The sequence below is a fragment of the Magnolia sinica genome, chromosome 13 (genome assembly GCF_029962835.1).
Source record: "Magnolia sinica isolate HGM2019 chromosome 13, MsV1, whole genome shotgun sequence".
Lineage (NCBI taxonomy): Eukaryota > Viridiplantae > Streptophyta > Magnoliopsida > Magnoliales > Magnoliaceae > Magnolia > Magnolia sinica.
In genome coordinates, this window is record NC_080585.1 from 26,725,042 (window position 1) to 26,869,220 (window position 144,179).

The window sequence follows — 144,179 nt, forward strand, 5'->3', positions numbered from 1 at the left end:
GGGTTCACTTGCTAGCCATGGGCTGGGTTGACCGGTCACAGAACTGGGGGGGCTCAGCTTGGCCCTTGTCACGGTTGCACGACCTTAGAATGCATATAGGGCAAGACGACAGTGATGGTTCAACTCCAATGGCATCTCACACATCGTCATAAATGTATGGCAATCTGAATCGTCCAAATTGTGGACCCCATTGTAGATGGAATAAAGCCTGAACCATGTACGGATGTAGCAATCTCAACCATGTAATGACTGGGCTTGTTGAATTTGGAATGCGGCTTATATTATTCTAAACCGTCCTCTGGTAGCCAGAAATTGCTTGTGTCGGATAGCATTTTATCAGTGATTTTCTGGCTATTCTTCATCAGCAATGGGCCTCATTTTGTGGAACAAATGCCTTGAAGAACTCTCCCGATTGGAAGGCAGGTCTCGTCCAATCTTTTGGCTCTTTGGTTCCCTTTTCTGTTGGACGTGCACACGGTCACTGCATTCCTCCTGCATGTACGTGCAGGCTGCTTATTGGAGGGTTATCATTGTCCCATCAGGAAGACATGCAATGGCACCATCAGATCAACCATTGGGATCAGAGAACATGGGACCCACCTCAACAACTGAGAACCTGATGATATCATACATATCCTTGGAACTGAGGGTCGTACATAGTGACCAAATTCTTGAGATGGCCCACAAATGGTGAAGCATGGCCCGCCCTACCAAATTAGTGGGGCCCACTATATTCCCAGAGAATTGGAAGTCCAATGAACGCATGACATCTTTTGACTATAGATACACTGGCTGCTCTTCCATATTTACTGAGAACATGTGGGCCCCACATTCGACTTTTTCGTGGTTGGTTTAATCCTCCACTATTTACACTAAGAATGAAATGCTCCTTATTAAGATTCACAGAGAGAGAGAGAGAGAGAGAGAGAGAGAGAGAGAGAGAGAGAGCTAGCTTATGAACACGCTCATTCATTATCGAGCAAAAGAATATTTATTTTTGTTGCTAATATTTACACCATCTAATTTTACAAATTTGTGCTAAAAAATGCATAATATAGAAGAAGGCATGAGGTGCATGCCTGTATGATACATGTCAGATGCGATTGCCACAGCAATTTGCAAGTTCAAAGGATTATCTCTGCCTCCACTCAACCCCCGCAATGAGTAGCTTCTACTTCAATCAGTCCTGAGATGTAGTGGAGTACTCAAACAGGAGTCGCTTCGAATCGCTGGAAGGAGAATGGAAAAGGACTCGCAGGCGGCTTGTAAGCTGGTAGATTAAGGTCAGCTGCATTGACATTTCTGAGTCCTTCATCTGTCTAACAATTGAGGCCTGGAAAAAAAGAAGAAGCATAATGCAATTATTCAGCAGAAATGCATAATGAAAAGGAGAGAATAATTATAGTAATAATGAAAAACATGTATCTTCACAAAATTTATGCAAATCAAACAAGATTTCAAAATGAGGACTGATGTTCGTTCCCCTACCCATTTGGAACAAGTGGGGTCCATGGTTCTGGATCCAGACCATTTACCTGATGGTCTCCAAAGTGGACAGGGGATGCCTTGATGATCCATCCAGACCATTGATGTGATGGGCTCCTAAATTGAATGGGCACCCATTCTTTTGGCATTTTTCTCTGGGTCATTACTCTTCTGAACTGTATCATAGAAATGACCGCCATCGACTGGTTAGGATCTAGAATGGAACTTTTTCATGGTGTCCATTAGACCAACAGTCTGGATCACCAAACTTTGGGTCCCAATGACTGACAAAAAAGATGCAGCCAGCAGCCCGAGGGACTCCATAACACAGTCAAAGACAGACAACGGCAGAATAGATGAGACATGAGAGGAGCCAACATCTTACATGGTCATAGGAATGGGGATCAACTTGAAATAAGTGGGTAAAGATGGTTTCAAGCACAAACAACAGGAATTATGGCATGTTTGAATATGATTTTACTAGGACATCTCTGGAACTTTGACACACACAACGCATGGTGCTTATATCCTCTTCAAATATGAATGCTTATTGCAGAGGCCCCATCTTCCAAGTGCCGAATAAAAACAGGGCACGTGTATGAGATCTGGGATGTTCACAGGGTGGTCTCCAAGGTGAATGTTCCTGAGCCCAAAAATGCAGCAGTCTATTTGTCGGGCAGGCCGCACATGTACTAAATGTATAGTCAGAAGAATTGATAATTAGGTCTCACCATAAAGTTACTATGATTGTTAATAAGGAATCTAATCATACAGTTTGTGCAGGATTCTACATGTGTTGGACCATTGTTCAATCATCCAAACTGTTGATCAGATGTACCCGACATGATGGGTATACCTCAAAAATCCTCCAGATTGGAAGATTAGAACCTTTCAATTGATAACATTCAAATAAATGGTCAAGTAGAAAATATAGTAGTCCATGTTCAACAGAAAATAATCCAATGAACAAAGTTTAGAACCTTCTAGTCCATGAGATTTCTGCAGCATCCCCATCCATGGTGCATCCCACCAGACGGTGGTTTCAAAAACTGAACCATTAGCGCAACATGTATGGAATTTCATGCATCAGCAGAACTGTATGTTTGAGGATCAGTAGAACCTTGTAATTCCTCTAATTAATACTAGTGCTTCCACCATACATTCTAAATGTATGATAAAAAACAAAGGAGAGAAAAAAAAAAAGAACTGCACGAAATGCATGTTTCATGTAAAGTTGATAATTACCTGCAGGCGCTTTCCTAGCCGAACTTCGACTTCAGTGCCAAACGAAATGCTATTTGCCAGTGATTTAAGAGGATCAATTGTAGCATCAGCAGAAAGCAAGCTTGGGATCTGGGGTGCATACACTAGTCTCCATGTAGCCTGTCCAAACTCTCCTTTCCCTTCAATCCTCGGCATTAATGTTTCAAGTGTTGCAGTTGCGAGTTTCTTGAATGCGAGTTGGCCATCACCTTCCAAAATAGATCCTGCTAATTGACTCTCAAAAATTCTAGCAGCCTGCACAAGCAGAAGCTTCTGAGATCAAGCAGTTTGAAGTATTACGTTCAGAACAAAATAAGCCAATTGGCAGAAGTACAAAAGAACCAGATCATCAAACTGGCTTCACTATCAACTCAAGTACACAAAGTGATAATAAATGAAATGATGCCCCAGAAAAGGGCGTGGTGCAGCAGTGCCTACCATGGCACTCGGCAACGGTAACAGTAATGGCCAGCATAACAGCTGTTGTGACACAGGCCGCAGCAGCCGTTACAGGCCCCATTTTTTTTTAAAGGAATTAGTATAACCTGTATCACCTGTATTGGTCTGTTACAGGCTCATATTGGTCCATTAGGAGGCTGCTACAGGCCCCTTATATGCCTTTTTTAAAAATCCCTTTCAGTTTGGTGTTATGGCACTGTATCGTGTAATGGGTCCCACTGTTACTGTTACATAACAATTTTCAAATACCTTGGTGCCTACACTCTGAAATATTCAAAAGGTAAGGTGATTGTTGTTAGCATCTTAAACCCGTGATACAGAGATGGGTGTATGTGCTCAGCCTGTTGTTTAAGACATTACAGGTACAGATACTGATACTGGATACTCATAGGACACTACTGTATTAGTTTCCAAGTACCTCAGAAGGTGAGAGAACATCCTGCTCCACAGAGCGTGTTGAGGTCACCACCAAATTATCCTGCCAATTACTTGCTCGACTTTGTATCCTGAATTGCCATTCTGATCCAACTAAAGCTAAATCCAATGTTGGATCTAGCCCCAGATCAGGGTCAAATTTCGCGATGTTGAGATGGTCTCGCTTAAGCCTAACCTGCACTTGAACAGATGAACATGAACATTCTGCTAGGAGACTACAACCTGATATAAAGAGAAGCATATTTTTAAGAAATAGAAAGGATTGGACTTGCCTGAGTGGCGACTAGATTCACATCACCATTTTCAAATGTTAAAATTCCTTTAGGTTTTATCCATTTGGGATGAGCCATGCCATTAAGCTCAAGTTCTCCGCTAACGCCGAAGTTGAGAATCAGAGGATACACTATCCTCAACTCTGGTCCTAGAAGAAGCTTTAGGTCAGTGAGGCGAACATCCACGCTTGGCTTAGTATTTTCTTGCTCCATTTTTGTTTCAACCTCAGAGCGTTTACCTATGAAGCAATTCAATGTAAGTCCTTGTGAATTATCAAGATGCCTTACAGAGCTAGCACAGAACCACTGATCTTTCTATAGAAGCATTTCTTGTTCAGTATTTTCCTATTGATTCCATCCTCTTTTAATCAAACCACAAAAGCATGGGAGAATTCTTACAAGTTTCATCCACAATCAGATAAAGATTAATATGATGCTATGATGAGAAAATAGATCAATGATTGTAGCCACGGTGTAGCTCTGTTGCTTCCACATGCACCACAACCCACACCGGATTTAATGGGCAAAAGGCTTTTAATCAGAATAATTGGATCATTTGATTAGTGCAGATCTTGAGCAATGGAACCTCCACTACATCGTCCACTTCATTATAGCCACATGTTTGCCACCTATGTGTGGCTTTCAGAATTGATACTACACCCACAATGGAAGGAGTCGGCCTAATTATTTCCTGAACTACATTACCTATGGTCTGCGAGGAGTGTTCAATGCACTAGCCGGACAAGTGGAAATGAGAAACATTTGTATGATATCGGAACCAACCATCAGGTAGTCATACCTGACTTGAAGTCAAAACTTAAAAATTAGGCTGATGTTATCATCAGGTGGGCCATACGCAGACGGGATAAATTAAAGGTTAAGAAAAAATGACAATCTGAATTCTATGTAAATTTGTGGGCCACATCATTATAAGATTGACCTTATATTTGAGAGATGGAATAGAGAAAAGAAAACCTGGTTAGAAGCTCTGATTGTTTCCGTGTGTGAGGCGAGTGCACTTAGCATTTCTGGAGAACTAAATTAGGAAAACATGGCACACGTGTATGAGATCCTGACTGCTTGTCTCTTTGTGCTTCCCGTGGATGCCAATTTGCAAAAAATATGTCAATTAGCTGGTCTTAGTCTTTGGTTGGAGGAAGTTTGCCCATTGAATACCAAGAGTCGTCCAATCCATGCTATGGTCAGCTGGGCAGTGATTAGGAGCATTCCCCACTCGTTTTAGGCACAACAAATGAATAGTCCAGATTTTATATACATGAATTGGTTGATAGATTGAATTTACTCCTTAATAAAGAAGGCTTTTATCCTCCAGTCTTCATGATTTTCAAATCATAGACCGTCCATGGTAAAGTACACTGGATGGACGGTCCAGATTAATGGCCCATATTGTCACACTCAGTGAGATTTAAACCTATGGTAATTGTGGGCAAACTCTGGCCAAGGCTGTCCACTAAAACCACTATTTTGTGTTAGAGAAGTGCTAAAACTATCTTCATGAGAGATCGGGAAGGCGATTCCCAACATGTGCCAACGTGGCACAAGTGTCTGAAATCGGTTCATTCATCAGATTGGGCCATAGAGAACCATATCAGGCTTGTCCAATCATCAGGTGGGACACATGAGTATGAAAAAAGGACCATCAGAGAAAAGGCAATCTGAAGGATCCGGCCATGAGGAGCATGCCAAGGTACTGATTTAGGGAGATGGATGTTCTGGCACCAATGAGGCAAGGAAAGCAGAAAGCCAAGCATGCTACTCCTGCTGCTAACACCACCATAGTAGTTGCTGCTATTGCCTGAACTGGACACGAAAGATACTCCCAACAATGAAAACATTTACTTCACATACACTTCAATCCTTGGTTATGTAATGTTGACATTTACCTGATGGATTACAAAATGCATGGAGCATACGGGGTGAAGTGTGGAAAGAAAGAACTGACACATGCAGTCATGTACCGTTACTGTCACAAGGCATGAGCATGAATGGAAGGGAAAAATCATTGTGGTCAGTTCCAAGTTCTAATAAATCACATGTACAAACATTACCTGAGGTTTGCGGAAAATTGGCACGAGAAGAAGTGGATTCCGATCCGAAAAAACGTGAGACATGCCCTGAAGGAGGCATCCGGTTGTAACCACTAATTGGAAGGTTTGCTCGACTTGATGCCAGCCTATTAGTGGCGGCTCTACTGCCCTTATCCTGTGGTAGATATGCTTCTCCACAACTCAACTTTATCATTCCGGAAACATTTGGTTGCAATATAGAACCAGTGATTTGTATCTGACTATCAACCTGGCCACTGAATCAAGTAAAATATGTCAGCAACCTCACAAGAGAACAATGAAAAAGAGAAACGTAGCTCTTTCATGGAACACCATCAAACTAATAAACTAACTGGATTTAGGGATTTTGAGCTCAGAGACAGACAAATGACCAATATAGAGCACAGTAGTGATTTACAACCAAGAAAACTACGTGACACAGTAAACAAGAAAAAATATACCTCAGAACATTCTTTGCCCGTACTTCCAAAACTTCACATTTCAAATCAATTTTATCATTCTGGCATGATTCACTGGCCTTGAGGGGGAGGTTCCCTTTCAACAACAGCTTACCTTTTCTGCTTACTCTGCTTTCCATTGAACTGATACATAACCTATTAGATTTCACGTGAACTGTGCCCCCCAAATTTGTAAGTGGTTTTCTTAGGACTGGTGATGATACAGATGCTCTGTGAAATGATGCAGACCCATCCACCACAGGTTGTTCAACAGTACCTCTGACCTATTTCAAACAGATGATGACATAGTTAGCTAGTCACTCTGATTAAACTCTGCTATCACGTTGTAGCACCATAATACTATCTGGAGAGGAGGAGATGAAGTGGAAAACTGAAAGACAATAACAACAGATCTTGTAGAAAAAAGGAGAGTAAACAGACACAAACAACAAAGATATAAACATTTTAGTTCCTCTCCAAGGTTGCTACTCAGGAAAAAAAAAGTGCAGATCACATTATATATGTGTAAGCTTAGACATACTTCTAAATAGAGATAAATATCAGATGGTCATGGTTAACATTGAAAGTAATTCCAGTATATAATGTATGACTGTGTTGAAGAACTTCGTTCAGCTTGACCAACCTGTAGGACAATGTCCGCACTTCCGTGAAGCCAGTTGGCATAAGGACATAAGGCTGTTATTAGCATCATGCCGCCATCTTTGATATCTGCATCAATCCTTACTTCTCCTACATCTAATATGTTCCAGTTTAAACCTTTGAGACTTTCTGCCAACTGAACATCCCATCCTTCTTCAGTCCTATCTCTGGACAGTTTCTTTTCGCCAACTTCATCGCCGGATCCTATCACCTTTTCCTTTGCCCAGCCTGGGATCCATGTTGCTCTGCCTATTTCTCTCTCTTTATCTTCTTCCTCCAATGAGTTATTTTGTATAGAAGTCACAGGAACACTTCCTTGAATGTGGACATGGCCACTTTGGATAACAGGTTCAAAGTTAGCATTGAAAAGGAAACGACTGGTGGAGGTTATAGAAGCAACCACTTCGGCTCGTCCAAGGTCAATGCCCCCAATAGCACCATCCAAGAGCCTTACTTGCACATCACATTCTGGCTTTGCTAGACTTCCTCTGAGATCACCTTCCATGTGCAATATACCCTTTATAGGTGTTAACAGTTGCCTCAAGGAATGTACAGCATCTGTTGTTGAAGATTCTATAACCTGAACCAGTGTAGGAACAAGACCAACAGGGAAATTAAGAACAGCGAAATGAAGATTAGTTTTCGGCCCTAACAAAGTCCCATCTGCATGGATAGTTGCATTATCTCTTTGGATGAAAATCTTCTCGAGGCGCAGACCATCATTATTGCTGTATGCACCAACTGCCAGAACACGCTGAGTTTTGTAAGTTCCCCACTCCCAATCCTCCCCATGAAAATCGAAGTCTGCCTGTAGAAACATATACAGGACATTCAATTCAGTGAAAGAAAGACAAATTTCAGAGGAAAAAAGAAGTCCACAAGAAGGAATTCAAGAAACAATGTGAAATGGTGGCAAAGATGAAATGAGTGAAATGCTTCTAAAAGGTTGACTTCTATAACCTTTATAACAGTACCATTGGAAATTATATAAGTTTTGAGCAAAGAAAACCAGGTCCTAAACTTCTCTTGAAGAAGTCTAGGTATCCACATGAAAACCAATTAGCTAAACCTAGGCTTCCTGTTTGCACCGATGCTAAGTTGGATACCTTATTGCCATGTGGTATTGCCCTAACAAATTAATTGCATTATATTATAGAATATAAATGTGCCATTGACTTACTGAAATACTGCACTCATGGTATCATGCCATAATAATGTTGGTTGTATGTGTGGATTATCTATGATACTCGCACACTTATATCTAGACAATATAACATGAATGCTTTAGTGGGATATGACATGTAGCTCACATTTACATGCGTTCTACTGTTTTCGAAGTATTTACCACAATACTAGATGGTGTAGCCAAGGCAATTACCCTAGCTGCTCAAAACTGGGCATTGCCATGGGTATGCCTATCGAGGCATAATAAACATGGGTGGTTGCCCATGGTTCTAGGCAATCGCTTAGGCATCGCTTAGGCTACCACTTGGTTGCATGGGCATTGTGGGGCCTAGGCAACTGTCTACAACCCAAGGTGGTAACCACTGTCCCTGATTGTTTTCACTCACGGCTTTACACCAGAAGGATGAGTACAGTTGTCATTAGTGTTTGCAATAGTGATAATATCAGTGATCAGCGACACGAAACCCCTAAGAAATACTAAAATTTTTTCCAGACTCCTGTGTATTGTGTGATATATTGCATGATATCGCCAAAATACTACTTCGTATTGCGAGTTTTTACATTATATATAATCAGTGCTTTAAATATCAACGATATCAGCCGATATATCCCAGGATATATCTTGTATCCCACCCGTGCGATACGAAACACACATGTAATGCTGATATATCCCACCTATTCGATCCTGTGAGCATTTTCGATCCATGTTTTTATTGTAAATCATGTTAAACAAGTGTCAAATGGTTACAAATCTATGATGCTTCATGTTTTACATGAAAAATCATATATTTGGAACTTTGATTTCGAGATTTGGGGGAGATGGGTCAAGTTGTGGAAAATTGAGAAAAATTGAAATTTCTCAATTTCACGCAAATCAGTTGCAATCTTTGTATCCAAACACAAAATCAAACATGTATGTAACCTGATCTAGTGATTCTTCTTTTGCTTTTGAATGTATTGCTTGTGTTTCCATATATGTGTTCTTACGTTTATAAATTATATGAATAGACTTTGAATATACTTGCATCAGTTCAATTGAAAATGCATATATTAGGACCCCATAGAAAGGAAACCCCTATTATGTGCATTTTTTTCTTCTTCTTCTGTAATGTAAGTGTATTGATGTCTTTTTCAACAATTCTTGAAGTTTCATCGAAAAAAATCAACCAATTTCCCAATGTTCCCATATTTCCCAACACTAGCGATACATTATGCGATATAACCAATATATCCCATGCGATAACCGATATGTATCCATATCCAAAGGGTGCAATACATTATACGATAATGATATTTAAAACATTGTATATAATATACCCGACATCGTCGATATCTAGGGCTGTCAACTGGCTGGGTCTAGGGTACGTCTCGGCCTGGATTTTGAACTGTTTGGGTCTGGGCCTATTCAAAATTCTGATTTTTCAGGCTTGAGCCCAGCCCATTGACACCCCTATCGATATCTATCAATATCGGCCAAGAACTTCTTCCTTTTGTTAAAAGAAATCCCCCAAACCCAAAATTTCCCATTTCCCCCTCAAAATTTGTCCTTCTAAATTAGTCGTGGGTGGATCCCGGTCCATCTTGCACAAGGATTTGGGAGAAAAACGAAAATTTCAAGCTAGAATCATCATCTTCTCGGATTTGGAGCCGTTTCTCAAAAGGTGAGATTTTTTCCATTTCAATCCATTTATTTTTGTTTAAAACAAGTAAAATGAGTGTGAAATCATAAGAAATTATTGATTCTTCATGTTTTGTATGGAAAATCAAGGATTTTAACCTTCGATTTTGGGATTTGACTGTAGGTGGCCCGATTTGGGGAAAGTTGGAGAAATTCGAAATTTCACTAATTTCGTCCAAATTACTACCAATGTTGCACTCCAAATAAGAAATCAAGTATGTATGAGGCATGATCTACTAATTTGTTAACTTTTTTTCTGGATTTCTGAAAAAATATTTTTAGTAAAAAAATTAATAAAATATTATTATTATTATTATTTCGAAATATCCCTTCAACCAGCTATCAATTGAGACCAATTTTGAAGTCTTTGGGAGTGTTTGATGAAATGATCACCACAAACTCTCTAATTTCGAAATTCAAAATTCGAGTGTAGGTGGCCTAATTTGGGGGAAACTGGGGAAAATTCAAAAAATCTCCAATTTCTCCGAATTGCTTGCAATGTTGCATTCTAAACACGAAATCAAGCATGTATGAGGGCCAATCTATTGATTTGTTAAGTCTTGTCACAACCAGTCACATCATTGATAGGTAATTTTTTCAATTTTTGCTTCTTCTTTTGCTTTTCAATGAATTAGTCGTATTTTCAAACATGTTTTGATGCATTTATAAATGTTATGCATTCAATCCGAATATAGTCTCATTAGTTCAGTCAAACAATGCGAATATAGCTTAGGACCATATACAAAGGAAACCTATTACCTGCACTTCTTTTTTGAGATGTTAGGATTTAAAAGTGTGTATTAATATCTCTCTCTCTCTCTCTTTTTTTAAAAAAAAAATAAAAATCCTCAAAGTTTCATTGAAAAATTCAACGATTTTCCCAATGTTTCCCCATATTTTCCAAAAAATGCAATAAATTACCTGATACAAACGATATATCCCGTGCGATAACTGATATGTAACTATATCCCAAGGGTGTGATACATTATGCGATATTGATACAAAAAAGATCACGACATTGTGGGAGGTAGGGGTGCATCCAAACTGGATTGTGGCTTCTCTGCTAGGATTGATTAGAACCCAGGAGCAAGGTGCAGGCTCAAATGGCTAGCTAAAGTGGTAAACCCACCCTAACCCGCTAGCCAACTATTGGTCCGACAGTGTATGTGGAGTCAAGCCAGGCAATCAATTGGGACTTTCGACCTCAATTACTTTCTAAGTCTGGGGCCTCATGCACACGCCCAACATATTGGCTTTAGGTTAAGCCCAACTAGAGCATGGAGAACACTAGTATGCACTTTGCAATATGTGAGTTGGCACATTGTTCAGCCAAAGTTCGTCCTTCAAATTCTTTGCAATTTGCCATAAGATTACCTCTTTCGTGATGGATAGAAGGTAGCCTTAGATGCTAAAATGGTAGTAAAAAGAAATTGTTACTCTCCTCAGAATCATGGATGTTAAAGGGTGGGCTTCTAATATGAACATCCCCACAAATTGTTTCTCTTAGTCTTTCGGGCTTCTCGTTGTATCGTGGGTGCTGGTGGCGCTTTTATTTTAAATAAATTTTTTATTCCATCCCCCCCGCCCAATAAAAAAAAAAAACCTGAGGAAAGATGAGGGTTTTGATGAATGGATAAAATTTGTGTAGAATTTTTAAATCACAATAAACTCACAAATGAGTAATGACTAATGTATCCGTGACACATCCATCAAATGAGTCCCAAACGATGTATTAAGTATCGACGATATCAGTTGATATATCCCACGATATATCTTGCATCCCACCTGTGCGATATGAAACGCACAAGTAGTGAGATATATCCACATGTTTGATCCGGAGAGCATTTTCAATTGTCGATCCTTTTTTTTTTTGGCTTTCTGTAAATCATGTTAAATCAGTGTCAAATTGTTACAAATCACGAAAAATCATGGATTGAGAGCTTCAATTTTGAGATTTGGAGGGGTGGGACGAGTTGTGGAAAATTGAAAATAAAAATAAAAATTTCCTAATTTCTTGCAAATCAGTTGCAATCTTTGTGTCCAAACATAAAATCAAACATGTATGTATCTTGATCTAGTGATTCTTCTTTTGCTTTTGAATGTATTGCTTGTGTTTCCACACATCTTCTTACATTTATAAATTATATGAATAAACTTTGAATATACTTGCATCAATTCAGTTAGAAAGCGCATAGATTAGGACCCCATACAAAGAAAACCTATTATGTGCATTTGTTTTTTGCAATGTTTTTATTTATAAGTCTGTATCGATGTCTTTTTAATAATCACTGAAGTTTCATTGAAAAAATTGACAAATTTCCAAATATTTCCCCATGTTTCCAACAACAATAATACATTATGTGAAAACCGATATATACAATAATACATTACTAGCAATAAAGGATGCTCCCATCCCTGCCGTTAGCCTGCCTTTCTCAAAGTACTTGACAAACTCCATCACCTCCTTTTAAAGCATATATTAAAAAATTTGGTAGAAAGCCATAAGTACCCATTTGGCCTTGGACCTTATCTCTCTCCAATGAGTCGATGGCTAACTTGATCTCTTCTCCCGATATTAGTTTCTCTAGAGAATCCCTCTCTTTAGGTGAGAGACTTTTTGCCTTTTAAGGTTTATTTTATTTTATTTTTAATATCCTATTTTAGAGGTCAACGATATCAAAATGTAAATTATCTAGCTTAGGCCTGTTCCACCAGTCACAAGCGAGAAGCCGCAAGTAAATACCGAACCACCACCGAATAAATTTGATTTTGTCTTTAATTATTCTCCCTTCCAACATTACTCTACTCATGTGATTGGTTCTTGCCCTTACATTAGCTATGCTATGGAAGAACTGAGTGTTTTTGTCACCTTCTTTGAGCCAAAGGGGCCTTGATCTTTGGTGCTACTTAATTTCTTCTTCCTTAAGGTATTCAGAGTATTCTGCCGCTAGCATTGTGCGTCTATGCTGTTCCGCATCTGATAGTCCACTCATCTCTTCCTTCATATCCAGCCCATGAATTTCATTTAAAGTCTTCTTTGCTTCGGCATTCCCTTTACTTGGAATTTCCTTTTTCCAGCCATTTAATTATCCTTTACAAATTTTGAGCTTCTATAGTAACACATAACCGGCCAAGCCCACTACATGATAAGAATTCCACCACTCCTTAACCTCGTTCGAAAAGCCTTCTATTTCCAGCCACATAAGCTCAAATTCAAAAGGTTTTGGTCTCCAACTCTCTTCCGCAATATCAAGCAAAATGGGTCTATGATCGGATGTCGGCCTAGGGAGCCCTTGTAGGTGAACCAAAGGGTATTTCTCAACTCAATCAGCATATAAAAGCAATCGGTCTAGACGACACAACACTAGATTATCCCTACCATTTGATGAAGTAAATTTAGCACCCCCCAAAGGAATATCCACCAATTCATTGTGACTTACCCAGTCCTCAAAAGCTATCACACTTCTTATTCGACAATCTACGTTGGATTTTTCATGAACAAATTTGACTATGTTGAAGTCGCCCCCAACACTCCATGGCATGTTGTATCTAGCTTTGATTGCTTCCAGCTCTGCCTGAAAGAAGTGCCTGTGTGCTGGATGACACGACTCATAGACTGCCGTGAATAACCATCTGTTGCTTGAAGAATTGCATTTGAGAGAGACTGAAATTGAGAAAGTCCCGATAAAACTTTCCACAACTCAAAAATCTTTACACCAAGCTACCAAAATCCCTCCCGCAGTACCCACAACATTCAGCGTAGCGCAACCCTTAATCTTTGCTCCCCAGGTTGATTCCAGAATGCCGTCATTGAAATCATCTAGCTTTGTTTCCTATAATGCTATAATCTAAACCTTGTATTTTGCTACATACCTTCTTTACTTGTTTCCTTTTTTCTGCATTGTCCAACCCCTGAACATTCCAGCTTCATACTTTCATTGGGAAACTAGTCGAGCCCCTCTTTCTTTCCTCTCCACGCTATTCTTGCTTTGAGTATCGTAGTATACTGACACTCCAGATTTCAGAGTTCTCTCCACCCTCTGTATATTATGCCTGATTCTCTGTATCTGTTCCTTTAGCCCTCCGGGAGCTTCATTCCTTGGAAAATTGGATGTAAGCATGCACATGATCATCCCCTTCACCAAATGAGAGACCCACTGACTTGCCTACTCTCTCCAACATGTCACGATACCACTCCAGTTGTTCCTTTGGCATCAAAGACAACCTGATGGGTTCTCAAAAATCGAAAGCAAAGGAGGGCAGTTGTGGGACCTCATTTGCTTCCAACGACTCCCTCACTGCCTGGAGAGGAGTTACATCCAATGCATCATTGACACAATTGTGCCGACCATCTCGTCATCTTACAGAGTTGATCCTAGCTCATCTCCTCACTCCTCTCGCCATTGTATCTTCAAAGAGCCTCGATTGATTTTGTGAGTAGAGTTGTCCTGAAAGGAGACAATATGCGGTATTCTTTGAAGTGCATTTCAAGATTGATGCTCCTCGAGAGAGGAAGATTGAAGTACCCGTCACCAGCAATTGATGCAAAAGGACTTCCCCCTCTCTATGTATAACTCCCAAATCAAATTCCCATGTGTGAGGGGTTGAGTGCTTATACATGAGTTGAAGATCACCACCTTCCGTCACATGTGATGGGGTAGACAAGAGGGCCATGCCCTCAGTTGACTCGCACGGGCCACACTCCTTACATGCCTCTCTTTGACACCCGTCCAAGATACCCATACGTGGCATCATTTTAGCCATATTTACAATCGTCTCTGCCACCAATGTATGCGTGTCAAGAGGAAGTTGAGGCTCGTCTTTAGATACCGCTTTGAGCCTCTCATTTGGATTCTGAAGCAATGATTTGTTTCCATAAACTATCCAAACTGAGATTGAAGCTCCCTTCTCCTCTGAACCTCCTGACCCGATCCATCGCCCCCCCCCCCCAAAAGATGGTCGCCATCACCTTTAAGCGCCTCCTCTCCGATGAAAACAACAACAAATTTAGGGTTCGACGGGATGCTCCTTCTAACACATGCTCATGCTGAGCTGATCTCCTCCCCATTCTCAGTCTCCTTATTGATGGCTATAACTTCTCCTAGACATGCACCTACTGCTCTGAATACTTCCATCATCGACAATTCTAGTGGGATTCCCCACAATAGGTACCAGATCTCAGTCATTCCAAAGAAAAGACTTCTCCGACCTATAGATCGCCTTTACCGAACCGTTGTTCAATAGGACTACAACTGCAAGGATCTGGTTTATGTTTGCATCTGTTCGACCGTACACCCATAACTCTGTCCCTCCCAATGGCTTAATAACACAATCCTATTCTTGTAGCAACCAACAAGCTTGAAACTAGCATCTAATCTTTGAAATCTAAGCTCCCTCCCTGGATATCAAGGGTAGAGAGTTCAATAATTGTACTAAAGTCCTCTTCAAAATCTTTGAATTCACCCTCACCACCGGTGTCCCCTCGTCCAACTCCTTCCAAGCCCACTTAGCAACCCCCTTGTCGCCTATCCTCCACACCCTCACCCACCCCCTCCTTCCTCGATTCCCCCACCCTCGCCCCCATGACCGCATTAGTATACGATTTAGCAACCCATACACCCCTACCCTCCCCCCTCCCGCTGGTCCATCTTTGATGGGTGCACCCAGTTTTGGATCTTGCATCTTCATTGACTCCGGCCCATAATGGGCCTTCTGGCTAAAAGAGTTCGACCTTGAAATACCTTTCCATTGAGTACTTCCCTAGCTCGAGCTAGCTCAAACTAGCTCCTTTGCCATCTGCACCCGCATAAAAGTGAAACCCCTATGACATTTCATTTTCGGATTCTTTGGCATCACCATGTTCATCACTCTCTCGAGCTGTTGGAAGATGCTCTAAAGGTGGCTATGTTTCCACTCTGTAGGGTAGTTTTCTATGTATATTATTGGGAAGTCCCTGATCGATCGATCTTTCAACCCTTTTCAAATAACTACTTCTCCACTGTTCTTTTTCTTTGAGACTATAATCTAGTTTTCCGGAGAGACTGTTAATCCAACCTTTGCTTTTCCTTTCTTTGCCAAGCTGTATTTCCTACCCACCTCATTCGTTTCTTGTTCTCGGCTAGCTTCTGGGCAGTGTCGATGATTTATCTCTCTTGGAATGTAAATATTCTTTCGAACCTCAAACCTTTGTGAGATTGATGGCTGCGAGAGCTCCTCATACGAATTGCATATGTAAAAAAGGCTTTTGCATAACTGTAGATAGCCATACAGTTCTCATACAAGGTCTTTTACTGGTAGAACTCTTTTAGTTGCTCTTTAGTTGTTTATTTGGTTTGGACTCTTTACTCACAGCTTTTAAGGTGTACTTATTAGTGACACTCCTTATCTACAAGTAGGATAGGATTTGGTCTAGAGTATGCAGATCAATTGGGTTCTTTCCCGGGCATTTTACACTAACTAGGGATTCTTTTGTAAAGGCAATAAACTGAAAGCCATATGTATGGTTTTGGATAGCCAATGATTAATTAAAGAAAGTTCTTTTTGAAGTCTCCATAGGCACGTGTTCCTCTAGAATAAGTTGCTCTAAATTCTAATCTCTTTAAGCATTAGTTCAATCCTCTCTTTCTACATGAATAAACTATAATGCTCAAAATTCTCTTCCATGGCCATTATTTATCCTTGTTGTCAAGACTGGCATATTTTGCTGAGATTTATCATATAAAGTGGTATGTGTATTGATTTCTTGGAATGAAATTCAATTTCATCAAGTTTGCTGCATTACTGACACATTCTCATCATGTTATCAATGAGAAGATGTTACATCGCTGGCCTCCATTAGTATATGAAATGATGGTCCGAGCCTCAGCAAGGTATGCAAACAGGCTGGGACTGGATATGTATCTGACTGAATTTGAACTGTTCAGGCCAGGCCTATTCATTTTTCTTTTCCATGAGGCCCATTCACCACTAATCAGAACAAGTTTCTGAGATAAATTCTCAAGTAAACTACGAATATTACTGGAAGCATATGCAAACCAGGCATGCTTGATAAAAATAAAATTTACATGGTTTTGTGCAAGATTACCATTGTGTCCCCATTGCCACCACCGCTAGCATCAAGAGAGCCACGCCAACGACCTTTGAGTTCGGCTAAACCTGGAAGAGTTATGTCTTCAAGAATAACCTCATCCGACAAAGTATAATGTCTTCGAATTGCCTGCAAATTCATACACATATTTTTAACTACTAAAAGAACAACAGCTTAAAAAAAAGAAAAGAATAATAATATAATGTCTTCTGCTATCAGCAAATAAAGATGGTTTATATACATGTTGTAGATCTCATTCTGTCTATGAACAGTAAGCTTGAGACATCTGCATTGCTATTTCAACTTGTGCAGAATTACATAGAGTGAAAAATTATTTAAGTTAATCAAGTACCGCAATCAGGTCTCCAAGACTTTCAGTATAGAATCCCACGGATTGCAAGCTTTGCATAAAAAGGTCCTGCGATGAAGGGGCAGAGCAGCAAGAAGAATCAGGATTGACAGCATACTAGAGAGGAAACATATTAAACAACAAAAAGTTCCATTGAGAACTTTCAAACGCGCACACATCAATAATAGAGGGAGTTTGATACAACAATCATGTGAAGAATCTAAGGGAGTGAGGAAGCACCACAATATGGTGACCTCATTTCTCAGTTCAGAGTTCTAGCTCATGATTAAAAATGAAAATTGCAAATAAACAGGAACAAAATATAATAGCTTGTGATTATAATTTGTAAAAGCTCCGTTATAAATATACAAGCATACACCACTGTTTTAAATAGAAAATAGCGTGCTGCGTAGAGTTCACCCCTCTGAAGGGTGAGGCGTAGGTTACATAGCATGTAGCATAAGTTACATGCTACTTCTAGATTTTTAATCATGGTTGCGCTTGCTTGCACTAATTCCATGATATTCACCAAATTAGACTGATTAATAATGAAATTTAACAAATTTTCATGATATTCGGTGCAACCAAACGCAACTTAAAGTAATAGGAAAGGGTAATCATTAAGTATAAAGGTAGTGAAAGAGCAACAAAACTATTTTAATACCGTTACTTATATTATTTTTACTAAAAGAATCAAATATTGAAAATAGAAAAATGTAACAAATCATTGAAAATATTATTTGATTTTAATGCAGTAATGCAAAATATTTTATTATGTGAGGTATGTAGCGTGTAGCGTATGCAAATTATCATGCAGCGTAGGCTACAAGCAACTTAAGCTGTTTTCATGAGCTATGTAGCATTAAGGCTAAGCTACACTACATAGCATAAGCTATATGCTACACAGCGTAAGCTATTTAAAACAGTGGCATACACACATGCATATGTAGCGATTAGCATTTGGGTGCATGTTAACCAAATATTTGACAAGTTCACTTCTTACAGCTTGAAATGCTTAAAATTTAGAACTTGCGCAGAGAAAACGAATTTCTTCCATAAAAATTCCCTTGACAACGGAATGTATTCTTAAGGAAGGTAGGCCTGATAATGTTTCTTGATTTCACTTGCAAAACTAGGCAAGGCATGATAAAAAAAGATCTAAAATGGCCAAGGTAGTGAGAAATTTCAATACATAAGGAGCAATTAATGAAGAGTGTTGAATTAGAAGCATCCAATCTATCTAACAAATGTTGAGCAAAAAAAAAAAAAAACTCTAATTTTAAAAAAGAAGAAGAAAAGAAGCAGACCACTACACTGTTCTCCATTCATTTAAATCTTGGGTTTGTGATTACATACACATGCAAATGTGTATTAGATTACATAAAAAAATACTCATGACGGAAACAATACCATCCAGGTTGACCAAGTAAGCTACCTTTGACCTAGAGCGAACAGCAGGATCGGTACTGCGAGAAAGAAGCCGTGCAAGTGGCAGCATCTCTGCAACTTCAGCACCAGGAACTTCTAATCTCATTCGCCACCTCCCCATGGAAGATATCACACTACCCAAATGACCACCCATGGCCCTCTTCAACAAGCCATCCCTCTCCTTGTTAGCAGGGTATCGATCCCGAGTGCCAGGCAATACATACTCACCTTGAAGCTCGTATCTGCTACTCGCTTGCTCCAAAACAGTCTTTTCAACAGTTATCTGAACAATTACATCAAACTACCTTCAACACTACAGCCCATACTAAAGTGTAGATTATTATTTCACGTACTAAAAAATAAAAACAAAGCTAAAGCTGTTTGATAATTTATAAGACAAACTACTGAGGAAGACATAATAATCTTCGGACCCATAAGAAAACCCACCAAGACTATGCAAATAAGATAATGAACAAATATGTCTGCTTGAAATTGGGAAAAATCAACAAAAAAAAAAAAAAAACACCTCGAGAACATGGTAGAAACATGCATCATTAAACGTGCATTCGCATATTGCCATTTGATAGTTTGACATAGATATGCGCATGCAAAGGGTGTGTTTGCTTTTGTAGAATCCAGAATGCGAATATAGAAAATGAACATGGAATCTGTCTGATAAGGAAACCAATGGATACAATAAAGGTATGTTTGTCTGCAAACCGTTTATATATGTAAATGCTATACACACTGAAGTAATTATTATTTTTACCAGGAATCCATTTGCATATGTAAATACTTAACCGTGCAAGTAGTTTACTATGTGTTTTTGGTCTAGTTTCCTATGTAAGTCATTTCTTCCCCCCCCCCCCCCCCCCCCTTTTTTTTGAGGGTTAATGTTAACATTATTAAAGGCCCGCTGGCAAAAGGTACGCGAGTAAAGAATACAAAGGGGCAAAAGATTTACATCCCGAGAACAGACTTTACAAATTCTGGATCTACATTCAAAGAGGCTGACCATTCCAAAACAGAAACTTTAAGAGTCAGTGCAATAGTGACCATAGATTCCAAGGAATCCCAAAACCGCTGCCTATTCCACTCATCCCAAATTGCCAGAAGAGTCAGATTCCAAATCGGCTTCATATTCTTACAAACCCCACTCCCAGTCCAGACCCAAAGAAGATAAGAGGCTGACGCAGGCATAACCCATGAAAATTGGAAAGTGGAAAAAAAGAAAGCCCACACCTTGGTAGTGAATGGATAAGAAATAAATAGATGGTCAACAAATTCGGCATCTTGCTTGCATAACACAGCGTGTGTTGGGGATAAACATAGCCCACTTTTGAAGGTTGTCAATAGTCAGCACCTTATTTCTACCAACCAGCTACAGGAACACAGCTGCCCAGGGGGCGCTGCAAAAGACCAAAAATGATAGGCACAGGCCCCAACATAGGAAGATGCTTCCGAAGAGAGGAGCTTATAAAAAGAGCTAACAGAGAATCTCCCCAAACTATAGATGGACCACACCATAGAATGAACTCCTCCAGGAGGAATCACTAACTGGAGCTGGGCCAAAAGGGATTGGAGCTCCTCCAATTCACCGTCCAGAAGGAACCGTTTGCAAGGGGGCATCCAACAAACCGTCGAGCCTAAGAAGGAAAATCAGTTCTAAGCTTTGAGATTTTCCAAGGGCGCAACACTAGCCAAACTTGGAAAATCCATTTCCAAGGGTTCGTCGCCATGCCACGTGTCTTTCCAGAATTTAATTTTCGCACCATCACCTAAAGAGAGAGACACCTTCGCAGAATTTCCTCCTTATTGCCATTATAGATCTCCAAATATGAGAAGACCTATAAAGAGAGGACTCAACCTCTTACACCCCTTCCTTAAGGCTGTACTTGATGCAATAATTTCACACCAGAATCTCACTTCCTCCATCTCGAACCTCCATAATCATTTACCCAAAAGAGCTTGATTCATAGTGCACAAAGATCATAACCCCGCTCCCCCATGCGATATTGGCTTGCCCACCTCCTCCCACCTTAAGAGGTGGAACTTGAAGCCATCTTCCGACCCCTTCCACAGGAAGTCCCTTCTAAGCAGATCCAGTCTATCCTTCATTGATTTTGGACAGTTGAATAAAGACATGAAGTACAATGGAAAATTGGATAGAGCTACTTTGATAAGAGTCAGGCGGCCCCCCAAGGAGAAGTAACGGCCCTTCCACTTAGACAACATCCTTTCCACCCTCTTTAGCACCTTCTCCTAAAGGTTCTTGGTGGGCTCCCTGATACAAAGAGGAAGACCCAGGTAGGTGGATGGGAAAGAACCCACTTTGCACCCAAACACCCATGCCAATCTGCTTAACTCCTCATCCACAAGATGAATTCCCAACATCTCACTTTTCCCAATGTTGATCTTAAGCCCCGAGACTGCCTCAAAACATGCAAAAATTTTACAAAGGTTATCCACCGTAACAAGATTGACATCACAAAAGATAATAGTATCGTCCGCAAACTAGAGGTGTGACGAGCAGAGGAGGGAACCACCTTGAATCCGCTAATAAGGTTAGTCTCTTGACCTTTGGCTAGTAACTGACTAAATGCTTCAGCTACAAGTAGGAAAAGATAAGGAGAAAGGGGGTCAACTTAGTGAAGACTGAAGAGCCCTAGATGGCTTGAAGAATCTTTTAGGGGATCCATTCATGAGCACCAAGAAGGAAGGCGATCTAACACAACTTTGGATCCACCTTCTCCATTTATCCCCACATCCCAGTCTACCCAGCATATAATCAAGAAATTCCCATTCAGCAGTGCAAGTCATTTATTACTACATACATGCATGAAAACCTACTTGTGTTTAAAGTATGTGCTAAAAAATGGATATAATATGTTTGTACATCCATCATGTTGCCCACCCTTGATGGCCCATGCACTTCAAATCACTTTGATTGTAAGCTCCTAGCCATCTGATCAAAAATAGTGAAATGGACAATTCATATTGATTACACTAGAAAAATCTGATCATTTATGTAGACCATCCACCATGTGGGGCCTATCTTTGATTGCCCATCACACTCAAATCATTTTGACTGGACGATCCTAACTATCGAATTGGTGGTTTGGGAAATGGACGGTCCATGTGGAGAATAGTAGAGAGCTTAAGTATTGATGTGCACCATCCATTATTTAGGGCCCGCCTTTGATTGTGGCCTTCTCAAATCACTTTGATCATATGATCATAGACATTGGATTGGTGGCTTGGGAAATGGACGGGACACATTGAGTATATTAGAGAGGTCTAGGCATTGATGTGGATCGTCCATCATGTGGACCCCCCTTTAGTTGCCCATCACTTTGATTGGATGATTCTAACCATCGGACGAGTGGTTCAGGAAATGGACGCTCCATATTGAGTATACTAGAGAGGTCTAAGCATTGATGTGGATTGTCTAGCATGGGGAGAGAACCTTTGATTGCCCTTCCCACTCAAATCACTTTGATTGGATGATCTAACTATCCAATTGTGATTTCGGAAGTGGACGGTCCATATTAAGGTGGTAAAACCAAAGGGGGAAATTTACATAGGGAAGTTTTCCCTCGTGGGGGTGCGTGTGAATAATGTGGGGGTGCGTGTGAGTAATATTTGGCCATTTACATAGGAAAATGGATAGGCGTGAAAATGTTTACATAGGAAAGTCAATGCAAACACAGATGCACAAATCTGGTTTAACATATCATCATCATCTAAGCCTTATCCCAACTAATTGGGGTCGCCCATGAAGCATGATGCTCGAGTAGTTGGCTACACAAAATGGTAGGGAACCCATTGATACATGATTACCAACACCGCTCACATGTTTACCGAGTCACACCCCACAACGCAACTTAGCACGACTAGTACATGCTACCCATGAAGTGGAATTTGCAAATAGTTGATGTCGAGAGCATGTAGTGTTAAATAAGCCCACTAAGCTTGAACAATGGTTCCTCTCATACTAGGTTAACTATCATTGCATGTCATCAGTACAATAAAAATAATGTCTCATGACAATTTGTGGGTTACTCCCAGCGGCTCTCGATTAATGAAAACATCCTTGGCAAATGTTTTCATAGTGGTTTGTCTTTCCGACCGTTTGTTGTCCAACGAAACCCTAAGAGGGCTACTCACGAACCGTCCCCTGGCCAACATGTGGAGGTGTGTTCTTGATGCTAGAGCATCTTAAGTAGTCTTGCATTAATGATGTAGAGCAGGTCGCGGACACTTTCATGGCCAAGATGGATCAAAAAAGGCCCGATCCGAGACGGAGATGATCCGGACCATCAGAACTTAAAACGGATACATCCCGCAGACCGGAATGAGCTATCGGACGTACCATATATGATTTTGGGGTAGGACGAGCTACTTTAGCCACCCAACTCGCTACGTCGGGTTGCCCACGCCAAATTTGCGAAATACCATCAGATCGACGGTCAAATTCCTGTTTTAATTTCGTTCTTACTATTTATAGTAAGTTTTAGTTTGATTAGCCTCACTAAGTTTGGTAGTGGCTCCCAATTGAATGTATTTCTCAACTCTCAGGCGGATCTTCCTTGCATCCCCAAAGGCCTTCTCTTTTTAGACAAGGTGGGATTGGGTAACCTGAGAGTGAGATATGCCTTTTTTTACGATAGGCGGGTCCTTGTCTCCTTTTGTTCTCAGACCCGCCCGAAAATCTCAATTGTAATTCTCTCTGATCAATGAGTAGAGGTTCTTAAAAAAAAAGAAGTTTTACTTTGATTATAACTCTTCATCCATTCGGCTTTAGGAGTTGCGCCCAACATGAAAAGTGCTTAGAATAATTAGGAGAATAGCGTGGTGAAGCCAAATAGGACGCTTACTATTTTTGGCCGAAAACCATGCGCACTAGTAGGAATCACGACCGTCTATAAATAGTAAGTTTACTATTTATAGTTGTAGTTTAATTCCAAAACTTCTTCCATAGCTTTGTATCTCTATTTAAAGGGGTGTAAACTTGTTTATTCAGATATCAATCAAATTACGAATTTTATAGAATTTATTTCTATTTTTCTTGCTTTTTTCCTTGTGGATTCAAGAAGTCTCTGTGAGGAGTCAAGAGAAGCTCCGTGGATTCGGAGTAGTTATCCTTGAGGGAGATGGTGCTCAACCTCTACATGTCCCCCCAGTGTCAATTAACTAATAAGTTTTGGGGTGGAACCCCATGCTCGATCATTAGAGCCAATCCTTTTCCTGAGGTTGTGGATCCATTTTCCTGAACAATGTTATTGCCATATATGATTCTTATCGTATTGTACGAGTGCATGATTCAAATAGTACACCCAAATAGCAGATCCTACATAATTAGATGAATTGTATCAAAGTGTACAATTATCCTATCGAATTGTATGGCAATCATAGACTACGTAAATGGACCCTAAATTACTTAAAAAAAAAAAAAATTTGAAACCATTTTTCTTCTTTTTTTACTCTTTCTTTTAAAGGATGTAAAAGAGCCTTCCTATTAAAAATTCCTAATTCGTCTTTTGAGAGAGAGAGAGAGAGAGAGGGGGGGGGGGGGGGGGGAATTTGGGGATTTTTTATTTTTTGAGCACATAACTTAAATAATCATTAAAGGAAATAAAAGAATCGCAATGCAGGGATACAAAAACACATAGCAACAACTCAAAACCATTGTTTGAAGTATCCTTGATATTATCAAAATATCCCTGATATCATCCGTATCTCTAGCTCGGCGATACTGATAACACCGGCCTCGATACTGATAATACTGGGAGTATAAAAAATTCTAGGTATCGGCAATGTATTGCTAAGTATCGCCAATGTATTGATATCACCAATATTTTTGACTGCGTAAATTCCAAGTGTCGCTTGTATTGCCAATGTATCAATATCACCAATGTATCACCAATATTTTCGACTGTGTAAATTTTAGGTGTTGCTTATATCACTAGTGTATTGGCAATATTTCGACAATATCGACAAAAATCTGTTTATTAAAAATATTTCCATTTCAATTTTTTTTATAGGCGCATGCAGTGTTCAATTTTGTTGATGATGATATCGCGATATTATTGTTATCGCAACATGGGCGATATCGACACTACAATCTTTCATTTCTTTTCTAGTTGTTGACGATTTCTTGGTGAAATGTCTTGTATTGTCGATATTCTGAAAAATCGATGGATGTTTGGATGGATATGGGATGGTCGGACTGATTTCTCATGACAACACATGCTTTTAGGTCCCCATTAAATGGAAACTTATTATGTGTGCATTCTTTTTGCAAATTTTTTAATTCCTAATTTGCATATTTCTTTATGTTTTCCTAATGTTTCCACGCATTTTCGGTTATTGACGATATTGATATTGTTTCCACATCCTCGACCAACGAAACTTGTAGTGATACCGATACTTCGAACACTACTCGAAACAAGATGACAACTCAATCCTGGGCCTACTGGTTAAATGAAGTGTTTAACACAAGAGGAAGCAATAGGACACGGACATTATCCTTCTCTGTCAAGGTATTCCGTAACGGTAACAATAGCCATAACGGCCACCACCATTACCTTTGCGATACAGGTTGTAATGGCCGTTATTGCCCTTGTAATGGCTGTTATGCTCTCTCTCTCTCTCTCTCTCTCTCTATTGAACAAAAAAAAAAAAAAAAAAAACTTAAAAACCTGTATTGGCCTTGTTACGAGGCTGTTACAATCTTTACGAGCGCCATTACGGGGGCTGTAACAACCTTTAAGGGTCATTTTTTCTGTAACGGTTGTTATGGCCTTTACGACCTCGTAACGTGTAATGGTTGCCACCGTTAACTTTATGTAACTGCCTTTATGGCCTCGTAATGGCTGTTACGGCACACCATGTTCTTTGCAACATCATTCATTCCACATTGCAAAATTGCATTGCCTGGCAAGGTCATCTGTATATCCCAACCAATCTAAGATGGAGCCTCTAATTTTGTCGATGAGCGTTGAGATAGGAATTTGGATGTCCCTGGCGATTAAGTTATTGCTTTCAAGATTTCCTAGCAAATGGTGTACGAGACTAGCTTCTAAGCCATCTTATGGGTCCTTGGGCTAGCCTGCCTTTCCAGGAGATAAATTCTCCTTCCAAGGAGGAACCCTTAACCCACGATAGCCAACTTTCGATAAGAAGTTCCAAATACCTGACACAACTAGACAATAAAGGAATAGGTGGGATCCATTCTCTTCGTCTTGTTTGCACATGACACATCTATTAGAAATGGAAAATCCTCTACGCTTCAAATTATCCACTATTAGGGTTTTTGGATGGATTACTATCGGTAAAAAAGCTGTAACTCGTAGGGGGGATGAAGATTTCCACAAGAGATTAGTTGACTGCTTTTCAGCTTCGTTGGATGCTTGATGAAGAAACGACTTGGATATGAATTTTCTAGATTTCTCCCAAATCCAAAATCTCTCATCTGCATTCATCGGGTATAGATGGATGTTCTATAACAAAGATAGCAGGGACTGAAACTCGGTCATTACTCTTCTTTTTTTTGAATTCCTTCTTAATATAGTATGCCACCAAATGTAATTGCCTCTAATTTCTGGGCAATCCTTCACTGATACTTGCTTCTCCCTCACCAATATGTAGAGGTTCGAGAACTGGAGACAAGCAAGTGGTTGCCTACCCAAACATCCTCCCCAAAAAGAGTTGCCTCACCATTGTTAACTGAGAACCTGAAACCATCTCTCGGAGGCTTGCCCCAAGGCTTCAACTTGTCTCCAAAATCATCAATGTCTCTCCACATTCTTGAAGCTATGTTCCCCGAAGGAATGTTTGCATCCCAACCCCTTTTCGATTCCCCATACTTCTCTACAATTACTTTCTGCCAAAATCCCTCTTTTTCTCTCCCAAATTGCCCCCACCATTTACTAAGAAAACTTTTGTTTCTCACTCTAACCTCTCCGATGCCTAGCTCACCCACCTCTTTTGCTTCTCTCTAATTGGTGACATTATCAATAATAACGATATTATCGGTATCGTTGGTCGGCAATACTGAAATTGTTGGAAGTTTAAAATATTCCAAATATTGCCGATATTTTCAATAATATCCGTGATATTATCCATATTAGCTATATTTTGAGAAGAATGCCTTATAGAAGTTTTCCGGTATTAGTGATAACATCGATAATATCCCTGGTACCAGTGATAATTTCCTTGATACTAGGAAAAATTAGTAAATAGGCAAAAATTGATAGAAAATTCAAAAAACCTAGAAAAAAAACACCATTTTTTTAGGATTTTCTTTTTAAAATTTTGTTCCTTAGGTGATTTTGAATCTTTGATCACTCTTCATTTTTTATTGAATCAAAGTTTGGATTTGGGGAGAAATCTCGAATCAAAATGAATATGGGCTAAAACGCAAAGGTGAGGAAAAATCCTTCACCCCCCAAAATGTTAGCATGGATTGCAATGGAAATCCATGTCTATGACTGATTCTCATGCACAATGTTATCATTTGCGATCGCACATTCGCATATGCGCATATATGTGGTGGGATCGCATATGCGACAGTGGCATATGCGATCACTGCATATATGCGATCGCATATGCCACGCGTGCCAGCATATGCGATCGCATATTGGCCAACGGTCATATTTTTTATCGGTTTTTGTTTTTATTTTTTTAATTCTGATTTTTTCTCTATAAAATGTGACTCTAAGCACTCCTACATGCACTCAAAGCTCAAACTCTCTCTATTCTCTATTTTGCTCTCTTACATTCTCTCTTACATATTTCTAAGCACTCTACAATCTACATCCACTCCTCTCCATCCATATTCCATATTTCTTTCAATTTTCAAGAATCAAGAATCAAGATTGAGATTGAAGTTTCAATCAAGGAAGGGAACATACATCCACATTCAAGAATCAAGATTCAAGAGACATTACTACATCTACAAGACAACCAAGCTCTCCATGATCCATCCATTGAATTGAACTCTCTTTCTACTTTATAGTTTAATCAAGGGAACATACACCACTCTCTTTCTATCTCATTTTCTCTTAGAGTTTCATAATATCCAAGTTCTACCTTCTAAGTTTTCTAAGTTCTAACAACTTCTATCATTTTTTTTAGTTTGTTTGTTACTTTGTTACAAGTTACAAGTTACAAGTTACAAGTTACAAACTTACAAGTTTGAAGTTACTTACAACTTACAAGTACAACAAGAATTCAAGATCAATACTCAAGGGGCAAAGGTGAAGAGAAGACAACTTAGACAAGAAGTGAAGATTGAAGAATTTGGAAGTTGGAACCTCTTTTAAATTTGTAATTTTAATTTTGTCTGTGTGTAAATCTCTCTCTCTCTCCCTCTCTTTTCTACACGTGTAACTCAACTCTCTCTCTCTCTCTCTCTCTCTCTCTCTCTCTCTTTCTCATTTTCTTTTCCCTCTTCTTCTCCCTTTCTACAAGTGTAACTTAACTCTCTCTCTCTCTCTCTCTCTCTCTCCCCTTTTCTTTTCCCTCTCCTTTTCTACTAGTCTACTACTAGTGTAAAGTGTGTAAGTGTGTGTGTAATTCTCTCCCTCTCTCTCCCTCTCTCTCTCTCTCCATATTTAAAACACTGCCTCCTTCATATTATGAAATGAGGGAGACATGCCTAAAATTTGAAGTTGAATATACATAATCCTTCATAACTGAATATAAGGAATTGTGGAAAACATATGGTTGTTCACAAGTGGCCGATGGATGGACCGATAGATCCGGTCGGTCTCTCATTAACTTTTTGGTAAATTCTCCAGCTGGGACAATGTTTTTGAAGTCCGTGGATGCATCGGGTCATTCACACACAGGAGAATATTTGTTCAACTTACTGGATAGTGTAGTTGAAGAAATACGTAAAGAATATGCTGTACAAGTAATTACAGATAATGCAGTCTTGTATGTAATGGCCAGTTGTCTTCTTATGGAGAAGAGGCGACGCTTATTTTGGACCCCTTGTGTGGCCCATTGTGTTGATCTTATGTTAGAAGATATAGGTAGATTATTTATAAATGTGATTGCTAGGGTTAGAAGAATCACGGTCTTTATGTACAAACACGCCCTTCTTCTCAGTCGAATGAGAAAACACATTGGCGGTAACTTGCTACGTCCAGTAGTCACCCGTTTCGCTACAGCCTTTTTAACACTACAAAGATTATATGCAAAGGAATCAGAACTTAAAAGCTTTGTAGTGTCGGCCGATTTTATAAGTGGGCCTTGGTTAAAGAAGAATAAAGGGAAATAGGTTCAATAAACAATCATTTTTCAAAGTTTTTGGACACAAGTGATATAGGCGCTAAAAACATCCGAGCCCTTAGTCACTGTATTGCGATTGTTGGACGGGCATGAGAAGCCTGAAATGGGCTACATATATGATGCGATGGAGAGGGCGAAAAATGAGATCATGAACTATTTTAACTATAAAGACCGTGATTACAAGCCAATTTTAAATATTATAGATAGAAGATGGGGCAGCCAAATGTCATCCCCATTGTATTCAACTGCTTACATCCTTAACCCAGCCTGTTTATTCGCTTCTGCTGATCTAGCAGAAGCACTGTGCATATGGTTGAATTTATTGATGTCTTGGAAAGAATAATTCCAGATAGAGAAAAACAGGACGATCTCAATTTTGCTGGACTTCTACACAAAAAGTGAAGGGATATTCTCAAGGGATATCGTAATAAGGCATCGGACAATGAAATTGCCCAGTAAGTACTTCTATGAATGTCAGTCTTAGTGTACTCTTACAAATAGTTTTTCTACAAAGTATCTTTAACCTACTTAAACTGTTTTTCTCAGCTGACTGGTGGGCTGCCTATGGAGTGGACTTGAATAGGAAGGATCCAGATCTAAAGAAGCTGACTATGAAGATTCTTGGACTCACGTGTTCTGCTAGTGGTTGCGAGCACAATTGGAGCACGTATGCGGTAGTAAGTTTAGACTGTTTAGTAATTGTTTGTACACTTTAATTTTTTAGTAGCCTAAGCTAAATTAATTACCTAAATAGCTAATGCCAAATGCTCTTTCTTTCTTGCAGATTCATACCAAGAAAATGAATTGCCTTGAGCAAAAAAAGCTCAGCGACTTGGTTTTCGTTCAACACAATAAAAAATTGCAAGAACGATTCCAAACTAGGAAAGAAAAGCCCAGTTTCTTTGACCCTATCTGCTTAGATGAGTTGAATACAGATAACGAGTGGCTTGTAGAGATGGAGGACCCGGTATTTGTTGGAGAGGAGTTGACATGGGCACAAGTTGAAGATGCCGCATACGGATCGACACTTGGTGAAGGCAGTACCACTCGAAGGCGAAGGATAGGGGGGAGCAGGGGGGCGAGTAGTAGCTATCAACCCGTTGAAGAGACTGAGCAGATTGAAGAAGGAGATGGTGATAATGATGATCAAGCTGAAGATCATCCACCATTGGATGTTGATGAAGTATTAGTACGTACAGATGATGAAGAAACGAAAGAAGAAGAAGTGTATGTGGAAAAAGGAGATGACTCGAATGATGATGATGATGGTGGTGGTGGTGGTGGTGGTGGACCTGGTGGTGATATGGCACAATGGCTACTAGATTAATGTATATGATTATTGATTAGATAATAAATAAATAACTTCTTCATTTTGTTTACTAAGTCTAAGCGTGTTGATGTTGATTGTTGATGTATATCATGTAGTGTTGAATGTTGAATATTGATATTTCAAATTTGTGAAATGTAAGCTATCTCTTACTTTCAAGGGCTCCTCCACAATGAGGGATGGTCTAGGCCTCGGCTGGATAATCTCTCGTTCTAGAGTATTAGCGAAGAAGATGTAGGTTTCTTGGAATTGTCGTTCTCCTTGGAAGAAGTCAAAAAGGCTGTGAATGCTCTAGGAGGAGACAAAGCCCACGACCTTGACGGCTACCCTATTCAGTTCATTCAAGCCTTCTGGGACCTCGTTCAGGAAGAGGTGATGACTTTTCTTAATGAATTCTACGTTAGAGGGAGACTATCAAAAAATATAGGGGTGACATTCATTGCGCTGATTCCCAAGTTTTCGGGAGCTTCAGAATTCAAAGAGTTTAGACCGATCAGCCTCATTGGTAGCCTGTATAAAATCTTGGCAAAGGTCCTTGCTAATCGGTTGCAGAAAGTTATCAGATCGATCATCGCTCCCAACTAATGCGCTTTCATCCTGGGTAGACAGATAATAGATGGAGCCCTCATCGAAAATGAATGCCTTGATTCCAGCTATCGTTCTAAGAAGAAATTTATTTTCTGCAAATTGGACATGGAGAAGGCCTATGATCATGTTGAATGCGACTTTCTTCTTTATCTGCTGAAGCGTATAGGTTTCGGCGAGACTTGGAGGAGAAGGATAAAGGAATGCATCAGCTCAGCGCAATTTTCAATTCTCTTGAACAGATCGCCAAAAGGATTCTTTAGAAGCTTAAGCGGTCTTAGGCAAGGAGACCCTCTATCCCCCTTTCTTTTTCTCATTATCGGTGAGGCCTTATCTTCGATGCTCCATAAGGGCCGGATGGAAGGCATTCTTAGGGGAATCCAAGTGAAAGGGATGCAACACCTGATCTCTCATGTCCAGTTTGTGGATGACATCGTAATTTTTTTTTGAAGCAAGTATAGAAACAATTCTAATTTGCGAACAGTTATCATATGTTTTGAAGTTGTCGCAGGTCTGAAGGTGAATATGCTCAAATCCAAAATTTTTGGGGTCAACTTGGACAACCAAGAGGTCAGTGACTTGGCAGATCTTATGGGGTGTTCCTCGGGGACTTTCCCGACTTCATTCATGGGTCTCCCTCTATGCATCAGTCTGTCAAAAAAAATCAATGGGATATGGTTATCCAGAGATTCCATCACCATCTGACTGTGTGGAAATGTCGCTACCAGTCTATTGGTGGTCGTCTCACGCTGATAAAAGCAGCGCTGTCCATCTCCCAACCTACTTCATGTCTTTGTTCCGGTGTCCTGCCGCGGTCCCTAAGTCCATTGATTCCCTTAGGCGTAATTTTCTCTGGTGTGGCAAGGACGACAAGAAGAGGTTCATTCTCATGGATTGGAGGCCGGTTTGTTAGCAGATTAAAGACGGAGGAGCTGGCATAAAGGACTTAAAAACGATGAATCGGGCTCTCTTAGGGAAATGGATTTGGAGACTCGGTACAGAGAAGGATAGCTTGTGGAACAAAATCATCAAAGGTAAATACGGGAGCTCGGAAGGGGGGTGGTGGACGAAAGAGTCTTCCTCGTGTAGGGCCTCCGCCATCTGGAAAGGCATTGGTCGTATGAAAGAAGAGGTCCTCCAAAGGATAGGCTTTGAAGTGGGCAAAGGAGACTGCATCCGATTTTGGACGGACACTTGGCTTGGAGACATTCTGTTGAAAGATAAATTCCCTAACATATTCCGGCTGGCGGCAAAGAAAAATAGTGTGATTGCTGAAAACTACTCCATAGAAGCAGATAAAGTGGTGTGGAATATTCAATGCCAAAGAAATTTGGAGGACTAGGAAATCAGCGAATTCGTGGAGCTGCTGGATTGCGTTCAGTATCTCTCCTAACCAGGCGTGTAAGGATAATCTCATCTGGAAAGCAGATAAGTCCTTACTCTTCACGGTCAGATCCTTCTTCAAGCAGCTTTCCGTCATTAACGGTAGCACCACTCTCTCAGTGCCCTCATTTCATCTGGAAGTATGTTGTTCCTCCTAAATTGCACTTGTTCGGGTGGTTGGCTGGGAACAGAAGAATCCTTACTCTAGATAATCTTAGAAGAAAAGGAATGATTTTACCTAACGTCTGCATATGCTGCCTGAATTCAGAAGAAACAGTGGACCATTTGCTGATCCACTGTCCTTTTGTCTGCTCCATTTGTATAGTTATTCTCTCCTGTTTCAAGGTCAGTTGGTGCTTCCCCAGAGACGTGGATATGCTTCTCAAGGCTTGGCATGGTGTTAGATTAGGCAAATCAAAATCTCGGCTTTGGCGGATGGCGATTTTGGCAATTTGGTGGGCTGTTTGGACGGAAAGAAACAACCGGTGTTTCCGCAATGAATCGAAGCCTTCTCACTTAGTGACCTCCTTTGTGAAGTGTCTGATCGCTGAATGGGCTTCCCATATGGATGGGCTTAATGTAGATCTAGCCTTCCTTGAGGCTTAGTTTGTTTCTGCTACCTCAGCAGCCTCCTTTCCTCTTGTTTTTTTTTTTTTTTTTTTCTGTTTTTCTTCTTTAATATAAGTTATCTTTCAAAAAAAAAAAATGTTGATTTTATGTTTCCATTTCTTAGTACGGAATTGATTTTAGTGCCAGATTTAAGAACACAGATGTCTGAAATTGATGTTATTAGGTTAAGTAAAACTTATGATGAGAAATTGGGTACCTTAATGTCATAGTCACAATGGTGTTTTTCCTTCTTAGATATGATGGCCAAATTGTAAAAGCATGCATTTTATGAGCTTATACTAAAGAACCCATAACCGAGAAAAGACAGATGCATAAAACAGCATACTTGGTGCAGAGGTACTCACAACATCCCCACTCCATCGAGCAGCCACGTCAAGGGCCTCACCGAGTACACCACTGAATTTTGGATGAAGAACAGATAACATTCCATGACCCCTCCTTTTTGGAAAATTAAGTTGCACCTCTGCCTGAAATTACACACGTTACAAATACCTTACTAACAATTTGAAGTTCATACTGTCAACCACAAGCAACAAAGATCTGCCCAAGGAAATCATATTAGGAGAAACTACATTATGAAACTGACATGTTGCTTTTCTACTTCAAAATTGTTCAAGATCTGGCCCTATCATGTATTACTATGATGGCCACAAAGGTCCAAAATAGTCAACAGTAAATGGGTTTTTTTTTTTTTTTTTTCGAACTGTAGTAGTAATTAGTATGCAGTAAATATGAATTCTCCAGCTTAAGAAGCTGAAACTAACAGATACTGAGAATCTGCTTTACCTTCAGTGAAAAAATTCAGCTTCTAGAGCAGCCTAAGATACTTCATTCTGATGCAATGAGATAATTTATGTCAAGGTGACAAATTAAAGAACAAACTACACACTACATAGTAATCATGGATATAAAATATGCAAACCTATGACAACAATCTCACGTCCAAACCTATCCTATGCACTTGATCTATTGTGACAGTTCATGCATTTGCCAACCATCATTCACATGCTGTTCAACATGTCTACAATTATGTTAAAGGCACGCCGAACACTGCATTATGGTTCTCCCATTGTCCAGAATCCATCCTTGGGAGTTATTGCTTCCAGTGATGTAGATCAGCCAGTTGTCCTGATGATCACCAGCTTGCTACAGGTTATAGTGCTGCAGTGCTGCTTGGGCCAAATTACCCTTGGAATGGCAAAAGATAGTCAATTGTCTCTATTTGTATTCCCAAGGTTGGCTTTCACTCTCCACTACATCAGACCACCCTGAGGGGGTGTTTTGGAATGTTTGAATACCTCTGAAATGAAAATGTTTTCTATGCAAAAACTATTTTCCCATGTTTGCAAAGAAAAAAAGGTAGGTTGGGAACAAGGTATTCTGTATCCATAACGGTCACCACCATTACCGAAAGGGATATTGACTGAAATGGGGACGTAATGACCGTTACGACCCCCATAACGGTTAAAACAAAATTATTATTTTTTGCCTGAAAAATTCTGAAAAAAATATTTAGAAAGTTCAGAATAATGCAAATATTCCAAACATGTATTCATTTTTTATTTTGAACATGTTTATGGTTGCGTAGCAGTCCACTCTTTGGTGAGAGTGCTGTATCTGATGGCCTGGTGAATTTATGAACATGGTTATGTCTCTAATATTTACACATCAATAAAAAAGTTCATTGAAGCTAATTTGGAAAATTGAGAAGTATTTTGCCACAAAAATAGTGTTTGGCTTAAAGGAGAACTTACCCTCTGTATTGTCCCACGAAGTGAAGCGAGCTCCAGCTCATCAAGTGGTAAATGGCGCACCTATCCACAGAATAAAGGTTAAAATGAGATCTACTTACAAGTGTAGATGCAGATGCTTACAAATAATTGAACTATAAAATCAGTTCTCAATGAGAAGGACCAGAAGTACACTCAAACATAATTATTACACAACGATCATTAAGACGATGGAGAACAAAGACCTCCAAGTTTGCAGAATATTGTGGTTGATAAGATATGTTAGCTCTAAGTTGCCCCTTCTGAAGAGCAACTGACAACATGGTTGTCTTTTGCAAGTTTTCGGCCATAGCAGGCAGTAACGGTCCAACAACTTCCACTGTCAAATTCTCATCTGGCCTACCCGTTGCATCCAACTGCATATGGAGAAAAAGCACCAGTAACACAAAACTGTTATGGAGTACACATGAAGAGAAATGAATACACCATGAACGAAGTTCTACTATAATGGAATAATGTTGACAAAATGAATATAACAATTAGAACAAACTTCAACAGTCTTATGTTCTTTGTAAGTAAGAAAAACATGTAGACCAAAATACATGAAGACCAGGATTATTTGGTAAGAAAAACATGTAGACCAAAATACATGAAGACCGGGATTATTTGGTTTCTACTTTAAAAAGTCCCAGAAAGAAAAGAAAAGAAAAAAATTGTATTAGACAATAGTAGGAACCTATATATGGCGAAAATAAGAGGAAGAATTAGTGCTTCAGTATTTTAAGCTGGACCCAACCAGAGACGATTAGGCATGTTTTGACATGATCTGGCCACCAAAACAGGACAGGTCATTGGCAACCCAGGTCAACTAGGTGGACAATTGCTTTCTTAAGAATAAGAAAAATCCACCAGACATGGGTTGAAACCATGACCTCAACTCAATCAAAACACAAACCATTATGCTAGGAGTTTATCAAAAATTTTTTTTTTTTTGAAAGATGATGCATTTTATTAGGGCCAAAGGTCAAAAAAGAAAAAGACAACCATACAAGGCAAAGAAAGAGAAAAAAAAAACAAACAAACAGAAAACAGCAAAAAAGAAAAAGAAAAGGAGAGAATACAAAACTCCAAACCCTAGCTCAAAAGGATCAATGAATCCACTTAGACAATAACTCAAACACCCTATTGACTGCCTTATTCGAAGAACTGTGGAGATACCAAAAAACGCAGCTGTTTCTCTCCAACCACAACAACCAAAGCGAAGCCAAGAACACAAAAACTCCATTTCCGAGAGGAGAAGTATCCACCAAAGTCGCCATGCCAGGACCAATATAAGGAATCAATTGATGTAGGCATAACCCAGGACACACCTGAAGATTTTAAAAAAAAAATGCATGACCAAACAATCCTAGAGAAAGAGTAGTGAATAAACAGATGATCCACTAATTCCTCCGCTTCAAGGAAAAGGATCCAGGCATTAGGGAGCACTATGCCTCTTTTTGAAGATTGTCAATCGACAAAATCCTTTTTCTCCCAACCAACCAAGCAAAGGCAACAACTTTTGGTAGAGCACCAAGGGACTAGATGAGAGAACAAATGTGGCTTTCACTTCCAGTATCTGGATCAAACATTCTCAGAAAGAGAGAGTAGGCTGAGAGCCTCCCAAACATCTTGAACTTCTAGACCAGCGAGTCCTTTACTCCCGGCATGATTGAGAATCCCTACAAGCGAGATAGAGGGGTAAGCATACTATCGAATTTAGGGTCTAAGAGATTCCTACGACAAGGGGAGCCCTAGACACTAGCTCCATTCAAAGTGGAGAAGCAATCAACAATAGAGATGTTTGCTGATGGGTAGATGGATGCCAGGTTCAGAAATTCCAAACGGAGTGGGGAGTCCCCACACCAAATATTCTCCCAGATCCTAACCCTGGTACCTTCCCCAACAACAAACTTGACCCCATCAGGCAACTTAGGGCAATCCGATAGATCGCTTTCCTGATAAAGGATGCACGGTAAAAGGAGGAATCTTTAACCCTCAATATCAAATCTCTAGAACCATTCGCCCCAAAGTGCAAAATTAACAAGATCTAGCCTCCTGATCCCAACTCCCCCTTATTGAAAGAACGACGGACTTCTTTCCAATTTAAGAGGTGAAATTTACTGATAAATACTCCACCTTGCCAAAGAAAATCCCATCTAAGCCTATCAACTCGCTTGAGCACCGCCTTAAGGCGTCTAAACAAGGACATGAAATAGAGAGGAAAGTTGGATATACAAGATTTACGTTCATCACTTGCTATTTTGTATATTTTCAATAATTTTAGATTAAGGAGATTTCAAACTAAGAGGCAAGCAGGCATTTGACAGGTTGTATAGAGCCACACACAAAAAGGGGTTAGGGCCCAGTCCGAGTAAGAAGATTGAAAAAGCACCCGTAAAACAATAAAAAAGGCCCAAAGGAATTCCGAAGAAAACACCAATGAACTAGTACAATTGCAAAATTTGATATTATTTCCTTTCAGCCCAAATCAACTAAAGACCCGAAATCAAAGATAGCCTCCATAACAACTTCCTTTTTCGGCCACAAGATCCATCACTCCAATGCAAAAAATAGTGCCTCTATCAACTCCAAAAGCCACCCAATTCTTAAAATAGAAAAAAGAAGCCACCAAACTTCCCATGGAAAGTTACAATGTATAAAGATAACATGAATGCATTTGGCATTGTGAAGGCAATGAATGCAAACCAATGAGAGTACTCATTTGTCTACTTCTCAAGTGATACCTTATCCGTCCTCAAGAACCAACTAAAGCCAATGATCTCTAGCGGTCTGTTATGCTTCCAGAATCGTGTTTTCAGGCCTTTCTTCTTGATGCAGAAACTTCCATGAGAGCTAACTTATATGTAGTGCAGATAACTTCCATGAGGCATAACTCTTTGCTCGAGCATCCATTTAAGATGACATGTTGCTCATTGATATCTCAATGAAATAAAAAAAAAGTTAAGATTTCTTCCGCTTCGATTATGACCTCCAACATCTAGGTCATCTTTTCTAGCGATAGAGAAACCCACTAGCAAACCCATCTTCATCATCTGTTTGTGCCCCTTATCATCGGAATCAGAACTTAGTAAACCGATTCGATAACACATCTGCCATTTTTTCTAGTCAGCGTGATCTGTATTACAGAGGTTTTTCTCTTATTGTTGGCCCCCCATAGTTGATCTGCCATCTGCAATCTCTACCCCCATCGCCCTATCCATTGTTGTTCATCGCTGCTAAAGTACACCCATCTTCGCCTCCACTTATAGGCCCCGAGATTTGGCTTGAGCATGATATGAGCCCCAGATGCTACCATCATTGACCTGACCCAGTCCACCATCACTAGCACCACCATTGAAACCCATCTCCTTCTGAGCATCTGCAGCTGCCCAACCACCACTAGATCTAGTAGTCACCACCTTAGATCAGAATGCATTGCTACCCTGATTATTGCCAGTCATCGCAGATCTAGAGCCACCATCGAATCTTTCATTGCCACTGCTTGTTGTACTCGCCACCACCATATCATGCCATCTTCTTCAGCAAGCGTCATCTCCGACACAACCCAAAGTCCCTGTCGATCTCCGTTACCACGTAACCCAGATCCGTAACCGTCAGCCATTATGTTATCTATTATGCCGTTGTTTCCGTCCAACCCCAAACCCACCTCTAGCCATCTCCACCTCCGACCGACGACATCTGTCTCCTAGGATTCCATCTTTGCATCTCTTAAATTACGGTTATGAAACCCACTCTTTAAAGAAAGGGCTTTTTATGGTAGTCTCTTAAATGATTTTGTGAGCGCACCAGCATTCATACACAATCGTTATGTGGTGTTCTAGGAGTGTATGATCCACGCTCACCACACCATTTTCAATTGAACCGGTGAAATCTCTTTGCTACATCTTCTTGCGCATCTGCTCTCAATATTCTTCTTGCAGGCTACCTTCTATCTATCGTTGAACGCCATCGATTTCATTTTATAGTATTCCTTTTGTTCATTTTGTTCAGTAGTGCACTTGTCTCATCTCCTTAGCCTCATGGGCCTCGATATCATCTCTTCCATATATCTTCGACAATGTATTTTCCCTGTGCAAAGCCTTTTGGTTGGACTTTGGACTGGACTTGTTACTATGCCAGGCTTTTGTATTGAACCTTGTTATTGTGTCGGCCTTATGGCCAGACCTATTTTTGTTTTGTTATCGGAACATCTATAGCCACTAGTAGTGCAACAGTTGAACTCCTAGTTATAGGAAGTGTGTATCCACCGAAAGATCAATGGATGAAATCCTGGACACTAAAAGTGCCACTAGATCATTGCCAGGCATTAGAAATGTCATGGTTCACATCCCAAAAGTCATCAAAAGTGCCTGCTCGTACCATTCTACTCGTCATTTTGTAGCCATGTCACTTTCGGATTTTTCTTTTGCTTTTGAATAAATGTCCACCTCATCTTTCAAAATCAAGTTACTCCTATCAGAGGATGTTGGAGTAGAGGATACTTACTTACAACTGTACATATTATAGAGCTATTTTGATGGACTCATGTTTTCTATTAATATCTCTACAAATCACTCACCTTTTGTATATATTCCTATTATTCTCAACGAAATTAAAATGTTAAAATTTCTACAATGTAGCCTCAAGTTAACGCCTAGCATCGTTACTTTCCTTTCTTAAGGATCTTTCTCAAATTTGCTCCTAAACATATTTGTGATATATTGCTATTTAAATATCATTTTATTGGGCCTAGGCAATGCAAGTCCCAAGCTAATTTTACATTTAATTTTGAAGGAAGCAACCGAGATGAATTATCTCCTTACTTTTAACAATATATTGATGAACTATAACTTGGAACATGAGATAAGAAAATAGTACAAAATCGAATTAAAACCGGCCATTAAAAATTTAAGTGAGACGAACTAGAGGAACAATATGTTGAAAAGTACAAGTTTTATAATTGTACCTTCATCTTCTCTTGTGAAATGCTCAAAGATCCCACCAATTGGGGTGCCAACATCAATTGGTTTAGTTTTATCCCTGTGAGGGAAACCTCCCCAACAAGGCTTCTTGGCTCCACGTCATCAACCATCTCTCTGTCTAGCATATTCTTCTTATTTCCAATCGCTTCCTCTTTGGTGATTTTCATAGGCTTTGAAACATTCCCATGAAATTTGATCCTTCCGGTTGCTTTCAAATGCATAGGTCTTGGTGAATCAAAAGAATCAGAAGAAATCAAGCTGAAGAATTCAAACCCACGCATACGAAAATCCAATTCAACCCCTTCAATTATGAGAGGCAAGATACACCTAACATCACTATCTCTTTTGTCCAGCCAATATTCATCAGGGTAAGATGTTTGGACTTTTGTATACAAGTCAAATGCAATTGATGAAGAACTGACGGTAATATACTCATGCGAGATAATAATATCCCCACGTGCATCACTGAATGATTCTTCAGCTTTTGGTGCAGCCCACTTGATATCAAATCTCCTGAAATTCAAGCATGAGGTTAAGCAAATGGTGGAAATGCAGTGAGGGTTCAAAGAGAGTAAAAGAAATAATATAGATCAGAGTCAAACAAACATGAACTTTCTACATATACAGTTTTAAACAATGGACATTGCTCCAACCAGTCACTATTGTTAAGGACACAAATCTTACGGTCTCAAAAGGGACCCAGAAAGTTTGGTTTCCCCATTCAGTTCCCCAATTTTGAGTGGCATCAGCTGAATTTTTCCTGGCAAGTACCGATAAATAACTTTGTCAAAGGAAGACAAGTTTCCAGACAGGTTTACATCCATTGCCGAATCATCCATCTCGCCCTGTCAGAAATGTGCCAGAGCAAATAACAAATCAGTGCATATTTGTAGGTTAGCCAGTAAGAAAAATCAGATATACTATGGCATACTTAGAATGAAAGAACAAAATCTATGGAAGTTACGAGTCAGGGTCATATAATTTCTTTTCCTAAAAGATGTGATAGATGTTAATGACTATGTAGTCCTCAAAAATTCGCTAAAATTTTAATTTCCATCAAAACATGACTGACATAAAGTGGAAGTAAATAACCACTCCTACCAGGAATGAAGGTGTGCAGCAAACCTGATAACTTGGAGAACAAGATATTCAAGAGTTACTGAACAAATTCTCAGACATGGAAGCCAGTTCTCATCAATGTTTTAAATATCGACGATATCATCCGATATATCCCACGATATATCTTGTTTCCCACCTGTGCGATACGAAACGCACAAGTAGTGCGATATATCCCACATGTTCAATCCGTTGAGCATTTTTAATTTTCGATTCTTTTTTCTGTAAATCATGTTAAATCGATGTCAAATTGTTACAAATCCATGATTTTCATGTTTTGCATGAAAAATCATGGATTGGGAGCTTTGATTTCAACATTTAGAGGAGATGGGCCGAGTTGCGGAAAATTCAAAAAAAAAAAAAAATCAAAATTTCCCAATTTCTTGCAAATTGGTTTCAATCTTGTGTGCAAACATAAAATCAAACATGTATGTAACCTGATCTAGTGATTTTTCTTTTACTTTTGAAAGTATTGCTTGTGTTGCTTGTGTTTCCACACGTTGATGCAGGACAATTAACTACTTGCTCTAAAAGCTCGAACTGTTAGAGTATGACGAATTAATTCCTTTATCTCATAGCCCAGGCCCCACATCTCATGGGTTTATGACCTCGGCTGAACCCCCTTCGTGGGCCCCAAATCACATGGGCCGCCCATCCCGAGTGTGTCCTCGCATCCCACGGGCTACCCCACTCGAGCTCGGTGTGAAATGCGCATTAATCACCCCTGGTAAGGAGTCTCGAACACAAGACCTCCCCTATGGGTCCCAAATCGCATGGGTCACCCACCCTGAGTGTGCCCTTGCATCTCACAGGTGACCCCACTCGAGCCCAGTGTGAAAATGCCCCTCATTAATCACCTCCGGTGAGGAGTCTCGAACACGAGATCTCCCGCTCTGATACCAATTTGATGCAGGACAATTAACCACTTGCTCTAAAAGTTCGAACTGTTAGAGTATGACGAATTAATTCCTTTATCTCATAGCCCAGGCCCCACATCTCATGGGTTTATGACCTCGGTTGAACCCCCTTCGTGGGCCCCAAATCACATGGGCCGCCCACCACGAGTGTGTCCCCACATCCCATGGGCTACCCCACTCGAGCCCGGTGTGAGATGCGCATTAATACCCCTGGTAAGGAGTCTCGAACAACGAGACCTCCCCTGTGGGCCCCAAATCGCATGGGTCACCCACCCCGAGTGTGCCCCTACATCTCACAGGCGACCCCACTCGAGCCCAGTGTGAAAACGCCCCTGCATTACACGTCTTCATACATTTATAAATTATATGAATAGACTTTAAATATACTTGCATCAATTCAGTTAGACAATGCATAGATTAGGACCCCATACAAAGAAAACCTATTATATGCACTTGTTTTTTGCAATGTTTTGATTTATAAGTGTGTATTGATGTCTTTTTTAACAATCATTGAAGTTTCACTAAAAAATTCCACCAATTTCTCAATGTTTCCCCATGTTTCCAACAACAATGATACAACCGATATATCCCATGTGATAACCGATATGAATCCGTATCCCAAGAATGCGATACATAACATGATACCGATATTTCGAACACTGGTTCTCATAAATAAAATGATTTGCAAAGCAGATCTTTGGAGTCAAATGTGTTTGTCTATTTACATCCACTGCAAATTCCCCAAGCCTATTCAACAGATCCTCATGATGTTTTTCATGTACTTAGGACGGGACTCTGTTTATATTTTTAGATGCGCAAAAGTTGCATCATGGTCAAGGGCATTTTAGTTGCAATTATGCATGTGACTTTCACCACATAGCTGTTACTGATCAGGCAGCCCCAAGAATCAACTATCGCAACCTCATTATCCCTGCAGACTGAAGTGGGTTAAGCAAAGATGTTAAACCAATGAAAGGCCAACTATGGGTGCTCCATCATAACCCATATTTCTCCTGAGGACTATGATTTGACCTTCCGGGAGGAACACAATGGGATCCATGCTCTCTGACGCTTGGATAGTGTGCAACACTAGAAGCTAAACAAAGGATTCCCTCCCTCCATCTCTCAGGCAGTGAATGACTACGAAAAATATGAAAAACAATTTCAAAGGCAATGGATATACAAGGCCATGTTTCCAATATCAGTTCAGATGAAAGATTATAAAGTAAAATACATCATAGAATTAAATGAGATCATAAACTATCCTTATTCTATACAGCATTTCATAGGCATTTCTGCTAGCATCCCTAGCACAATGTTGGAATGGCACCATTAATGTTCTTCCAGTTACTCAATACTGTCATACCCATGTTTAATATGATATAACAACGAACATTAAAAGACAGCAGCAAGACCAATACAGTAAAAGTGTGAACTTAAGATATGCCACTGTGCTCATACACATTTAAAGTGAAAGCTAATACAGACTGCTTTGGATGAGCACGATATGGTTAACAGTACATTACCTCTGGGCAGATCCATGCATTTCCAGCACCTCGAATTTCACCACCGTCCAAAAGGGTTGCTCTAATGCCATACAAGTCGGCGACCTGCAGCCCACAATAAAAATTCCGTGAGGTTTGAATAGCATCTAAAAGTATGCATTGCAACTGTACTATTTTCGAAGTGTAATAGATGTCCTAGAAGAAACTCACACAGTTATCAGTGTTGAAAGTGAAATTGGCTGATACGTATGAAAATGGAATATGATCAAATGCTGCCACTGCACCGGCCTCTTTATTCTTGTTCACTGCTTCAGATGCAGAGGATGCCCGCAATTCAGAAACTAAATGAGCTGTTTTCTTTGTAACCATTGCACTTCCTACAAATATAGGAGCATCCAAAGGACCTTGACAATTGAATACAGCAGTAAGTGAGCCAGCCACCTGCAGTCAATAAAGAAACAAAAACAAATCTAATAAAACAACTTAGTCTCTCATCTATGCAGAAAGTCATACATGGGTGTTAAAACTCAAAAGATGTGGCGACTTAGTCTCAAAGTCACACTGTATACTGCACCAACTTGAAGCAACAAAACAAATGAACTAAATGATGTGCTACACAAATGGGTTACCTATACAAGTGTAGGGTAAGAAATGGAGGTCTGCTTGTGGCTAGAAATATTAAGATAAATTGGTTGACTGGTCAAATGCAGAGAACTTAAAAGAGTTTCCTGCACCTGCCAGTCATATGCTCTTACACTACCACCAAACAGTGTGGACAAGAGCATGTGCCCGTGCACAACTGACAAACTCATGAATTTTCCTAGACGAAGTACAAGACACATATAAGATGCAAGAATAAAACCTAGCACTTTCCTTAACACATTATAGTTCACAACAATAGTTGATATATCAAAGTTATGTATCTCTTGCTTAGCACATACGAAAAGAAGACAAAATGGCAACTTCGTAGAAAAGAATGCTTCCATGAGCAAAACCCTCCACAGATTAAGACAATTCAAATTATTGGATTTTTGGTTATTGAATTGGCCATTGACTATGACTGGTTAACCGTGCATTACATATCCACAATCGGCTAGTTGGATCATATTTTCAGAGTTCTTTTGGATTCTGATCCACCTCGCCCCAAACCATGATTTGGATGGTTTAATTTGAGGTGAATGTATGGTACGTGTACCACTTTTGTCTTCATGCATATGGATCATCACACCATGCTAGACTCTCAAGTTTTCCCCAAAGGAAAACTCAATTTCACTTGTCAGTCAGACAAGCTACTTCTTCACTCCCTGCAAATCCTTCTTACCTCTCTTGTGAGCAAAACTATTGGACAGCAATTTGATGCGAGAATCTGCTTCTCCTCTCTTCCCACATTTGAAGATGGCACTACACTGATCAAAGACGACTTTCTCACTTCCAAACAGCGCATGATAATTTTGGATCCAGGTCAGATCTTGGTATTCCTTTTCTTTAACCATCAGGATCAAAGAAATCAAGATCTGTCTCAGATTCAGGTCAAATCCAGGTAAGCACACTTCCTCTCTTTGGATCAGACCTGGATCGACCCCAATCCAGCCCTAAACTAGCTCATTCACAGCCTACTGGATTAGGAGTGGCTCACTCGATAATGTGGCAGGAATCTCCTTCAACAATTAAATGCCTTGAAAGGAGCTACTATGGCAAAGGACCTTTGGTAAAGAGCCCCAGGTTCCACTTCATTTGAATTCTTTTCCATCTGTCTTTCAGGTTAGATTGGGGAGAGACCTACTTCAGAGGATCGGCATCTGACTTTCTACATCAATCAAATGGCACAAATCTGAGATAAAATTGTATTTTATTGATTTGTAGCTTTTTGGAATTTGCTAATATCTAGACGGGGTCCTTCACTTAAATCTAAAACCTGGAAATTTTGAAAATTTATGATCATCTTTCCAAAATTCACCAACACTGCCCTGGCTCACCCTCAAAGCTCACTGCAGGCCCTCTCCAACACTTCAGAAAGGGGGGGCAACTGAAACTCTAAAGATCCTGTCATTTCACTCGAGCCACGAGACCCATAAATACAGTGCCCTGCCATCCATAGTAGCCTTCAGCCAAAAGGATGTTAAGCACTCATGTTCCCACTTGCAACCACATCAAGGACAGCTTTCAAGAAAACCCAATGAATAGCAAATCTGGACAAGACATCTGACCCAAACATCCCTAGCGAAATCACAATGGTTCAGCATGTGATCAACCGATTCCTCTGATAAGCAGCAGGGGGAGCTTCTACTAGGGAAACCCAGCCCCTGGACTTCAAATGGTCCTCCATCAGAATTTTGTTGAGGCCAGCAGTCCAAATAAAAGCTTTTACTCTAGATGAAACCACTGTTCAAATTATCTCCGATATTATCTTTATCTCCAGCTCAGCGATACCGATAATGCTGGTAGTATCAGAAATTCCAAGTATTAGCAATATATCGCTAAGTCTCGCCAACATATTAATACCGCTAATGTAATCGCCAATATTTTCAACTATGTAAATTCTAGGTGTCGCTTGTATTGCCAATGCATCAATGTCGCTAATGTATTGCCAATATTTTCGACTATGTAAATTCTAGGTAATGCTTATATCATAAATGTATTGACAATATTTCAATAGTATCGCCAACGTATTGATATCATTAAAATTTTGTTTTTCATTGGCACATGTTTGTATGTAGTGTTCAATTTGTCATTGATAATATTGATAATATCTCGATATTATCGATATCGCAATATATGCGATGTTGAGACCACAATCTTTCGTTTCCTTTCCAATTGTTGATGATTTCTTGGTGAAATATCACGTGTTGTTAATATTTTGAAATATTGATGGATGTTTGGATGGAAGGTTGGATGGTTAAATAGGCCGAATGGGATGGTTGGACTGATTTCTTACAACATCACATGCTTTTAAGGCCCCATTAAATGGAAACTTGTTATGTATGCATTTTTTAAAAAAAATTTAATTTCTAAATATACAAATATGTATATTTTAACATCTCCCGAAGTTCCATTGAAAATTCCACTGTTTGTCCCATGTTTTCCCATATTTCCAGTTATCAATGATATTATCGGCGATATCGATATTGTTTCCGCATCCTTGGCCAACGAAACTTGTAGCGATACCGATACTTCGAACACTGGACGAAACAAAGGACTGCATCAGTGTTTTAAATAGCGATAGCGTGATGCACAGCAATCAGCCCTCTATAGCATGTAGCGTAAATACGTAGTGTGTAGCGTAAGCTACACGATACTTCTATTTTTTAATTTAAAAATAGGACAAATATAATAAATAGTGAAAAAAAATATAAAAATGCCTAAAAGATGATTCATTTGATCAATTATAAGCATGCTCAAAAAAGCTATTAGTTATCATTTATCAAAAACCAATCCACATATATAAGCCAAATCAAATAATTATCACATCAACAACTTTCTAAGCAAACCACTTTAATTAATAATGTTTAATTGAAACCACAAGTCACAATTATGAAAAGAAATAAAAATCTCATAGGTTAAAAGTATCAAGTATAATACAAGTAACACATTCCTCAACATTAGAAACAAAGAAAACGTGAAAAAAATAACAAAAAAATAAAATAGTAAAAAAATGCAATGTAGCTTACGCTACAGACGCTACGCGCTACGTAACTGTAGCGTATGCTACGACCCCTGTAGCGTACGCTACAGGGGATTTACGCTATTTGGGACGCTATGTAATGCTACGGCCACGCTACGCTACGGACGCTATTTGAAACACTGGACTGCATATTGCCAAACTCTGAGGCTGCCATCAAAGGACCGCTAGAGATGCAGTCAGCAATGGATTTGACAGAGTAGCCATGTGCATTCAGTGCCCAAAGCCTTTGGCCCCACTAACAGGAATATAGACGGAATATGGATTTTCCATCAGATGAGAGACTTCCAAAATCTCCCCATCCTTCAAATCTCTCTGAAAAACTAGACACAAAACAACTACGCTCCTTGACCCTACACTCAAAACATTGGTTAACCATGCACCCTCTATTAGAGATGATGGCGCACAATGCTTTAAATTTGTCGGCCAAAAGGACAGTGAGACACCAAATATCTTCCCAGAATCGAACAATCAATCTGTTGTGCACTCAAAAGCGTAACTGGTTCAAGCAAAAATAATAGGACCACAATGTACCTTGCCAAATGAAGGAGCAAGGTCTACCAACAACCAACTTAATGTCTGAATTGTTCTCAGCCAACCCATATTTAGCCACCAGCAGAGATCTCAGCAAAGAAGGCTCGATCGTAGTATTGGTATCAATTCACGTATTGCACCCTTGGGATATGGAAACATTTCCATATCGCTAGGGAAATATCACATGTATTGGGGAATGTATCGCCGTACAAGGGAAACATTGGGAAAATGACGGAATTTTTCAATAAATCTTCAAGAGATGTTAAAGAGACAATGACACACTTGAAACTCAAAAAATTATACACACACACACACACACACACACACACACACACACACACACACACAAAAAAACAAGTATATATAATCAATGTTTTAAATATCGAAGATATCGGCTGATACATCCCACGATATATCTTGTATCCCACCAGTGTTTTACAAAACACACAGGTAGTGCCAATATATCCCACATGTTTGATCCAGTGAGCGATATGGAAACATTTCCATATCGCTAGGGAAATATCACTTGTATTGGCGAATGTATCGCTGTACAAGGGAAACATTGGGAAAATGACGGAATTTTTCGATAAATCTTCAAGAGATGTTAAAGAGACAATGACACACTTGAAACTCAAAAAATTATATATATATATATATATATATATATAAACAAGTATATATAATCAATGTTTTAAATATCCAAGATATCGGCTGATACATCCCACGATATATCTTGTATCCCACCAGTGTGATAGAAAACAAACAGGTAGTGCCAATATATCCCACATGTTTGATCCAGTGAGCATTTTCAATTTTCGATCCCTTTTTCTTGTTGAAATTATGTTAAATCAGTGTCAAATGGTTATAAATCCATTAGTTCTTCATGTTTTGCACGAAAAATCATGGAGTTGGAGCTTTGATTTCAATATCCATTGGTTCTTCATGTTCTCCGTTTTTTTAGAAAATTTTCCTTCAACCAACTATCAATTGAGACTAATTTCGAAGTATATAGGAGTATTTGATGAAATGATCCTCACATACATTCTAATTTTGAAATTCAAGTGTAGGTGGTCCAATTTGGGGAAAATTCAAAATTTCCCTAATTTCTCCCAAATTGCTTGCAATGTTGCACTCCAAACATGAAATCAAGCATGTATGATAGCCGATCTACTGATTTGTTAAGTCCTTAACAATTTTTGAAAAATTAAAATCATTTTTAATTAAAAAATAAAAAAATATTAAGTTAATATTTTTTTCGAAATTTTCCTTCAACCAACTGTCAATTGAGACTAATTTCAAAGTATTTAGAAGTATTTGATGAAATGATCATCACATACACTCTAAATGTTATGCATTCAATTTGAATATAGTTGCATTAGTCCAGTCAGATCAGACAACGCATAACTTAGGACCCTATACAAAGGAAACCTATTATGTGCACTTCTTTTTTGAGATGTTATGATTTAAAGTATGTATTAAGGTCTTTTCTAACAATCCTTGAGGTTTCATTGAAAAATTCATCCATTTCCCCAATGTTTCCCCATGTTTCCCCATGTTTCCTAAAAAGTGTGATAAATTACCTAATATAAATGACATATCCCATGCGATAACCGATACGTATCTGTATCCCAAGGCTGCGATATGCAATGCGATACCGATATTTTGAACACTGTATATAATATGGTTCCATTTTATAGTAGCCTAAATTATGTGGTATGACAAAAGTGATGTAATTATTCCAAAAAGCGTTCATATCATTCACATATCCTACAACTAATTCTTATTAAACCATTCAAGTTACATATCCCAATTTAAATGTATGATGAACCAAAATTAATGCATATTTAATTATTTGACTACTAGATTGGTGGACATTTACTATCCAAATTGTCTCATAGCTAAGATGCACCATAACCCAAAAATCACGTTTATTTCCTCATCTGACAGGAGACTAGTGGACATTTATTGGATAGTTAAGAATGAAAAATGTCCAATGGTCTTGTTTCATCAAACAAGTATCCACGACTTAAAGGTTAGGATTGTTCAAACAATCTGATTTTAGGAATGTGAAAGTATCATACAACTCCCCCTTTTAAAATAGAGAAATACTTTGCTACTCTAGCGGAGTGTCACGTATGATATGCAGGAAGATAGAAATTGCTTATGCGGCATAAAAACAATTCAAAATAAACCGTCCAAATTATGGGCATTGATTTAGATGTATCATATAAACCAAAAACTACTCTTATTTGGTTATCAAAATATTAGATTGTTGGACACTGATTGGATAGTTAGAAATGAAAAATATACGAAGGCCTTATTTGAAAAAACAGGTGTCCACAAATCAATGGTTAGAGAGAGAGAGAGAGAAGAAGAAGAAGAAGAAGAAGGGAAGCTTTCACAGTTGAAGGTATGGTGCCTTTTTTTCCATCCTCTTCACTACCCTTGTATCGTGGATATAGATTACACATATCATAGATACAAGGGAAGTTTATAAAGGCTTTATGATGATATTCTGCAATATATCATTGATGCTATGATATCGCAATATCGACGATATTTCGATCGATACAGGGAATTTGACATTTCCCCCATGTTTTGCGTCGGTCCCTTGTGATACCGATAGTATTGGCAAATACCATCGATATTGCAAAACACCGGTCACAACCCATCCTCCAAATCCACTTGTAGAGGAGCAATATCATTTGACTAGATGCCTCTCAACAAAGTCCTCCATAGGAAATGGGCCTGCACACTTGCTCCCATGCCACAAGATGGAATTATAAGCTTCCACTCCTTCAAAAACTAGCATCCGCATCCGTTGAATGTTGTTCCGTTGAATGTATTGAGTGAGGCAAATGTTGATTCTCTTACAAAGGAGGGAGAGATGAGAAGGTCGTTTGGGATTGGCTTCAAATCACCTTCCCTAATTTGCATCGTTAAGAAAAAAGGTCTTGATATTGATCTTGTCATGATGGTGGTGGTGGTTTGTGAGTTGATTTTTGGACACAGTAGGTTGGTCTGATGGGTCATCTTCATGGAATCAGTTGATAGTCTAGATCTTGTGCTTAGAACTTTGGAATAGAACAATTAGACACGCACATCAAACCAGTGTTCGAAATATTGATACTGCAATATGTATCACACCCTCGGGATACTGAAATATTACGAGAAACATTGGAAATATCACATGCAGGAAAATTCAGAAACTTAATGAAAATGGCCGTTGGTCCTTCCAAACGTTTGCCTTCTATGTATGAAGAATGGGGAATCGGTGGAGCAAATCTTCATCCACTGCTCCCTCGTGAGGTGAGTGTGGGATAATATTCTTTCAGCCTTTAACATGCCATACGTTATGCCAAGTTCTATGGAGGAGCTCCTTTTGTCGTGGCATGATGGGGGTCCTAGCTCCAAAGAAAGGCAGAATTGGTTGCTTGCCTTGCTTGTGGTGTTGTGTTGGATTTGGTTGGAAAGGTAAATGCTTTAGAAATAGCAGTGAGCCCTTTGGCTTCCTTGTTAGAAATGTTTTTCTGCATATTAGGGATTGGGGTTCGTAACCCTCGGGGGTTGGGTTCATTGTATTTTTTGCTTCTCTCTTTTTTCTATTGTTGTTTTCTGCCCTTTGGCTCCTTCAATAAATTCTTGTTCTCAAAAAAAAGAAGAAGAAGAAAATGGTGGATTTTTTTAGTGAAACCTCAGGAGACGTTGAAAGACACATGATTCGCACTTAGAGCTCAAAACATTACAACAACAACTATGCAGGGGGAAAAAAAAAACTATGCAACATAGTATTCCAAGTTTATGGGACAAATCTATGTGCCGTCAGCCATAAGCCAAAATAAGTTCATATAATTCAAATGTCATACAATACAAACAATATAACAAGTTAGCACAATAAGTTTTCTTGTGCTAAAGTTTGAGTGACATCTGCTTATGAATATTAGTCTAACAAAGGTAGACTACAAGGTATTAGAAGTAGTAGGATCTTATGGGGCAAATGGCACCCAAATAAAAGGGTTAGAATCTGCTATATCAGATGGTCCACAGGGAGAAATAATTGAAAGTAATTAAGGAAAGATGAAGACCAAATAGAGCCATTAGTAGGTGAGTAAAAAAACAAAGTCTTCTAAAGAAAGAAGACATGAGAAGGGACTTATGGTATAACTGATTAAAAGCCACTTCCATGATTGGAAGCTCAAGAAAAACCACTTCAATAAGTTCTAAGTGGAAATCAAAAGTCAGAAATGTCACATATATCATAAAAATATTGGGAAATATATCGCAAAACATCACAATATATCGGCACTGTTATTGTTGATACATTGGTTCTTTTAAAAAAAAATAAATAAATAAAAAATTATCCAGGAGAGTAATGCTGACTAGCAATACTTAAAATCGACCAATATCGTCGATGCATAGACACTGCATCGAGCAACTCCAATCTAAACCAAGACTCATTTTGAGGCTTATCTTTGAAATTATAATTCAACATTCCTGAGATAAACAGAAAGGGGTCAGGGGTTTTTCTGTTTCTTACTATGATCTCTGACGACAAGGGAGAGATCCATGGTTAGATGCAACTACCCAATCCTAGAATCATTTCACCACCTTAAGATATCATCCATGATATAAACAGAAAAGGAATTTCCAGTTTCTTGTTTCTCTCCAATATCTGCAATGAAGAGAATGGAGGTATCAATTGAAAGATGGTGTGCGAATCCAGCCATTCAATGGTAGCCAGAGTGAGTGACTTTGACCCATCTCTATATTCTCTATCAATTTCTCTCAGTGCCCATGCTCATTTATCTCAATCCTCGTTTCAGTTTCTTTCAATCTCCATTTTTTCTGCTCCATCTATCAATTCGTGGAAATGGAAAATCTGGTGAATAATCATTCATAATGAAAAGATTAATGCTATTCTAAACTCTCTAGCAACTTTTCTAAATTCAAGTCCAACATGACAAGCCTATAGTACGATGGGCTCATGGCAACACATTTCTCACATCTCACAAGCAAAGCTCGAGAAGATCTCCACTAGTTTATAGACTTCGCACCGGAGGGGTTATCAGAAAAACTGATAACCATGCGTGTGCAATAAACCCAAGTACCATTAACATTGTCCAACATTGTCTTTCATGAGTGGACGATAGATATTGGAAGTAAGACACCCACTACGTCAGGGAGAAACCTACGGATGGAATCATTATTGCTGCTTGTCTCCTCAGGTCTACAAATAGTCCATATAACCACAACAGAAATGATCCTCCAGAGTCTTCCAATTTGTTGGTAGATGAATTATCACTTCAATCCATCTTAAGGCCATTTAGGTCCACTATGCATCATGAATCGCATTATTAGACATAAGGGTAGTTAAATCACTGTACTTACACTAGAACCAAGATTAGTCGCTGCACCAATCTTCAAAGGTAGCTGTCTTCTTCTTCTTTTTCTTTTTTCTTTTATAAAATAATCCAATTTAGGCAAACAAATACTTTTCACTTGATATTCCTAGATTCTTCTTGTTGCATTTTCAGAGATAAATAGGTGCATCCCCACCTTAGTACATCTTTCTTGCAGCCTAAGCCCTTGTAGCTTTCTACATCTTGCAATTTGCACCTCTTCAGCAAAATTTTCCTATTTAGTGATATAATATGCATAGACGCAGAGAACTCTAATAATCTAACATCCACCAGTTTGGAAAAATTGTCTACCCTGCTTTGAAAAAGAAATTTCTAGATATTAAAGAACCCTGGTATTCATCTAATTCTAAGTTATTTGGATGGTACACTGAGTTTTGGTAAACATGAAATCACCTGAAGGACTACCCAATGCAGCACATAAAAAACTGAAAGGTTCAAGACCTCAGATCTCGTCCCAAAATCCAGTTAATGCTACTCCAAAATGATTCATAGAGTGAAGCACAGGAGTAATTCAAATATGAAAACACGCTGCTGTGGGGGCTAAATTGAGGAAGCACTTGATGGAGTCAATCTCAATTAATGAAAAGAAAAAGTTTTTTTTTTTAAAAAAAAAAAGAAGAAAAAAAAAAGAAGAGAGAGAGAGAGAGAGAGAGAGAGAGAGAGAGAGAGAGAGAGAGAGAGAGAGAGAGAGACAATAGAAAAAGCACAAGATGATGCATCTAATGATAAAATGCATTTTCTTGTAAATGGGAGTGATCGATGTATGAGAATCAATTCGACGTAACCATTCATTTCCGCCATGCTTTATTCACATTGGTTAATTACAGAGAAACTGTGATGCTTTGAAGTACCAATATCACAGGGACATAAGATTTAAGAAACCAAACAACACCCACGCACATACCGGAAACAACAAAGGCTTCATCTTGAAAGCCTTCATGAGGGCATTAGCTTCAACACATGGAACCTGCAAATATAGGCAACAAATCCAAACAGCTTGTAAAATATCAACTGAGAAATAAAAATAGACAGGATAAAACCGATATCTAAGAAAATGTGTAGACGATCCTCTCAAATACTCTGAAGGAGCCCCTTAGTTCAGGCCAAGATTTTAAAAAAGGGTTCTGGCATACCATATCGGTCACTGCCAAAACTGGTACATATCGGCTGTTACAGGCCATTTCAAACAGATACACACAAGTCTTCTTTTTATTTTTTTTTAAATTAAGATTTTTGCAACCCACATGATATGCATAGTCCATCCAACGCATCTAACAGGAAGACACAATCATCAGGTTTAGATGCCCAAAATATCAGACTGATCCAATCATCAAATTGACCACACCATGCAGAAAACTGACAACCACCCGAAAGATGCAAACTGCATGTGGGGCTCACCATTGTGTGTTTATGGAACCCAATCCGTCCAAATGGCATGCCTCATGCATAAAATGGGAAGCCACAAAAATCAGACCAATAAAATCATCAAGTTGACCCCATCGCTTGAATTGGGATTTTCTATGCATTTTTACATTGTTTCCTATGCTGTGGCCCACCTTAGTTCTGGATTGGCCTGAATTTTGGGGGGACTTGGAGTGCAGATGACATGTGTACACCATCCAACCCGTCCAACAGGAAGATCCAATCACGATGATTTTGGATCAAGCCCACTTTCTCTGGTCCACTCCAAGTGGATGTCTCAAATCAAGCCAAATCAGAAGCAATAAAGACAAGTCTACGGCCTTCTTTCTTCTTTTTTTCATCCTTTTTTTAAAGAATTAGATCTACAAGGTTTCTTTGTGGCTGACACCTAGGAAGCAAAAAATTATTGTAATGATTATGAAATTGAAGGGTTGATGTCTCTGTATTTGATTTATTTCAGTCTTGTTGCTAAAGAAGCCAACTCCGTGGTCGCCTGTTTGGCCAAGGGAAGAGTCAAGGATTAAAACTCAGTTTTGGGCATCGTATCCTTCACCACTCATATGGGATCGTATCTTCCTGTACCAGGCTGTTTTGAGCTGATATATTGGTATCTTTCATGGGTGATACTGGTATGCACCGGCTGATGCTTTAAAGCTTGGAATGGATAGGGACTCCTTGTATACCGGTGACACTTAACCATCATCTTAACAGGTAATGTATGGTTTTCCTTCTCTAATGTATTTGTATTGTTACTTATCACACACATACGGGAAATGGTACTATGAGGTTGACCTCATGGAAGTTTCCCATGAGGTCAAGCTCTGTGGGCCCCACCTTGATCTGTGTTGGACATCCACATCGTGCATTTTGTGGGTGCCCTCTAGATCATGGGATATCCCAAAAATCAGCCACATTCGGAACTCAAGTGGACCATACCATCTGAAACCATGTGAAATTGTGCTAAAACATCTAAAACCACTTGGTGGGGCCCACCTGAGTTTTTGATATGGCTGAAACTTAGTGTGAGTGTGTGACCCCTCATCCAAGTTGTACACACACAATGGAAGGGCTGGAAGTCTGAACCACATCTCAGTGGCCCTATAAATGATCGTGAAGGTTTCGATGGGTGGGTATCTACTCTCAACAGTTGTCTGTGGTGTGGCCCACCTAAGTCATTGATTGACCTGATTCTTAGGCATGTGACCCACGGGTGTGCACATGTGCGCGTGAGGCCGCAAAACCCTATGCAGGTTTAATGATGTGCATGTCAAATCTTCTTTTCATCAAGAATTATCAAGGATGTCAGGAAAAAAAGAAAAATGAATCTTAAATGAAGAACTAGAGATGAAAAGCTGGAGGTTAGTTGAAAATACAAGAGAAGGGGCTTTCACAAGCAGATGACTGACATTTGCAGTTGGATTCTGAATAAGATGAAAATACTCTCTCTCTCTCTCTCTCTCTCTCTCTCTCTCTCTCTCTCTCACACACACACACACACACACACACACACACAAAGAAATCTTAAATGAAGAACTAGAGATGAAAAGCCGGAGGTTAGTTGACAATACAAGAGAAGGGGCTTTCACAAGAAGATGACTGACATTTGCAGTTGGATTCTGACTAAGATGACATTTGCAGTTATAATTTATCGTACAATGCCAATTAGTTTAAAACAAGTGTAGGAAACAAATATCCTAAGTCCTATAAATTGTAAATAGCAAAGGAAAGGCCAGGAAGATTAGATGAAACTTTCCAATCATGATATAGGCCGCACTTGTATGGGTTCTAATTTGACAAGTTTGAAGGTTTGCAGTTGTCATCTGACTATGACGGCCCGGCATTGACTTCTCAAAAAAATAAAAAATAAAATAATAATAATAAAGGGGAATAAAAAACGCAGAGAGATGGTCAAGCACGATATAGATCATACTAATACGCATCAAACCAAATTCATCGGTGGTGCCATGAGTTCTGCATGACCCATCATAAGCATATTTCAGGATTTCTAATTTAACTTATATTGCCAGGTTCACTACTGATATCCATATAACAATTTCCAAAGCCCTATATTCAGCCAAAAAAAAAAAAAACTTTAAAAAAGAAAAGAAAAGAAAAGAAAAAGACCTGACACATCAGATGAAACTCTCCATCCTCTGGGTTTAAACCAAAATCACCAGAAGCTTCTAGAGGAGCATCACCAAACCAGCCACTTGCATTGTGCAAGAATAACCTTTGACCACGAAAACATAAACTTGCTGTCGTGTCCTGCATCAAATTAATATATCAATCCTCCCAAAAGTGGCTGTTACAGTAATTTTTCAAGCTCGATGTTTTTCCATGGAGAGAAGAATGTGAAACTTTATTAAAGAAAAAATATTGAAATCAAGATAGCATTGCATGAAAGTGAAAACCGCAACTTGAAAAATCACTGTTACGATGATATTTGAAGCATTTTTATGAATAACGGTATCAAAAAAAAATAATTTGAATCATGGAGCACAATTGTGCTAGCATGTAAGTGGTGTTCACTAAACATGGATGGGTGGGCTCCTTGCTATTCTGAACAGAAAACGCTCAAGCATGACCCTCCATTTGTATGTGAATCATGCTCTACAATGTACGCCAGCAACTATACTCCATGACCCTACCTGCCCGCTTGCCCTTTTAGGTGTATGTATAATAGTTCATCTGGGGGTTAGTATTGGCAATGTTTCAAGTATTGACGATATCGGCTGATATATCCCGCAATATATCTTGTATCCCACCTGTGAGATACAAAACACACAGGTAGTGGGATATATCTCACACGTTTGATCCGGTGAGCATTTTCAATTTTCGATCCTTTTTTTTCCATAAATCATGTTAAATTAGTGTCAAAATGCTACAATTGGGAGCTTTGATTTCAAGATTTGGAGGAGATGGGCCAAGTTGCAGAAAATTGAAAAATAAAAATAAAAAAATTTCCCAATTTCTCGCAAATCGGATGCAATCTGTGTCCAAACATAAAATCAAACATGTATGTAAGCTGATCTAGTTATTCTTCCTTTGCTTTTGAATGTATTGCTTGTGTTTCCACACGTCTTCTTACATTTATAAATTATATTAATAGACTTATATGTATTGATGTCTTTTTTAACAATCACTGAAGTTAAACTGAAAAATTCGACCAATTCCCCATGTTTCCAACAACAATAATACATTACACGATACAACCGTATATCACATGTAATAATCGATACGTATCCGTATCCCAAGGGTGCGATACGTGACGTGATACCGATTTTTCGAACACTGAGTACGGGGTGGGAGATGGGTTGGGGAGAGTAGCAGGTAGTATAACTTTTTCCAAATAACCTTTTAAAGGCTTAGCATAAATTATTGGGAGAAGGCAACCGGAAACTTGATTAGGTCAGATCTTGAATCGTTATTATATCATCAAACTATCCTTTGGTTAAGGATACAGTCTACATCTATCCAAGGATCATCATTTTTTTTATGGATAATGATATTTTTATTAAAATGAGAAAAAAGGCAACTAAAACAGTAAAGAATTTCCAATACAACTAGAGCTCTGATGCCTCCCTTCTTTCACAAGGGACAAAAGTTGACTGGTTGGCAACTTTCTGGACTAAGAATAGAGAATTGCTTGCCATGGAATCATCTATTTAGGATAGCATACCCTGCTTCACATCTCATCAATCTACTTCAGACCCTAAAATGGCATATTGTATGCCATGGGCCCGATGATTCAAAAGAATTTCGGTTGTCAAGGTCCATCCATTAGTTGAGGAAACAATCTACAAACTTATTCTGTAAACAGTGGAAGTTGCTTGCAGCCTTTAACTGTAAGTATTTGATGTAGGAGCTGTATATATCTGTGTAACTAGCTCCATGTTGCTGTTCATTCTCATCTAGTGCTTTCAAGTACTAAATCTGTTTCATTATCTATGGGCTAAAAGCTTACCAATGCCTATTTTGGTGGAGGAATGCAGCATGAGTTTTTGAAAATCAAATAGTCCACAATAATGTGAATGCCCGGTTAGCACTACAAGAAATGGTATGTACAATCAAATTTCACAGTTTGGATCAACAATTAAGGCTCTACCATATATTGTGATTTGCAACTTTTTCATGAACAAGGGCGTGGGTGTCGGTGTCAAAAATTTATAGTGAATTACATAAAGAAAGCCCCCAAAAAATGTCTAGGCATGCTTATTTGCCATACAAAATATTAACCTCGCACGCACGCACACAACTGTATATAGTGAGGACGGTTGATGTCTGGTGGATAGCCGATCATAAACTTTTGCCAATCTGCCATTTAAAGGCCGACTCCAAATTGTTGGGAGAAGGCTCAGGTGATGATAAGGAGATATAGACATGTATGTAAGTAAATTTAAGAATCTGAAAGTTTTTTTTTCTTGAAGGGCAGATAATCTAAATGATTACAAGAAAGGAAAAGAAAAAAAGAAGGAAAAGATATGCATTTTTTTTTTTATGGGTGTTAAATTGATCACACTGCATTTTCTTAAAAACTGCCCATGTTAACCGATTCTAGTCAATCTACGTGGTGTGAAACTTGCTTACTCTTATGACAAGATGAAAATCCTAGCACAATTATAATTTAACTTTTTGTATAAAGCTGCTTACTGCTAATAACATTTTGTATAAAACTGCTTAAACTTCCAAAGAGCAGTTTTAATGGTATTGCTTTTATGAATAAAGATGAAACTATTTTTACCTTAATTGCTTTAGGTTTCATTACAATGTTATGCTATTGGCTGAGAAGCAAATGGCTTAGGTTCCCAAAATCCCATTTCCCCCCCCCCCCCCCCCCCCCCCAAATGTTGCTCCCTATAGGAGATCCCAATTGTGATAGCATGCACACTCCCCAAGGTGCAAATGAATATTCTAAATGGAACTTTTCTTGCAGCACCATTTGATGACCCACAAATGGTGCTAAGATGTCATTTCGCTTTAAATCCAAACTGCACATTAGATTTTAGGTTCTAAAAAGAAAGAAATTGGAGATATGTGAAATAAGTTTTTTTTAAATTTTTGGAATGGTAACTGGATGAGTCTCCTGCATGTTTCACTAATGATTGCACATGGCAATCCAAAATGCCCTTCTCTTTTAGAAATCGGGATGTTATCCCTTCTATCCTGCGAGGGGAGCTCAATCTCTATCGAGTTGCTGAAGGGAGGGCAGTGGACGTCGGCATCGAAGATAGAAGGCTTGTTTCTTTGCCAGGTCTGTCCAAATTGATGGTCGTGCTGGGAGAAGATGAGTTCCAGACTCCTCGTGAAGACGTCTCGTTGGCTATTGTAGATAGTGTCAATGGAGAGGCTTGCCCAGGATCAAAGAGGAGTCTTGTGGATCCAGTCCCCGGGAATGATTCTGGACAGGGAGGAGATAATGTGGTGAGTGCCCCGAAGAAGCTTTGGTTGTCACCCCTCTTTGTGCAGAAATCATGAGATTTGATGCGGTCCTAGATTCCGACAAAGGTGCAGCAGAGGATGGAGCTGTGCATCTTTCGGACTTGAACAAGAAGACTATAGCAAGAGCAATTCAAGTGGGCCGAAGACATATTGGGGCAGGTCGGAGGGTCGGTGGGTCTCTCCTTTAGGGCTAGGGACAAAGATGTCATTGACTTTTAACATTTTGTCATGCCAAAGCTTCCTTGTGACAACAAGAGTACCAATCATCAAGGACCAAGAAGGCCCCAAAGGGCTAGAGAGAGCTTCTCAGCCTTGAATGCTCGATAAACTATAACTTGGCAATGAAGGTCAGCGGGAGGAAGAGAGCGAGATCGGGTAAAGTCGGTTTTCAATGAACATTTTATCTTGGAATGTGCAAGGCCTGGGCTGTAAATTCAAGAGAACTCAAGGAGGGTATGCAAGAAGTAGAAGGCGAACATTATCTCTCTAGGAAACCAAGCTTCAATCCATTGATAGAGGTATACTTGATTTCATATGGGGAGTTTGTCAGAAAGATTGGGTTCTTTCTGCATCTGATGGAGCTGCGAGGGGGTCTCTGGCTCCTCTCTTTCAGTTCTGTTGTGTGTCTCTTCTTCTAGTTTCACGTGGGCCTTTACTACGGTATATGGCCCATGCGTTCATAATTTGCGAGATCAGTTTTAGGTCGGGTTAGATTCAGTCAGGCAAAGATAGGCTGTCCCATGGTGTGTGGGAGGGGACTTTAATGTCGCACAATTCTCTCAGGAGAAGTCCAAGGGTTGTCAGGTGAACAAAAGCATGAGAAGCTTCGCTGATTAGATTGACCGTCAAGAGTTGGTAGATCTTTCTTAGGGGGCACTGGTTAGACAGATTCCCGTTAGTATGTCAATGTGGCCTTTTAAGAATAGTTTCAGATCACCACCTTATTGTTCTTGATGTGACTGAGGACAATTGGGGTCCTAAACCGTTTCAGTTTGAGGGCTGCCAGGATGGAAATTGAAGGTTTTGATCAATTAGTTGTTGATTGGTGGTTCTCCTTCAAAGTGGAAGGGTTCGCAGGGTTTAGGTTGAGCAGAAAACTAAAACATCTGAAGGAGAAAATCAACATTTGGAAAAAAGAAGTGTTAGGGGTTCGGGAGGCAACTTTTGATGCAGTGGCAGATGAAATTCATGAGTCGGATTTATTAGAAGAGTAGGGAGGGTTGTCCGTAGAAGATAGAGGGAAGAGGGTTGCTCTTTATCAGTCTCTAGCAAGCTGGTCCAAAGAAGAGGAGATTAGATGGAGGCAGAGTTCGAGAGCTGTATGGTTAAAAGTAAGAGATAAGAATACTAGATATTTCCATAGCATTGCTAGTGCTACGGCATGCAACAACAAAATCTCTAATTTGATTGTGAATGGGCAAGAAAACCTTGGACAAAGACAAGATATGTGGGGCTATTGTTCAGTTCTATGAGGAGTTATTATTTGTTGATCAGTGCAACAGACCACAGCTGGAGAATCTTGTTTTCCCTCAGCTTTGAAGTGACGATGCCTCTTCCTTAGAGGTCACTTTTTCCGAAGACAAGGTGGTATTTACAATCTATGTGTGGCGAGAAAGCTCAAAGTCCCAATGGTTTTTTGATTTTTTTATTTTTTTTTCGAGAAGTTTTGGAAGGTAGTCAAGACAGATGTTATGGATTTTCAGAATTCTGGCGTTGCGGCTGTCTATCTAAGGAACTGGGGGCATCCTTGATATTAGAAGAGCCAGAACACCTTAAGGACTTTAGCCTGATTAACCTTATAGGGGAGGCCTTATAAAATTCTGGCTAAGATGCTCACTTCTCGCTATAGGAGGGTGATGTCCTTGGTTATTTCTGAAAATTAGGGAGCCTTTGTGGCCAGCAGGCAGATCTTGGATAGCATGTTGATAGCTCACGAGTGTATTGACTCCAGACATAAGGAGAAGATAAGCAGTATATTATCTAAACTGGATATTGAAAAGGCATATGATCATATTGATTGAGAATTTCTTGATTACATGCTTTTGTGGTTGGGACGCAGTAAAAAGCGGAGGGGATGGATTCAGGCTTGTGTTTAGCCTGCCTCGTTCTCCATTTTGGTTAACGGGCGCCCCGAAAGGATTCTTCAGAGCATCGAGGGGTCCAAGGCAAGGGGATCCTCTCTCCCCATATCTGTTTGTGGTTATCGGGGAGGCTCTTAGTTTGATGTTGCGGAAAGGGGGGGACAGGGGTCTTTTTAGCGGGTTTAGAGTGTCAAATGATGGAGTCCAAATTAGTCATCTCCAGCATGCGGACGACACAATCTTGTTCTGAGATGCAAATGAAAGGTCGGTAGATAATCTCAGAAAGATCCTAGTTTATTTTGAGGCAATGTCGGGTCTAAAGATTAATGTTTGCGAGACAAAGATGCTGGGAATTCATCTTAGCGAGGCCAATTTAAGCAACCTTGCGCGTATTTTTTGCTATAAGATGGGGGTCTTTCCCTCCACATACCTTTGGGTTGTCTTTATGCATTGGGAAGCTTTCCAATATGCCTGTTTATTTCATGTCCCTCTTTAAATGACCTAATTTGGTGTTTGATCGGTTCAAAAAGCTGAGAATGGATTTTTTTTTATAGAGGCATTTAGGATGATAGCAAGTTTCATTAGCTCAAATGGGATAAGGTTTGCAAGCTTATTGATAAGGGAGAAGCCGACATTCGGGATTTAGGTAACATGAATTTAACTCTTCTTGGGAAGTGGGTTTGGAGATTTGGGTGTGAAGAGGAAAAGTTGTGGAGGAAGATTGTTGCTTCCAGGGGGGTTCTTAAGAGGTCTTCCTTATAGGGCTTCTAGCATATGGAAGGCGATTGTGGCCACAGAGTGCGTAGTGGGATTTCTTTTTCGCTTGGAAACGGTGCTTTTATTCGTTTCTGGGTTGATCCTTGGTGCGGAGATAGGGGTCTCCAAGAGTTGTTCCCCAAAATTGCGGCTCTAGCTCCAAATCAATTCATTTCTATGGCGTCTTGTTATTCCAATTGCAGAGTGGCAATAGTTTAGAACCTTGCATGTCAAAGGAATATGATTGAGAATGAGGTCATCAAATTTGTCAGTCTGGTCAGCTTGCTTCAAAAGGCTTGTCCTTCTCCTAGTGAGGGAGATTTGATGGTCTAGGTTGCTCATAGTTCGGGAAGATTTTGCCTCTTCTTGGGACTCCCTTCCCATTTCTTTTCTGGTCCTATGGAGCTCCCCCTTGAGTAGCAGATTTTGTTTGGTTGTTGGGTCAGAAGAAGGTTCTTACTGTTGACAATTTGCAAAGGAGATCCCTTATGCTTCCTAACGTATGGCAAATACTGAATCGATAGATCATCTATCTTTGCATTGCACTATGCCAAAAGAGTGGGATTACTTTCCGGGTTATTTGAAGATGGCATGGGTGATGCCGGAGTCCGGCAAGCTTGAAAAAGCTAAATGGAGGCTAATATTAATGGCTGTTCTTTGGTCTATTTAGGGAGCCCGAAACAAGGTTTGTTTTTTGTAATGAGAATCATGGGGTGAAGGATGCCATTAGAAAGGTTAAGTATCTAGTTTCGGGGTGGGTTATTTATGTCAACCCAGCCTTGGCTGCCAATTTGTCTTTTTCTTCTTGATTTTGGGTGCCTTGTATTCTTTTTTTGCTTTGCAAGTTTCTAATAAAATTATTTTTATCTCTCAAAAAATAAAAAATAAAATCTATCAAGGAGAAAGCCAAAACAACAAACAAAATGAGAAATCATCCAGCTAATACAAAGACGAGGAATTACTCTTCTATTGCATTTTTTGGAGTTTATCATAATCCAATGGTGATGACAAAATATATATGTGTGTGTGTGTGATTTATTTTTATAAATGCTTTTGAGTTGCTCCCTTGGCATGCTCCATGTTGGTCAAATGAAGAGAAGGGATGATTGTATAATGCATAGCTCCACAATTGGGCATCTAGTTGTCATTACCCTTCACACATGGGAGTGCGGATGTTCATTTGTTAATCGGGATCTAGTTCTAAACTCAATTGAAAATATGCACTGCATGGATTGTGTCAAGTTTCCTAACCAAGAGTACCCATAATCCTTGGATTGGATCGACTTGATTATGCACCAACTTAGACTTGTCCTTGGACCTGAGATCATGGTGTGCCGTAAAGGCTGTTACGGGGCCGTAAAGGCCGTTACATAAAGGTAATGGTGGCAACCATTACACGTTACGTGGTCGTAACGGTCGTAACCGTTATGGAAAAAATGATCTATAACTGCCGTTAATGGCCCATTATGCCCCTTGTAAAGGACGTAACAACCCCGTAATGTTCTGTTACGGGGAAAATACAAGTTTTTCAGTTTTTTTTTTCAATGTTACGAGGCAAATATAGGTTTTTTTGTGTTTTTTCTTTTAATAAAAAAGAGAACGTAACAGCCGTTACGGGGGGCATAACAACCGTTACAACCCATATCGTAAAGGTAACGGTGGTGGCCATTATGGCCACCGTTACTATTACGGAATACCTTGCCTGAGATTGCAAAGGAACTCCAAGGGTCTTAATATGGACCTTTCATATATGTTTTAATGCTACATTAGTGGCTGACACACACAGATGATATTGGGTTCTCATGTTAAGATTTAGTTGAGGCCTAATGGACCTAAAAAATGAATCAACTTGTCGCCTGGGACTAAGTCTAGTGCCTAAAATTTGCCTCTTAAAATAGCTGACCAGCATCATCATACATTTTCAAATGGTTTTTAGATGAATTTTAACCATTGAACCGTTTGTTTTCACTGTAGATTTGTTTTTATCAAGCTGGATGGAAATCCAATAATCAGACCTTTTGATATCTAATTTAGAGCCTTGCATTGGGTTTTGAAAAGCTTGGATTAGATGCCATACTAAGCTTTCAAAAATGTAATTTCATTTCCCATTCAAATCTCTCCAAAGGATGTTCGTGTAACACCTCTAATTTCTCTGCAGCAATCATCTGAATCCAACAAATAGACATAAAATACATTGGTAATTAGACGAAATTATGGGATCAAATTTCCTTAATTATAATCGTCCTAGATTTGGGTTTTCTTTATTAAATTCATGCATTCCAGGAGGTGAAGCATTGACTTTTGTTACTAAGCCATTTATGACCGGTGACTTTCCGTGAGTGTACAGGACACGTTGGACACATGATATATCAGAAAAATTGAACTGTTGCATCAGGCAAAAATATATGAAGATAAAGGAATAATCATATAGCAAATTCGGAACGCATGTCATTTGTACTGTTCTTGACAATGTCAAACCTTCACTAACATCCAATTTATCTACCATATAATGGTGACCTGTGAATCTGTCATTGCACACACATGATTGGCCCAAAAGCACCAGAATGCTTCTGAGTTTTTATAGCTTTCAGATATCAATTTGCACCTATATTCTTACGATAAAAGAAGACACAAGATGAAATGAAATGTGCGGCAAGGTCTGCACTCATCTACCAGTTGTTCATGTGTTTTTCCAAAAGAGTTGCTCAAGGCAATGCAGTGGTAAGCTCCTACAAGACCTGATCTGCAAAGGTTCATTGGAGTGCCTCCGCTCCACCCTTTCTGGAAGCCTTTTCTTTGATGGCTATGGTAAGTAGATTTTAATTCTTGGTAATCTACAGAGCAAAAATATGGCCCTCCCAAATAATTCCTTCATTTGTTGGCAAGAGGTTGAATTGGTGGATGATATTTCCATTAGTATGACATGCCTAGGGAGATTTAATACCTTTTTGTTTTTCTATTTGAGATCTCTTGGATGCTTCCTGACTCGATTTCAAATCTTATCAAAGGCTGGTCAGCCAGTCCATTTAACTGAGAGGTAATGTGGATGATGCTTCATCTAGTGATAACTGCGGCACACAAACAATTTCAATAATCTCACCTGTCTTCTCTGAATTAAAGGACGAAGCTGTCCCTGATGAGTGGGAAGCTTATTACCAAGGAATTTGAAGGTGTGGAGACTCTGCATCTTGATCGAAACCAGGGATTGGTCCCAGATTATTCCAACAGAGGGAAAAAGGTTGGTCCATGGCACCCACCTTCCATGGGGTGCTGAAATTGGAATGTAGATGGGAGTTCCATGGAGAGTCCAGGTAATAATGTGGCAGTGGTGGTGTGGGGTTGATAGAGGCTCAATTTGCTTAGTATTTCCTGGGCTGGTGGGGGATGGTGTTTCCAATTTCGTGGAACTTATGGTGATTAAACTGGTGGTCATCTTCTAGTGGAAGGCAATTCTAGAATGCTATTGATTGGGCCTCCAGCAAGTGTGTGGCTCCTTCGGAATATTCATGCTTAGTTCATGAGATCAGAGGAAAGCCTCCACGTTTTCATCTCACTTAAGCCGGTTTCTCTGAACACTAACACACTACCACATGCAGTAGCCAAGGAAATCACCCCAAGATTTGTTGTGTAGCAGAAATCTATATCAATTGCATTAATGGATGGTATTATCTAATAAAACCGCCATTCATCATCAGTATCATAGCCTTGTCACAGCTATTTGGGTTTGGCTTTACAAATCTTATTTTGTTGATCATTCAAAACAGGAATTCGGAATTGCCAATAAGAAATTAGAAGCTATTTATGATATATAGAGAGTTTTCTAGAAAGAGAGGGATCATTTAACACCAAACAGATGAAACAAAGACATACTGAAAAACATGATGGAGCATCAAATATCTGGAAAGCCAGGCCATTCACATCAAGCTGCCCATGAAGGTTAGGAAAAATCTCTCCTCCTGACATGCATATGTGCACCTGTGAATAGGATAAAAGGATAAAATTCAGCTTGACCAATATACCTAATGCAGAGCAAAGAATATGATTAAAAGGGCTGTTTTGGATTCCTGGGAGTAAAGTCAAAACAACAGAAAGCATCATTTTATTTGTTCTAAATAAATAATTCTCCTTCTGTGGTTAAGGACATTGAAGAAACACTGAACTTGGTAGTTGAACAAATAACTGCTACTTCATAGGCGCCTCAATAGGATGCAGCCTAGAAGTGGGTCCCATAAAAGCTAGGAATGGACGTCATGACCTCTTGAATCAAAGATCTGGGCCCTGCATCCATCCAGAGAGCTTGTAGGCCCTTGATGATGGTCGAATTAATCTATGGGCCCCCATATGATTGGTTATTAGGTAGTGGACTCCACATGTGATGCAATCAAACTCCCAGTTCGCAAGTCCTTAAGATTTATTAATTACTCTTTAAGAATTAAGAGTTAGACATGACTCGCTGAACAAGTTTTCCTTTTGCATTTTCATCACATTTTTTGTTGGCCACTTTTCAAGTACCAAACAATGATGTTCGAGTGGCATGGAATTGGTCACATTTGAAAGCTAACTTGAGTTAGCATCCAAATGAGCCCACGATCATGCCCTTCTGGACTAACATGGATTGAGAATGTTATGAATTTAAGAAAGGTCTATATGGTTGTGACGGGATTTAGGGATATTTTACTCATTTCTAATATTTTCTTAAAATAGATGGTTAGGAATTAGGATTATATTTAATAAATGGCTTGGATTATATTAAGATTACGTTTGCTTTTGGGAAGAGTATACATACATGCAAACGACTCTTTTTATTAATGGTTAAGTTGAAGGTTTTAAAGTTTTATCCACAAAGTGATTCTCTAGCTTTGGGGAATGGGGAGTGATTCCTTGAAACCTATTGGTTCTGATGCTCAATACAAGCATAGTGTAATGTGATATTCATGCAAGGTCTGATGCTTGGTATTGATTAGTGTGATGCTAATCACAATTGCATGGTGCAACGCTATCCAACTTGTGTGGTTAGATCTAAAACGACGAATATAGTCTTTTATTTTCAAAACTATTGTGTTCATGATCTTCAAGTGCTGAGATTGATATTGCGGACTAGTTGTGGCCGTCCACAGTCACCATTTGCATCAAGATTTGGTACCAGAACATGTTTGAGAGCAGGCTTCGTTTGAGGTATTCCTTTTCCATAATTCCTCGCTTTTTATTTCCCTTCCTAGAAACCTTGCAAGATTGTTTGGATGCATGAAAACCTTCGTTAAAGACAATGGCCATGGATAGTGAAGGCTTCCATCAGATAACTCAAGTATTGTGGAAAAGGGCTTCCATGGCAAGGGTTCTCATAAAAGTTGACTATTTACGCTTCCATCCGGAAAATGGAATGTTGTTATCCTTTTTGAATGACATCTTATGTTTACTAAAAGGATAAAGCCAAAAAGGTGAACACAGATCACATGCCAGCCAAAAACAAGACGAAAGAAAACTCAAGGATGAGGGGTCACTAATATTAGTTGCAGGATCCTTCTAACTAGGTGCCACTCATGTTTGAATCACACGCTTTAGAATCGCACTCTTGCTCCTACCTCCAAACTGTTTATACTTTTATAACATTTTGGAACATGCACATCCCCACACTAACATACTAATCTATTGCCACTTCCCTTCATGCTTCATGCAACCAGTGTTTAAAATATCAGTATCACGTTGCATATTGCATCCTTGGGATACAAATACGTATTGGTTATTGCACGGGAAATATCATTTGTATTGGATAATTTATCCCACTATTTGGGAAACATGGGGAAACATTGGGAAAATGGTTGAATTTTTCAATGAAACTTCAGGGATTGTTTATATATATATATATAACCTTAATACAAACTTTTAAATTAAATCATAACATTTCAAAAAAGAAGTGCACATAATAGGTTTCCTTTGTATAGGGTCATAAGCCATGCGTTGTTTGATTGAACTAATGCAACTATATTGAAATTGAATGTATAACATTTATGGGCTGTTTGATTTTTGAGAGCTTGTGTAATTACCCCTGTAAATGGGTAATTATTACCATTTCACGCGTTTGAATTTCAAACGAATTTCTGCCTTGGAAACTGGTTCAAATGAGTTAATTTAAATTTGTGGACCCCAATGTGATGTATATTATATATCCATTCCGTCCATCTGTTTTACCAAAATATTTTGAGGCATGATCCGAAAAATGAGGCAAATCCAACACTCAAGTGGCCCACAACAAAAGAAATAGTGGCCCCAAGAGGTTTTTAACGGTAAGTGTTCGATTTCCTTTTCCTCATGGCGTGGTCCACTTGAGCTTTGGATATGCCTCATTTTTTGGCTCATGCCATAAATTCAGTCGGCATAATGGATGAACGGTGTGGATAATCAACATGCATCACAATGGGACCCACAAATATTGTGGCCTTCTCGGTTTTTATGTCTAAAGAGTAGCCGGTCAAATCAAGCACCGGGAATAGTGCTATAAATACCAGGTGAAATAATTATTACCCATTTACTGGGTATTTACCACTAAATTGAAAATTCAAACTGGCCCTTAGAGTGTGTGATGATCATTTCATCAAATACTCCTAAATACTTCAAAATTAGTCTCAATTGACAGCTGGTTGAAGGGAAATTTCTAAGAAAAAAATAATATTTTAATAATTTTTAATTAAAAAATGATTTTTATTTTTCGAAAATTGACACTCATACATGCTTGATTTCATGTTTGGAGTGCAACATTGTAAGCAATTTGAGAGAAATTTGGGAATTATAGAAATTTTTCCCAAATCGGACGACCTACACTCAAATTTCAAAATTAGAGTGTATGTAATGATCATTTCATCAAATTCTCCTAAATACTTCGAAATTAGTCTCAATTGACAACTGGTTGAAGGAACATTTCAAAAAAAAAAATTTATGAAGAATCAATGGATATCAAAATCAAAGCTCCAACTCCATGATCTATCATGCAAAACATGAAGAACCAATGGATTTATAACCATTTGACACTAATTTAACATAATTTCAACAAAAAAAGGGATTGGAAATTGAAAATGCTCACTGGATAAAAAATGTGAGATATATCGGCACTACCTGTGTGTTTTGTATCGCATAGGTGGGATACAAGATATATCGTGGGATATATCGGTCGATATCGTCAATATTTAAAACATTGCATGCAACTATGTGATCAATATAAGTTGCATGTGATCAATATAACAATACAATGTCCTCTCCCCAACCGCCGCAAAAAAGAGCTCCTCAACACCCTTTAAATGTCTATAATCTAAGAGCCCAATAAACAATTCTACCCCTTGAAGGAACATTTCCTTTGCCAAGTAGCATCGTTGCAACCTTGCAACTGATGAGAAGGACTGGGGAAGCATGAACGTTGTCACACTCTCTACCTTCCAAAGGTGCCTAGAGGATGGGCCGGGTGCGGCAGTGTGACGACCTGGTGGATTCTCCACTGGTAGGGGGACAGTGGACGACCATTTCGAGGCACATCACGACCTATAGGCAACACTAGTAAGACCCGAGAAGGCAACCCAATTGGGCAAAAAGCCATGTTATTAACAACCTTCCAAACTATCCAGGTCCAGACCCAACCCAAACTTGGCCAAGAGCCAGCCTTTACAATTCCGCATGTATCAAGACTTTAGTGTAGCTAATGTTTAAAAATTGGAGGCTTATGCGTATATGATTTTATTACTTCATATTGAGAGTTTGACTAGTTTGTATTGTTTGTGGATGATATCTTTTAATCTGCATTCAAATTAGTTTATCAAGGACAATTTATACTTGGATTTGTTCTTAAATCATTTCACCTTTTATCTAAGATGGCATAATACCATGTGCTTTTGGAGCTCATTTGATAAAAGAGTAGAAACAACCAAAATCTTGGAACATCACTTGAGTGAAAACACATTGTACTTTTGAGATCAAACTCAAACCCAACCCAAACTCCACCCTCATTAAATAAATGGATTGATTTATTTAGACTTCAAATTTGGACCCGACCAGAACTGCCTACTAAAGGGTTGGGTCTAGGGCCAAAATACAAACCCATTATTAAATAGATTACGTACAAAACACCCTTCAACCAACCCTACCTGACCCATGTGCACTCCTAAGTCAAATTGTAGGTCCACACATCCATAGTGTGTGCTTAGTTGCTCAAGCTAGTCATGACATGTTGAACAAGTTCCCCTTTATTACTTCACTAATCTTGTGGAATACTTTTTGGGTGCCAAATGATGCAAAATTGGTTATTTTTAAAGCCTATCAAGTTAGCTTTCAAACAAACCAAAGATCATGTGATTTTGACATGAATTAAGTTATGACCCATTACAGAAGGCACGTATGGTCCTAATGGGATTTAGCGATATTTTATTAACATAAATGCCTATGATTGCAATTAATGAATGGCTATGGTTACATTAGGGTTTGTTCTTTCTTTAAAAGGCATATAAACATGTACAAACACTTTTATGAATAGTCAAATGAAAAAAACAAAAAAAGTTGGAAGTTTCTATCATAGAGAGATTCTCTTGCTAAAAGTCCATATGCTTGTGACAAGATCCAAGAATATATTAGTCATGTTGTCAATATATCAGTCTTGCAAATCCGAACGATGGTTGCACAATGTTTTGCAGAGAAGAAAAGTGGGAGTTGTCCCGCAAGAAATACAGAGGTCTAAATCAAGGTGAATCATCCGGTGGTCTATTTTGTGACACAATTTTCAGTTATAAGGTCAGAATACGACTTCATAAGGGTTTTTGGCAAATTCGGAAGAGCGGAGGAGGTGGTGATTCCTCGTCATTGGGACTTTGTAGAGATTAGAGAGTTTGCTTTCGTTCCTTTTCCATTGGAGGTGGAAGCGGATAGCGTCATAAAAGGATTGAATGGGAGAAGTTTCAAAGGTAGTGATGGGGACATCAGAGGACCCACTTGGGTGTACCAGAGACGGAGACGACCACTCACATCAGCGCAGCTTTCTTTGTGGATGAGAGATGAGTTCCAGATGGGGCCCGCCGGGCCATTTTAAAGACTCGACATGCATTGGATATGCATCAGGAAGTCCCCACTTTGGGATGATGCATGTGGGCTACTTAGGAGATTATTTTAGTCATAGGATTTCTATTCCGTGTCAATCCGACTGTTGGATCTTGTCGATCGGGCCATCAGGCCACCAGATCTTTTAGATCTGGGCCCCTTGGACTCTGATCTTGCTTGCTTTATTTATTTTTTTTGTTATTTTTAGGAGTTATTTGATGGTTGAGATTGATAATATTTGTTTTAGTTTTCTTATTTTGGATGATGGGTCACTTTACTTAAGTGAGTGACATAGTTGTAATTATGTTGGATTTTAATTCCGAATTTTTAATTGTAAAACCACAAGGGGAGTGGGGTTGCAACCCTAGTGGAGATTTGAGAAGAAAAAAAGACGGGAGAAGCTCTCTTGTGTGAAGGAATTCTCCTCATTGTTTTCTAGGGTTTAAAAAAAACCTCCATTCCAATTAAATTGTGGAAAGGTAGAAACTTCTTTGGTGGTAGATTCCAAGGTACATCCTTCCTCTTCCTCTTATTCGAAAGGTATTTTTCATCTTACATTCTTCATCTCTCTTCTTCAAAAGGTAATCTTTTTCTCTTGTCTTCCTCTTTTCCTTCCCATTACATCCTTCTAAACCGTAGATTTTCAATTTCTTATTTTCCCCAATTTTTTAAAACCCTAATTCCAAAATCCCCAATTCTCATAAACCCTAATTTCAGATTTTCCCATTTCCTAACCCTAATCATAAAACCTATAAATCCATCCATTGAGTGTAGAACGTGCCTATGCTAAATTGGAAGTTCTATCCTTCCATCGGTCCTAGTTTTAATTGATTTATGTGATTTCTTAGCATATGGGCATGTGATTTAGGTTAAATCAGATTTTTTTTCCTATTGTTTACTCTTAATTAATTGGTATATTAGCATCTTTTGTTAATTGAATTACTTTTGGCCTCTTTCATAATCTCCACATTGCATGCTAGCATTAAATCATGTGTCTTGCATCAGGCAGTGACTTATCAGTGCACTGTGTGTGGTTAGGTCCCCAAGAGGGAAGAAAGTAGAGGGAAGGCCCCTTAGATAAGAGGTTGGTGGCTAAGCGTGATGTCGAGGAGAATGGAAATTAGAAGGCAACACGAATTGTGTCTGTCCTTTAGAGACGTTCTGATGCACTCCAAGTCATTAGTAGGAGTAGAAGTAGGAGATTTCTCTTCATATAATGGAAATCTAAAAGTTTTAGAGATTCTGAACAAGACGATTACTAAGCGCAGGCAAGAGTTGCAATCGGGTCTAGTGGGTACAGGGAATCTTAACAAACAAATATATTACCTTGGAGGAGGTGGCAAAGTGGATGGAGGACCAGTGGGGGATTAGAATTCTTCATGGCTTTGTAACTAGATTCTCTCTCGATTTAGCTTATAGAGTAGCGGGACAACTTGGAACTTCAAAAAGTTCTCCACGGCGGATCAATTTTCTTTAACAGGCCATAACAGAAGTTTGATTGGTGGGGCTCTAGAGGTTGTGTTAGGGAGGAGGTAATGTGGATTCAACTTTTTGGTGTCCCTCTCCATGCTTGGGAGAAGGAGGTTCTAGAAAAGATCACCATAGGATTGGGGTCAGTTCAGGAGTTGGACCCCAAGATTGGTTAACAGGTCATTCTTGTAGTACATGGGGGTGAAGTTAAGGGTGTTGGATCACAACTCCATTCCTCAGTTTGTGATTATTAGGGTGGACAGAGTCTCATTCAGAGTCCGTGTGGTGGTGGAAAACCCTCTAGGGTAGTCAACTAAGACATTGCAAATCAGTGGTTCTGCTCAATTCGCAGACTGGGTGAACCCAATGACAAAATGTTACACTGCGGGTTGAGGAGGAAGATGGTGATGGCGCGACAAGCCTTCGCAGACATGTGGATTGTTCAGATCCTAGATGTCCATTGTCCATTGATCGCAACCCTTACTGATCAAAGAATAAAGCCACAGTGGAGATGACTTGATCTATAGCATCTTGGCCATTGATGCAACCATATATGAACAAAGTGGTAGGTAGAAGCAGGTATGCTAGAGGCAATGCCTCAGTGGTGTGACAGAGAGGACGGATGGGTGGCGGATGAGGAAACAATAGGCAAATCAGACTATAATTATAGGGATACAGGGGTAATTCCTAATAGACAAGTATGGAAGGGTAGAGATATAGCTAGCAAAGATGAGGTCAACAAGGTAATTTCACAACAACAAATCAAGAGCTAAAGAGGGATATTGAGATCCCATAGGGCTGTTTCAGTTCTTTCTTTTCATAAGGTTGGTAGCCTTTTCAGTTCTCGAGGGCACTATGTGGGTAGATCTGGCATCCCTATCTTGTTTTGAGGGTAAAGCTATAAATTGGCGAGCATTGATGGAATCCTCCCATTCGCCTTCTACACCAAGGGGATTCAACCTAAGCTCTAGGTCGGGTGAGTCGCTTGTAAGAATTGCTCTTGCTTGGAACAATGGATCTCCATCATCAAGCCCAAAGTGCCAGAGGGTCATATTGAGTTGATCATGCGGAAGCTACTACCGATCGGCTAGATATTGCGATAGAGAAGAACTACCCATCCATACCTTTAAAGGATTAGCTATCTAGAAGGTGAAGAGATAATCGAGGCTTCTGTTCAGTCCCAACTTATGAGCTCCACCCCAAGAATGATGGGCCCCAAGGTGAAAGAGGTTGAGTTGTAGGAGGGTGAGCTTCATCTTGTAGGGTCGTTAATGGGTGTTGTGGGAAATCAATGTCCTAATGAGGCAAGGCCGGAGGACTAGATTATTAACCTAACGATGCGCGTAGCTCAAAGAGTGGGCCTTTACCACTGCAAAGCCGAAGGTGAAGTTCAAGAGTTGCTTCATTAATTGGAAAAGAGAGAGATGCTTCTTCTATCAAGCAAAAGGGAGTCGAGGGCTCCAGTTTGAAGAAAGCCCGAGGCAAGAGAGACCGATGAATCTCACATCGTTGACTAATTAAGAAAAAGGGAGAAAATTTATTTTAGCAGGTCCATTAGACAGTAAAGATCGTAAAGGGAAAGGGACAAGTAAGGTGAATCAATGAAGATCCTCTCATGAAATGTCGGAGGTTTGGGCTACCCGTCAAAGAGGGCACAGGTGAAAGGTCTTCGTAAGAGGAAAAAGGTGCAGGTAATTGCTCTTATAGAGATGAAAATCCATAGCTGGGAAAGGGATCTTATCATATCAGTGTGGGGAGAGGTCATGCGAGTGGGTGAAGTTGGGTGCTCAAGTTGCCTCTGGAGTATCACTGTGTTTGACTAAGTGGTTTTGTCAAAGCATGGGTCTCACATTGGTATACGAGCCTCATCAACATCTTCATGGCAAGAATTTTGGGAAGAACTTGATTTGATCACTGATAACCATAGGTGGCATTTTCTGTGGGGCATTGGGGGGAGACTTCAACGTTGTCCAATACTCTGACATAATGCATCAAAGCATGGGTCTCACATTGGTATACGAGCCTCATCAACATCTTCATGGAAAGAATTTTGGGAAGAACTTGATTTAATCACTGATAGCCATAGGTGGCATTTTCTGTGGGGTATTGGGGGGAAGACTTCAATGTTGTCCAATACTCTGACATAAAGCAGTAGTTCAACCTCATCCTCGCCAACATGAGAGATTTCTCTGATTGGATTCAGCAACATGCTCTTATTGATCTTCCCCTGGAAGGTGTGTCCTTTAATTGGTCTAGCAATAAAGAGAATCCAGTGATGTCTAGAATTGATTATTTTCTCATTTTCGGAAGTTGAGAGTCAATCTATCCAAAAGTAATGCAACAGGCCATTCCTAGACTGGTGTCTAATCACTGCCCCATTCTTCTGTTGTCTCAAATGGAGGCTTGGGATCCAATTCCTTTTAAATTTGAGTTTATGTGGCTTCACAAGGCGGACTTTGTGAAGAAATTTAGGGATCGGTGGGGTTTTGTGCAGATTTCCGGAAGTGGTGGGAGAAGGCTTATGCTAAAATTAAGAAAACTAAAAATCAAAATTAAGGAGTGGAACAAAGAAAAGTTTGGTAAGGTAGAGGAGGTTATGTCAGAAATCTAGGCAGTTAATAGCAACTTAGAACTCAGCTCAGCGACAGATAGGAGGAATGGGAGGAAACAATTGTTAGAAGAATTCAAATCCAAGGCTTTAGAAGAAGAGATTCTGTGGACGCAAAGGTCTAGGGCCTTGTGGCTTGAGGGGATTAAACCATGCAATTTTTCATCATATGGCTAATGCTCGTCAAAGAGTGAACAAGATACACTCCCTGATAGTTGATGGAGTATTAGTGGAAAACTCCCAGGCAATATGTTATGAGATAGTGGAGTTTTATAGCAAAATTTTCTCTTATGAGCATGTGGTAAGACCAAGATTAGACAATTTGGAAGTTGACCATATCAACGAGGCAGATGCTTGTGTGCTGGAATCTCCATTTACTGTAGAGGAATTTCGCGAGGCAATGGAGCAGCTAGGGGAAAATAAGGCCCTGGGGCCAAACGATTACCCCATTGCCTTCTTTCATTTCTTTTGGGCAAAGGTTAAAGAAGATACAATGCAATTTATTAAGGAATTTTTTATGATAGTGGTAGACTTGCGGAAGATACAGGAGCTTCCTTCATTGCTCTTATTCTGAAGAATAATGAAGCAAAGGAGTTATCTAACTTCAAGCCTATAAGTCTCTAGGGTCAACCTACAAGATTCTTGTGAAAGTGCTGGCATCGAGTCTTAGAAGGGTGCTCAACCCCATCACTTTCTTCTCCTTGGGAGCCTTCATTAAGGTAAGGCAGATTTTGGACGGTGAACTAGTGGCTCAAGAGTGCCTAAATCAAAGGCATAAAGATCGAAAAGCAAGAATAATACTCAAGTTAAAATTGGGAAAAAGCTTACGATAATGTTGATTGGGATTTTCCTCAAATATATGCTTTGAAGAATGAGGTTTGGGTTTTGTTGGAGAAAGTGGATGAGAGAATGTGTGAAATTTACTAAATACTTAGTTTTGTAGATGGGTCCCTAAAAGGTTCCTTCAGGGGTTTTTCTTGGTGTGTGTGTGTGGGGGGGGGGGGGGGGTGTTCCAGCAAGGCAACCCCATATCTCCCTTTCTATGATCGTAGCAGAGGCATTAAGCAAAATTCTCTCAAAGGTTAAAAAAGAGGGTCTTAAATAAGGATTCTCGGTGGGAAGAAACGGGCATATTATCGTGCATTTGCAATATGTAAATTATACGTTTTTTTCTTCTCTCTTTTTTTTTTTTTTTGTGAAGCTAAGAGAGAGCAACTAATTCATCTTCAGTGCATCACGGGTGTTTTAAGGCAGTGTCAAATTTAAAGATAAATTTATCCAAGGGCGAGTTATTCAGTATTCAACTGGAAGAGGGTGGTTATTGAGCTAGCAACCATACTGGGGTGCAACCCAGTGTCTCTCCCATCCTCTTACCTAGGATGGAAGAAGGCTACGAAGCTGGAAAGGGAGTTATCAGTCATTGGGAGGCCACATCACGCTTATCAAATTGATGTTGTCGGCTATGCCAACCTATTATATGTCTCTGTTTTGATTGCCAAGAACCACTTTAGCTTGCATCGAAAAAATCCAACGGGATTTCCTATGGCAAGTTTAAAATTCAAAGCACAGGTCTCATCTATTGGATTGGAAGGTGTGCAAACCTACTATTCAAGGTTAAGCTGGTATTAGATCAGTGAAAGTGGTGAATGAAGCCTTATTGGGAAACGGAAATGGAGATTTAATCTGGAAAAGATGGTTCTGTGCAGAAGTGTATAGTAGGTAAATATGGTATTCATGCATATGGCACGTGTACCTCATTAGGCAGCCGATACAAACATTCCTATTGATGGAAAGGAATCTTGGCCTTAGAGTCGGTTGTGCTCCAACGGCTATCCTTTGAGGTGGGTGATGGAAGCTGGATCAGTTTCTAGAACGATCTATGGTGTGAGGATGCATTGCTGCAAGATCGATTTTGTCAGCTTTTCTCAGTAGCACCCAATCAGGAAGTGAAAGTCAACAACTATTCAGAGATGGAAATCATGTGGTATGGTCCCCAGTTTTCAAACAAAATCTCCCTGCAAGTGTGGGGGAATATTTTATATTTGATGCAGCTAATTAACGAGGTGGACAGCGATCCATCAAGGGAAGATAGATTGAATTGGCGATGGGCCTCTTCACGTATATTCTCAGTCAAATCATTGTATAAATGTCTTAAGGGGGATGATGGGCCTGCTGCACCTATGGGTTGGCTCCATAAATCTAAAGCTCCTCTGAGAGCTATGGCATTTGCTTCACTATTGGGCTGGTATCACATTCGGGCAATAGATCACTTGCAGTGGCGAAACTTCATCTTGGGGAATGGGTGTCTAGTGTGCTTAAACAATGAGGAAATGTGAATCATCTCTTTGTTCACTACTCTAGCATCGGCACGATTTGGGAATGATGTTTTCAACAATTCCAGGAGCTATGGTCGATCCCTTCTTCAATCTCTCAATTAGTGGAAGCTTGGCGGGTTCTACTACTCTTGATGGAAGCGGCCCTCCATGTACAATATCAGCTTCATTGCTGTTTTGTGGGCGATTTGGGGGGAGAGGAACAATTGTTCCTTCAACGGTGTTAGTGTTCCATTTTCATCTACTATTGCTAGGGTAAAACGTCTTGTTTGCTCATGGGCAGTAGGAACAGGCCTAATGGCTCCTCAGTCGTCCCAATCAGGGTTTTGTCTCTTGTTCTTGTCCAACCATTGTATCTAATGCCATAGTCTTGTGAAGGCCATTTCGGCCCTTCCTTTCCTTCAATAAAAATTATATCACCGATCAAAAAAAAAATGAAAGTAAATGGTCAGGATAGGACCTGATATATAACTAGGAGGTTTCTTTTGCTTTGGGAATAGTAAGCAGTAAGCACAATGTTTTAAATATCGATGATATCGGCCGATATATCCCACAATATATCTTGTATCCCACCTGTGCGATACGAAATGCACAGGTAGTGCCAATATATCCCACATGTTCGATCCAGTGAGCATTTTCAGTTTCCGATCCTTTTTTTGTTTTTGAAATTACGTTAAATCAGTGTTCCTTCAACGGTGTTAGTGTTCCATTTTCATCTACTATTGCTAGGGTAAAATGTCTTGTTTGCTCATGGGCAGTAGGAACAGGCCTAATGGCTCCTCAGTCGTCCCAATCAGGGTTTTGTCTCTTGTTCTTGTCCAACCATTGCATCTAATGCCATAGTCTTGTGAAGGCCATTTCGGCCCTTCCTTTCCTTCAATAAAAATTATATCACCCATCAAAAAAAAAAAAATGAAAGCAAATGGTCAGGATAGGACCTGATATATAACTAGGAGGTTTCTTTTGCTTTGGGAATAGTAAGCAGTAAGCACAATGTTTTAAATATCGATGATATCGGCCGATATATCCCACAATATATCTTGTATCCCACCTGTGCGATACGAAATACACAGGTAGTGCCGATATATCCCACATGTTCGATCCAGTGAGCATTTTCAGTTTCCGATCCTTTTTTTGTTTTTGAAATTATGTTAAATCAGTGTTAAATGGTTGTAAATCCACTAGTTCTTCATGTTTTGCATGAAAAATTATGGAGTTGGGGCTTTGATTTCGATATCCATTGGTTCTTCATGTTGTCCATTTTTTTTTCAAAAAATTCCTTCAACCAACTGTCAATTGAGACTAATTTCGAAGTATTTAGGAGTATTTGATGAAATGATCATCACATACATTCTAATTTCAAAATTTGAGTGTAGGTGGTCCGATTTGGGGAAAATTCAAAATTTCCCCATCTCCCAAACTGTTTGTAATGTTGCACTCCAAACATGAAATTAAGCATGTATGAGGGTTGACCTACTGATTTGTCAAGTCCTTCTCAATTTTTGGAAAATAAAAATCATTTTTTAATTAAAAATTATTAAAATAAATTTTTTTTTTTGAAATTTCCCTTCAACCTGCTACTGTCAATTGAGACTAATTTTGATATATTTAGTAGTTGATGAAATGATCATCACATGCACTCTAAATGTTATACATTCAATTTGAATATAGTTGCATTAGTTCAGTCAAACAGTGCACAGCTTGGGACCCTATACAAAGGAAACCTATTATGTGCACTTCTTTTTTGAGATGTTATGATTTAAAAGTGTATATTAAGGTATTTTCTAACAATCCCTGAAGTTTCATTGAAAAATTCAACCATTTTCCTAATGTTTCCCAAAAAGTGCGATAAATTACCAGATACAAACGACATATCCCGTACGATAACCGATCCGTATCTGTATCACAAGGATGAGATATGTAACGTGATACCAATATTTCGAACACTGAGTAAGCATACATGTAAAATATCCCCTTTAGGAATAGTTAAATGCAAAAAAAAAAAATTAAAAATGAAGTTTCTATGCAAATAGAGAGACTCTTGCTTTGAAGAGTATTCCTTATACCTATTTAGTTTGATGCACAATACAAGCATGGTGATTCTATGCTCTACACTGTGAAATTGATTGTCTTACCAATGTGACGCTAATCAACATTGGATAGTGGGGTATACCCAACTTGTTATGTAAGCTCTAAATTAATTGACCAATCCAGTGTTTTCTATTCAAAATTATTGTGCCTATATATTCTCGGAGCATTGAGATTGGTATTGTGAACTGATCATGACCATCCAATGGTCACCATTCCACATCAGATAGGCTACTAGAAAGCTATAAAGACAGAGAACCACTGGAGCCTATAGGATAACATAGAAGTTTGTCTTTTTCTTTTCTTTTCTTTTTTTTTTTGACCAATAAGAAAATTTTATTAAAATGCCCAAGCAGAAATATAACCCAGATAGGAACAAGTAGACAATTAAAAACAAAAAATCTAAAGAAGTTCATTGATGATTGTAAGTGAAAGGATATTTTTCTTGGTCACCATTCCACATCAGATAGGCTACTAGAAAAGTATAAAAAAGGAGAACCACAAGTGCCTGTAGGATAACATATAAAGAAGTTTGTCTTTTTCTCTTCTTTCTTCTTTTCGTCTTTTTTCCTTTTTTCTTTTTTCTTTTTTCCAAAAGAAAATTTTATAAAAATGACAAAGGCGGAAATACAACCCTGACAGGAACAAGTAGACCATTACAAAATGAAAAATCCAAAGAAGTTCATCGATGATAATAAGTGAGAGGAGATTTTTCAACCAAGCTAGGTTAAAGAAATAGTCATGCATCTAGCATTATTATAAATTGAAAGGTGCAAACACACCCATACACATGCAAAATCAAGTTAGTGCCCAAGAGCTGGTATACAGTATACTAAGTTAATAACTAGATTGTGGTTTCAACAGGTGCTCAGTTGACTAGGCTTCAAGAAGTTATAGCATGAACAAGATAACTATGTAATGGGAACATGATCCATCTAAATGCGTAACCAATATATCCTACAAAACTTTTGGAAAGCTTAAATACTAATTCACAAAACATCAAAGACTTTTGCAGAACAGAGTGATTCTTGATGCTCATATATGTCATGTACTACTACTACATTTACCCCTTTAGGGCTTCAAGAGGTCACAACATCTCAACAAAGGGAACTAAAAAGAAACAAAGTTTAAGAATCAATACCAAACTAATTTTGTTAAGACAATGGACTGAAAAGAAAAAGGCTCATTTCCTTTTTCTTTCCCTTTTTTTTTTTTAATATTGGCAAAAGGTTATTTCTCTTTTGCCAATTTTCCTATAGTTTGCAAGAGCAGACATTCAAAAGAAAATTTGTTTGCAAGACCAAAAAAAAGAACAAAAATCACAATCCTTTGTTTCTAGTTTATTCTAGGAAGTTCAGCCAACAACATATAAAAAATAGAGACATTGAATTCATTAGACGGGTTGGACTTCCACTTTTAATACCGAAGTTAGTGAGCAACAAAGCGCAAGACAATATCAAATTTCACATCAACTACACAGCTCAGAAATATCGAAAGAAACATGTTTTTTATTGGGTAGTGCAAAGTGGGCTTGAATAAAAGAAACCAATGTTGAAGCAGAAGTGTGCTTTACTTTGCATCAAGCTACAAGCCTGAACCCAAGAAGGGAAAACATTGTTAAACAGTTTTTTTAAACCAAAATCAACAAGATTGACCCTTGAAGTTTTGCATGAAAAGATATTGCAAGAATCAAGGCAAAAAGAAATCATATTAAAGTTTAGACGAGTACCTCACCACTGGCTCGCCCTCTAGACCATGTGATAGGAATTTCCAGCATCCTCTCAAAAAGCTGCATACAGCCAATGAACACTAAATGAACCATGTTTGAAATGCATAGTACAAGCAGGAAACTGTTTTAAGACAAAAAGAATCATGTTTGATGCTTTAACTACATTAAATAAGTTAAAGAACCAAAAGATTGACTACTTAATGGCCAGTTTGGATACACTGCTAAATGTGCATTCATTTAGAACCTTTACCAGAACCCTTCCTCTTCGCATTTGGAGCACGTGGAAAATGTGAATTAGATTCGGCAAGATCCCATTTTTAGCCTTTTTCCACCCCGAATTAATATTGAGATAAGAACGGGATCCTTTTGCTCTTATCTCAATAATGCATTTCCGGAATGTTGGGCAGCTAAGGCCATGTTTGGATACATGGAATCCGGGGGGGGAGATGGTGAAGGTTGTCCTTTGATGTGAAAACATCCTAGTGCTTGGATAGCAAAGTAGGATGATTTCACATAGCAATCATTGTACTTTTCCATGGTATAAGAAACTATCTAACTGTTGTCTCACAAAAATAAGATTTCCACTCACCATCCAAAGAAAACTCATAATAATAGAATCCATTTCTTCTCCAGATGGTGGAATAATAATGTAGTAAACTAGTAATAATTAATTTTTATCCCTTCCTTTCAATTTCCATAGGGTATCTGAAGTTGCCTGAAGAGGAAACAGGAATAGAGGATGAAAGTTTCACAGATGAGGATGTTGAGATGGATTTGTGGGAAGATTAGGAAGGATAGAATTAACAATAAGGTCATTTGAGGCAATGTAGGAGTAATCCATGTTAGAGATAAAAATGGCAAAAAGCCATGTGCTAGGGAATAGAAGTCAGCCTAGGTAAGGGAGGGAGCTTCTCGGTGTTGAAGGACCTGAAAGGACGACTATAAGTTGACCTAAATGGACTTGGATAGAGGTCGTGAGATAGATGAGAAAAGGCTGTGATGATGATGATCCCACCCACTGCCAGACATGTAAACAGCAAAATGCACCCTAAAACGCCTTACCGGAACAAAAAGATTTGCCATCTTTAAATTGGCATGCCATTTCTGCTCAATGCTGTCAACAAACACATCTGCAGACAACCAGCCACCATCTCCCGGTATCATATCTGATCTCCACAACTTACAATTCCCACTCAACTGCACGTGCACACGCCCATAGTGATTTTGAAATTTCACATGTCCATTGACATTCTCCATCTCTCTGAAAAGAGCAAATAAAACTCATGAGTTCTAAAGGGCTACATCAAACATTACTTGGTAACAATAATAAAGAATAATTAAAACAGCACATATTTCATGACTAGTTTAAATTGCAATTAATATGATTAACAATGTAAAGTTCGGCAAGCCTCGCAACAAACTGATGATTCCTTCAGAAAGAGGAATCGAGTATTATAGGTGAGAGTAGGGAAAAGACAGTAGAATTTAAACTAAAAACAACAAACATGAAAAACAAATACATGAGAGATTACAAGACGGGCTGATGCAAACATTAGATTACCAGGATCCTGTGGTGGTTACTGGTAACATATGAACCTACCAAGGCAGCAAAAAGCATCAAGGTTTAGCCATTCATCAAGGCAAAAGATGATGATTCTCAATAGAATCTACATACTCCCTCCTTAACCAGAAATCTACTAAGGAATTGGCCTCCCCCAACATATGCTTGAATTTCACATTCTTAGAGACTACTCTCTCTTTGATCTCGTTAACAAGGAAAGAGCATGACCAAGCAGCCAAAAACATGCTGGAAGCCCAAGCAAAAGCAATTTTAGAATCTCCCTCAACTATGTGAGTGCCTTTGAAGGACTAAAAAGAGCTTAATCCTCATTTTCATCTCCATTAGTTCCACATTGCGGATCCTATTTTTGACCTGGGAAAAGCTAATCGAAATTTCTAACCACACCCCAAAATGTATGGATTGTCTAAAGAAATTCCATAGTTAATACTTAACTACCATTTTCCCAAAGGTTGATGATTCTAAATAACAATCTTCTTGCTCTTAGTGGACAAGTTATTAATGACTGAGTTCCAACTAAGATAAAGCTCTCATACCTAAACGCATGTAAACTCCTTCAAGATCATGAAATTGCAAGAGGGTTATTAATGGCTAAGTTCCGACTAAGATAAAGCTCTCTTACCTAAACGCCTGTAAACTCCTTCAAGATCATGAAATTGCAAGAGGAAGCAACCCCCATCACACTCTTAAATCTTGGCATGAAGGGGCCACCCAACCACCCTAACATAACCTCCACGCCTCCACCACTAAGGAAGAACCAGGATATATGAAAGGAGTAGATTGAGTGTCATCTTATTAGCTGCGGCAAAGGAATGGAACAGTCCTCCATGGCTTGTACCATTCTACCCGAGTTTGGGAGGAAAGATCAAATTTGTTTAGCAAGTTGACGACTCTCGCTTAAAGAACTTAAGGTGTGAAGACAGCTGAGCTTGATAGATGTTGGAGCACAGTTATTCAGGCAATAGTTTGGAGAGTAGGAGGCAGGTTGCTTGGTCTTACCCCCTCTTGTGTGGTAGGAGTTGAATGTTACTAGAGCACTTTGCAGTATCTGGCCAACTCCAGAATTGGTGGTGTGATTCGCAGCTATCAATGGAAGATTAATTTGGTCTTCTTGGGCCTGACAGTTAGCAATTCAAATTTCGCCGAGTCCTTCATGATTAAAGCAGGGGTGTCGCCCTTTTGTGAAGTTTTCATTGGTCCTATAGGCTATAGTAGAAGGCTATTCGAGGAATGCCACTGTGTGGGCTTCCAGAAAGTGCCAGCCCCTTAAGACAAGCTTTTCCTATAAATAATATCAGAAATCAAGTGTCATCCTTATCGGTAGAGTTTAGTCATGCATCAAGAGGTTGATCCTATTGCAGATAAACTATCCAAGGATGGTGTCTCACCTTAGTTTGTCTATCGGCTCTTACTAATATTAATTATAAATTTAGGTTTTTTCCGTCTCATTTGTTGTCATGGATAAAAATGAAAGAAAGAGTGAGTGGAGGTACAAGTTGAAGGCTCTGAAAGGGCAAGGGGAAGGCCCAAAAGGACGCAAGTGGAGGTAGTAAGAACAGACTTGATGACCTATGGTCTAACTTAAGTTATGGCCCCTGATAGAGTGGAATGGCGGAACAGGATTCATGTAGCTGACCCCAATTAGTAGAGAAAGGACTTAGATGATAATGATGACGAGTATGAGGATGAGAATGATGATGATAAAAATTAAAGGAAACTTGGCAGCCTCCTTCGCCTTTGGCAAGGATGAGGAGATTTTTTTATTTTTATTTTTTAAAGTCTTCTTGCACAATTCCCACACTGCCCAGGTAATTTCTAACAGCAAAAAGTCTAGGTTTTAGAGGCCCAACCAACCAACCTTTCATGACATCAACCAACAAGCTAGAAAGCACCCACGGAATCTTTAAAAAAACGAAAAAGATGAGCCCAAATCTCCCAAGAAACTTCACCACGGAATAAGATGATGATCTGCTGAGACTGCATCTCTCCTACAGATACTTGGAAGAGGCCAGTTCCCTCTTTGAAGATGGCCTAAAGTGAGGAGACCTCACCAGCCATACCCATCTAACACAAGGTTTTCATGCAAGGAGCAGAACCCCACAACTTAATAATAGGGCCTTTATGGACTAGGGAGAACCAAGCATACCCAAATGCTCACCAAATTCATCCATAGGAAAATGAACCCACCAAGCACCTTGAGGATATTTTCCACCATCTCAATCTCATAATGCCTCAAGTTCTTGCTAAAAGGCAAACACCAAAAAAACCGACCAGCCAATACCTTAAGCCAATCCTTCACAAGCCTACCCTGTCCAAAAGCATATGCAGACCTGGAAATTCATTGCAAGAGGCGAAGTTTGACCTGCCCCCAACCAGCACCCTCTGAGCTTGGACTCCCTCAAAGTATCAACTAGACAACTATGAATTTGGAAAACCAGTCTATACGATAATCTATCACCATGTTTATGCAAACTCCTCCAAAATTCATCTGCTTATGATTAAGAACCCCACAGGCACAACAACCCTCCCCAAGACTTTTTCTTGGGATGCTCAAGGTGGGAGAGGTAGAACAAGCATCCATGTGGTTAATTCCTTACAAGCATAGGGCTACAGTGGGTTAGTGAGACCATGGTTAGTGAGAGAGTAAAGGTGAGGCATCCATATGGACTATAGTGGGTTAGTGAGACCATGGTTAGTGAGAGAGTAAAGGTGAGGCATCCATATGGACTACAGTGGGTTAATTATTTATTTATTATTATTATTTTTTTTTTGAAGACACGGGGTGTCCCCACTTCTTTTTTGAAGTGAGACTAATCCCTGCGGGTACACACAATTACCCACAACCACGTGTATCGGGTAAAGCCAAGGAGGGGAATCAAACCCTCACCTATAGGGAGATATCACCTACAGTGTGTTAATTTGTCCCCCCTGTCCCAGCCATTTGGCCCATCAACATATGTCACAGCCACGATGGGGCCTTGAGGGCAAAGCATTAAATTCACAAAAGGGAGAAAGTACAATAAGTATGATTTTCTAGCACCATTGAGTGCATGTTGCAAGTGGCAACTGAGCTACAAGGAATGGTTCTAATGGAATTGTGGCTTGGGTGGGAGAGACAAACCCAAGTGACCTATGGTATATTCTATGCAAGTCCTTAATGAGGCACTTCGAGCAAGCAGTTCGGAAAGTGCATGCAGACATGGTTCAATAAAAGAAACATAGCAAATAAATGAACACAACTGACTGTTGATAACATGATTATTCTCAATAGCTTAATATGGTTAGCGTCACACAAAGTCAGCTTTGAACATCACACCCAAAGAATAAAAGAATTACCCCAAAGGCAAAGGAATCTCTCCAAGCAATAAAGACCTAAACTCATACAATCATCCTTTATAGTCCTAAGCATGTACATATACTTTGCCAAAGCAAAAGAAACCCTAATCTAATCCTAACCATTCAATAATTTAATCTAAGAATCTATTTTAATAAAATATTAGCAACTAAAATGCCACTAAATCCCATCACAACCATACTTCCCTTCAATAAATCAATTCTAACTTGCCCAATCCATGTCGGTATTACATGATCATGGGTTCGTTTGAAAGCAAATTCAATAGGGCTGTCAAATGAGACAGATTTCAAACATACTCCTGAAAAGTGTCATTCAAACATTGTCAGAACCTTTTTTTTTTTTTCAAGGACATTGTCAGCACCTGAAAAGTGGCCCAAGATATAAGTGAAGAAAATAAGGGCACAAAAGAAGCTGTCACCTTAACACTTTTTCATCCTTCTCTGTTGCCTATTCACTGCTCCTGCATCAAATCTCACCCAGTCGGAGAGAACCCATCTTTGAGTTAAGAGCTTGTATTGTAGTTTTCCTTTCCATCAGAATAGGTACATGAAAGTCCTTCGACTCTCATGATCATGAATGAAGCATACTTTTCCATGCAACATTCCATCAAACACAATGAACCAAGTGTCTTCCTTCCCATTCACCATGATATCTTGTGCCCTCGTGCAAATCTTTTTACTTCCATAGCAAGATCATGTTTTATATCTACTTGATTTGTTCCTAACTTTCATTCCATATTTCCATGTAGAAACATCCATCTTTGGCTTTTTAATACTTTCCATAAACTTTTTTTTTTCTAAAATTGGCTCTCTAAACTCATCAAGCAAGCGTATAGCTTTCTTGCTAAAGAACATTGTCTTTGATTCATCCCTTCTAGCTTTCTTACTAGTTTCTACTAACCCTTTTATATTTCTAGGACTAGAACCCTCCTCTGCATGAGACTTTGGTTCAAACTCTTCTCATTTCACTTGTATTTCTTCTCCTGAAGGCTTCATAGAACTTGAGATCTTCTCAGACAATGGCAGCACTGTGAACTTCTCCCCAGCCTTCTTGAATCAACAAGTATTCTTCTCCACACCATGGTAGCTTTTCGATCATGCAATCACAGTCTTCCCAGAAGAATATGGCAGTGTTCAACTGGAATAACAGTGCAGTGCACATCTCTATAGTATTTTCCTATAGAATACAACCACAAGCAACAGGGCATTGGATGTTCTTTGACTTTAGAAAATATCCAAATTTGATAGTTCAGCTACCACCGTCTCAAAAATGCAATTGTCAGTGTCACAACTATTTCCACCTACTCAAACATGCAATTTTCATAACTATTTCCATCAATAACCATTTCAATGATCTTGATGTACCATATATCTAGGTCTAAATCTTCTTCTCAAACAATGGTGGCACTGTGAACTTCTCTCCCCACCTTGAATCAACAAGTATTCTTCTCTGCATCATGGTAGCTTTTTTATCATGCAATCAGAGTCTTACCAGGAGAATATGACAGTGTTCAAGTGGAATGACAATGCGGTATACGTCTTTAGAGTAGTATTTTCCAATATAACATGCCCACAAGCAACGTGGCAATGGATGTTCAGCGACTTTAGAAAATATCCAAATTCAATGGTTCCACTACCACCTTCTCAAAAATGCAATCCTCATAACTATTTCCACCTCAAAAATGCAATTTCCACCACTATTTCCATCGACGGCCATTTCAATACGACCAAAACAGCATGGCGTTGGATATTCTTCGACTTTAGAAAATAAAACCTTCTCAGAAACATTTCCAAACTATTTCCATCAATGATCATTTCAATGATCTTCACGTCCCATACATCCAGAACTATTTCCATCAATGATCTTCATGTCCCATACATCTAGAACTATTTCCATCAACAACCATTTCAATGATCTTCATGTCCCATACCTCTAGTTCTAAATCTTCTTCCAAGGACATGTTTTGCAATCAACTGCCCACTGGACATGAACCTACATCTAGTTCTGAATAGACCACTTGACGAATCCAGTGTTTGCCAACATATCTCTTGTCCATAGTGTTACTTCGTGACAGATCTCCTAGCTCCAACTCGCATGCTGATTGCCGCCATTGGTATAGATTGATTCTCAAATGCCTAAGTGGCAGCAACATCAAAGGCCAATAAGATTTTAGGATCCCAATGATTTAAAGAACCTAGCTTGACGCATTCCATCAGTCCTGGGGCTTTTGGCGTATTGATTAGGTTTTTAACAATTGGTATCAGAGCCAACACCATGTCCTTTGTTAAGTCATGAAAGGGGTAGCCCATGGAAGGGACAACCTAGACTAGAGTGAAAGCCACCACAGTGTGGAAAGGGCTACCTGGACAAGCAAAGTGCAGTCACCAAGTGTAAAGGGCTCCCTAGATCACCAGAGTGCAGCTGGCATGCCCTAAAAAGCATTACTTAGAAAAAAGGCCAGAGTGAGTGCTGCCGCAGACGTCGGCTACGGAGCGTGGTGGAATGTTAGGATCCCACTAAGTTTAAAGAGCCTAGCTTGACGCGTTCCATCAATCCTGGGGCTTTTGGCATATTGGCTAGGTTCTTAACATAAGATCACACCAATGCTTACACCTAGCCCCTCAAGTCCTAAATTTGAAAGCATTGGAATCATTTTCCTACCATGATTGCCAGACAACCACACAATTTGAATCTAGCTGCCCCTACCTGACAACACATGGTACATTACTCTCACAATGTACTTAAGCACAGTTGGAGCTCTTGCCAAACAGAACATCCCCTCAACCGCACTCCTTTGCCAAAAAAAAAATCCATGAAATACAACTGCCAAAATAAGAAAAATCAAAGGCCCCACCCCCAACAACTGAATCATTCCTGTCAGAATACCTACCAGTTGTTGCCTGATCTATGCAAAAACATAGATGAGACCTTCCACCTCCAAGTCTAGCACTTCACCTAGATTCACAAAAGCTTCTAACAAGACCCAAACAATGTCAAAAAGCATAGTGTCCACCAGAAGGATCTCATCGACTTCAAGCACCTCCACAGACCTAGAACCAACCTCAATAAAGACTGAATTCAGCCGGACAAGTGTAGGGACACGTTGGGACTAGTGAGGGCTACCAAGTAGGGGTAGCTGTGGGTCGGGTCAACCCACGAGTCAATTGGCGCGCAACCTGCTTCAAAGTTGTGTTTGGGCCAAGGTGGGTAGGGTTAGGGTTGTGGGTCGAGCTTGGGCCAAAAAATTAACCCATCTAGATAAATAGGTCAGGGCCAGGATTAGCCCCACTCAACCTGCCCATCTAGTGCATCAATACGCTGGGTAAAACGACCCAACCCATAACCCGAAAATATATATATATATATATATATATAATTTTGATCCCTTCCAAATCAAGAGAGAATCTAATAGCCGATACATGCTATCAATGCAAGATCAATGAGAGCCAATGAAGGATGAACGATGTAGTAAGAACCACGCTGCTTTAAACTTAAGTGGCAACAGAAGGAACTAAGCACACGTAGTATCCTGAGCAAATTGGGCGGGTCAATTGAGCCTGACCCGATTAAAATTAAATGGGTCGAGTTGAGGCGTCGAGTCGTGTGTGGGTTCAAGAAATTTCAAGTGGGTTAGACCAAGTCATATTGTTATGGATTGAAGGTCAGGTCAAGGCCAAATTTCTTCTCCCATTTATTAAATGGGTTGGGCTTAGGCTGAACCCGACCCATAGCTAGGCCTACTGCCAAGGCCCCAAAAATGAAGGAACATCCTACCAAGAGCCTTTAAATAAAAAAAATATATATATCCATTGGACTCAGGCTCAAAATACAATAAAAACAAGTCCACCAATCTGCTAACCTATACAGCCCCGTTGCTGCATTTTTCTAGTCAAATTCCTACCAAAATATCAAGCGCCATTACTATTGGGTTCACAGCCTCGCCCACCAAAGAATATCACAGCTCCTTTCAACGTTTGCTAGAGATAACTCTATGAATCTTCAACTAGCTAGCAGAAGTAGAACTATCCACCCTCTTCTTCAAGACAAATGCTTGTTTAAGGCCTATCCCTACGAATGACCATCACCTTTTAATGCCCCAACATTCCTACCCATCTTTGCTTTCCCTTGACCAAGCTCATCAATGCCATACTTACCCTTTAGTTGATTGAATGACCTGCCTCATGGTCTTTTGATAGCTGCATGTGTGTGTAATATAATATAATATAAAATCTTCCTTTCATGTTCCGTCCATCTAGCATTTGATTAGCATTACATGCTTCATCTTCATATTGAGACCACACAAACACAAACCCCCAGCTCCTCCCAGTTATCCCTATCATTGGGGTTGCAGATGTATGAAATACTTACAAATTCCATGGAAAATCTCTTTGGGCATGTTTGGAGGCATGGAATCCAAGTGAAAAGAAAGGAAATGGAGAAAGTTTTTCATTGATCTAACACTTTGGGATGTTTGGAGATCAAAGGAAAGGGAGGATGCTGCATTGCAATCATTATACTTTTCATAGTAGCACTAGAAACAATGTGACCTTTGTCACTTCCGAATATCTTGGTCCTTCCTGGAATCGGTGAGTCATTGCTTGCTTGCTTGGCATGGCGTGGGACTTGATAAAATCAAGAAAATGCTTTGGAGAATGGCCTTGCTTTCCATCTGGTGGGCAGTTTGAGAAGAAAGAAATGCTAGATGCTTCAATAATTCCAAAAAATTTGTGGAAGGCACCTCCATAAGGGCTAGAATGCTGATCATAGATTGGGCTTCTTTTGTTTCACAGTTAAAAGGGTTGTAATATGGACTTTTTGGGTTGTAGGTGGGTCATTGTCTTTACATCCCCGTTGTCATCATTTTTGCTTTTTGCTATTTCTGTTATTTTGTTGTTGTTGCTTTCGTTTTTAATAAAAGTTTCGTCATCTTTCCAAAAAAAAAAACTACGTGACATTTGTCTCACAAATACAAGATTTTCACTTATCATCAAAACAAGACCAGAAATTTTGGAATTCAAGGGAAAATAATGCTCATGGAAATAATGATTAATTTTTTCATTTCCTTTTCATTTCAAATGCAATCCAAACATGGCCTTGGCTCTTCAACAGAAGCCTGAAAAGAAAATGATGGATCAATAGGCAACACATTCTTCCCCAATCCCCAGGAGCTTAAATGAGCATATGCACCAATTATCAAATATTTGCTTGGAAATCCCTATAACCCACAAATCCCAGCATCATGCCTGAAATAAAATAAGAATATGAGAAGAAATCAACATCTGATTACATATCAGCAGCAAGATTGATGAACAATCAGGTTGCAATGAATGAAGATCTGGTTAGGCTGTGGTGTTGGCCCTCGATTATGCAAAGCAATATTGGAACTTGGAAGGCTGTACTTATGCACATAGATAGCTAACAATTTTCACTAATTTTCTCCTAATACTTAACCAACTCAACATTTCATGTACATTTATTAAGTTACTTGAGAAAATGGTTTAAAGAAATGTCAAATCAGCATGCTTTTTTAATGAAATAACACATAATATAATACGTGAGCATATTATTGACATTCTGGTGCCTAGTATACTCTTCTATCTCCATACCATATCATGCCCTTTGGACATAGATACTTCGAGCCTGTACAAGTAATTGGGCATCATAGTTATGAAGAGACCAAGAGGGAACAGTAATGACATCAATTTCCCAGCTATGAGGTATCCAACTCCTTGGCTAGAGTGAATGTCTTGATTATCCTTGAATTGGGACTTCAATCACATTGTTGTAATTTGCTTGTTTGCTCCTTTCCTTGTATACCGCATGTTCACTTTCTTCCCACATGTGATTAAATCATCACTTTGTCAACAAAGTTAAAATCTCGACCATAGTGAACAGACCTTGGGAAGCTATTTTGTACTACCAAAGGTAAGATATATGATGTTTGAATGCTGAGAGCGACATGGGATCTTAACGCTGCCATAATCTGGACATGGGCACCGTTAAAGGTGTCTCCATGAACAAATTGTGTCACCCTTTACATGAATAAGTTGTAGTTCAAATATTTCTTTTGCTTTATGTAATACTTGCCCTGAACAACCAATGTTATGAAAAATTAAAGAAGCTAAAGGAGTTGATTCTATAATGATAATCCTAACACCCATTCATTACTCATGGTCAGAACTAAATTTTAATGGCAAAAATATGGAAGAAACAAGACGAAGTAAACGAACAAACAAGCATAAACTTTCTATAAATCAGTCAGCAACACCAAAAGTAGATAATATATACCAAAAGTAGTTGATTTTATAATGATAATCCTAACACCCATTCATTACTCATGGTCAGAACTAAATTTTAATGGCAAAAATATGGAAGAAACAAGACGAAGTAAACGAACAAACAAGCATAAGCTTTCTATAAATCAGTCAGCAACACCAAAAGTAGATAATATATACCATGCTTAATTTTAGAAGAATTTACAGTGATAAATGACAACCTCCATAAAAGAAATCAGTACATGAAAAACAACCTTAACTTCATAATGCAATTCATGTACAAATAAATGAGAAGAGTCCGGCACCTGGGCTCTCGATCACCATATCCTAGCAGCATCAGTGTTCCACCTGTGAAATAAACAGAATCCAGTGTAACTGGAAGAATCTTCTCAATGCCTTCAGTCTGCATATCTACTCCTTCAGCAAGTTCAGCAGCAAGATCTTCAATTTTTATGCTCGCGCCTGCCTTCAGTTTCTGAATCGGACTGACCAAACAATTGAACAACAGTTCGCCCATGGTTCCAGAGAAATGGGAAAACCCTCCCAGTTTCAAGTTCATGGGCCAAACTGGAATTGATTGGTGCATTTCTGCACATGGCACAGGCCTGGGAAAAGAGACAGCTTGAGATTTATGACCTCTGTTGTGTTCCAATCTGTCTTCAAGAGACTCAAGCAATGGCTCATGTAAGCTGCTACAACAGGCTCTGGAATCGAATTGTGTATCTGCAACATTAACTTGTTTCCAGGCCCCATTGCTTAGATTACTGGCATTGGTTTTCCTTGTTTCAGAAATACTGCTACTCCGTGGCAATTTCTCACAAGACATTCTTACCCAGCTAAGTTTCCTGATAGCCATTAGAAATGGCTCACGCACAAAACTAAATCCATCTGTTTGGCACCAACTCTGTTTGTCTTCAATGGGATGGTCGTTTCCTGAATAACCTCCATGTTCCAGATCATTAGCCATGCTTCCCGATGGCAGGATATTTCCTTTGCTTCCGGAGTGCCCGACATCAATTTCTAAGGTTGTGGGCTCAATATGTTTCTCCTCTTCTATGTAAACTGAATTCTGTGCATCTTCAGGCCTTTTGTGTTCACCAGCTCCACTCATTGCAGGAGGGTTGGCTGCACCAACTTCCTCATCATTTACCATAATCGTCTCAGCTTGACCATAATCACAGCCTCCAGCTGTAGAAGACATTCCCTGCTGGGTGTGCGGCTCACCAAACTTCCCGCCATCAAGACCCCTGAAATATGCAAGAGCAGCTGCTGCACTGAGCTCAAGATTTTTTCTTTTAAGTGTATCCCCAGCTGCAGAGATCTCTTTCCTATTAGCCTTGCTTGAGAGACCATGCCTTAAGGGATTTGACATCATTCTAGACCAGAAATTAGGCCCTGGGCTGGGATTTTTCACACCAAATGATTTCTCCAAATCCGCATGCTTCAAACCATACTCAATGCCCATGTCCATGCAATGATGATCCTTCCAATGCATCCGCTCATCCATACAAAAGAATGAAGCAGAGGCTGGAAACTCACTTGAATGACCAGAACCATCCTTGAATTCATCATCTCCTGACATTTCTCTGCATTGTTGAGGAACAATATAACCCATCTCTGCCGATTGCCTGGCTGACTCTCTCCTTTCAATAGCCCAGCGAGCAGCAGCTTCCTCTCGAGCAACCCTCCTAGTTTTCGTACGGTAATCTATTCCTTCTTCAGTTGAGCAGTGCCTCTGCAAACCAGCTTCAGAAGGAGAAGGGATCCCTAACCAGGAAAAATCCTCCTTTTGCGCTATTAATACATTTGGCTGAGATAAAACTGCATCAATCACAATCTTCCCCCTCCTTAGACTCGCAAACGGACGCACGCGAAGTTTCATTGTGGAGACTGCACCACAGGAGAATTCTTCAGGATGAGGTCCGATTGAACATGACTGCAAGCTAATTCCCAGAGGTGATACCCTTTGAACCTTACCAAAATCAAGCTCACGTTGAAGATATTCACTCAAACTGGAACAAACAGAGGGTAGAAGCTGGGCCTCAATAAAAGACCTAGCTTTCAACTGTCCATACCATACCAACATTCCTATTGCAGAAATCGCGGCAACAAAAATTGAGCACCTAACTAATAGCAAACCCTCTTTCCACAAGGGAGAAAATGATCTAACCAAAGCCCTGCTTCTAGAAAAAGGCTCCTTAAGGCAATTCATTCTGTACCTACTTCTCAATCCAAAATTCTTCGACGAAAGCTCAACATTCGTCCCACCAAACTGTGAAAACTGAACCCTTATACGCCTTTTCTGATTCTCCCCCGCATATAAAAAGTCCACAACAGCCCTAGATCCCAACTTCCGTCTATCAAGGGAAGTGTAATTCCCAGTTTTCCTCTGATTGACAGAACTTCGAAGGGGGGACCCAAGAAATGAGCTACGTAAATGATCAACACTCATTCTCTCGTCGTGTATCTGCCCACCAAATCATCTCTCGGGGACCAAGAACTCAGTCTTAGTCCCCTTCAACTTCACAAAATCACACGGCCCTCCAACATCCAAAACCTATTGAAGAAAGAAAGGAGAGAGAATTTCAATTTTAATCCAAACACACAAATAACCTTTTTTGAAGATAGCAACTTGAACACTCACGAGAGTATCAGTTATGCCCAGGGAAGAAGTGAAGAAATGATTTTTTTTTCTTTTTCTTCTTCTGTTTTTTTTTTTTTTTTTGACAATTAAGAAGTGAGGGATGATCTTCTTACAAAAAGGTTTCGCTGCAAAGGCGGCATTTCCCTCCCTCCCTCCCTCCCTAAGAAACATAGCGACGATTTGTCTCATTCTGTTTTCACTACATTGAATTTTCAAAATCCAATCTAGTTTTGATCCAAACACAGCGCCACAATTTGGTCGTTTTCTCTTCACTAAACTGATATATTTTTTCAAAATTCAGTCTAGTTTCGATCCAAACGCAACCTTAAAATCTTTGTAGTTTCTCAAAAATGAAAATTTCACAGAAATTACCAAAACCACCTCCCTTCACAATAAAACTCCATAAAAAATAATTAAAAAAATTAAAAAACCATAACCCTAGTCTTCAAAGACTCGAATTCGAGGGAAATTCTTTTCAGAGATTCGAGCACCGAAATGTTTGAAGAAAAAACGGAAAACCTAGTATACAAATAGAACGAAAAAAGGAGAAAATCTCAGAAAATGTCGAAACTCAGGGATTTATATGCAGATTTTGTTAAAGTAAAGGAGAAATTTGAGAAAAATCAAACCTGACATGATTGAATCAGGCATTTCCAGGGCTTTTGTATTGTTTTGCCTTCAGTCGTTTTCTCTTCCTCTTATTTCGGCGGAAGAAATGGTAGGTTTTTGGAAGAGAGATGCTTCACTTCTGCACCAGTTTTGTATCGAAGAAACGAGAGAGAGAGAGTGAGTGGTGGGTTTGGCGGAAATTACGGAAATGCCATTCGGAGTTTTGTCGAGGAGAGGCGGAACTAGCGTTATCTGATTTCGTATGGCGCGAAGCTGAAGACGCGTCATCGGAACCGCTGATTCGAAGTGATGTTGCATTTTTTTGTGGGGTTGGGTTTTGTTGAGCGTAAACAAGATGTCCATTTGAGGCATTCTGATGATCCAATCGGTTCATACGGTGTTCCAATGCTGATGCGAGATGCCACGTTGATTTTCACATCAGATGATCGGAGCCGTCCAATTTAAAACTCATTAAAAGTGGACTGTTGATTGTAAGTGCCCAGATTTAACAGATGGCTAGGATCTCCTGATTCATTAATGTTAAATTAAAACAGGGACCAAGCCATGATGGGACACAACAAATCTATGGCTAAGATTATAGAAGTAGGTCCCATGTGCTGTGAAATAAATTTGGGTTAATTGCATCTACATCCCTTAGGGTTATATGGCAATTATAAGTGCCTTTTGCAAAATTGGAGATACCTTCCTTTGGAGAAGAGATTGGTTGCGGATCTGGTTTGTTTGATTTTTCAATTCACCGGAGAAAATACCGTGTAAAAATAATGATTACTCTTTGTAGTGTTTGATTTGACTACATGCTTTTTTTTAATGCAAAAATGGAGAATGTGGTAACATATTTGTGGGTCCCTTCGTGATGTATATAGCTTATCTACACCGTTCATCTATTATGCCTAATGAATTTATGGCATGAGCCAGAAAATGAGGCATATCCAAAGCTCAAGTGGACCACGCCACAGGAAAAAGAGAATCGAACACTTATCATTAAAAACTTTTTAGGGCCACTGTTTCTTTTGGTGTGGGCCATTTGATTCTTGGATCTGCCTCATTTTTCGGCTCATGCCTAAAAATATTGTGGTAAAACATATGGACGGAATGGATATATCATATACATTACCTTGGGGACCATAAATTCAAACTAGCTTTTTGAATCCATTTCCAAGGTAAAATGTTACATGGATTTTGAAACGGGTGAAACGGTAATAATTATCCATTTTAAGGGTATTTACACATGCTTTGAGAAATCAAACAAAGTAAAGCAATAAACATCTGTTTTGCATAATTGTAGATATCTCCCTCTGAAGAAGGTATTGGCTCTGCATCCCAAAACCATGACCCACACTCCTTTAGCGCCCTTGTCTTTCATCAAATGACCATTTTATCCCTATCTCCAAAGCAACTATTTGGAGCGCAAGTTTAGGGAGACTCTGGAACCAGCTATGTGGGTGAAACCCTGACCATTGAGGCCCACCTTGATCTATGCATTGTATATCCATGCCGTTCACCTATTTTTCCAGATTATTCCAGGCCATGGTCCTAAAATTAAGCAGATACAAATATAAGGTGGACAACACCACAGGAAACAGTGCTTAATGAGAATTGAAAACCTTTTGTTGGCCACAAAAGTTTTAGATCAAGCTGATATTTGTTTTTTTTTCCATTCATCCATGTCCGTATGAGCTTATCAATAGATTAGATGGCCAATAAATATTACATTGGATGCTAGGAAATTTTTAATAGTGGAAGTTCAATGACCATTGTTTCCTGTGGTGCAGTCTAAATGAAACTTGGATCAGCTTCATTTTTAGGACCTTACCCTAAAATAATCTGGACAAAAAGGATGGACCGCCTGGATATACAATGCATATATCTAGATGACCCCCTGCGGTCAGGGTCTCACCCAAGTTGCTCTCAACTAATTGTAGATGCAAGTGGGCCCACAATAGTTTGCCCTTCTCATCAAATATATCTAGGTACCTCATCCCAACCAATAAAGCAGGACACTTCAAGAAAGAATTCGGTCAATCCAACCATTAAGTAGGTCACCACATTGATTTGAAAGTTATTAGGTGGTTGTCCATTATTTTCTATAGTATAGCCCACTTAATGATGGATTAACTTAGTCTTTTTTGGACGTCCAATTTTCATGAAGCAGCATTATTGATTGGGATTAGACGCCATGCATTCACCATGGTGTGGGTGCCACACTATCTAATATGTTTATATCAAATGAGGGTATTATGGTCATTTGTTCTAAATTTTTATAATTAGGCTGGTTATAAATTCCTTCTCAATCCCCACTTGGTTGGGCTGTCAACGGGTTAGGCCTGAGGTTGGCTTTGGCCCGGAATTTAAATTGGTCAAGCTGTGTTAGGCCTATTCAAAATTTTCATTTTACCTGGCATGAGCCCAACCCATTGGCATAAAGATTCCTTGAACTCTTCAAGTAAACGATGATAAAAATGGGGGAGCGAATTAGGTGCGGCCCTTTACCGTGGGACCCACCTTGATGAATGTATCATATGCCCATGCCATCCTTTCATTTTTTTTCATATCATTTCAAGGCATGAGCCCAAAAATGAAGAAAATCCTACTCTTAAGCAGACCGTACTATAGGAAACAGTGGTGATGGACTATTATTGGACCACAAAACCTTTGGTTGAAGCTGATATATGTCTTCTCCCTAGCTCAAGGGTTTTGTGACCTTATCAACAGGTTGGATGGCAAATAAACATTACCATTAGCCCTATAAAGTTTTTAATAGCAGGGCATTAAATCAACACTGTTTCCTATGGTTTTGTCCACCTGAAAACTGGATCTTCTTTACTTTTGTACACATGCCCTAGAATGATCCTGCAAAACATTTATAAGTGAACATTCGGATCGTAAGTTGCTTAAAATAAGCAACTTATTCCACAAGTAACTTATATTAGTTTTCACTTATTAAGAAGATGAGTATATTTGGCAAACAACATACTTATCACTTTCTCCTCTCTTTCATCTCTCCTTACTCCTTAGGCTTCTCTTCGGCAACTTCTAGAAAGTATAAAATCTACAAAAAAATTTATCTAAAGTAATTACATACTTTTAAATAAAAAAGTTACTTATAAAATGTATACATATGCCAAAAATCACTTATAGCTACTGCCCTAAGTAGAAAAAGCAACTTATTTGGTGGAATCCAAATGGGCACAAAAATGCATATATCAAGGTGGCCCCGCGTTAAAGGTGGTACCGTCTTGGGTGAGGCTGGGGCACGCCTTGAAAATGGAGGAGATCGATACCATTAGTAATCAAGAAGGTGCAATGTATCCAACAAATTTACACTAGCTGGACCCTAGTGCTACTAGTCAACTGGTGAGGAAGCCTAGAAGGTATTCAACCCCGCTGCTAAGATCACTCGGTGCAAAATCAAACTAACCCATCAGGTGGTCCCCATGAATACTTTGGATTAGATCGGCAGCTTTCTATTTTTATGGTTTGTTCCATGAAAATGTTCCTTGTGTGAACTTCATTATGTATGATCTGTTGGGAAATATGTTGGAAATACCAAAAAAAAAAAAAAAATTAATTATTTTTTGTTTCACCAGGCTGAATCATGTAAAAATTACAATGTCCTTAAAGCGTGATTCGTCCCAGGATAAGACAAGCCTGGATCCCGCGTGCAGCAATCACGAAGGGTCCACTTAGGAAATTTTCAACGCAATTGATTTTCTGACAGACTCGAACAACTGACATATTTGTAGTATTCTTATATGGAGATGTTTTTGTGGGGATATGATGGATGAGGAGAAATCTGTTGGAGTTGATTGGATTTTTGGACCAAAATGGTCCGGTTCATATAGGCATCAGGGTAGTGGACCATTGCTAGGTGGCCATTAATGGTTCAAAACATTTGAAAAATGTTTCTAACCGTTAATCATTAATTTGGGTCGTTTTAGGTCATTGGATCGAAAGATCTGACCATTGGATTATCAAGGCTCGTCCGTTTTTTGGACCGTTATAGCTTTTAAGGCTGCTAGTCGTTCTCAAAAAAAGTTAACCATTCGGATTAATAATATGATCGTTTTCTGTAACCTATAAAACTCAGGCTCATATCAGAGCACTTGCACCCTAACTCATATTAGACCACTCGCACTATCTCGCGACGGTTGGCATAAGGTCGCGAGGGAGCGACCACTTTGTAACATGATACACACATGCGAAGTGCACCAACTAGGGCAACTACAGCCATACTGCCCACGCCCTCGTCCGTGCCCGAGCGCGCACATTACAGTGCTGTAATGACCCAGAAAATTTTGTGCCAAGACCCGAGTACTACCTCTATTTTTCCTTAGAAGCTATTTGTGGGGTAATTAGCGCTAAACTCGATTGCTTGTGATATTAGCATCAATCACTTTAAATTTGATCTGCATGGCTCAAAACTTATAGAATAGTTAGCGATATGCTACTCTGAAAGCTGGGATCCATCGCTTAACCAGTTGTTCTTAGAAAATTTTAGAAGCTTTGGATCGGACCTGGACCGCGCGTCGAAAGTCCGATAGCGATGATCTTAGGCAGTTGTGGGCACCATGTTGGACTTGACCATCACCTCAAAAATCAAGTCTAGATGATGTTTTGGGTCGATTTGACTGAGTCCGGAGTGAAGAGTGTGAGAACGGTGAGAAATTAAATGTGCTTTTATGAAATTTAAGTCGTGTCGCTTGCGCGACGATTTTAAGCAATCTGACCGTTGGATTTTGACCTAATTTCACACTCGGATCAGGGAAGGTGGCCCAGGCATGTCTTTATGCTTGTGGACCTGATCGAGTTTCAGTGACCGTTGAATTGAGTGTGATCCATCACGGTTGATTTGTTAAGCCGATCGGTACGAAAACTCAGCCTGACCTAGATCCATGGTCAGTGAGCTTAAGTCTGACCGCACGTGGAAAAAGGACCACCAGAAGTGCTTCGTTGGATCGAGAGAGGCCTGTTTTGGTTATAACCTAAGTATATCTTGGACCTGGGGCTATTTTCATCAATGTTAGGCCTATATAAAGACCTTAAAACTCTCACTCTCTTTTCCATACGAATTTCCTAACCCTAGCTAAGAAAGAGAGAGGAAAAGAGAGAGAAAGTGAAAGAGAAGTTGGTGAATCATCTTTAGATTCTTTCATGTTCTTCTGCTTCCTTAAAGCATCACTTCTGAATCGTTATTCCGGCAATTCTAAGTTCATCCTTGGGTAAGTTAACCTAACCCTAATCTGTTTTAGAGCTTAGAATAGTTTATGTGTTGTTGTAGCTCATATCCATTCTTGCTTTAGGTTATCTTATCGCCGTTGACAAAGACATATCGTCTGAATCAGTTTGGTGTTCTTTTCTGGCTTAAGGTGCGGACTATATTCGTATAGGTTATGGTTTCCAAGGCTTCCAATGCTAGTTAATGGTTTATTCTTATTATGGATGAAATTTCGCATGCTAAATGTTATGTTTATATCGTATTCCTGATATACATGTCATGTGTTAAGATTTGTGTATTCTATGTATATGTAGGAAGTACCGTATACGTATAAAATATGAACATGTGTTTGCCATGGTTATTTGTTGTGTACTTGTGCTCATTGTATGTGTGTCAACTCCTTGGCAAAAGGAATTGTCTAAATGCGTATATTTCAACATACGTCATGTATGTTGAACTATGTATTCTAAGTGTTTGTAGAAACGTTTGTATGGTCTAAGGGGTAGCATATTATCCTATTTGCGGGCATTAAGAAGCGATCCTCAACTCTCCTATTGGTGTGTATGATTACCTACATGCAAGTCACTTTCCTTGTTGTTTAATTTCAAGTATTACTTATGTTTAAATCCATGCTAAGTTGATATTCTGCAAATGTTCACGTACTTCATGATTTGAATTATCGTTCCATTACTATTCTAAATTGTTGATATGAATATCTGTTGTAGTGGAATGTGTTGGGACTAGGAAATAGTCCAGGAAATCGGTAATCGGCCTTGAGTTCGTGGCTGAGGTTGCTTTCGCCACGAAGGACGTGATTTGACGAACCCGAGTCGTATTAGAGTTGTCGGCAGTGGTTTGACCACACGGAGTGTTTGCACACTCTATGTCGTTCAACCCAACGTGCGCTCGTGCTAGTCGAGTTCGTCAAGTAACCCGATTGTCCGATGTATGTTCACCATGTATGGACGCTATTGTTTGAATCTAGGGTACCAAACTTATCGATGAAATCCCGTTAACCGTTGTACCTTGATCCGCTAAGACTCATGAGCCAGACATGGTGGTATGGGACACCGTGGTCGAGCTGTCGCCCTACGCTGGGGTGACGAGCCTCCCCGTAGTGACCAGTGAGCAACCAAACTCGTGAGCCAATTATGGTGGTATGGGACACTATATTCGTGCTGTCGGCCTACATTGATTGGTGACGAGCCCTTTGTAGTGACCTCGAGCATACGTGGATACCGCATTGAGGTGACGAGCCTTATTGTAGTAATGAAGGTATGATAGGCGTGCATTGATTGGTGACGAGCCCTTTGCAGCGACATAAAACCATATGATCATATGGGATGATATAGGACTGACGACCTTAGAATGGATCACTGTGTGGAAAGTGATATGAGGAAGGTACCTTAGCTTCCCATTCCTGCTGTATGAAAAGTACTAATAACAACTTGTAATCATGTTCATACACCGTATTGCATGTGCCTGGAAGAGGTGGAGCACTTGAGGTGATGTCATGCATAGCGTAAGATGAAGACGCTGAGGGTGTATAAGCGAGGGCATGCATCATTCTACATTCATCCTTGCACTAACAAGAGTAATTAGGATATGTTTGATTATTCTGCTTTATCATTACCGCTTGATTGAATTGATAACATGTTAACCTTTGCTGTATTGTTCCATTGAGTTGATCACTCACTCCCACGTTCTAGGGCGGTGTTTAAACACCCACCAGACTCTGTCTTAGTTGAAGATGTTGATACGACCTCTGAGGTAGAACGGGAGTTCGAGGATGATGAGGTTACATTTTCTTTTATGCAGTTTTCAGGCGAGTTCTAGTGAGCCATATCCTGATGTGCAGGGATTCTGGATTTTCTTCAGGGAATAGATAATGTCTTTTAATACTTATCCTCTCTTTCATCTCTCCTTACTCCTTAGGCTTCTCTTCGGCAACTTCTAGAAAGTATAAAATCTACAAAAAAATTTATCTAAAGTAATTACATACTTTTAAATAAAAAAGTTACTTATAAAATGTATACATATGCCAAAAATCACTTATAGCTACTGCCCTAAGTAGAAAAAGCAACTTATTTGGTGGAATCCAAATGGGCACAAAAATGCATATATCAAGGTGGCCCCGCGTTAAAGGTGGTACCGTCTTGGGTGAGGCTGGGGCACGCCTTGAAAATGGAGGAGATCGATACCATTAGTAATCAAGAAGGTGCAATGTATCCAACAAATTTACACTAGCTGGACCCTAGTGCTACTAGTCAACTGGTGAGGAAGCCTAGAAGGTATTCAACCCCGCTGCTAAGATCACTCGGTGCAAAATCAAACTAACCCATCAGGTGGTCCCCATGAATACTTTGGATTAGATCGGCAGCTTTCTATTTTTATGGTTTGTTCCATGAAAATGTTCCTTGTGTGAACTTCATTATGTATGATCTGTTGGGAAATATGTTGGAAATACCAAAAAAAAAAAAAAATTTAATTATTTTTTGTTTCACCAGGCTGAATCATGTAAAAATTACAATGTCCTTAAAGCGTGATTCGTCCCAGGATAAGACAAGCCTGGATCCCGCGTGCAGCAATCACGAAGGGTCCACTTAGGAAATTTTCAACGCAATTGATTTTCTGACAGACTCGAACAACTGACATATTTGTAGTATTCTTATATGGAGATGTTTTTGTGGGGATATGATGGATGAGGAGAAATCTGTTGGAGTTGATTGGATTTTTGGACCAAAATGGTCCGGTTCATATAGGCATCAGGGTAGTGGACCATTGCTAGGTGGCCATTAATGGTTCAAAACATTTGAAAAATGTTTCTAACCGTTAATCATTAATTTGGGTCGTTTTAGGTCATTGGATCGAAAGATCTGACCATTGGATTATCAAGGCTCGTCCGTTTTTTGGACCGTTATAGCTTTTAAGGCTGCTAGTCGTTCTCAAAAAAAGTTAACCATTCGGATTAATAATATGATCGTTTTCTGTAACCTATAAAACTCAGGCTCATATCAGAGCACTTGCACCCTAACTCATATTAGACCACTCGCACTATCTCGCGACGGTTGGCATAAGGTCGCGAGGGAGTGGCCACTTTACAACATGATGCACACGTGCGGAGTGCGTCAACTAGCGCAATAGTCACACTGTCCACACCCGAGCGCCCTCACCCTCGCCCACTCTCGAGCGAGCGTGCGTTCCAGTGCATAACAATCCGAGCATCTCAATCTCCAAAACTCTAAGTAAGAATACTATACACACCTCCACATATAAACCACAAGTTTTCTTTTCTCATTTCTGATATGGGACAAAAGCTAAACCATACTTTCTCATTTCAAAATTTCAATACCATTTTGGTGGCAAAACAAAAATCCCAAATTTTTGAATTTTTCAAAACCAAAATTTCAACATGATCTACATGGAGATCATTTACAATCATACATCAAAACTAAATATATGAGATACTAATACAATAATATATCAAATTCTCAAATTTTGCATCTAGACATATGGAGAGTTTGTCAAGAAAAAAATAAAAGCGAGCATTCAAAAATTTGTTTGATGTAGTGAGCATAAAACAAATAGAAGAGATGTGACCCACAATTAAAATAGTGGCGAACGACATTACAATCAATATCAGTATATTTAGTTTGTTCATAAAAAACGAAGCCATGAGAGATTTGATAGCACTTTTATTGTCACATATCTTGATAGTTGGTGAGGACAAATGAATTCCAGCATGCAGGTAATAACCATCACAACAAGATAAACTCTGCAATAGTATAAGCCATGGGATAATATTGTTAGGGTTGCAACAAGTCCTAGCATGACTTGTCCGTGCGTAGAAGCAACCTCAGACATAATCACACAACGCAATAGAAAAAAATTCAAACGACCATAGAGAACGCACAAATTTTACATGGAAAAACTTAGTGGGAAAAAATCACATCACCAACCGATGAACGATCCACTATAATAATAATAAAAGTTATAAGAGATGGAACAACGTACATATTTGAAACCCTCGTCTCTACAGACGAACTCCCTTCTAAACTCATGAGTCTCTCTCACAAGATCTAACACATTCGTGCTTTCTCTTAAGGTCACTTAAATCCCGTATTAACTTAGTTTGTATAACCTCGTACAGAATTTGAAACAAAGAATTGCACTTATGCATTTTGCTCGTTCACACCTTTGGTCGACCGAGACATCAACAGAGTCTTCGGTCAACCAAAACGAATCTCGGTTGACCAGTAGCATGACAATGTGCTTTGGTCGATCGAACTGTACTTCACCAGATTAAAGGCACTCTATCAACAATCTTCATTATGACTTCAATCCTCCAGCTCCACTGTTCTAAGTTGCTATTACCATCTCTACTCTCCTTCATACCAGCACCATCATCGTCGTTTCTCATTCACACTGTTTTCATTCCTTCTTTTCCAAGCCTAAAGAAGTCGAGTAAAACGTGAACTTCTCTGAAGAAACTACCTTCATAGGCGTGTCATTGGATTCTCACTGGTGTGAATATTCTCAAGAGTAACATCGCCTTCCTCTGGCATTTACAAGATAAAATGGTGATGAACATCAATATGTTTAGTCCAAAAATGGTACACCAAGTTCTTCACCAAATTGATCATGCTGTCGCTATCACAATGCATAGGCACAACTTTTTGCTAAAGCCCAAACTCATTCATCGTCCCTTTAAGCCAAACAACTTCCTTGAATGCTTCCGTCGCTGCTATATATTCTTCTCAGTTGTGGAAAGTGTAATCACAGACTAAAGCTTTGACATCCAACTGATCTCTCCACCCATGTCACAAACAAGAACTGAAAGTCGACATTCTATTCTCCACATTATCAGCATAATCTAAATCCACATAGCCTACTAATCTTTTCTTAGAATTTTTCAAATGTCAGGACAGTTCATCGTACCTCGTATGTAATGAAGTAATCATTTCATTGCCTCCTAGTGTTGTTTGTCGGGGTTTGGCATGTATTTGCTCATAACAGCCACTGCATGTGAAATATTTGGTCTAGTATAGATCATGACATACATAAGACTGCCAACCGCGCTCAAGTAGGGCACAAAAGACATGTACTATTTTACTTCATCTGACATAGGACATTGATCCAAAGAAAGCCGAAAATGAGCAACATGGGGTGTTTTAACTGGTTTAACCTTATCAAGTCAGAAATTGATTAAGACCTCAAGATACTCTTCCTAAGAAAACCATAACCTACTCATTTCCTTGTTTATATATAAATCAATGCCGAGAATCCTTTTCGTAGTCTTTAGATCTTTCGTCTCGAATGTCTTAGATAGCTAAGCCTTCAATATGCTGATTTCAAATATGATATGGATGACGATAAGCATATCATCAACATATAATATCACAATAATGAATTCTCTGTCACTCAATGATTTGAAGTAGACATAATAATCGAACTCACTTCATCTTTATAATATTCATTAAATTCAATAGAAGTAAATTCTCCATCATTGTCAGTCCTTAAAACTTTTATTTTTCACCCTGACTTTTTTTTCCATCATTACCTTGCTTGGTTAAGGAACTGATCATCTTGATCTTCCTTAACTCAAAGCTATTTTTTCCTGAGTACTTCTCAATATCATATTTAGTACTTTCCATTATTGCTAATCCTGCAGATTCAGATATGTGCCCCAACGATGCTCTGATACCACTTGTTGGGATTTGAACTGCGGAATCACACAGAGATGGATCTAGGATAGCAATCCAAGATTACTAAGCAAACACAAGAGAACACAAAAATTTAACGGGGAAAATCCTTTCGGAAAAAAAACCACGGCACAAAGCGATAAACAATCCACTATGAAAGCATAAATAATAAAGAAAGAGGACTTACCCGATTTGAACAACCTTGAATCTCACCCTTTCTACATCCTTTGAAACCCTAGAACCCCTTCTAGAAACCATTTGAATACCTTTAGAAAGCCTTCACATCTATTAGAAAGGCCCTAGGGACTCCTATTTATATTTTAGGAAACCCCACTTACGCATCGACTTGGAATAGTCCAGAAACCACATCAAATTTATGCAGTCCGTGTGCTGTCTGCGTAACCTTAGACGAGTCGAAGCAAATATTCGATGAGTCGAGAATCACGAAAATTCTAAATACATCGTTGCTGGACTTCGAGCCAAACTTTCTTCGACCAGTCGAACTTTTTCAGAACTTTTCAGATTTAAGACGTCTTTTTTACAACAAATCATAAAAGAAATTTTCACATTATGGCAAGTTAACTTATGTAAGGAAGGTGAGCCCATGTGGAACTTGGTTTCTATAATAGCAAAAAGGAATCCAAGCCTATAAATAAGAGAGACTCTCAACTCTCTTCCTCCAAACTCAACATATAGCATAAATCTACCATATTGAATCCAAGTAGTGGGCAACTTAAATTTAACATTGGAGTCTATTAGATGGATGTATATGAAATCATGTCTATTCTACCACTGATTGTGAGTGATCATGCAATTTGCTAGGGAAGGTTTTTATTTTTTAGACGAGTTCTTTTCGCCTTTCAATTCAAGCCCTGATAGTAATACTAGGGCTATAAATGGTCGAGTTTAAGATGGGTTAAGCCAAAACCAGACCCACCCTTTTAGTAAATGGGTCTTGGTTCAAATTTTATATCCAGAATATTTTACTAAATGGGTATGCATCGCTTTGGGTCTGTGAGAGCGGTATTTTGGAATTATTTCTTAGTTTACCGGTAATAAATAAGTCATGCACTGCTTTCAGTTTGCTTTTTTGTGTAGTTTGACAGCAGCTGATATGTTCTGATGAGTGTGTCGGGGATGTGTTCATAGCCGTATAGGAGCTTTGTTTGGGCCTAGATAGAAGTCAACAAAGAGGGTTTAATTCTAGTTATAATGAATTATCTACAAAGACAAATCCAAAGCTTAATTGGACCACACCACACGAAGCAGTGGGGATTGAATATCTACAATATTTGAAAACCTCCCCGAGGGCACGGAAGTTTTGGACTAATCATATATTTGTTTTTTCCCTTCATTCAGGTTGTTGTGACTTTATGATCGGATTAGATGACCAATAAATATTATGGTGGGCCCTAGGAAGGTTCCACGGTCGGAATCATTGTCTCTACTACTTTTCGTGGCGTAGTTCACTTGAGCTTTGGATCTACCCCATTTTGGGACCATGTCCTAAAATGATATCACCAAATGGATGGACGATGTGGATATAATACATACATTATGGTGGGCCCACAGAACTTATCCGTACATACAAACATGCGATGGTGGAAGGAGCACGAGTAGGAGTTTTGGCATTCATGCACGTTCTTGGAGTCTGTTGAGGGAAAGGCATCCATACCCTGAGGTGATCTTTCTCTCTTCCTTGGCCGTAAATTATGGCTACCCCCCAACACAAAATTTAAACAAGCACCTTGAACGTTGCCTCCGAAGGGCCGATCGGGATGCATCGCTGTCCAAACGAAACAGGTTCTTGAGATGATTATCGAGCCTAGCTCTGCTCATCGCCGCAAAAAGAATGTGGCATGCATGTTGGGTTATCATTCTCATATGCTATGCCTCCCAATGCACCATAGCCATGGCCAACAAAAAGAACATCATCAATAACAGTTGGCTTCGTTGCCGATCGCTATTGGATAGTGGAAGCCATGGCTCTTGCGATGGTTGGGCTATGTTGGCAGAGGAAGAGATGGACTCTAGTGAGTTGGGTTTTATGGGTGGATGTTGGTCTCTTGGATGAAAAGACACCATCTCACCAGTCGTTGAATTGGGCCTGCGTCTCTATTTCTGGGCCTAGTTGTTATTTGGACAAAATGTTGGGGCCAAGGCCTAGTTTGTATATATGATTGAGAGGGACTGTTCGGTGGTTCCGGGGTTGTGGGGTCCACTATGATATATGTATTTTATATCTATGTTGTCCATCCATTTTTCCTTCTCATTTTAGGACATGATACCAAAAATAAAGCAGATCTAAATCTCAAGTGGGCTCACTGTAATGCTTATATGCCATCCATAATTGATATGATCACACAAACCTGAATGAAGGGGAAATCATAAATATCAGCTTTATCCAAAACTTTTGTGGCCCCGACAAAGTTTTAATGGTGGGTGGTCAATCTCCACTGTTTCTTGTGGTGTGGTCCACCTGAGATTTGTATCAGCTTCACTTTTGAGCATACATTAGAGTGGGCCCCACAGTCACAAAAGCACCGAGCTCAATGGTTTCGAGAACCACTAAATCCGAACCCTGCTAAGACTAAGAGACTGCAAGCAACATGTATACGTTGATGGTCGTAGACCATCACCATCCAATAGTTGTAAAGAGTTACTGGGCCCGATTCTAAACTCTAGACCCATCAGAGGATGAGATTCACTGGTCCTGACTTGCTAATGGGTGGTCATCATGGGTTTTTTTTTTTTTTTTTAAGACCTTGTTAGGCTACTTGGGTTAAATATAGAGCATGCAATACACCAAAATCTTCAGGAACGGTTTAAAACCGTTCCTAAATGTTTCAGGAACGGTTAAAAATCGTTCCTAAATGCTTCAGGAACGGTTTAAAATCGTTCCTAAATGAGTGTCGCAAAAAAACAGGAACGGTTCAGAACCGTTTTGGGTACCGTTTCAAATTTTAGAGACAATTTTAGGAACAGTTTTAAACCGTTCTAGTGCCAACAGTCCCATTTTACGTACAAAATTTTAGGAACGGTTTTAAACCATTCTTAATTTTGCCAACGGTCAAATTTAAGAACAGGATTTTAGGAACAATTTTAGACCCTGATAAACACGAAATTTAGGGTCAAGGGAAATAAATTAACAAAAGTTTATTGCATTCCATCATAATAGAGATTAATCCAAAGAAAAACATGAGAAAATAATATGCTTGAAGATGTTTCATTGTAAAATCAAATTTACAAAATAAGTTACAGTAAAGGCTAGCACTTTAAATTATAGCTTTGCAGAGAAGGCAAAAAATGGTAGCAAATCTATTTGTTAAAGTTTCAGTATTGACTAATCAAAGGGAACAAAGTGCATTTTATGAATAACACCAAAACAAAAATGAAAAAAGCCTGCTGCCTGGCCCATCTGTTGCATATGAAATATGATCTCGAACATAGCATCTCTTGCAACGAGTGATGATTTTATAACTACTTCCTGGCATATGGGTCTGCAGCTTTCTCCAGCCACTGTACAGATGTTACAGATCAAACATCAAGTAGAACAATATGAAAAATAGATTCAAAGTTAAGATCGAAGTAAATTAAGAAAAAACTCATGTAAATTGTAAAGTAAAAACAAGGAATCTCGAAGCAGAACAAAGCTACTCAACCCATCCATCATAATAATGATTGCATCTGTTAATAAAGGCAGGATGGATCTAACCATGAGAGATGGACCCATGGCAAGAACTAGGAAGATTTGGACCAAATTCTCCAATCAAAGTTTTTTTTTTTTTTTTTTTAAATATTGAAACTATCCATAATTGTAAACACTGCAAGCTGATAGATGGCAGATTACCTATCCAAAATAACCATTTCTTTTTTGAAGACAAAAAACTTTTATTTCTACTTCCTTGGATATAGCATTGATAGATGGCAGATTACCTTTTCGTATCTGTGATTACTGTAATTCCCAATGACAAGTTTGTATGTGTCCAATTTCTCGTGTGCAAATTTACTCAAGGATTTCAATTGCATTTCAAGCAATGAATTTGCTTATGCCAATCTTCTCTATGTTTCTAGGGATTTTTTTCAGAAATTCCTAGGGACATTAGTCTAGGACCCTAGATTTAGCAAGGTGGAACTGAAATTCATGGAGAAAAAGAAAAACAAAATTTTTATACAAACTAATGAAATTCATATTACCATTTCTCCTTCCCTTTGAATGATGAAACTTGGTGCATTTCTCCTTCTCGTGTGATGTGACGCCTTATAAGAGAGATTTTTCCTGATTGGAAACAACATTTTACATACACATCATTAAAAAAGATCACCTCTTGCCATGTCGTATACCAAATCTGAGCTTTGATGAGCTTCCCATTGACGTTCAAGCTATGCCATGCGAACTTGACTCTGATTGTCGACTTCGATTTGAGACTAAACTTGTTCTTGGTGAACTTCGAGAGCAAATTTGACTTCCCAGCTCCCGGAGAGGGAGATCGAAAGAGAGAGTTGAGATCGGGAGAGAGAGATCGAAAAAGAGGGTTGAGATCGGGAGAGAGAGATCGAAAGAGAGGGAGATCGAGGGAGAGGGTCGAGATCGGGAGAGGGAGATCGAAAGAGAGGGTTGAGATCAGGAGAGAGAAATCGAAAGAGAGGGAGAGCGAGGGAGATTGAGAGAGGGAGACAGAGACGGAGACAAAGACGACGATGGAGATGCGAAATGAGGAATTTAGGGCTTTTGGCGTAAAAAAAGGGTTAAAACTCATTGGTAGTCTGCGGTAGATATAGAGCAATGTGCCTCTTCGGCCTTGTGGGGTCCATTCAGAGGTTTTTAATTGAATCGATTTCGTCCATCTGTTTCAAAATAAAACAAAAAAGCAAAATAAGAAGAAATAAGAAGATCCAACACTCAAGTGAGACACACCAACAAAACAATGGAAGTAACAATGTATAACACAATGAATCTAGTACTGCTCCTTATCGTTTCAAATCAGGAACGGCTTAAAGCCGTTTCTGAACCAAAATATGAACTGTACTAGTTTGACGATTTTGGTGTAGTTGTGTGAGCCCATGATCATAATATTGCTAGTTTTAGATCCACAACCTACATTTTTTGTGTCCATTGGTGAAAATCTCTTCCAAGTGTGTAGGGCTATCAATGGGTCAGGCTCAGGCTGTAACAACCTTGCTTTTCAAATTCAATGGTGAGAACTCCTTCCAATGTTTCACTTGGTGTGGCCCACTTTAGTATTAAATCGACCTCATTTTTTAGCCTATGTCCTAATATGCACAAGCAAAATAGATGAAGGGAATAGATTTTTCGTAACACCACTAAGGAATTTAGTTTAATGTTATGGATCAATATGCACATATTTTATGTTGATGTGTACGTATTGGAGACAAAGTGTCTCAAATTAAACTGATTACATGTTTTAATGATCAAATTGGTAGCCATCAAATGAATGATTGGAAAGAAAATTGTTGGATTAATGAGATTTTTAAGTTATATTCTACTCTTATTAGAGGTTATATTTGGACATTTGAGATTCGTATTCATATGAGATTATAAGTTCATTTGATGAAATATGTTGTTCTATCATTAACAAATGTATAGTTTTCTAATGACCAAACTATGCACCTATGGAGTCCATTGTTCAATTCGTCGATGAAGATACTTGATAATGAACTTAGACATTTTTCCTCCATATTCAGTTGTCAAATATCAATTGATTATATTGAATTTTAATCACAATCGATAAATTGGCCAACCTTTCATGTGTCAAGGAACATGTGATAAGATAATGGTACAATATGATTACATGAAGGAATGTTATACTCTATTGTAGTTGTCATATGTCTATACATGACAAATTACTCTAGCCCCTTTGTACTGCAGATATAATAAGTTCGATTGACTTTACCACTAGTTGGCTAAATGGTGAGCTAGTGAAGTTGGTTGAATGGTAAGAGTACATTCAGGGCTATGAAAGTTGGTTGTATTCAAAACTGGTGATACGACATCTATCATAATAAAAGTGATGCTCCGTATCTATTGCATGATGAGTCGTAATTGTTGACTTTGGGAAATCAAAAAATATTTTGGTATGCGTTGGCTTGATATATAAATAGACAAAGAGTTAGTTGGTGAGACAATAGCTTATCAAGGCAATGATCCGTAGTTGGTCTAAAAGGATGATTAGTCACTCTGGGACTAAGATATGAAATGTAGCAGTGATGAATTTTTGTAATAGGCGAGACAGTAATGTCAGGTGGAGGTAAAAGGCCCACGGGTCATATATAAACTTTTAAATCCTTTGACCAAATGACTATCTAAAAGATTAGTTAATGATACATCGAAGGGAATGAGGCTGAACCTAATATATGAGCTACCATTGTTAGCAACCCAACCTATACAAGTAGATATCCTATGAGATAGGTTAAATGGATAAACAATAAGATATGAGGTAGACGATTACATTGATATAAATAAACCCCTTCCATGGTGTAGCAGTGCGAGCATCAATAAGGATTGATGATTTTTTGAACTCTTAATAAATCCAAAACCATATATTTGGTGGCGTACCCAATCATTGTGTACATTTAATGGAATTCACCTAATGGGTGTGGAGGTGGAGGTCGCTTCCTATGAGATCTAAGCGAATTCTTTAGAGCACTCATGAAATTCAAGTAATGGTGCATGGCCGAAACGCACTAAGTCGCATAATCACTTGTAGCGAAAAAGTTGTGTGAGTGGCATGAACTTGCGATTTACATTAAAAGGAGTCGGGTTCAAGACTATAGTGTTGCCTGATTCCTGTAAACTTATCTTGCTTACTCTAATGTCGGTTCAAGTCTATGTTGACATCGGAACCATTGTACAACTCTTTCATCTTAACCCGAAATGTCAAATATTTTGAAACATGTGGGGGATTGTTGTATTTTAAATTATTTAAAAATAATTTAGTGTTTCAAAACTTTTCATCGGTATGGGCCGTGGCCGTGGCCATAGGTGAGAATGTGCCTTATAGATGTGTCTTTTCACATAAGTCTAAAAGGTTATATCATTTCATATTTTGTTTTGAAAAGTTAGGTCTTTTTAAGCCTAAGGGTTGCACTAATTGGGTTTCAACCCAATAGTCACAACTCTTTTTGAAAGGGTGTCTCTACACCCTTAAGGGTGTCTTCACAAACTCTATAAATAGACTTCTCCTTTTTGGATTTAACAGAATTAGAAGGTCAAGTTTTGTTTTAAAAAATTGTGTTCAATTATTTTTTGTTTGAGTTAAGACTACAAATGGTTCGAGCCCTTGTACAGTGAGTGAAGTGTTGGAACCGGGTCATAGTCATTGTATTCCAAAGGTCTATTGCTCTGAAAACCTGTCGCACTTGAGACGTTGTCCAAGGGGAGCAAATTCAATTTCATGTCGAGTGACTCACGTTAGGCTTCGACTTCTATAAATTGATAAGTTTTCTAAATTTCTTATTTTAATTTTATATATTTAAATAGTTTTCCAAAATTCAATTTCCAACATCGTTATATTGAGCCTGCGTCTCTATTTATGGGCTTACTTATTATTTGGACCAAATGGTGGGGCCAGGCCCAGTTCATATATATAGCTGAGAGGGACAGGGCGTCGGTGGTTCCGGGGCTGTGGGGTCCACTATGATACATGTGTTTTATATCTAAGCCGTCCATCCATTTTTCCTTCTCATTTTAGGGCATGAGACCAAAAAAAAAGTAGATCTAAATCTCAAGTGGGCTCATCGTAATGCTTATATGCCATCCATAATTGATATGATCACATAAACCTGGATGAAGGGAAATCATAAATATCAACTTTATCCAAAACTTTTGTGGCCCCCACGAAGTTTTGATGGTGGGTGGTCAATCACCACTGTTTCCTGTGGTGTGGTCCACCTGATCTGCTTCACTTTTGAGCTGGCAAAATGGATGTACGGGTTAATATAAAACACATACATCACAATGGGCCCTGTAAGTGCTAAGTTGTAAATCTAGCACCCTAAGTTGTTAAATTTTGTTGTGCCAAAATACTTCAGTATGGTTGACTTGTTTTAATAGATGGAAAGTTCACCTTCAAGTTCAAATTGATGGAAAGTTCACCTTCATTCGAAGATGAGCGTGGTGTTATCTACATCGACATTATACGTGCTACAAGTACGCATGTTCAACTACAACAACAAGTTGAAGATCATCAAGTCGAGGTACTCAAGCTCAAGTGCATCATTACTTCAATCTTCAAGCTTAAAGTTCAAGCTTATGTTAAAGCTCGAGATTAAGTCTCAAATTCAAGCTCAAGATCAAGTCTCAAATTTAAGCTCATGTACACTACTTCAAGCTCAAGTCACAAGAACAAGCTCAAGTACATTTGCTCAAGTCTCAAGACACAAGTTCGAGACAAGTTCAAGAATTCAAGGTCAAGCTTCATGTGTTTCACAGTGTCCTATCTACCGAAGCGACCAATGGTTCAATTTCAATACTCACATTTAAGGTATACATGACCCTAGAAAGACCTTAGGATTAGGTCATTAACATTGCATATTTAATTTGGGTCATTGCACTTAATTTAGCCTTTTCTTCTACTAGTCCTAGTCTTAGTTCAACTAGTCCAGGCATTAGCTCGACCAGTCCGGATTTAAATTTAAATTTTCAAAATTTTCTGGTAGGTATTCGACCAGTCGAGTACCCTGCTCGATTGGTCGTGGATACTGGTTCGACCAGTCGAGTGTGACTCGACTCGAACTCCAGCAATGCGATTTTTATTCACTCGACCAGTCGAGCTGGCCACTCGACCAGTCGAGGGTTTGTTTTATCCGATCGCGTCAGAAAATTTGAAATTTCGTTCGGCTAAGACCAGTCGAGCCGAACCCAGGACCAATCGAGTGAACCGATTTACAGCTTATAAATAGTGGACATTTTTTAGAATTTATCATTCATTCCAAGCCAATTCAAGCCACCACTCTAAGAGATAAGTCTCCACTATTGAGAAGCTATTGTGAGGTATTTGAAATTTATTTTAATAGCTTTTTGGTTATTTAATTTCTTGATCTCTAGATGTCATTTTATTCGATTTAAAAAAGGAAAATTTGATTTAACTCTTTGTGAGATCTAAGAAATTGAATCCAAGTAACCAAAGGTTGAATTTAATTTAAAATTCATCTAGACCTAGAACCCCTTCTTTTATGAGATTGAACATTGAACATTTTCATCTATAAAGAAGCAATTCTACCGGCTACATCGAAGATCTTTCTTCAGATAAGTATATTTCATTTATTACTTTGTGGTTTGTAAGATTGCCATAAAATCTTTCATTTTGGTTTTGACTGAGATAGCCAGAAAATCTTGGTGTGTGAGGTTTTTAATTGTGATAGCCCATTAAAAACTAATTGTAAAGGTTTTAAGGCGAACCTTGGAAAACCTTATTTCTTAGTAAAAGCCAATATCCTATGGGTGTGGATATTGCGAGTAGAGTAGTTGTGTGGCTGTTTGAGAACAATTGGTGTACACACACGAACCACTATAATTCTTGGAGTTGTGGTGGATGATTGTATTTGATTATTTGTGTGAATACTGTAATTTATTTTATGCTTATGTGGTGAATGTTGTAATAGCTAAGTTTATTTCTTTTGCCCGTCTCAGTTTGAGTTTTTGATACTCACAAATGTTCTAGAAATCAGGTTGTCCTGCCATAAGCCATTGGTATTTGGTGTAAGGATATCCTTAGAACAACGTTTGTATCAACCTCTCAATACTTGTGCATTTGAGGTTGCTTTTAATCTCTGTTATTTATGCTATCTTTCTGCATTTTATTTTTATTTTGCATAGTCCTATTCACCCCCCCTTCCCCCTCTAGGACTTGGAGCTCGCCCTTTTTAGGCCCCACAGTCGCAGAAGCACTGAGCTCAATGGTTACGAGAACCACTGAATCCGAACCATGCTAAGTCTAAGAGACTATATAAGTAGCTAGTACACATTGATGGTCGTAGATCATCACCATCCAGTAGTTGTAAAGAGTTACCATGCTCGATTCTAAACTCTAGACCCATCAGAGGATGAGATTCACTGGTCCCCACTTGCTAATGGGTGGTCATCATGGTTTTTTCTTTGAATACCTTATTAGGCTACTTGGGTTAAAATGTACCACATATGTGAGCCCATGATCATAATATTGCCAGTTTTAGATCCACAACCTGCATTTTTTTTGTGTCCATTGGTGAAAATCTCTTCCATGTGTGTAGGGCTGTCAATGGGCCAGAGTCATGCTATAATAACCTTGCTTTTCAAATTCAATGGTGAGAACCCCTCTCACTATTTTACTTGGTGTGGCCCACTTTAGCATTGGATCAGCTTCATTTTTGAGCCCGTGCTTTAATATGGGCAAGAAAAATAGATGAACGGAATAGATTTTCCGTAACACCATTATGGGGCCCACTGTGTAAAAAATTAAATAAAACAATAAAAACAAATAATACGTGCTGACCACGTCACCAAATCTCAGGACTCTCTCTCCATCTCCTTCTTCGTCGTGTCTACAGAAAGGTTCTCGGATCCATTTGTCCCCTCCAAACCACTGGGAATGTGGGCCTACGGTGCGATCCAAACCATACAGTAAGAGGGTCCTGCCATTTTGACCCATCATACAAAACACACACACACACACTCTCGATGTGCAACACACATTACTATAAAATCGATAGAACTGACTTCTTCTCCTACTCTCCTTTCGTTGCTCTACAATAGAACTACTTGACACCAATCTTATCCAAACTAGCATGGACCACTTCACACCGATCTTATCCAAACCATCCATCTGACAGATTTTGTAAGGAAATAAAAAATAAAAAATGAACAACAAGCCGCCACAAAGCCACGAACCCCCCGAACCCATTCCAAAATTTCCATTAAAGCTTTGTCTCTTGTTACATTAAGCTCGTAGGTATTGATTTTCAGCATTTAGGTAAGTCACAACCTCTTGAGACACATTGATTCAGAAGTCGTCATTAGAGGTTACAGTAGATCCAAGCCATATCTTGTCATGTGTAGACTGGTCGTGAGCTTGGACAAATCTTCTCCAAAGTCCTCACCCAACCGAGGTATTTAGCTTTCATTTTGATCGATTGATTTGAACAAATTGCATTCATGCTAGTTCAAGTCAACCTACCTAGTCCAGTGTAACTTATGATATCTCATGCCTAAACCAAGTAGGTGATCATTCCCTATTGAAATTTTCATAAATTATTATCTTATATGAGTTAGACATTAAGATGTTTTTAAATAGATTGAGCCGATGATTTATACAAATGTTGCTCTTCCACTTGATGTTATAAACTATTCAATCTTGATAATAGATTTTATTTGTGTAAATACAGACACTATATCTGTCGTATCATTGGTTACGGTACGTGAAAATATAAATATGAATTAGATGCTTTACTATCATGGTTTAAATCTGAATGAGTATAGATATTATTACTTTTTGATATTGATGCATAATCTGAATTGAAATTGTATCTCTAATTAATATTGCTAATTTGATATGTTGTTATATGGTAGATAGTATTGTCTACAAATTTTAAATTGTGAATAGACATGTAAGTTGTAAACTTATAAAATGTGTGATATATGAGCTAGTTCAGTTTCATGAAAAGATTTAATGATTCTTACAGGTGTTTTGCCTGGGGTCATTCTTGAAATGATCGGCACGAGTGCTTTGCCTGGGATAATTCCCTAAAAGATATGCATGCACGGGTGCTCTGCCTTGCGCTTTTGTCCCTAAAAGTTTGCACTGATGCTCTGCTAAGGGTCATACCCTGAAAGGATCAACATCGGTGATCTGTTGTACGTCATCCCATAAAAGAATCAACACACACGGGTGTTTCACACACTCTTATTCTTAATATTTCAGGAAAAGTTGTGTTAAAACAATTTATTCATTTATATTCATGAATGACGAATGATTAATTATGATTTTAAATGCAATACTTGTCTGATTTTAATTGATGTGTTGGGCTTATATTTGGTAACATTTATGAATGTTTCAACTTGAGATTGATGTAATTCTATTGAGTTGCCAACTCACAGTGTTTTAAACATTCCAGGTTATGAATATTTTGAAGATGTTGAATGCTATTTTTAGTACTTAGAGCCTTGAATGTGATTGATCGTACTTAATTTAAGTTTTTCTTCGACTAGTCCTAGTCTTGGTTCGACTAGTCCAGGCATTGGCTCGACCAGTCGAGGGTTTTTCTTGACCAGTCCAGATTTAAATTCAAAATTTTGAAATTTTCTGGTAGGTCCTCGACTAGTCGAGTACCCTGCTCAACCGGTCGTGGATATTGGTTCGACCAGTCGAGTGTGACTCGACTCGAACTCCAGCAATGCAATTTTTATTCACTCGACCAATCGAGGGTCTGTTTTATCCGATCGCGCTAGAAAATTTGAAATTTCGTTCGGCTAGGACCAGTCGAGCTGAACTCAGGACTAGTCGAGTGAACCGATTTGCAGCTTATAAATAGTGGACATTTCTCAGAATTTATCATTCATTCCAAGCCAATTTAAGCCACCACTCTAAGAGATAAGTCCCCACTATTGAGAAGATATTGTGAGGTATTTAAAATTTATTTTAATAGCTTTTTGGTTATTTAATTTCTTGATCTCTAGATTTCATTCTATTTGATTTAAAAAAGGGGATTTTGATTTAACCCTTTGTGAGATCCAAGAAATTGAATCCAAGTAGCCAAAAGTTGGATTTAATTTAAAATTCATCTAAACCTAGAACCACTTCTTCTGTGAGATTGAACATTGAACATTATCATCTACAAAGAAGCAGTTCTACCAGCTACATCAAAGATCTTTCTTCAGATAAGTATATTTCATTTATTACTTTGTAGTTTGTAAGATTGCCTGAAAATCTTTCATTTTGGTTTTGACTGAGATAGCCAGAAAATCTTGGTGTGTGGGGTTTTTAATTGTGATAGCCCATTGAAAAACAATTGTAAAACCTTGGAAAACCTTCTTTCTTAGTGAAAGCCAATATCCCGTGGGTGTGGATATTGGGAGTGGAGTAGTTGTATGGATGTTTGCGAACAGTTGGTGTAGACACATGAACCACTATAATTCTTGGAGTTGTGGTGGATGATTGTATTTGATTATGCGTGTGAATGCTGTAATCTATTTTATGCTTATGTGGTGAATGTTGTAATAGCTAGGTTTATTTCTTTTGCCTCTGTATCAGTTTGAGTTTTTTATACTCACAAACGTTCTAGAAATCAGGTTGTCCTACCATAAGCTATTGATTTTTGGTGTAACGTTGTCCTTATAACAACATTTGTATCAACCTCTCAATACTTGTGCATTTGATGTTGCTTTTAATCTTTGCTATATATGTTATCTTTCTGCATTTTATTTTTATTTGACATAGTCCTATTCACACCCCCACCCCCCCCCCCCCCCCCCTCTAAGACTTGGAGCTCGCCCTTTTCAGGCTCCACAATCGTAAAAGCACCGTGCTCAATGGTTACGAGAACCACTGAATCTGAACCATGCTAAGTCTAAGAGACTTTATGTAAGCAGCTAGTACACATTGATGGTTGTAGATCATCACCATCTGGTAGTTGTCCGATTATAAACTCTAGACCCATCAAAGGATGAGATTCACTAGTCCCCACTTGCCAATGGGTGGTCATCATGGTTTTTTCTTTGAATACCTTATTGGCTACTTGGGTTAAAATGTACCGCATGTGTGAACCCATGATCATAATATTGCCAGTTTTAGATCTACAACCTGCATTTTTTTTGTGTCCATTGGTGAAAATCTCTTCCATGTGTGTAGGGCTGTCAATGGGCCAGAGTCAGGCTATAATAACCTTGCTTTTCAAATTCAATGGTGAGAACCCCTCTCACTATTTCACTTGGTGTGGCCCACTTTAGCATTGGATCGACTTCATTTTTGAGCCCGTGCATTAATATGGGCAAGAAAAATAGATGAACGGAATAGATTTTCTGTAACACCATTATGGGGCCCACTGTGTAAAAAATTAAATAAAACAATAAAAATAAAGAATACGTGCTAACCACGTCACCAAATCTCTAGACTCTCTCTCCATCTCCTTCTTCGTCATGTCTATAGAAAGGTTCTCAAATCCATTTGTCCCCTCCAAACCACCGGGAATGTGGGCCTACAGTGCGATCCAAACCATACAGTAAGAGGGTCCCGCCATATTGACCCATCATACAAAACACACACACATACACACGCACTCGATGTGCAACACACATTACTATAAAATCGATAGAACTGACTTCTTCTCCCATTCTCCTTTCGTTGCTCTACAATAGAACTACTTCACACCAATCTTATCCAAACTAGTATGGAACCACTTCACAGCGATCTTATCCAAACCGTCCATCTAGCAGATTTTGTAAGGAAAAAAAAGAAGAAAAAGAAAATAAATGAACAACAAGCCGCCACAAAGCCCCGAACCCATTCGAAATTCTTTGTTAAAGCTTCATCTCTTGTTACACTAAGCTCTTAAGTATTGATTTTCAACATTTAGGTAAGTCAGAAGCTCTTGAGACCCATTGATTCAGAAGTCACCATTAGAGGTTATAGTAGATCCAAGCCCTATCTTGTCGTGTGTAGACTGGTCCTGAGCTTGGACAAATCTTCTCTAAAGTCCTCACCCAGCCGAGGTATATTTAGCTTTTCATTTTGACCGATTGATTTGTACAAATTGCAATCGTGCTAGTTCAAGTCAACCTACCTAGTCCAGTGTAACTTATGATATCTCACGCCTAAACCAAGTAGGTGATCATTTCCTGTTGAAATTTTCATAAATAATTACCTTATATGAGTTAGACATTAAGATGTTTTTGAATAGATTGAGCCGATGATTTATACAAATGTTATTCTTCCACTTGATGTTATAAAATATTCCGTCTTGATAATAGATTTTATTTGTGTAAATATGGACACTATATCTGTCGTATCATTGGTTACGATACGTGAAAATATAAATATGAATTAGATGCGTTATTATCATGGTTTAAATCTGAATGAGTATAGATATTATTACTTTTAGATATTGATGCATAATCTGAATTGAAATTGTATATCTAATTAATATTGCTAATTTGATATGTTGTTATATGGTAGATAATATTGTCTACAAATCTTAAATTGCGAATAGACATGTAAGTTGTAAACTTATAAAATGTGTCATATATAAGCTAGTTCAGTTTCACGGAAAGATTTAATGATTCTTACAGGTGTTCTGCCTGGGGTCGTGCTTCGCCTGGGATAATTCCCTAAAAGATATGCACGCACGGGTGCTCTGCTTTGTGCTTTTGTCCCTAAAAGTTTGCACTGATGCTCTGCTGAGGGTCATACCCTAAAAGGATCAACATCGGTGGTCTGTCGTACATCATCCCATAAAAGAGTCAACACATACAGGTGTTTCGCACACTCTTATTCTTAATATTTCAGGAAAAGTTGTGTTAAAACAATTTATTCATCTATATTGATGAATGACGAATGATTAATTATAATTTTAAATGCAATACTTGTCTGATTTTAATTGATGTGTTGGGCTTATATATTTGGTAACATTTATGAATGTTTCTAACTCGAGATTGATGTAATTCTATTGAGTTGCCAACTCACAGTATTTTAAACATTTCAGGTTATGAATATTTTGAAAATGTTGAATGTTATGTTTAGTACTTAGAGCCTTGGATGTGATTGATTGCACATGATATTTTATCATGTATAGAATTAGTTTATTTTTTTTTTAGAATTATGCATGTAATAAAGTTTTAGACTTGAATTATAGTTCTCTTAAGTTGAGTTAAGTCAAATGATTATGGGTTGAGGGAATAGTAGGCTATAAAACTATTTAATTAATATGTGGTTTGAATTTTAATTTTGTGCAATATAGTGTGAGAAAATAAAATAAATTTTCTTACTAATACTTTATATATATATTTTTATAGATTATGAGTTTGGAATTCAGGTCCTGTATTTCCTATTGGGGTACTCAAATTCAAGGTCATGACACAGGCCAAGCACAAAATTGCAATTTTGAATAGCCCCAGCTGAAACAGTTCAAAATCTTAGCTAAGACAACCCCATTCCCATCCCACACCCTGCATACACTCACACATTCACACCACCGTGGGATTTCATGATGGGTACCCATGACCTCACGTTGAAGCTTCTGTGAGTCCACGCATGAGCAAGTACCTAGTGGGATTGGGTAGTTTTCTTGTGGTGTGGTCCAACTGAGATTTGAATCTGCCTCATTTTTTATTTTTTTTAATCGTACTCTTAAGTAATGATCCAAAATGGTTAGATGGTGTCATGTAATGACAATCTAAAAATATGCAATCTACGTCCCACCATGACCACGATATATTTTGATACTGACCACAAAAGCGTGATGCTTTAAAGGATTGACACGTGTCATAAATGCACATCAAATCAAGAAGACGTTTGAGTGAAGGCAAATCCAATGGAGGGTTCTTACTTGTGAAGCTGTTCTTGGAATCTATACTTTTCTAGAGATATCAACTCAAGCGGGACCTTAATTTGCTTGTCCTCTTCAGGTTTTGCCATAAACAACTAGTCGCATCATGAAATGATAGACGAAAGGGCAGGGTTGAACAAGACTCAGCTAGACTCGCCTGAGTCAAGTCATCAACTCAACTCATCAGATTTCACAAAGCACTGTTTAACAGTGACTTCTTTTTTAGGGTAGGAGAGCCAAAAGCTACTTCAATGCCCTCCGTCAATCATGATTAGAAAAAAGTCAATTGACTAGACGGAAATTGATTTTTAAAAAAACATATTCAACTCGGTCTAACTTGAGAGTGTTTACGTTGGAAGGTGTGGTATGTACTGTGCTACATGGGATTATTACAGACATAAGCAAGAGCGACATCTCCTTGCATGAAACCTTATCCACTGGTACTGAAAAAAGGTATGAGGCTACTAAATTGACTGTTTTTCTACGCATGCAGTGGATTGGGCTAGCCTAAGCTAGTCAAAGCTGATGTCCTAACATAATCTAGCACTATAAACATATAGGGTGAATATCATACATGTATTGCAGTGGCCCCCGTAGAACATTTTTAAAGAGCTGGGTACTTTAATCATAAGAACAAAAGGAAAGGATAACTATGCCTTCAGGTTGAAGGCTATAATCCTTTTTTCCTTTTAAAATCCTCCATCCAACTAATTGCATGCATGAGTAAATATGTTCAAAAGCTGCTCACATTGTACTAAGTATAGGTATTATTTATACTTTTGAAATATTAAATATTATTGGAAGAACTAAAGAAAAATTGTACAAGTTTCTAGAAAAAGTATTGTACAAGAAAAATAAGTCATACAGAGGCTGAGCCCAGGCTCAAAGCACAATAACTAATTGCACTGAGTACTGGTGGGTACCGCGGTCTGTAAGCTACAAAGGGCTGCATTTAAGAAAACTGATAAACCTACAGGCACAAGGACTTTGTGATGCAGTACTACCAGATTTCTGCTAACATGCTACTTGTGTATGGTATCCATACAGTGTAATTGACAAGTCCAACGTAGAGATCATCCTTGTTGAAAAACAATCAGGTGAATCCACACATTAGATGGGCCACATTTATGTTGAGTTAGACCATCCATTACTAAGTACACTCTATGGGGCCCATACATGATGTATGTGTAATATTCATGCCGTCTATCTATTTTTTTCTAGATTGTTTTAGGGTATGAGCTCAAAATTGAAGCATATCAAAAGCTTAAGTGGACCATGTCACAAGAAAGGGGATAATGATGTCCACCATAGAAATCTTCCTAGGGCTCATAATGATATTTATTTGTCATCCTAACCTGTTCATAAGGTCACATAATAAGACATGAATGAAGGGAAAACACAAATATCAACTTGATCCAAAACTTCAGTAGACCCCAATAAGTAATTTTCAATGATAGACATTCAATTCCCTCTTTATCATGTGGCGTGGTCTACTTGAGCTTTCAATATGCTTCAATTCTAAGCTCATGCCCTAAAATGAGCTATCTGCAGCATTGATAAGACACATAAATGACCGTGGGTACAACCGAGTTTACTCAATATGCTATAAGTGTACTGAATAACCATCCTTCAATGGTACCGATGCCCTGCCCAAGTGTCCTGGGACCAAAAGTTATGGTACCCTTGTCTGATCATATATATGTAAAATGTATAGGATCCATGTAAAACGGAAGTTCAATGATGGAAATTAGCATTTTCAAAAGCAGAAAACAAAAAACAGTTGGATTCTCTTTTATGGCATAAGGGACACGTTATAAAAAAGAGAATTAATGGTCCAGTTCCCCTATTTGAACAAGGACAGCTCACGATCTGGACAGTTCATTAAATTCTGTTCACACATTGTGGACCACTCATTAAGTTCAGTTCATTTGCATGCAATAAGACCTTCATAAGTATTTAAACTCATAGATACACGAGTTTTCTCATTGTAGAAAACATGACAGCGATGACTTTTGAGTCATCCCACCTTTTTTTTATTCACCATAGAAGTTACCTAAATGCTCTTTATTTTTTAATTTAAACTCCTTTACATATTCTTTAATGAGCATCACCATCTTCCTCTAAGCCATATCTCAAATAATTTAAATTAGGGTTGGCTGCATAAATCATTATCAGCTATTCTACTCAATCAAGGGCTATAACTTTAGGTAGACCATAAGTTATGAGGTCTTTTTTGAGTCTTTCTTGTCTTTTTAAACCTTACTCTTGATTTTCATTGCACATGACTAAACTGCATAAAGTCTACTTTTGCTCATCTTATTAACCATTGATGATATTCATAAATATTCTTGGATGTATTCACATCTGATTTTATCTAACCATATCTTTCCACTCAGCCATCTCAACATTCTCATTTCACCTAAAATCATCTTGAATTTGTTGTGCGGTGACTGCAACATTCTTTTCCCTTAAAAATACTTTTTTTCATGGCTCACATGCTCTACAAAAATAACATAGTTACACAAAATAAATTTTTTAATCTAATCATTGGAAAAATAATTTTTGGTAGCACGAGCTTTTTGTTGAATGTGGATAAGTGGAGCCTAATAGGCATGATTTTAAATATCAAGTGATGAATTACATATAGGCCGATGTAGTGTTTTAGTTGTTATTGATATGATAAATCAATCTCCATCGCATATACCACAAAGAAGAAGAAAAACATTTTGTATTTGTTATTTACTTAATCCTTAAACTAAATATTAAATTCATTTATCATTACATAGAAGTATTTTTAATGAAATCACTCACTCTACCACGGAGAAGAAGCACATGTTTTAATAAAACCCTAACTTGTTTACCCCTACCATAAGATAACAATGCTTAGGGCCCATTTGGATAGCACCAAATAAGTTACTTTTTCTATTTACAACATTAGATAAGTAACTTATTTGAGATGAGTAAGTTTAGTATATAATTATAATTAAATTTTTTACTTAAAGTTAGTCATTTCAACTTAATAAGTAGAAATCAAGATAAACTACTCGAGGCATAAGTATCTAATCTTAAGTAACTTAAGATCTAAATGTCCCCTTAGTGATATCAAACACATTAATATCATCTCCAAATTAATAAAATAATTAATTAAAGCAAAATGAAAATGTTAAAACCAATCTCTTCATGCATAACACAAGGCCCGCCCACTCAAACATATTGAGCTGGACAATGAACTTATGCGCGCATACATGCTAAAGCATGATATAGGTGTTTCTCACAAAGGCATAGGGAGTGAAAATTCTATGTGCCTTAACTCTTCCTTGGTGATTTTTATTGCCGGATTAAATTTCATTATTGAAAGTGAAAAAGATAAAATAAAAGCTTTAATTAACAAAGCTCACATTAAAGCCCAACTTAATTTGAAATACACCAATCATCAGTTCTCACACTCCTTTTGCATTGCTATAAGATGGTAGGCTCTCTTTTTATGAATAACAACAAACGAAAAAGGAAAATGGCATTTAGTTCTCAAGAGTAGCTAGTGTTCTACTTCTAAGGATTTCCTTCCTCTTATAACGGTGTTTGCCAGGTGTTAGAATTGAATTCTTGAATATTATAGCTGCCATAAAAATAAAAATAATTTTATAAAAAAAGTAAAGAAATATTGGAAATTAATTTATATTGAAAACCTTTTAAAATTGAATTCTTGAATATTATAGCTGCCATAAAAATAAAAATAATTTTATAAGAAATAATTAAGGAAATATTGGAATTTAATTTATATTGAAAACCTTTTAAAATCCAACTTTACTTACATAATGAAGCCCTTTTATATACTCTCAGGATGGTCCAGTTCACAGTGGGCCCACTGATCGGGTAGACACAATGCAATAACTCTACTTGCCACATCTTTTGGATACATGATCTGCTCCAAAATTAGGCTGGCATGCTCATTAGGTAGGCCCACTGATCAGGTGGACAACATCCCCTCTGCTCGTTATGTATCATGGGGGCTATGGTTTGGTAATGCATACTGCTGAGCTGGTAGGCCCAACCTTGGATGGTGGATTCCCCGAAAATTTCCAAATAAAATGATCCTAACCCTTCGATCAGTGGACTAGAAATAGATGGTCAGGAGAAGAATAGAGAAGTGGTCCAAAAAAAAGGGCAAATATTGGATATTATGATCTTTCAATCTGGTTGGGTTTTTGCCTTTTGGATCATCCTTCACCTGTTGTGGGTAACATAAGATCAACGGTATGGATTACCGAAACATGAGGCCAATTGTAGGAGATGGGTGCACTTCATTTATGATGCATCAGGATTCTATAGTTCCTTCAATTGAAAAAATATTCACCAATGGACCAGATATATAAAGTGGGTCCCACCTAATCAACGGCCTGGATCTTGCATGCACACCTCCAGTCGCACATAGAGAATACTCTAATGAACGGCCTGGATCCCGCATGCATGAGCCACAGTCAATGTGTGTGTGCGTGTGGGAGAGAGAGAGAGATCTGGTAAAGAATGACCATCCATAGGAACCTTTTCAAGCCCACCTGCTTTTTACCTTCCAAGAATAATCCCCAGCTGTACGGCCCTATTTCTCAGGTCGAAAATGCCCCTCCTTTCCTTCCTGTGGCGGATCGCCTGGTACTCGAAGACGAGTACTTACGCTCCTCGAACTCGGAGTTGTACGAACGGTTCAAAAGATATCAAAGTTACATGGGCCCCACAGTTATGTATTTATTATATCCACAACGTTCATCCATATTTCGAGATCATTTCGGAGCATTATCAAAAAAAAAAAAATCATACCCAAAGATCAACTGGACCACACCACAAAGAGCAGCGGGAAAATTGATTTTCACCGTTAAAAATTTTGTAGGGCCCACCATAACATTTATTTTCCATCCAATCTATTCATAAGGTCACAAAGACCTGGATGAAGAGGAAAAACAAATTTCATAATGATCCAAAACTTCTGTGACCCCTAAAAGGGTTTCAATGGTAGACGTTCAATCCTCCACTGCCTTTTACAGTGTGGTCCACTTGATAGCTAAATCTATCTTATTTTTCGTGCTCAAGACTTAATATGAGTTCGTCAAATAGATGGACGGTTTGGATATAACACATACCTCGTAAAAGGACCCACAAAGGTGGTGGAGATGACAATAGGGAAAAAAAGCTTGGACCTATGGCTACGGATTATAACCGTAGTCTAATCGCAGCCCATGCTTTTTCAATATGTCCTCTACTATGTATCAAAGGTCTTTTGACATATATTTTGATGAATCGAAGCTCTTTTAATATGATTGAAAAAGGTCCAGAACTGTCCAACGAGTTTGCATAAAAAATCCTGCAATTTTCGATACATATCAAAGTGGGTTTGATATGTATTGAAGCTATAGCTACGGATTATAGCCGTAGCCATAACTGTAGTCTGTAGAAGTCTACACAAATTTTTTTATTTTTATTTTTGTTTTTTACATGGAGAATTTTATTCTACCTATAATTTTCTCTAATACATATTTGTATAAATATGCATATATAAGCATATTAAATTTTTTTTCTCTCTTTTTTTCATTTCTTTCTTTATTCATTTAACAAGAATATCTTCTAAACCAAAATTAGTTACTTGACGTACCATATATGATTTTGGGGTAGGAGAAGCTACTTTAGCCAACTAACCTTGTTATTTTCCAAGATTCCATCAGGTCGATGGTCGAAAATCCATTTCATTCACTTCGCGGACAATTTTAATTCACAGTCAATTTGCTTCACTTCACGATCAATTCCATGCATTTCACGGTCAATCCCAGCGATTCCCCTTCACTTCACAGTCAATTCCATACATTTCACGGTCATTTTCAGTGATTCTGTTTAGATTCATGATCATTTCCATGCACTTCACGCTCATTTCCCTTCACTTCACGGTCATTTCCATGTATTTCACGGTCAATTCGCTTCACTTCAGTGTCATTTCCATTTCATGGTCATTTTTGGCGATTCCGTTTAGATTCACGGTCATTTCCATGCACTTCACGGTCAATTCCCTTCACTTCACGGTCATTTCCATGCATTTCATGGTCAATTCGCTTCACTACACGGTCATTTCCATGCATTTCACGGTCATTTTCGGCGATTCCGTTTAGATTCACGGTCATTTCCATGCACTTCACGATCAATTGCCTTCACTTCACTGTCATTTCCACGCATTTCATGGCCACTTCGCTTCACTTTGAGTCATTTTCATGCATTTCATGGTCATTTTGGTGATTCCGTTTAGATTCACAATCATTTTCATGCATTTCACTGGCAATTCGCTTCACTTCACGTCATTTCCATGCATTTCACGATCATTTTCAATTCCGTTTAGATTCACGGTCATTTCCAAGCACTTCACGGTCAATTCCTTCACTTCACAAATCATTTCCAAGCATTTCACGGTCCAATTGCTTCACTTCACGGTCATTTCCAGGCATTTCGCGGTCATTTCCGTCGATTCCGTTTAGATTCACTGTCATTTCCATGCACTTCACGGTCAATTGCCTTCACTTCATGGTCATTTCCATGCATTTCATGGTCAATTCCCTTCACTTCATGGTCATTTCCATACATTTCACGGTCATTTCTGGCGATTCTGTTTAGATTCATGGTCATTTCCATGCACTTCATGGTCAATTGCCTTCACTTCACAGTCATTTCCATGCATTTCACGGTCAATTCCCTTCACTTCATGGTCATTTCCATGCATTTCACAATCATTTTCGATTCCATTTAGATTCACGGTCATTTCCATGCACTTCACGGTCGAATTGCCTTCACTTCACGGCCATTTTCGTGCATTTCGTTTAGATTCACGGCCATTTCCATGCACTTCATAGTCAATTCCTTCACTTCACGGTCATTTCCATGCGATTCAAGGTCAATTGCTTCACTTCACGGTCATTCCCATGCATTTCACGATCAATCCTGATTCCATTTCATTTCACGGTTGTCACAAGGGAATCGATCGTGAAGTGCATGGAATTGACTGTGAAGAGAAGGGAATTGACCATGAAATGGATGGAAAAGACCGTGAAATGAAAAGGAATCGTCGGGATTGACCGTGAAATGCATGGAATGACCGTGAAGTGAAGAGTGCGTGAAATGCATGGAAATGACCATGAAGTGAAGGGAATCGACCGTGAAATGAAACTAAGTGAAGCGGATTGGCCGTGAAATGCATGGAAATGACCATGAAGTGAAGGGACTGGATCGTGAAATGCATGGAAGTGACCATGAAGTGAAGGGAATCGACCGTGAAGTGCATGGAAATGACCGTGAAGTGAAGGGTATCGATCGTGAAATGCATGGAAATGACCATGAATCCAAACTAAACGCGAATTGACCACGAAATGCATTTAAAATGACCATGAAGTGAAGCGAATCGACCGTGAAATGCATGGTAATGACCGTGAAGTGAAGCGAATTGACCATGAAATGCGTGGAAATGACCGTGAATCAAAATGGAATCGCTGAGATTGACCGTGAAATGCATGGAAATGACTGTGAATTAAAACGGAATCGCCGGGATTGACCGTGAAATGCATGGAAATGACTGTGAAGTTAAGCGAATTGACCGTTAAATGCATGGAAATGACCGTGAAGTGAAGGGAATTGACCGTGAAATGCATGGAAATGACCATGAATCAAAACGGAATCACCAGGATTGACCATGAAATGCATGGAAATGACCGTGAAGTGTGGGAAAATGACCATGAAATGCATGGAAATGACCGTGAAGTGAAGGGAATTGACCGTGAAATGCATGGAAATGATGGTAAATCAAAACGGAATCACCGGGATTGACCGTGAAATGCATGGAACTGACCATGAAATGAAGGGAATTGACCGTGAAATGCACGGAATTGACCATGAAGTGAAGGGAATTGACTGTGAAATGCATGGAATTGATCGTGAAGTGAAGGGGAATCAGCGGAATTGACCGTGAAATACATGGAATTGATCGCGAAGTAAATGAAATGAATGAAATTGACCGCGAAGTGAATGAAATAGATTTTCGACCATCGACCTGATGGAATCTTGAAAAATAACCAGGTTGGTTGGCTAAAGTAGCTTCTCCTACCCCAAAATTATATAGGGTACGTCAAGTAACTAATTTTGGTTTAGAAGATATTCTTGTTAATGAATAAAGAAAGAAATGAAAAAAAAAAAGAGAAAAAAATTTATATGCTAATAAATACATATTTATATAAACATGTATTAGAGAAAATTGTAGGTAGAATAAAGTTCTCCATGTAAAAAGAATTTGCCTACACTTATGGCTATGTTTTAATCAGAGCTATAGGTAAAATGTATCGAAAATTGCAGGATTTTTGAGGCAAACTGGCTGGACAATTTTAGACCTTTTTCGATCATATCGAAAGACCTTCGATATATCAAAGTACATATCAAAAGACCTTCGATGCCTTTCAAAGCATGTGTGGAAAAAGTATATGCTACGGATATAGCTACGGTTATAATCCGTAGCCATTGTTCCCTAGTTTTTTTATTTTTATTTATTATTATTATTATTATTTTTCTTGTTAATGTGGGTCCTATTAAGAGGTATGTGTTATATCCAAACCATCCAACTATTTGGAGAACGCGTATTAAGGCTTGAGATGAAAAATGAGACAGATCTAGCTCTCAAGTGGACCACACTATAAAATGCGGAGAGGATTGAACGTCTACCATTGAAACCCTTTTAGGGGTCACGAAAGTTTTGGATCAGTATGAAATTTGTTTTTCCTCTTCATCCAGGTCTTTGAGACCTTATGAATAGATTGGATGGAAAATAAACATTATGGTGGGCCCTACAGATATTTTAACGGTGCAAATCAATTTTCCCGTTGCTCTTTGGGGGGTGGTCCAGTTGATCTTTGGATGTGATTTTGTTTTCTGGATAATGCATCGAAATGATCTCGAAATATGGATGAACGTTGTGGATATAATAAATACATAACTGTGGGCCCATGTAACTTTGATATCTTTTGAACCGTTCGTACAACTCGGAGTTGGAGGAGCGTCGGCGCTCGTCTTCGAGCACCACCGATCCGCTTGAAAGAAAAAGCAGGGCATTTTCGACCTTTTGCAAGCCGTCCGAACAACTGGGGCTTATTCCTGAGAGGAAAAAAGAAGTGAGCCACAGTCAATGTGTGTGTGCGTGTGGGAGAGAGAGAGAGATCTGGTAAAGAATGACCATCCATAGGTGTACACGTAGAATCTGCCATGCCACTAGCGACATGCTACTGGACGGTGTTCTGTGGGCCCACAACGGTGTAAATGGTTTATCCACGCCGTCCATCCATTTTTAAAGCTCATTTTAAGCAACGAATCCAAAAATGAGCAGATCCAAATTTTAGGTGGACCACACCACAGGAAAACAGTGGTGATTGAACGCTCACCAATCTTCCTGTGGTGTGGTCCACCTGATATATGCATCTGCCTCGTTTTTGTAATTTTAACTAAAATAATCTGGAAAAATGGATGGACGGAGTGGATAAAACACATACATCATGGTGGGTCCACAGAACGCTGTCCAGTAGTGAGTAGCCACTAGCAGTGTGACTATGCAATCCACTGAGCCCAAAAGACAGGTACAAGGCCGCTCACGCACATGCAAAACATGCGCCCTCGTGGCACAAAGGTGTAAGATCCAATCCATTCATCAAAGAGCCACAACTAAACAAGATGTCTTGGCACAAGAATCGGGTTGGTCCACCTCTCAGATGGGCCACAATTCGCGAAACAAACATACAGCAATGGAAAACATGGCCAGAGTTTTCTAACACGTCCACTATTTTCTAATATCGTAGCGCACATACTCAATAAATCATTATTATTTTTGACATAAAACATTTACATGGTGAGACCCTCTTAATGAATGGCTTGGATATTGAATCAGTATGCCTTGCTAGCGAATGTGGTGGCGTGTACATGAGCTGCCTCGTGTAGGCGTATAGGCTTAGCAAAGCTCTCAATCTTATCTAAACGACAAAAGAGAATCACCGCCGTAGGTATTGGATGGCTTCCGCCAGGATCACATGTGGCAGCGCCACTTGTGAAGAAGGAAACTTCCAGCACAGCACGAGGTTTCTCCAACCTGTAACCGTCAGGATAACGACATTTTAAAATCATAACCGCATAAAATAGAATAAAACAGGAGAAATTTCAGTGTCTCATAGAATTATGAGTTATAGTGCTCCTGGTTCCATTTGGACATTTAGAAATTCGTATCGACCGATCTGAACCGTCCATTGAGTCAAGAACACGACTCATATGCTACCTTGAAAAAATAGCACTGATCGGATGATCTAATCCATCCTTGATTCGGCCTTATGTTCTACGGACATCCTTTTCCAAGACATGGATGGCAGTTTAATTTTATTTTTATTTTTCTGGAGAAAGCGATTTTTAGATTCATAAGCAATCCATGCTGTACAGTAAATATATGAATCAAAGTGTTATTTAAACCTCTTTTATGTAAACGATTTTGACCGTTCATATTTAAGGCTATTGGTCAAATGGTTCATGTTCGTCAAACAAATGTGATGTTTTCATGGTAGCCCATGAAACGTGGGTTGGACCTAATGAACGTTCTAGATTAATGGATTGGACTGAAAAATCTCCAAAGGAAATAAATAAATAACTATGGCAATGACAAGACTACAGTGTGACCCCACACTCTGTGGGGCCCACCTAAATAAATAACTCGACCCGGATTGCCTGTAGACCCGATCATAGCTGGTGACCCCACCTTGTGGGCCCACCGTGATGTTTGTGTTTCATCCACGCCGTCCATCTGTTTTTCCATTATCATTAAAGTGGAAACGGATTAGCTACTCCCCCTGACACCATCCAATGGCTGATGGTCGGTGTTCTGTGGGCCCCACCATGATGTATGTGTTTCATCCATGCCGTCCATCTATTTTTACGGATCATTTTACGTTTTGAGACCAAAAATAAGGTATAACCCAATCTTAAGTGGACCACATTACGGGAAACAGTGTTGAATGAGCATCAACCATTAAAAAACATTTTGGGGCCATAAAAGTTTTGGATCAAGATGATTTTTGTTTTTTCCCTTCATCTGGTACTGTATGTCCTAATCAACCTATTGGATGTCAAATAAACAGTACAGTGGGCCTTAGTAGGATTTTAATGATGGATATCCAATCACTATTGTTTTCATGTGGTGTGGTTCACCTGAGATTTACATACCTCTCATTTTTAGGATTAAGCTATAAAATGATCCGTAAAAATTGATGAACGGAAAGGATGAAAAAAATACATCATGGTGGGGTCCACAGAGCACCGACCACCAGCCACGAGGCTGGTGTGAGGGGGAGTAGCCAATCCGTTTCCCATTAAAGTAGACCGTACCACAGGAAAGCGAGGGGATTGAACGCCTACCGTTGAAAACTTCTCGGGGCTAGAGAAGCCTCGGATCAATCAAATATTTATTATGTTTTTCCTTCGTTCCTGTCTACGTCGCCTTACGAACGACGGTGGACATGCAACGTTCCTTGCGGTGCGGTCCACTTGAGCTCTGGGTCTGCCCCAACTAAAGTAAGCACATACATCACAGTGGGCCCCACAGAGTCTCTGGTGACCCGGTCCCCGGCCAATACGCGTCCCATTTTAGTGGAGCACGGCACCCGCTTCCTTCGTCGTACGCTTACCATACGTCATGTCAATCAAAACCGTTAAATTTTAATCCACCATTATGGATGGACCGTATGATCAGGTTGTGTGAGCTATCTGATTGAACTGGGGCCGATGTGATTGGTATAGGGATAATGATCAACGGTGAAAAGTGGTTGCTCTGGATGAAAGGTCAGGATCATCCGGACTGAAGAGCATGCACCACAAAGCCAATGGGCAAATGACTTGCCACAATTACCCCTCCTCACAAGTGCCTTGCACGTGTCAATATGGCACGCTTGCTAGATCCAAGATGTTCATCATGAACTCACCCCAGAATATAGTTGGTGCAATCTCCAGGTGGGCCCCACATGTTTGCGGATCTCGACCATCTTCTGTCGTTGTTTTACGGAAGCGGATTGGCTGGTGTACTACACACCGTTGTTTTTGCAATGTGGTCCACTTGATATTTAGATCTGTCTTATTTTTCGGTTCAAACCTTACTACGAGCTCTCTAAATGGATGGACGGTTTGGATATAACACATACCTCATGATGGACCCACAGAACTTGCAGCTAGATCGCTGGTGTACCACACACCAGCGATATAGATGTGTGGGCAGGTGTCGTGGGAAGACGAGCGCTGACGCTCCTCCAGCTCCGAGTTGTACGAACGTTCAAAGGATATCAAGGTTACGTGGGCCCAAAATGATGTATTTATTATATCCACACCGTTCATCCATTTTTAGACATAATTTTAGACCAGGATCCAAAAAATGAATCATATCCAAGCTCAACCGGGCCACACCACAAATAGCAGCGGAAATAATGATTTCACCGTTAAAACATTCATAGCCCTATCACGTTTAATTTCTATCCAATCTGTCAATAAGGTCACAAAGGCCTGAATGAAGACGAAAAACAAATATCATATTGATCCAAAACTTCTGTGGCCCTCAAAATGGTTTCAATGGTAAACTTTCAATTCCCCACTGCTTTTTGAAATGTGGTACGCTTAATCTGTAGATCCGTCTTAATTTTCGGATCAATGCTGACAACGGTCTCTCCAAATGGATAGACGGTTTGGATATAACACATGCATCGTGATCCCACAAAACTTGCTGAGGTCAACCCAACAGGTATATGGGTGGTGTGCGGTACACCAGCCAATCCGCTTCCTTGTTTTACCGCCCTTTCTACCAACGAGTACGGCCCGAAACAGATTGGATACTCCCCCTGCCACAAGCCCACTGGCTGATGATCGGTGCTCTGTGGGCCCCAAAACGATGTATGTGTTTCATCCATTCCATTCATTCATTTTTACAGATCATTCCCAAAAATGAAAGGTACATAAATCTCAGGTGGACCACACCCTAGGAAAACAATAGTGATTGGATATACATCATTAAAATCCTCCTAAGGCCCAGTGTACTGTTTATTTGACATCCAATCTGTTGATTAGGTCATACAGGCCCTGATGAAGGGCAAAAACAAAAATCAAGCTTGATCCAAAACTTTTATGTGCCCCCAAAAGGTTTTTAATGGTCGACACTCATTCAACACTGTTTCCTGTAACGTGGATCATTTGATATTGGCATATACCTCATTTTTTGTCTCATATCATAAAATGATCTTGAAAATTAGATGGACGGCATGGATGAAATACATATATCATGGTGGGCCACAGAGCACCGATCAGCAGCCATTGGCTGGTGGCAGGAGAGTAGCCAATCCGTTTCCACCTTTTGTGCACGCCGCACGTGCAAGTGCAACGTGACACCACCTGACAAATGGCGGTTTTCCATCACACGTGTAACACTCATAAGTGGGGTGCTTGATGTCACCTCCACTAAATTGTGGCAAACCAACACATCAGTCAGCGATCACACAAGTTCCGGCTGTCTGTTTTACTGAAGTGAAGATGCTTGCGTCAGTTACGTACGGATTCTGTGGGCGTTGCTTTCGCTGACGTGGAGCGCAAAGAGATCATACGGATGAGATCGACGGCGTCTATCAGGTGCGCACCCTGTGTTTATACTTGAGCCCGAAAATCAGGCCGATTCAACCGTGGAGATGGGATGTCCCGTCATTAAAACCGTCCAAATTGTGTGGGATCCACCATGGTTTGTATATACCATCCAATCCACTCATCTTACGCTTCAAACAGAATAAGTTAATTCCTCTAAAAATCAGACATTCAAAGACTCATGTAGGCCACACAACGCAAATTTATAGGTTTTAGTAATAATTTTACACGGTTCCCTAATTGTGGCTCATAATATTATTTTTATGAAATTAATTTCAGTTTGCACGGTCAAATTTTGACGAGTCACCTGATGAACGGTGTAGATATGATATATACTTGTCTTACATAGAGCTCATTCAGCGCAAGTCACGCCATCTTCGTTCTTACGCGAGTCAGGCCAATGCAGTCCCGGTTTTCTGCATCCGCCGATTCGTACTCGTTTCCAGAAGCTTTTTCTTTGCCAACGCATCTGATGTTTCCTTTTTTCATATAAAAATAGCAAAAAATCAAAAAGCAAAAGCATATTAATACAGCTTTGGAGATCCCCCTCTCCTCATCTACAAACATCTGCACACCCTCTCCAAAGCGGTTTTCCCTCATAAAAGCTGGTTTTCTACAATTCTGGTTTCTGGTTTTTTTTCTTGAAATGGAGGAGATTATCCCAGGCCTGCCTGACGAACTCGCACGCGAATGCCTGATACGCGTTCCCTACAATCGCTTCTGTACAGTCGGTGCCGTCTGCACCCGATGGAAGGACGAGGTGGAGTCGTCGGAGTTCCACCGGTTAAGGAAGTCCTCCGGCATGAGCCGATCTGTCGTCGCGCTCACCCAATCCGAGCCGAGCCGGTCGCTCGGCGCCGTGAAGCATCCCGCCATGCCGGCTTACCGGCTGTCGCTCTTCGAACCGGGTTCGGGATCGTGGGAGCAGTTGCCGCCGGTTCCCGGGTTCCTGCACGGGTTGCCGCTCTTCTGCCAGGTTGCTGGCGCCGGCCGGAGCGTCGTGGTGGTCGGTGGGTGGAATCCGGTGACGTGGGGCGTGTCGAATGACGTGTATGTGTATGATCTTCTGTCCGCCACGTGGCGGTGCGGGACCCGAATGCCGGGCCCGCTACGGTCCTTCTTCGCGTGCGCGTCGGATTCGGATTCGACGGTCTTCGTCGCGGGCGGACACGATGTAGAGAAGAACGCGCTGAGATCCGCTCTGGCGTATGACGTGACGACGGACTCGTGGGTCCCACTGCCTGACATGGCGAAGGAGAGGGACGAGTGCAAGGGGCTGTTCCAACGTGGCAGATTCCACGTCATCGGCGGGTACTGTACGGCTAACCAGGGTCGGTTCGAGATGAGTGGGGAGACTTTGTGCATCGACACGTTGCAGTGGGGCCCGGTGGAGGAGGACGTGTTGGAGGTCGGCACGTGTCCTCGGACCTGCGCGGTGAGCCACCAGGGGGATCTATACAGGTGCAGGGGCCGACACCTGGTGGTGAAGGAAGCCGACACGTGGCGCGTAGTATCGGAACTGCCGCAGTGCGTACGCGTAGGGGCGTACATGGTGATGTGGCAAGGGAAGCTGATGGTGGTGGGGTCGGAGAGGCATGGTGGGCCCCACGTAGTTTATACGTGGGACTTGAAGAGGTACACGTGGACGAAGATGGAGACGCCGATGGAGCATGTGGGCCATGTTCAGGCCGGGTGTTGTTTTGAAATATAAAAAGTATTTGAGGACTTATATACAAATAAATATTTGCTCTTTATTTGGATGAGCGTTGTATTATATGATGTATATATATAAATATAATATAATCAAGATCTTCATTTTTTTTTCTCTTGTTTTCGAAGGTTCTTTTGCTAACATGCGCAGGGGTCTACAATTCCCTCATTTCCTTTATTAGAGAATATGGTAGGGACCACCTTATTATGTACGGCTTAGATGTACTGCACGCTTGACTCGTGGGGCCACGCGATGATTTTTTCTCCCACTTTAGACCTTTTCAGTCAGATGATTTTGCTTTATAGGGAATAATTTCAGCCTTTTGATTATTCGCTGTTGTCTTGTCGGCCCCTGATGGAAAGTTTATGACCGTACAATGTTGGGCTTCTTGTGGGGATCAACGGTTTTGAATCACTGAAAATGACCCAGATCTAACGGCTATCCCATTAGGTTGACGTTTTGTAACAAACCTCAGTCTGGCATTTCGATCGAGTGAGGAAAGGAACTGAAGGGCGGGTTTTCTGGCACGAGGACGGAAACATGAGCTGCCTTCTCCTTGTCTAGATAACACTTGCAGGTTAGTATTTCGTGGACGGTTTAGATCATATTTGAGAGGCCAAACATGGGAGGCATATGATGGACAGGTTGGATGTCACACATGCATTATTTGGGGCACACAGCTGTCATGCCACCACTACCTATGGATACGCCGGTGCCATAAGGCACGGTCCTTTGTTTTGTTGATATGAAAATACTAGTTGAGAGGAAATACAGCAATGATCCACATTAAAGCGGGAGTAAAGGTTAGATAACTGAGATCATATCAATTTAGTGGGAAGTAAAGTGTTTAAAAATAGGTTTGATCTCAATTAATTTAAGAAAGTCTATTTAAATAAAAAATTCAAATCCTATAGTTAGGATTATTTGAGTCAATGTTGCTGATAAGTGAAGTGTCTTCGCTAAGCTTTTGAGTCAAGTTAGGTTAACGCACGAGAGTTGTACAATCATGGACCCCTTGTGTAAATGTGTGATGAGGAGGAGCCATTTCTATCGAAAGCTGATTGCATCAGATTAAAAATGAGCAAGATCCAGCGCTTTAGTGGACCACGTTAGAGATGACTCATGCATTTAATATAACCCAAGCTTACTATTGTGGTTTATTTATTTATCCATGCCATTTATCTTTTTTCTAAGATCATGTTATGGTATGAGCTTAAAAATGAATAAGATCCAACACTTTAGCGAGTCACATTAGAGATCACTCATTCATTTAATATAACCCAAGCTTAATATTGTGATTTATTTATTTACCAATGTTATCTATCCCTTTTATCTTATCATGTTATGGTATGAGCCAAAAAATAAGTAAGATCCAATGGTCTAGTGAATCTATTAGAGATGATTCATACATTTAATGTAATTCAAGCTTACTATTGTGATTTATTTATCTATCCATGTCATCTATCCCTTTTATTTGATCATATTATGGTATGAGCCTAAAAATGAGTAAGATCAAATGCTTTGGTGGATCACATTAGAGATAACTCAAACGTTTAATGCAACCCAAGTTCATTATTTTGTATGGTTCATTTAAATATTAGATTTGTCAAATTTTTAGGCTCATACTTTAATAGGATCTGAGGAAAGGAATGGATGGTGTGGATAAACATATACATCACGATGGGCTCCACACAAATTTAGCCCGTCCTTGTTACATCCACGCTTGGTCTCTCTCTCTCTCTCTCTCTCTCTCTCTCTCTCTCTCTCTCTCTCTCTCTCTCTCTCTCTCTCTATATATATATATATATATATATATATATATATATATATGACCTTGCCTTAAATATGCATTTTAATCGACAAATCCTTCCAAATCATCTTGATTAATTAATAGAAAACCTTTGATGAACGGGCCATTTTTTAAAACATATGATGAATGATCCAAATTATAAGACTAATCCATTAGTAATCCCATCCAATCCGCTGCTAAACATAATGGACATGTAATCTAAATATTTCAGTATCCAAAAGGGGATGAAATGTTGTCCATAAGCAAAGACTTTCAGCTGGGAAAATGTGAGAGGCTCCCTACTTCATGTGTCTAATGCAATACTTCTTAGGCAACCCAACATTAATGACTCGAGCTCCTCTCTTTGTTGTGTGCTCTTTAATACACTTTTCAGGAAAAAGGACTTCCTAAAGTTGTCATCCAAACACAAAATCTTAACATGATTGTCCATTTATCGAACAGTAGATGGAGTACAACTTAAAATCTATGCTGAGAATTTGATATATTAACCATTTGATTTTTCCTTTTAACTTGGGACAACTTAATTAATATTTCAATCTTAATCATCCATTTGATAGCCATTAATTAGACAATTAGAATTACTTAAAATGTAATTTTAGTTCGACGTTTGCTTCATCATGATGGGACCCACAATTTCAGCAGGTCTAGATATCTGTACATTAATGTCACGTCTGAAGATGGATCATCATCATTTTTCAAGTGACACAAAACTAACATAAAAGTCTGGCCCGTCAGCCACACGGCATCTCCTGAGCCACTAGTCAGAATAAACAGTTATCTTATAGTATTCTACTCCTTGCCATTACATCAATCTCTCCCGTTTATTGGTTATAAAAGGAAATGGATATATAGTGGCATTTATCACATGCATTTTGCACAAGCGCTACGGATTTTGGGGTTTGTTTAAAATGAACACAACACATTTAAAGATAAGCATTCCTTTTAATGGGTGGTTCCTACCCTACAAGGGTTATGTGTTAGCCTATTATAGAGTATATGATATCTAACCCATCCAGAAGGGTCGCTCTATCATTAAAGTTGGATGTTACAAAAATAGGACTGGTCCAACCATCTCATGAGCTTCCATGTGAATTTGAAGGTTTTTTTTTTTTAGTCTGATTTTGGAGCATCGAATCATCATGGATGGATGAAATTAATGGAGTACACACTACTCAGTGGGTCCCACATAGGTATTAGTAGGTGAATATGCAAGGTGAATAACTTTTACATCTAGTTGAATAGCTTTCACATGCAGTTTAATCACTTATATAATAAGCTTATTGTACAAGGACTTGTATAGATAGTGTAACTCTAGTTTTGGGTTGCAAATTAACCCAAGCTGACTTGAATGCAAGAACACTCAACCCAACCTAAGTTGACCTAGCCTGACTGGACCGGACTCAAATACACGTGATTATTCCCAGCCTGACCTAATCTCACGTGACCCAACTCAAATTCAAATGAGGTTGGCATTTTCCAACCTGGACCCACCAAGGACCTTTACAATGTGACTCAAACCAATACAAACTCAGGTTGGGTCACCCCAATTGAAGTTGGAGCTCTAGCCTAGAAGAGGATGTGGCATGGAAAAAGATCAAAATTTCAATTTTGGAAAGGGAGCATGTTACTTGCCTTATAATATTTTTTTGCCTCCATATTTTGTAACACGCATTTGCATGTGTATGATGATCTAAACGGTGATGGTTTAGAATGTTGGAGGGATTTGACTCCCAGATATTGATCTGTCATTTGGATAGATTAAATCCCCATTTTCTTTATTTTGATCATTATGCAGAATGGGACATGCTATAGGTTCAGTCATCCTTTTATGATTCAAGCCTGGGATTGTGTTCAGGTTGGTTCGGACGTCGATTCACTCTCTTAGTCTTTGAAATCTTTTGAATCGTTGTTGGTTTTATGAACATTTTAGGAAAAAAATTTTATTTTGAAAGGAATATAGGAGATGGTTCCGCAGATGACATCATATTTAATTATGAGATAAGATATGCTTGTCCAGTGAATCTTTTAGAGTCATACCAGGCACGTCTCTCATTTAATAAGCACATTAATTATGGTCACGTGTCATGCGATGGTTTGTTATCTTAAAAGGCTTGATAAGAGTATGTACTATCACAATATTGACAAAATGTGTAGCACCGATCGAAGTAACATCAAACACAGATTTCCTTTAGATGCGAGTATGATTCTCACTGCAGTAAACATGCAGTGTCTCCACATTACATCTTCCTATCAATCAACTTTAAAGCTCCGAAAATATGTATAAACAAAAATTACCACGCACCAGTACTACTAAGTAAGGATGGCAATGGAATATGTTTGTGCTTGGCCAGGCTAAGCCAATCTCAACTCCACACTTAAGATCCAACGGCTGTGCCCAGCCACTATTATGAGTCTAACACAACCTAAAAATTAGTTGGGCCTCCAAAATTTCTTATCTCCGTTTCTTTTGTTTGTTTATTTTTATTTTTTACTAATTCATTTTTTTAACATCCACACCTGCACCACACACTCAGACACACCCACATCACATCACATGGGCACTCATCCCTGAATCTCAGTCTACCACCGAGCCATGGAGTCTATCTCTTCTGCTTTCTTGGTGTGCAAAGGAACTATGCAGTGCTATTGGTGTTGGTCTTTTTTAAAATATCTTATACATACGCCCATTGTATCTTAGGGGAAATAAGTTGCAAATCCATTGCATGAGATAAATTTAATTACGAATAAACTATCTCAAAGAAAGCGACTGAATCCACAATAATATTAAACAATTCTTAGGTGATTTAGATTATTGTTTTCATGCTTGTATAAATGGGGTGCCGATTAGGTGTTACTCTTGCCATAGGGCCCATCTTAATCATATTTTGTATATCCAACCCGTATATCCGATTTTACAGCCCATTTTAGTATGAGGTCCTAAAAATTATTCATATTTAATCTCAAGTGGACCACACCATAAGAAACAATGACGATTGAACGCTCACCATTAAAAACTTCCCAAGATCCATAGCAAGTA

At 39.2% G+C, this 144,179-nt stretch overlaps 2 protein-coding genes across 2 annotated transcripts; one reads left to right on the forward strand and one right to left on the reverse strand.

The window, feature by feature from the left end:
• Positions 1-949: 949 nt before the first annotated feature.
• LOC131223343 (protein TIC236, chloroplastic) lies at positions 950-96,619 on the reverse strand. The gene is made up of 24 exons (XM_058218724.1): positions 96,455-96,619; positions 93,487-95,738; positions 83,035-83,233; positions 81,973-82,032; positions 66,543-66,647; positions 56,521-56,661; positions 53,879-53,941; positions 43,552-43,782; positions 43,363-43,446; positions 40,488-40,648; positions 39,788-40,316; positions 35,025-35,195; positions 34,804-34,863; positions 33,394-33,516; positions 18,833-19,108; positions 17,401-17,466; positions 17,046-17,177; positions 7,082-7,906; positions 6,442-6,722; positions 5,984-6,237; positions 3,915-4,153; positions 3,626-3,817; positions 2,731-3,003; positions 950-1,333 (listed from the first exon to the last, which is right to left on the reverse strand). The coding sequence occupies exons 2-24, from the start codon at positions 95,631-95,633 to the stop codon at positions 1,181-1,183; spliced, it is 6,765 nt and encodes a 2,254-aa protein (XP_058074707.1). The 5' UTR covers positions 95,634-95,738; positions 96,455-96,619; the 3' UTR covers positions 950-1,180.
• A 41,530-nt stretch (positions 96,620-138,149) lies between these two features.
• LOC131223344 (F-box/kelch-repeat protein At1g15670) lies at positions 138,150-139,378 on the forward strand. Its single transcript, XM_058218725.1, has one exon. The coding sequence runs from the start codon at positions 138,268-138,270 to the stop codon at positions 139,330-139,332; it is 1,065 nt and encodes a 354-aa protein (XP_058074708.1). The 5' UTR covers positions 138,150-138,267; the 3' UTR covers positions 139,333-139,378.
• Positions 139,379-144,179: the final 4,801 nt, after the last annotated feature.

Coding starts and splice junctions, on each gene's coding strand:
- LOC131223344 (XM_058218725.1), top strand. CDS start 138,268: ATGGAGGAGATTATCCCAGGCCTGCCTGACGAACTCGCACGCGAATGC.
- LOC131223343 (XM_058218724.1), bottom strand. CDS start 95,633: ATGAGTGTTGATCATTTACGTAGCTCATTTCTTGGGTCCCCCCTTCGA. Junction 43,447..43,551: donor CTTTCAACACTGATAACTGT/GTGAGTTTCTTC, acceptor TGTGGGCTGCAG/GTCGCCGACTTGTATGGCAT. Junction 6,238..6,441: donor CGGGCAAAGAATGTTCTGAG/GTATATTTTTTC, acceptor TACTTGATTCAG/TGGCCAGGTTGATAGTCAGA.